This window comes from Rhinolophus hipposideros (assembly GCF_964194185.1).
Source record: "Rhinolophus hipposideros genome assembly, chromosome: 7".
NCBI classification, from domain to species: domain Eukaryota; kingdom Metazoa; phylum Chordata; class Mammalia; order Chiroptera; family Rhinolophidae; genus Rhinolophus; species Rhinolophus hipposideros.
Genome location: NC_138053.1, coordinates 43,333,659 through 43,477,837, shown reverse-complemented (window position 1 = coordinate 43,477,837; position 144,179 = coordinate 43,333,659).

The following is a 144,179-nucleotide window of genomic DNA, read 5'->3' as shown; positions in this document are numbered from 1 at the left end:
AATTTAACCACATCTATCTCTCTGTCTGTCTGTCTGTCTGTCTGTCCGTCTATCTATCCATCCATCTAATGTCATAATGTTTGGATAGTGAAAAGATCCTTTCATAGGACCAAAAAACAATGACACTCGAAAAGCAATGAGCTTTTCTCTCCAATAATAATAACAGAACTCCTCAAAGAAGTAGCTTATTCTAGAGTTGGAGAACATAAAAGATGAGCCAGGAATATTTTGTTATGCCAAAAGTGTCAAAAAATGGGTTACATGTGTAATAAGAGCAAAGAAGACTATTTGAAGAGGCTCCCCGTGAACAGATCTAGGACAATTTAGCTAAAATAATTAAGAATAATTATGAATTTAAAAACTACTGAAAACTAGGAATTTACAAGTTAATTTCAATAATTAAATAATAAATAAATAAAAAGGAAGTGCTGTTGATTAAGGTTAAATGTCCATTGCCAACTCATAAATGTGTAAAGAGTACTGAAACTGGAAAATCAGCATTATGTAATCATTATAGAAAAGATTGGGTTGACAAAAATTATCAATAGATGCTAAGTCTAGAGGGGAATTTTGACAAGAAGCAAGATGTTTGCGTGGTCTTAAATTATGTAATAGTCTATGGAGCTTATTAATGGTAAGGAAGAAAAATAGCAATTATACAGTAAAGAAATCAATAACACTTTGACCACATAAACAAAACTATTATCACCAATGAGTAATAAATTGGCATCATGCATCTCTGGCTGTGATATCCTAAGAATGACACAAAATTACCTAGGTAGTGTTCTGGCTAAGATTGAATAAGCTGAATCTGAAATTCCATGAAGAAATAATCAGGAAAACCCAAATGGAGAAATGTTCTGTTTTATAGGAAAAGAAATATCAATGTCATTAAAGAGAAGGGAAGACTGAAAATTTTATAGATTAAAGGAGACTAAAAAGATTAAAAATACATAATAATTAAATCTATTATCTAACTTAGATCCTGTAGTTGAGGAAAACATGCTACAAAGGACATTACGGGATCAATTTTTAAAATTAGAAAATAGACAATAAACTAAAGCACTGTGTCACTGTTAAAATTACTGAAATTGATCACTGCACCATGGATATATGAGAGAATACCCCTATTAGGAAATACATGCTGAAGTTTTTAGGGGTAAAGAGTTATGTGGTATATAACTTACCCTCAAATGATTCAGAAAATGTTATATTCATATAAGATGATAGATAGATAGACAGATTAGATAGATAGATAGATAGATAGATAGATAGATAGATAGATAGATAGATAGATAGATAGATGATAGATAGATAGATAGATAGATAGATAGATAGATAGATAGATATTGATAGATATAGAGCAAGTAATAAACCAAATTAGGCAAAATGTTCAGATAGGTAAATTCTGGGCAAAAATGTTATGAGTATGATTTGAACCCTTTCTGTTATTGCATTTTTTTTGTACATTTGAAATTAATTCCAAATAAAAATTTTAATTTTTTAAAAAGATCCATTCATAGACAAGAATGAGACTATAAAAAATGTCTGATCAAGTATATCTCCAACTGTTCTAACAGATGTTAACAAGTGTGCTGAAAATTATAAGTATTTCATGTCTAAACAAAGTTTAAAATATTAGGTTAAAAAAGAAAAACAGGGTCTTTTACTAAAGGGCTTTCCAAGCCTTCCTGATGTTGTGCATGGGGATTATGAACCTCCAGAAAAGAGCTTTATCTTGAAGTGCATACCTAATGGATCTGGGTATTGAAAATTTTGTCAATATCCATTTATTACCTTTTATTTTTCCTTGTCTAATCTCCATACTTTATAGATAAAGAACTGGATGTCACAGATGATAAATGATTTTAGTTTCGCCCAAGAGGATGTAGCTGGTAAATAAGAATCAGAGTATCTAACACCTCTAGAGAACTTACTGCGTACCAGTACTTTAAACACTTTTTCTCATTGCAACTCCATTATGTAGAGGTTACTATCACTTCCATTTAATAGATACAGCTCAAAACGGTCATATGACTTGCCTAAGGACACATATCTAACAAGTCAGGAGAGAAACTTGAATCTAGGCTGACTGGCTCTGAAGCTGAAGTTTGGTCTGTACAGTATTGTGTCAGACCAAGTTAGGGCCAAAACCTGTAGCCTTCACTCCCAATGCAGACCTCTCCCTCTGTGGGAATCACTAAATAAACAAACCTAATTTATTTTCTAGTGAAATTTTAAGTCAGTTGAAGAGTTATAAATGTCTAATCACTATGTTGTTTTGTACATCTGAAACTAATAAAAAAAGAAAAAAAAAGAGTTAACCTGCTAATTATTGTGTTCTAGTGTTCATGTAGCCTTCATTTTTATATTTTAAAATGAAAAGTAAATTCTTTGATTTCTGATATACACATACATGACAATTATCTCAATGAATCGTAAAACACACAGTGTACCTTAAATATTTTTCATTGCTATGTTGTTTCAAATATCTAATATATAGTATTGGCCTCCCGCTTCTAGGGACTTCAGGACATTATTATTATGCAGTAGGATTTACATAGCACTTTCTATCGCCAAGTGTTTTACAATCATGTCTATCAGTTGTTCCTCCCAGCACTCTCTTAATATGGGGCCGCAGTTTGCTAATCCTCTGATTAAACCATAAATGACAATGATTTCAAAATGTCAGGTTAAGTCTAATGGAGTTTTGTTACTTTGCAGGACCACTCTTTCAGGTGGTGCAATTAGCAGGTCCTGTCAAGGGCCCAGCCCAAAAAGTATGGCCAGTGAAGTCACAACCAATTCAAAGTTGTTGACAGAGAATAAACCTGCTGCATCATTTCTATGTGCAGAGAGAAATTCTTTCTAAAAGTATTTTTACTACTGATTAGTTTCTGAAGTTAGTTGAACATCAGCCTAATTTTCTTTCCACTTGTAATTTTCAAGTGTCCTCACTATAGGCCAGCCTTCTAATTCCCACTTTAATGGAAGTTCTGAGCAGCTCCTTACTGTGACATGTGTTGCAATAACATTGCATGAGAAGAAGAACAAGGATCTGTTACTTAATAATGAAGAATTATGGTACAGACGGCAGTGCTTGTCTCAGCGACCACTGATGTAGAAATTGACAGCTTTCAGGCTGCAGTCTCCTCCGCCCGATTTGGCTGATAACTGCTCCAACTAAATGACAGTTTGCCAGCATGCAAAGCCACCAGACATGCACAGCTAACTGAGTGTCTACAAAAACAGTGTTGTAGATCTGACTTACTGTTTATTTTACTAGCTTATCAGTCAAAATCTACTAGGAGCAGAGTTAGTGGTAAAGCCGCTTGAACTGGTGAAGTCAGATATCACCTGTCTCTTCATGAAGAACAAAATAAAGTGTGGACATTCCCATAAAGCTTAAATTATAAAACCCTGACATGATTGATTAAAATGACAACTGTGTCCAGTAATTACATCATCTCCTAAAGGGATTAGAACCAACATCTAATCCTGAGAAACATTTTGTGTGTCTCTCTCCAGCCTGCCTATCCAGCCTTATTTTCAACTACACTGAGCCCCTCAGTTTCTCACCTCCATGGCTTTGCCAAAACGTAACGTTCTCTCGTTTCTTCTCCTTCTCCCTCTCTCATTCCCTGCCTCCCCATCTTCCTAACAACATTCTATCCTTTCTTTGTAAACCTTACCTAGGCATTACCTCCTCTGTTCAAGTTCTCCTAATCCCACAGTCACATCCCTAATATCCATTCTGTTCTGTTCATTTTCATATTGTTGTATGGATTTTTAATAATTTGTTTGCAAGCACCTCTCATCTATCAAACCACGGGCATCTGGAGAATGGGGACAGACTATATCTTAGTCTTTCTTTTATTCAAAAGGCTAATAGTGTGCTCATGCATGGTAGGGTAATCAATAGATAATAAATGATTTGTTGAACTTTATGCCCATCTAGGAGACTTGATAGCTAACTGATTTTGTAAAAGCATTCTAAGATATTTTGAATAGCATACATTATTCTCATAGTTATTTTTTGTAAAATGACCTAGAGCCATTTTTAACGTTTGAACAGTACATAAAAGCCAAAAAGAAAGTAACAATCCACCAGTTATCCAGAGGACACTAAGCACATACATATTTACAGACATTGGTATACAATTTTACGGAAATGGTATCATTTAAACAGCTCTTATCTAATCCGATTTTTTAACCTCAATTATGTGCCATAGATAGTTTTCTGTGCCAATAAATATAATCTAAATCTCATCCTAGTATCAGCAACATAGTTTATATTATGGATATAACATACTTTAACATATTCATGGACATTTAGACTATATTCATCTTTTCATTGTTACAAATATTGGCACAATGATTTTTGCCAGAAATGTATATGTTACAATTACTAGTGAGGTAGAGCATCTTTTCATAGATTCATTGGAAATTTTTATTTTCTCTTCTGTAATTTACTATTATAGCCTGTTGTTCTAGTGTTCTAATAAGTATCTCACAAATGATTGATTGTCAATGCTTTTAACATAACAAAGTAACTAATGTTGGAACTTCAGGGATGGAATCAAGGGAAGGAGGAAGACTTTTTCTGATGAATCTGCCTTTAAGTGTCCATCAGATCATAGACCTTTATGTTCCTTTGCCAGGAATAAAACAACACTGTATCAGATGTGCAAGCTGTACAGACAGGAACATCTGCTCAGGTTGTATTTCATTGTGAGATAAGTTTAGAAAATCGGGTTGTTTATTAAATTTTTTGCCTATTTTTCAAAGTAAGTCCTCGCAATGTTCACTGAAAATACTTATGACTAATTTTCTGACTTCAGATATTTTATTTATAGTTTACATATCGCTATGTCATCTGTTTTTCCCACAGGAATTTTAAATACACCTGTCGAAATAGAATTTACATATTTGAAATTACAATTTAAAAAGGAGTTTATTTTCTGAAGATTTCTATAGCCTTTATTTAACTGCAATATTTGACACAATTTATTTTTTAAACCATGCTCTATTCTTTTTGAAGTCCAATCCTATGAGATAAAATAAGACAGTTTCAAGCAGGGATCTAAATTCATACCTGTGTATCCCTTTTCTGCCACAATTCACAGTGGCTTTTTGTTGATCTCAAAGATACTAAAATAAATTTGATTTTCATGCTATGAACATCATTATTCTCAGCTATTAAAAGATTACTAGGTGAGAGTCTAAGTAATGCTCTTTCTAAGCAAAAATGGAAAAGCTAAGTTTCAGGATCGATTTTTGTCAGATATGTGAACACCCATTCTATAGAATTCAACTCCTGTTTTGACAGCTTATTGAATCCTCTCCCAACTATTCCCGCCTGGAAATGTCTCCCATTAATTAATACCCATTCTCCCTTCACAGTTTTGATAGAACAGCAGTAGTTGTTAACATAAGACTGATAATCACAATTGTTCAGGTATGTTTTTGTCTGTGTTGTGTATAAAACTCAGATGTTAAGTGTGGCCCTAAAAGAAAAGAAAAATGGAACTTTTTAGAAATAAACTTAAGTTTTGTAATAAGAATAAGAATTTTGTTTGCACTTTACTTTTTTTCCTTTTCCTTATGGTAGTATCAAACTCTGCACAATGCCTTCTCCCTATCTTTTTTTTTAAATTTTTTTGTATGAGTAAGACTACAATAATTGCATTTTAATTGTTATTTAATTATATTTAGAGAATATTTTTACTTGGTAGAAACGAGGAGCAACTTTTCACTACAACAATATAAATAATGGTCATCAAGGGAGGTCACATGTTCAAATATAATTTTTCCCTTAGAGTACAAAGTAATTTAGTGATATTACCTTTCAACATTTTTAAAGTTTGCAAGATTTGGTTCAGTGGTCCTCCAAATTATTAGCACATATAAGAGCATTAAGATTCTCAAGAATAACTACAATTAAGTTTTACTGGAAGAGTTGAGGATGGTGACTAGCATAGGTCGTTATATGCGCTTTAAAAGGTTATTCATTTACATTAATAAAAAAAGATTTTGAAAAACACTTCTAATATTCCCATAAATATTTTTGACAATTTTGTGGTTTTCCTTCAAGGCTTTTTCCTAGACATGATTGAATAATTGTATCCTCATATCACAAGCATTTACTTTTTTCAAAATCATTATTTCAATATCTGAATAACATGCTTTTGAAGAGAAAAGTAAACACTGACATTTTAAGTAATCATTCATTTATAATCAAGCATTGATTTGTTTCACCTTTTTCAAAAATATAAATAATACTCTAAAACACATCCTAATGTCTATACTCCTGTCCCAAACTTAGAATTGTTGCTTTAAGGCAAGTTCTCAAAAGTGGAAACATTGGGTCAAAGGATATAAATATATGTATATGTGTGTGTGTCTATATGTACTCACACACATATGTATGTAAATGTGTTCTTATAGAGAAACTATGTAATATATACGTATTCTTAAAGCATATGTATTGTGTGTATATATGTGTATGTATGTGTGTGTATATGTAACATATTATATAAATATGTAGCTAAATGATAGATAGGTAGATAGTGATAGAGAAAGAATTCCATAGAACAATTTTAAGCATTGAGAGTATAATATTTTTTAATCTTGCTTACTTTATTGACCAAAAAAGGAATGTCTCTGACTCTTCTTTTAATTTACATTTATTTGATTATCAGGTAAATTGATGATTTTATTGCCATATGTTTATAGACTATAGTAAAGACTGAACTTCAATATAATTGGTTATACATCAGACCAACAAGAAAAGATATGAAAATTGAAACAAAAGTTTTTTATAAAGTATGATTGAAATTACAATAAAATCACTGAAGCCTGATAACCTTATCCATAAACTAAATCAAATACTATCTTTATTCATGAATCATTTGGGGGATAATAGAAGAAAAACATTTTCAAAGCAACTGGTTTTCCTGGTTATTTGGGCAATTTGAATTACTGTATTCCTAAAATCCATTTTGTTTTTACATTAGGATTAAGAAATATTTTTCCTTTTTCTATCAAAAGTTACTAAGGGAAAAAAGAAAGCATAAAAAGTAACAATGACTTAAGTATTTTTTAAGAGAGTGACATAAAAGTTTGGTTTTATCGATTATAGATTAGTAAAGAAAAGAAAATAGGAAACTTTCTGCAGAGATTTACAATAGTTATTTAAATATAATCTCTAGTTCAATGTCATGATCAGTTAAGAAAAATAGATGAAGGCAGGATAATAGGAAAGACTGAATGAAAATATAGAAGAAAAAAGATGAGAGAAAGAGAGAGAGAGAGAGAGAGAGAGAGAGAGAGAGAGAGAGAGAGAGAGAGGCAAAAGAAATAGAATGACAGTCACACAAAAAGAGAAACGCAAAAATTAGGAGTCACCAAGCAAGAAAAGAAGATAGAGTGCAATTCAAGACCCTGAGGGAGTGTTAGTGCAAGCAAAAGAAAGCTACTTTGGCCACACTATGGAGTGTGCTGGGACATGGACCCCTGGTGGTTAGCTTTTGTGATCACTGCTTTCAAATGCTGATTCAGGGGCAGAACCCTGATGAAGTGATGAACACTCTAAAGGTAAGATCATTACTAGGTCTCCATAACTGACCTTGAATAATTGGGAGGAAGAGGAAGGGAGCAGTCACTACAATTGTGTCAAATTCAGTTTGGAACATCCACCCTCAACTAATTCTTAAGGACTGTGGTCAGCCCACCCCACACAGTTATCTGCTCAAGTAGCTCCTGAGCAATGGTTGTCTCATTTCACTAACATAAGGGGAAATTATTTTTCCGTCAGCTTGAAACACTAGGGAAGCACAGCATCATTTGTTCATTTTGGTTTTGATTACTTTTTACATGAAGTATTTTTTTTCCAAAGGAAACCACCAGGGACACCTCATTTTCACTGCATTAATATGGCGTGCCATTCTTGGCGGGAACTGTAGGTGTTGCTGAAGCTACATAGCTGAAAAGGCTAAGCCAGGCCTCCAATTTTTTGACTTATTACACTTCTATTTTAGCTCCGTTCTCTTCTTCCCACTCAAATTCTGTACCCTAGCATGTGTTTGAATATGCTACATCCTCCAGTTCTTCACACTAAATATACTCTTAGAAGCCACGAGCAAAACTTGCAGATGAGTCATTCTCTCTGGAAGATTCAGCTCCGTGGTGGACAGCTCATAAGCTGGAATAGATTCAGTTGGATAGGGGGAGTAGAGTCAACAGTAGTTGGTTCATCATGTTCTGCAAAGGGAGCCAAGGGGGTGGGTGGGGGGGGAGGTTCAGAGTACATTGAAACAAATGCTCATATTACACTTTTTAAAAAGTTGGTTAGAGAGCTCCTATTCTAAAGATAATGTTGTAAAGCTTAGAATTTCATCGCTTGTTTATTTGGGTCAGGCACTCCCCGCCCCAGTCTTATTTCTCTTCTTACTTTTTTTTTTTCCCTTTGTTATCCTTTGACCAGTTCTCAGAGCATAATTTGTTTCCAGTCTTTTTGTTCTAGGAGTGAAAAGGTCAACGCCCTTTGACATGGCATGAGCTGTTCAGTGCACTGAGGGAAACATCACCAGCAGTGCCGGGCTTAAAACAACTTCAGGGCAACCAGAGTCAAACACAGGAAGTGTTGTTCAAACCCCCAGAGAACACTGGCTTTGTTTATTAGCCAACTTACATCTTGTTGAATTGCTAAGTGCTGCTATCTTGAATGAGCAGATATATCAGAGACTCCAAACCCAGATGAGGTATTTGTAGGCATGCTATAACAACATCACTCTCCTAAAGTGTCCCCTACAGGAATCTAAATACAGAGTGGCTATTTTCTTAAATGGGAAAAGTTCCATCTCAGGTCCCCATAGTCCAATACATGCTAAATGATTCTACAAATTAGCAAACGCTGCTTTCATGAGACAGTAAATTTAGTGGGAGAAATAATCAACCAGAAATGCAGAAAAAATGTGGATTTCTTTTATAAACAGTCTAATCAGGAAATGAATTACACATCCAATCTTGTACCCACAGACTTCTTTTTATTAATTTATCCTAGGAAACACTCACCTCAAAGTAGCATCAGAAACATTTTTAGTACCATAGTATGTGTAAATCTCCATGTCTTCAATTAGTTATTAACTGTCACTTTACAGATATAAGATAGTATTTTAACTCCATTTCATCCATTCATTGAGAAAGAAAGGTTCAATGTTTTGCCTAAGGTCACTCAGCAAATCTAAACTAGAGACATTTAATTCCTTGAACCACTGAACTTCATGTCTTATGTTTTAAATCAGTGAATCAGTTTGCTTCTAAATACTTTACTGGAAGAGATTTCAAAGCCCTATGGAAACATACCATTATATAGCAGTCCTCCACTTGGAAATAGCGGAAATCTGGGTGAAATGCACACCGACCTTATTCTATAGTATCAAAGAAAGTATTAAAGAGGAAAAAATACAGGCAAGAGAAGGAAAAGTCCCAAGAAGGTACGACATGGCTTCCCATGCAAACAGCCATCTCTTTGCTTTCAGACCAAGGGTCAAGATACTACACCCCGGTCCCAGCTCTGCTCTATCATGTACTTAGCTAGATGGTACTTAACGTCTCTAAACATTTTCCGCATCTATAAAATGGATATAATAAGACCTACCCTCCCCTGAGGAAAGTCATGAGTTTCAAATGAAGTATGGACATGAAAGAGTATTTTAAAGAATATTGTAGGATGTAAAGTGTTGTACAAATTCCATTAGTGATTGTGGTACTATTGTTACATTAGATATGAAATAACAGGAAGCCAGTGAATGAAATAGGTATCATAAATTAATTATTCTTAAGTATTTTATGTCACCAGCCCCACTGAGAACTGATGAAAATAGGGACTCTCTTCAGAAATTTTCACATTCAGAAATACACCTAAAATTTTAATTATAATTTCAAGAGATTCTCAGATCATCTGAATCATATGTGTTTACATAACTCACATTAAGAACACGTGTTATAGAAGAAGAAGAGAAATGGCAGTTTATCTGGAAAGCAAGGAGGTATGGGAATCAAAGAGCAAAATGGACATATTAGTGAGCCCAACAATCTTGTGGTATAAAGCAGTAAGAAGATGGTGTAGGGTCACTTGCAAGTGAGATGTAGAAAGACAGAGTGCTGACTGAGGACTGATGTTAACATTGTCTTTTCCAGGAGTGAAGGAAATTCTGTATCCATTTCTATGAAAATTCTAGGGGCATTCTTGTAGAGATATAAGGAGATACCCCAAAAAATATAGATGGCAGGGAGTACGGGGCATGTAAGCAATGAAGGAGGATGGCAGCCAGAGATTCTGATTGGGGCAAGTATAGAAAAGCAGAGGTGGGGGTGACATTATTGCCTTGCCTTCGGCCAAGTTCACATTGCCTCAGAAACTCAGAGACTTAGAAACTCAGAAACTCAGAGACTCAGAAACTCTCCCACATATAGGCTCAGCTTTCCTCTGTACCTCTCACCTATAGGCTCAGCAGGAGGCCACACTGGGACTAATTCTGCCCTGAAATGAGGGAGAAGAGGGACCCCCAGCTGTCAAGATCACTCTCCATCCTGTGGCTGACCTGGTTCTGACTTTGGCTCTCAGGTTCTCTATGAATGAGTTTGGTTACCTGATGCTGCTACCTATAACCCCTTTGCATACCTGGATTGACAACCTGAACCTTAAACATGACTTCAGACTTGTTCAAAGGGACTCCTATGTGTTCCACATGTCTGTTGGTCTTATGCATGTCTCAGATCCACCGTCCAGGTTCATATATATCCTATGATATATGATATATCCATATACCCTAGTTATAACTGGCAGCAGATCACCATCTCATGACTTTGAATTCAGGAAAGGTTTTGGTTCTAGTCCTTTCTTGCTCTGGCTTAACGTAGTCTCTTCTGATTCCTGATCTGAACTGTGTAGGAGACATGAGTCAGAGATTCACAGTGATATCACTTGTTATATGTAATTGCTAATTTGTGTAATTCCATTATCCAAATCCTGTGAATTTTCCCCTCCCTTAAATACCTCCTGAGTCACTGAGTCACTCGAGACCTCCCAAATCCAGAGGGATTCCTCCAATTTGCCATACGTGAGATGACTGCAAATTTACCTAACATTTCTGAAAATTAAATCATCAGCAAGAGATATAAATTTAGTACTTAATTGTTGGGCCATCTTTCATAATGAAATTGCAGGTTGGTACTTTTGCTTATAATAATGCGCATGTGCAGGCACACACGCGTCCTTCCATTTTATAACCACAAGTCACCTTGGAATATACTGTCATCCTACTATTAACTTTCTGTACTCTGAAATTTACTGGGTTTTTTTTGTAGCCCACATAAAAATTCTAACTGTGTGTTCTATTGCATAATACAAGATTTAGATACATTCTTTCCAGCACTCACCTCTGCAAAATTCTCAACTGGAAAAAAAAAAAAAAGTATGAAGCTCAAAGATGGAGTTGGAGAGGTGGAATTAATGAGTAAGGCCAGACACCTCTGACTCCACTATACTTCCCTGAGTGTTAGAAATGATGATGTATTTTAGGAATCATAAATTTACTCTGTTATATGCAATTCCAAGTAGGGAAATTTCTTTTGAGTACAAGTTAAGAGAACCTCAGCAAAACCTCTTGGGGATTTATATATGTTTTATATGATGCTTAGAACTCTACAAAGAATCTAGATTTTTTAATAAACATGTTGTTCTATTAATCTGGAGAAATAGCAGACCATTTGGCATTTACTGTAACATTTTATGGAAAGCGAATACATTATACAACCTTACGACCTCTCTAAGGTTGATAATCTACGGGACTCTCACTTGATACTTAATATGTGCTCTCAGGATTTATTGTTGTACTGTATCACACAAGGCTTTCAACATAAAACTTAAGATGCAGTGATAATAAATCACTTAATTTTTGTAATAATAGGATATATATGAACCTAGACGGTGGATCTGACACAAGCATAAGACCAGACATGTGGAACACATAGGAGTTCCTTTGAACAAGTCTGAAGTCGTGTTTAAGGTTCAGGTTGTCAATCCAGGTATGCAAAGGGGTTATAGGTAGCAGCATCAGGTAACCAAACTCATTCATAGAGAATCTGAGAGCCAAAGTCAGAACCAGGTCAGCCACAGGATGGAGAGTGATCTTGACAGCTGGGGGTCCCTCTTCTCCCTCATTTCAGGGCAGAATTAGTCCCAGTGTGGCCTCCTGCTGAGCCTATAGGTGGGAGGTACAGATGAAAGCTGAGCCTATATGTGGGAGATAATTTTTTTTTTTTTTGCAATACAGTATTTGCATGTCTTTAGAGAGCATCTTTTGAATGAAGTCTCACTTTTTTATTAACAACTATTGTAGGGAAAATTTGCAATTTCAAAAGTACTTTCTGGAAACAGTATATATTTTGCTACATTCAACACTAAAAAATCCAAGTTCATTTTAAACAACATTATTTGAGAGTACAATTATAAATATACATATTTGCAATATTTATATGGGATAGAATAAAGTAATGTGGTTTGAGGGCACTGATTTGCATTGATTGCCTCTGGATGGCAGTTATACAATCAATATGATGATGTTAGTATTAATTTATACTTATATTGTCAGAACTGAAAACAAGAAGGTAATTATTTTAACAACAACCTCAGTTACCACAGACCTATTTGGAGCAATCTGGGAAAAGGATGTTTTTGTTCTGAGAATCTCTAATCTATGGTGTAGCAAGTAATGGAGACATTTGTATTGCATCCATGTAACTAAGGTATAATATGACCCCATCCTGTTTAGTTCATTATTTGTTCACCCATCTAGCCATTCATTCATTCTTTTAATGCATAAGACACTGCAAGGCTCTGGAAATATGGAGATGAACCAAACATGACTTCTGCCCTCAAAGAACTTAAGGTTATTATAAGAGAAAGACAGTAAATGTTACGATAGTTTAAATATAACCTTTAATAATAAGTGCTATTGCTAGAAAATATATTAATTGGTTAATTGTACCTAGGGCAAGGAAAAACGAGGAAAAGTACTTGAAAAAGGAGGGTATGAAGAATAAGCTTGAAAGATATGTAAGTACTCTTTATCTGAGATAATTAATGTTTTTATTTTTAAGCCATTTTTAGTTGGATATTCTGTTACTTGCAGCCGAAAGTTTCTTGATACAGTTTTTAAGCAATTATACCATAAAATTGCTTTTCATAGGTCAAAACCAGTCCAATATGAGCAATTCCGTATGCTTCAAACTTCGAACTAATGTAAAGAGATCAGGGTTTTAAGCTGAGGGGATTATTAACGTGATCACGATTTGCACCTTACAATGATCATATTGACAGAAGAATATAGAATGAATTTATGAGGATCTAAAACAGTTAGCATGGAGGTCCATTAGGAGGCTATTACATTAGCTAAGTTAAGTGCTAATGGAGTACTAAATCAAGGCAAGAGCACTAAGAAGGACATGGTGTAGGAGTACAAGTGGGAGAGATGTTAAAGAGGTAGAATTGGAAGTTTTGGTAATTTGTTGGAATTAGGATATAAGAAAGAAAAGGATACCTCTAGGAAGACTTTCTGACTCAAGTGGATAATTATACAGTTTAGTATAATTGATTCTAATTCTTTTCTCACTTGAGTATCTTGACTCAGGAAGCTCATTGGTTCTGGCAAACCCTGGACCTTCCACCTTAACCGAAACTCCTCCATCTGGTTTTAGTCCTCTGACTAGTATCTTCCCTCAGTGACTTGTTTTTTGGAACCTATTATTATACCATACATTTTGCTTCTCAAAAGCACAGAACTTTGTCCTGTTGCTATTTGAGGGCAAGAGACATAGATCATGACAGGCCTCCCCTGCTGGCAGGGTAAGCTCTTTGTAAACAGGGACGGGACTCTACCTTCTATTTCTTCAATGTCTTCATAGCACCTGACATAGATATATGCCCAAAGAGAACAAAATTGTCTTCAATTATGGCAGATCAGATGCTTATTTATGGCAAAGTATAGGAAATTTTAAAGAAACGTTGGTTAATTATAGGAAAAGGTGACAGCTGTAATACCCCAGTCTAAGATGCCTAGTCTCTTCTGATCCTGTATTACAGAACCATGTTCTATGCTTCATGGGGTATAAGACATCTGCCTTACGTCCATCATCCTGATGCCCAGTCTATTTAGAAGATAAATACCTGAATTTAAAGGATCTGCCATACACTATTATTCTAAGAGCTTTATTATTTTAATAAATGATTGTTAATAAATCCAAGAGTGAAAATGGTTGTTAAATAATTTAAATTTTAAGGATTTTTATAAGGGATAATTTATTTTGCTTTTAGAGAACTGTAGAAAATAAAAATAGCATCAAAATTCATCTGAATTTAAATATTATTTTTATATAGTTATGAAGAATTGAGCACAATTTCATGTGAAACTGCAAAAATTTAAAGATGAAAATCATTCAAATTATCTGCTATTACACAAACAGGTTGATAACACTAATTAAAAGAATAATTATGCAACTACATGCCATTCAGAGGAGTCATTTAAATTATGCAAATTAAGCATAAGGTCATGTAATACTAAAAGAAAGAGCTAAAATGTGCAAGATAGTGTACTCTGTTGGTGGCTCCAGTATTAGAAATATTCATTATCACAAGAATGTAATGTGCATCTCATTTTTGAACCTTTGTACCATAAAATCAACTTAATTTTTCTTACCTTACTTGGTAGTACGAATAAGGTACTGAAATTTGGTAATACAAAATTTTATAGATGGGCTGATTTGATCCAAAAAAAGAATATTCATTTTTTATATGAGAGGTTTATTATTAAAACATTTCTTTTATTCTGGTTTTAAAAACATACTGCATTGTAAAAAACAAAAAAAGATATGGAAAACATGCAAAAGTATAAAATATAAAATAAAAAATATCTGTAATGCTACCATTTTGAAATAAGCATGATCTCATTTTTGGTGTGATTTCTTTCCTTCTATTTTAAAAGCATTTTCTTTTTTGTTATAATATATATTTCATTTAATATAATATCATGAACATTTCGACAGATGATTCTTGAACCCTGAATTTTTAATAGTGGCAGAAAAATTTTTACATGTGTATGAAATATTTAACTATTTCATTATTTTTATATTCTTTCCATTGCCTGCTTTTTTATTATAAATTATGCTATAATAAACATATGTCAAATTGAATGAGAATTGCTGGTTATTTTATTTGAATAGTTTGCTAAAAGTAGATTAAGAAATTGTGGTTATGACCATAGATAGAATTAGATTTAGATTTAGGATTACAATTAGGGAGGTAATAGATTTGAACTTATCTAAATTTCTTAATGTATATCAACAAATTTCTTTACAGAGTATTTGTATCAGTTAGCACACTATCAGCAATCCAGATCACTACAAAGTTTTCAGTAATAATGGAAAAAAATCTCATTTTATTAGTATTTCTTTGATTATTAGTAAAGTAAAATTTTTTCTCCATATGTTTGTAGGTTCTTTGTTTTTCTTTCTCTATTGTATGGCTGTACATAAACTTTATTCATTTTTCTACTGAATTATTATTTTTAATCATTTGCAAGAATTCGATTTTTTTCATATTTGTTGTATTTCTCCAGTTTATTTGCTTTCTATAAATAGTTTTATTTATTCATTTATTTTATGTATAGTTATACTTTGACAAACACAAGTATTATGTTTATATGTAGTCAAATTAAAAAATATTTATCTTTGTGGTTTTTTCATTGCTTTTATGCTTAAAAAAATACTTTTGCCATTCTAAGAATTTTTTCTATATCCAAATGAAAATTATGTTAGTAAATGATATAAAGATTTGATTTTTTTCTCCAAAAGGTCCAATTTTTCTAAAACTTGTTGAATTAAATCTGTTTTCTATTTGTTTAATTTTATAAGTTAATTTACATATTAGCATTTACTTTAAGATTAGCTAGTTTATTCCATTGATCCATCTGTCGATTCTTATACACATACTATGCTCTTTTAATTACTTTTATTTTATACTATATTTTATATTTGGAAACACAAGCAAGCCCTCAGTACTTTTGTTTTTCATATGTCATGCATTAATCTTTCAGATGAACTTATTTGAAAATTCTCAGAATTTATTCCAAAAAGATAAATATTTCTTCTTTTAAAATCACCTCTTATTTTTGAGCACTTTGAAACATGCCTCTTATATTTGCACGTTATACAAAAGAATGGAAAGGAGATATTATAAAGTATCTCTTACATTTCTTCCAACTATTTGCTAATCGCATTCAAGTAGAGTATAGTTCACTTAATCCTCAGTCACTCTGTGAAGATTGGATTAATCATTGTCATTCACAGATTAGAAATCTAAAACTTGGAGAATGTATGTCTTACCCAGAATTCCAATAAAAATGCAGGTAAAGTAACTCAAAGCTAATGCTCCTTTCATAACATCACATATTTCTTGTCCCTTGCTTAAAACATGCAACCCTTGAGTTAATAAACTATCATTTTATTTTAAATGTTTGCACGTTATACAAAAGAATGGAATGGTATATATCAAATTTACTGTTATTTTAGGTAATGAATGTGCATTTTTTTTTTTTTATTATCCTGATGATATATTTTGAAGTGAAATACTCTAGAAAAGAAGACATGGAATCTCTAAAGACAATCACATAAACCATGGTTTACTCTCAGGCCTCAAGGGAGCTTCAGGTAAGTCACTTGACTTGTATTTGTTTGTGGGTAAATAATATCTGTACTTTGTCTTTTCAAAATTAATGATAATTAAATACCTACATATATGTTTCACTACTTGAGTATGGCATAGAACACACTTGAATGAAATTACCATATTGGTATTTAAGAATTAAATGTGTATAAAACATTGCAGTCTACTGGAAGGATCTCAGTCTTGTAATTCTTTCCAAGTCAAATCCACAGATATTCTAGAAATCCGTTTTAATCTAAGCTTTTAGTAATTCCATTCCTGCATCTTACCCTTTCAGTTAAAATAAATTATTAGATAGTTCTCACATATCAAGGTTAATTAGGAATCTTTGTTTACAAGTAATAGAAACTTATGAAAGCTTAAGCAAGGAAGGAAATGGTTTGGCCTATGTAACTGAAAGGGATAGAGATAATTTGGATTCAGTTACAATTTGATCTAAATGTTAAAAAAAATATTGTAACAAACCTCTCTCTTTACTTATCTTTCTAGAAACTTCATGTTCATTTATTTATCTGGAAAGCATCTGAAAAAGAGAGGAGTCTGAGATTTTACTCTATTTGTAAGCTAACAAGTTAACCTACCTCAGTTATATGATGCTGACAGAAAACATGAGACTCCTGAGCTAGAGAGAAAGGACTTTATTACTCATGACACAGCCAACAGCATGACCATCAATATACTTCTGTGAATCCCCCTGATCCCCAAGCCCCACAGAGATGACATAGATAAGCCCAAGAAGATGACTGCACAGGCAGTATGTTGTGTTACAGGAGAAGAACCCTCAGTTTAGGGTAGCTGAACCTTTTATAAAGGGCAGTAAGCATTCCCTTTCTTGGCTTTGAATCTCTATCTCTCTTCCCAAGGCTACTTAATAAGCAAACATATTTTGAAACGTAGTCTGGAATAAAGAACAATCAGCATTTTGTCCACAAGATGTGCAGAAACTAGAGACCCACAGAGAATTTTCTCCCTCCAGAAGCTTTTTCCTTTAGGTAGCAAAGAAGCCCAACTGTTATATTTTATCTGAACAACCTTGGCAGAAAGAGAAAATCCTGGATAACATGCATATCTTTGGACCTCTGTAAATCTGACTGACCAAGCCTGAGTACTCTGGTCCTCTTTGTTCCTCCCCCAGAACACAAAAATTTAGAGTTGAAGAGAGGTGACTGCCCAAAAAAACATTAGGGTAGTGTTAACAGAGAAAGGGGTATTGATGTGAAGTACACAAAATGATGACAAGTTCTATATCATTTACCTTTTCCTTTCTCCGGGGCTTTGCTCCCAATCCTCCCTTTGCTTTTGTGTACTTTCTTCTTCCTTCATCTCTATACGTCCATATCCAAGATATGCTACAAAGCCATGCCAAAGTGCACACTGCAACATGAATACTCTAATGTTCAGTTCCCAGCTAGAGAATACTCCTCTAGATTCACCCAACATTTCTTCTTCCTCAATTATGGCACTCTTTACTTCCTGCCTTGCCTTATAATAATCTGTTTAGATAACATTCCTAAGCAGACTGGGATCTCCTTTTTTCAAGGTCTTGTCTGTGTCTGTCTGTATCTCCTATGGGTCAAAGCATATTGTATGTATACATCTGTATGAAATAAAGAAAAGGATATTAGATTGAATTTTAATCACTATACCTCTTAAAATAATGATAGAACAATTACTATGCCAAGAGACCAGAAACTTTGCTTCTCTTCCTATTTTTACCACATACTGCTTGTCCACCTTGAGCAAATCTAATAACCTCTCTGTGGTTCAATTCTCTCATTTGTAAAAAGGTGAATCTAAGTGCTTTTCCTCATGTGGTTATTGAGATAATCATGTGAGAAAATGCATACAAAATTACTTTAGAAATGTAAACCACTCTAATAATTAATGAATTCCATTTCCAAATGACAAGTGAACCATTTCTGTTATATGAATTCAATGTGTTTAATATTAGCAAAATAGTTATTATATAAAAGTGTGCGATGTCAGAGGGATAGTGGATGGGGGACGGGGGGTTGACACAGTGTGAGGGATATATATGGTAAACGCCTAACTATCACTTTGTTTTGTGCACCTAAAACTAATTTTAAAAAAGTAAGTGGATGTAATCTAAAGGATGCTTGCAAAAATTCTATCATATATATGTATATATGTATATACACATATATATATACATATATATATTCCTTGATACTTGTAATTCTGCCATCACCTTTCAGTTTCTGTGAATTAATTTTTAGAATGCTTATCTCCCAAAATCTTCAAAAAAACTGTAAAGTTATTGACAGTTATTACATTAAGCCATTATCTGTTGATAAAACCATATATTATTTTTACTGGTTGAAAGACAAATACACACACACACTTAAGGTTTGAAAAGAAGAGGAACAAATTAGAAAGAAAGTAAAACCTTGGCATGAGTTTGCCTAGAACATAATTAGAGGAGGAACATAGTTCGAAGAAGGAAAAGCACTTAAGAAGAGATATAGAAGTTACAAAGAAACAAAAAAAAGCATTTGTAACATTGTCTTGTCAAATGGGTCAAGTTTCTGTACACTTATATTTTTTTAATTTACAATTTTCTCTTTCAAATTTGAACAGGAGGCAGATTGGAATCAAATAATTAATTTGTTCAAGAATTTTCTCTCTCTCTATATGAGCAATTCCATAACTTTGAAGTTTCTTTCTGCAATATTAATCGTTAGTTGATTGGAAAAGCGTATTTTTTCCTAGAAATTTTTTTCCTACAAGTTTTGGTTGCCCACCCCCCCAATTTTGAATAGAATCTACCAATACTCAAGTATTGAAAATTATCCCTACCAAAGTTATCTGGTTCTTCAATCTGTCAGAGAAGTCAGTATATTTCCCTAAAATGCCCTCCTAATTAACGATGAACAAATGCCCTATAAGCAAAATCATAATAATGTGATACAAAATGTTTTCAGATCATTGAAAAATGCCAGAACACGCTTACAAAAATTAAATGGCATGGGAGCTAATACAGAAAGCCCAAAACAACTACATTTTTCCCAGAGAATTGGGAACTGCTTGGAAACAGTTCCAAACTACAGTTAACCCTTGAACAACATGGGTTTGAATGTGTGAGTCCTCTTATACCCAGATTTTTTTTCAATAAATACGCATAGTATTGGAAATGTATTTTCTCTTCGTTATGATTTTCCTAATAACATCTTCTTTCTCTAGTTTACTTTACTATAAGAACACAATATAGTATAATATATATAACATACAAAATATGTGCTAATGGACTATATATGTTCTCATTAAGGCTTCCACTTAACAGTAGGCTATTAGTAGCTAAGTTTGGGGGCATTCAAAAGTTATACACAGATTTTCGTATAACTGCACAGGGGATAAGCACACCTAACCCCCCACCCCATTGTTCAAGGGTCAACTGTATTTCCTCAAAAATAAACAAAAGTGACTATTTGAGGCAGGACTGTACTTCTAAAGTTCACAATGAATTTGAGGCATTCAATAGAGTCCAATGATCTCCAGCATTAATGGGGACCTCCAGCGGTAATGGGGATCAAAGAATTAAAACTGATAGTTCGTCAGACAGAATTCAACTGCAACATAAAGTCATGGCATATTCTGCTCCTTTATTACAGTCATCTCCTAGGCCTGATGGAATGCTCTAGATTGTCTAAAATGCTTTTAATTAATGCATTATGAGGAAGATGAATGAGACAATGGTTACTCCACAGTAGACTCGAGAGAGACTAAATTGACCAGAAAGGACGTAAGTTGGGGACGCTTTGCCACAGTCACTAGAGCTCAGATTTTAGAGAACATTACAGGAACATATCCCAACACTCAAATTAAAAAGTACCTTCACTGCACTCAACAGATTAAGCTCACCTATGGGTGAACCGAACTGCAACTTTCAACCTCCTTCCTTATTTGCCAAGATTATAAGGAACACATGGATGGATTCCTTGAAGGTTTTGATTTTTTTCTTTTACTTTTCAGAATTCTCATAAATACTCCTTAATAAAACACTGCAGTGTGAAAAGAGTACATTGGGTGCTTTTAAAAAGCTCTCAAATGTTGTTCACATCCCTGCAAAGTTGTGGATGTTCTCATATTAATCTTCCAAGGAAAAGTAACTACTTAATGCCATGTACATGTGGATGAAATATAGGGGGTCTAAATTATTCAGCAAAAATAATTATGCTTAGATTTAAGAGTTGAGCATTTTCTGTCTGTTGAGATTTCTGCATGTGGCAGTATTCAGCTGTTCTGTTAGCTCCTCCAGGTCCCAGCAAGAAGATAAAGAGACATCACTCACACTATCGTAATGTGACGCTGGCTAGTTCCTCTTACTCATGCATGAAGAAGTACCAGCAGTTAAAATTATAATTTAAACATACATTTAAACATATATATGTGTGCATATACATAAACTCTAGACAATATTTTTTAAAGGATGCATGAGAAATAATCAAAATAATGAACAGCAAACAAAAAAGCCAGCGTAAATAGATTGTATCTCAACCTGATCCTCTACAGAGGAATTTTTCCCAGCATCAGAAGTAAAGCTCTTATGACACATGCTATGTTGGGAATTTGTGCCAAGAGGACGAACTAATACGAACTTACCAATTTTACAACAACTTTTTGTATCGAATGAAGAAGAAAACCCAACAGTTCACCTGAAGACAGTACTGGCTTTTAGTCAATGTCAAAAATCGTTAAAGTTTTCAGCAGAAGAAAAATTCGGATAGATGCAAAAAAAAAAAAAAAAAAAAAAAATCTAAAAGAACTTATCTCCAAGGACTCACAACAAAAGATGCTGTGAAAGGTTTCAATGCAGAATAACACTCCCGAGTATACAAATGAGAATCAATAGACACTCTAGGTCAAAAACAACACAGAAGTAGGAACCATTCAAGAGATTTCTTTAATTTCCTCAATTTATGAGAAAAATACATACACCTGTTGACATTTCTGTCACAAATCACAGAATTTTCACTTTCTATATTAAATTTGTAAAACATGGTTAAAATTTATAAATTTCAAATTAATTCAGCATATTAATAATTTAGTATTTTCAAGGAAAAAAGTAGGAGTTATCTTAAACTGAGTGAATGAAGATTATTTTCTTATTCCTCAGAATAAGAAAGTGAAAGAAACTGTATAGATAAACGACCAAATAATAATATATCTTGCAACATTACAATCCTATGAAATTTAAATATATGTTCATCCTCATCATACAACTGAATTAGTTTCAAAAACAAGGCATGACTATATCGATTTTATATCTGAAAAGTATGAAGCACAGAACAGTACAATGTCTTTGCTGACCCCAGATAATCCATTGGAAATTTCTCTCTCTATGAATAACATCATATTCACCCCAGCCATAGGTAGTGTTTATGGCACCTGTAGATCAGCAGGCAGTAGAGGAATGAAAATAGATGAAAAATGTTAAATGACTATGGTAGGCCAAAAAAGGTATGATTTCAACTCCCTGAATTATACATACAGATAAGAATAGGTTTAATTTTTTTAATTCATTCATTTTACTAATAAATATGTTAAAAACTAAGAAAGTTGAGGACAAAAATTTTTAACTCCTGGTATTAAATATTGTAATGGTAAAGTCTATCCAAGAAAAAAATAAGAATTAATTTCATAAAGGACTTTAATTAAACTACAAATTACAAACATATGCAAAGTCAGGAATAAAAGAAATTATATTCTCTAGATGGTACATATTTGGGAGATTAAGATTTGGACAATTGTGAACTTAACACAATCAAGACTTGAGTAATGGAATTAGCAAAATCTTTTATTATACCATACTACGACTAACAGAACTTTCAAACAAATCATAATGTTAATAAAGCTAAATTGAACAGAAAGTAAATCACATAGTACAGCACGATGTTAAAGAAATAACTCTAAGATGATTACTTATGCTTCTATAATGATATAATGATGAAAAGCTTGTTTTTAGGGTTAGTCCCTGGTAAAAATTGTGAAAGAAGAATGGCTATTTCCTCCTGCTCTCCCCTTCAGAAACAGTTCTGATATCCTTCAGACACAAAAAGTTAGAAAATGCTGAAATGTCTGTAATAGCCTGAGAAGAATGAGTATGCTATTTTCTACTAAACTAATAATATAGACAGAAATGTATTACCAATATGAGTCAGTCAGCACCATGAAAGAACGAACAGGTATCATATGTAGAAACTTCTTTTGTTTAAATGAACTGTGGCCATATGTACTGAGTATGTTCTAACTGAATCATTAAGATCAGACTTTGGAAAATATACTGACCAGATCTATTCTATGGTGAGTATGGTGAGCCAATTACTGTGTATAAGCATAACCAGTAACAGTTTCTCCACAAGCAACAGAGTTAAGCAATTACAGGGAAGTTAGACATACATAGAAAGTCACTTGAGATCATTCAACCTCAAAAAACTCTTAGTAAGTATTTGTGTAATGTTTGAGCTTTAAGATTACTGTCCAAACTTCTAATATCTCTAGAAGTTAGAGATCCAAGTCAGAGGCAGAAAAGAAAGAAAATGTAATTTAGTATAATGCCATGGAATTGAATATTTGCCAAGACAGAAGATAGTCATGAAAGTTAATATTTTTTCTTTGGAATTTTGTTGTTTTAGTTTTAAGGCACATAACATTATAGAAAACCCAGAGAATACCCTCATAACAGATTGCCCTACAAAAAGTTCAGAGCCTGGGCACTAGCATCTCTGTAATAAAATTCCACATTTATACCATGAGACCACGTTGAAATGTTTACCTCTAAAAAAGCAAACTTTTTATAAGGAGAGGAAAAAAATGTTTCTCCTAAATTATGATAGCAGTCCATATTATATATGGAGTAGTAAAGATAACATCCATAGGAGAAGAAATGAAGTACATGTTTAGAAGCTAATGAACTTGTGGTAGAACGTCCAATGTATTCGGAAAGTATTAAGCCAGGGGCTATTTCAGTGCCTCTTTTGTCTTTTGTCACTCTTACACAGAAAAACATTAATACATGTTACATTTCCAAGAGAAAGCAAAAAGTAAAAACGAGTGCCCTCTACCTGTCAAACACAATCACATACCTCCATTATTATAAACCTGCCGTATAATAACACTGTCACTATTTCTGAGACGAGCTTTAGATTCAACTGGAGAGGTCAAATAACTCGTCCAAGCTCCATCAGCAAGCAAGTGGCCCAAGCAGGAGTTGAACCACACTGACAATGTAAAGGATTTCCATTCCATTTCACTAGGCATTGCCTATCTCTTCCTCACTGCTGTCCCATCCTCCCTACGAGGAAACAGGAATTCCTCCATGGGGGAAGGCTATTGTTTTCTGTCCAAAGGGTAGCAAATTTATATGAAATTTATCTTCAATTCCACCTAATTTGTGGCGTAGCCACAAGGACGGCAGACAGATTATGGCGGGTCATTGGAGTTCTCTAAAGCAGTTGTTAAGAGAGCTTGCATTCATTAAAATCACCTAGAAGATTTGTTTGAAATACGTATTCCCAAGGCCCAATTCAGATCTTCTATAGGCAATTTCTGGTAGTGGGCACAGGCCTCTGCATTTCTAACAAATGCTTTAGTAATTCTCTACACAGCCTAAAAACCCCTGCTCTAACCAGATGAGAGAGTCCAATCCCAAATGGTTAATCCCAAATGGGCAACCGGCAACAATATCCTGAAACAGCCCCAGAGCCAGTCTCCTATCTCTTCAAATAGTTAAACTCTACTTAAAGGCATGTTCCAGGAGTTAACTGTCCTCTGGAAACAAAAGAATCATCACTAAATGGCTTTCCAGTTCTCTTCAGATTAACACTAATTCAAAAATTTCTAGTCACAAAATTAAAACATCAAGTCATATAAGGCTTTGTAAAATTATCAGGTCACCCTATCACTACAGTGCTACATTTAACTATGAACTATGAATAAACAAACAAAATAAAACATAGCTAAACAGATAAGCAGACACCAAAACAAAGAGCAATTTCATTGCATCTTACAAAAGAATTTTTTTCTTTAAGGGTGAGTTCCTTGGGCTTTTCCAAACAAAATCAGGAGCTTTTTTGATGCATTGGATAATTGTACCAGGTATATAATAATGAGAATATAAAATTTTTAAATATATTCTGAGCATTATAAAATCTAATTTTTTATGATATCAAGATAGAAGCTTAAGAACTCTGCTAACCCAAGGAGATGGCACAACTCAAATCATCCTCAGCATAAAGAATCCTATAAGAGATGGGCAGCTTCAAAAAAGATCCTGATATGGCCCCCGGGGGTCTGCCATGGATATGGCATTTCTGCCATGTACACACATGTCTGCTAAAATTCTGTTACCTAAGAGAAAGGTGGTGGATAATACAAACTGTGCAGAAAGAAACAGCAATGTGGGTGCTATTGCTGGCCTCTACTCTGCAAGGTACAAACTGTGTTTGTTTTAACAGCTCACTTAATTTGGCAAGCCCTTGATAATAATAAGAAAACTTATGCGAAACTATTTAAAGAGTATATTTTTTTCATTTCTTTAACCCTAAATAATCTGTCTAGGAAGACTGTATTAATCATATTAATACCTTTGAAAAACAGATAAGATAATCAGAAGGGAAAATGATTTTTCTAAAATAAAGATACCTTTTAAAGATACATGCAAAAAAAAGGTTGAATGATATTATAGGTACAGTGTTTCCAAAATGCATAGCTAAGGATACAAAATGTAAGTAACACACATTCCTTTTTTTTTTCTTTTCAAATTATCAAATGGAATTTTATCAGTGAAGATACAGCCTTCTGCTATTTCATTTTGAACAATCTTATTTATTTATTTATACTCTGCGTTATCATTGCAATATTAGAATCAGCTAAGTACTTGGTTGTATAATTTTTAAAATCTTAATTATTTAGAAGACAATTGAACAATAATTAAAACAACTGAAAATTAATACAGAGTGTAATTTTTGAAATACTATCTTAAAAGATGGTCTAGAAACAATTTTAAAATTTTCATTTCTTAAAATATCTAAGTACTAAAATATATCCCCTGGAAATAATTAAGAAATTTTGTGTCCATATATGCACTATTATATACAAACGAACATTTCCTCCAAATGAGAGAAATATGAGTGACCTAAAGCAGGCTTTCAGCATCTTAATAAAGACCAACACTTTAGGGAGCTAAGAACTCTCTAAGCCCTTTAGATGCATCATCTTGTTTATCTTCTCAACAACCAAAAAGGAAAGTATTATTATTTCCATTTACAGATGAGGAATCAAAGATTTAGGAAGGCAAATACCTTACTCAAAGTCATACAAGTATAAAATGAGAGCTCTAAAATGTAATTAGATTTGTTTTACCCTCCTAATTACCTTATTTTCCTGTCTCCTGATGTTTTGAGAGAACATTACTTCCTCCCCAAACATAGCTATCAGGTATTTAGTTTTTCATGATGCTGTAATAAAATGAAGAAATTTCACCACAAACCTTCTGGCTTCTCGTATCACCACCCACTTATCCCCACCCAATTCACCAAGATAATCTCAGGAGTCACAGAGCAAATGCCCATAGTGGGTAGCTTTTCAGAGCTGTCAAAATCAAGATGTGCGTAGAAAGAGGATTCCAGAATTCTATACCAGGGACAAAATGGAAGGCAGAGGCAGGTTACTATAAAGCCTCCTGAATGTCAAAAGGGAGAACGTTAAGTCTGCTACCATGTTGCTTGTTCCCTGAGATGCATTGCCATCACTGAAGAAAAGAATATTATTTTCTCTAGGAAACCAGGTATATTACATGTAAAATATTCATCTACTCTTTAACAGATTTACATATTAATGACCCCCAAACTTCTCATTTTCCTTCCATTTCTATAATGTTTCTCTGGTCATGACTTAAAGCCCATCAGAAAGAAGGGGGGGGGTGGCATTTGCCAATATTTCACTGCTAATTCTAAATATGCATAAGTAGTGTATCCTATGCAAGGTCCTGTCCTGTGATGGAGGGAATACATTTGGGAATGGGTCTCCTAGCCCAAATGAGTAAAAAGGCAGCTTTTTATTGGTCATGTCTTATCACCTTACAGAGCACTTTATCCAAATATATTCATGTGAAAATGGTTTGAAAAGGAGAAATGTGTCGTATACTCAATTGATCTGTTGGAGAGCTAGGTCCTACAATTCCTTTCCCACAATAATCCAGCAACACTTAGCAGAAGAGAGTATTAAAAAAAGGAGTGCCTTTGAGTGTATGAACAGTTAGGACTGCATGGAAGTACACTGAGTGATCTTTACCATAAGGTAGGTCCCAGGGAATTGCCCACCACAATTCCAATTCTAAACTCACCCTGCAAAGGAGTCTGCTAATTTGTTTCCCAGCCCAACTTCTATCCAATGCCAGAATTGAAGCATCGCTGCCCCTGTACCCACTGGACATCATCAGTAATGGCTCCAAACGTATTCTATATTGCTTGTCTCTGTGGTGGGAAATCCCTTTAGTTTCTCCTTTGAAGTCAACTGTGCTTGAGTCTACCAGCATGAATTTGGTTGAGTAAGTAGTCCATTCATTTATTAAATAAATATTTCTTGAGTAACTGCCTGCACTGGACTAGGTACTAAGAACACAAAAGTGAGCAAGATAAACCTGGTCCTGTTGCTCATGGAACCTACATAATCAGGGGAAACAGAAAGTTAGTGAAGTAATTACAGTGGAGACAGTAGTAGACATAGTTAACTTACTCACTGTCAACTATAGTCATTCAGATCAGAAGAGAGAGAGAGAAAGAGAGAGAGAGAGAGAGAGAGAGAGAGAGAGAAGAGAAAGAGTAGGCAGAGAAGAAGAGAGAGTAACATAAAAAAAAAAATTTAAATTCTGCCCACCATTCTCACTGATAATATGTTCTGAGGTAAACATGATCCAGAAAATAAGAAATCTCAGTTACAATCTGTCATGCATAAGGTGAAGATCTAACCACAGAATGATTTGAGTGTTTTGAAGATTTGACAACTGAACACAAGTCACTGCCTTTATCTTATCTTCAACGGAATTAACAGTAGTCTAAAATACAAATAAGCTGTGGTATTAAAGCAGAATAAATAAATATATCCTCCAATGTGGTGCCTTTCTACAGAAATTTTCAAAGGTAAGTTGACCTCGTGTGAATCCTGTTGACTGAAATGTGTAAGTTCTGTCTCTATTCCATGATAAAGTGGTATATGGTGGGGAAGAAAAGTTCCAGGCACTGTTTCTTCCCTATTTGATTTCACTGATCACCATAAACAGAGGATGCAAAGAAAAAAAATAATAAATGTATACACATTTTAAGATAGCATCTCTTAAAAACTGTATACATTTTTTGGTACCCCATATATAAGTGAAGTGGAATGGGCAATGGGAGGGCTGTGTTTTTGTCAAACACTGTAGAGTTCATTCTTTTTTCTTTAAGTTATGCCTGTTGAATACTGTTGATATCTTTAGTGTGCAAGCAATTTTGAAAAAAATCAAAGCATTTCACCATTAGGACAAGATCTTTTCTCTCCTGAGAGGATGCTGCATTTAATCCCAGTGCAATTCATCTTGATACAAATGAGATGGATCGAGAGAGAGGGAGGGAGAGAGAGGGGGTGGGAGGGAGGGAGGGAGGGAGGGAGGGAGGAAATAAAAGGAAGGAAGAAAGAAAGAAAGAAAGAAAGAAAGAAAGAAAGAAAGAAAGAAAGAAAGAAAGAAAGAAAGAAAGAAAGAAAGAAAGAAAGAAAGAAAGAAAGAAAGAAAGAAAGAAAGAAAGAAAGAAAGAAAGAAAGAGAAAGAGAGAGAGAGAGGGAGGAAGGAAGGAAGGAAGGAAGGAAGGAAGAAAGGAAGGGAGGGAGGGAGGGAGGGAGGGAGGAAGGAAGGAAGGAAGGAAGGAAGGAAGGAAGGAAGGAAGGAAGGAAGGAAGGAGAAAGAATAAGAAAAAATAAACCTTCAGTCAGCATCTTCCTTCATCATTTCCATGGGCAGACTCTCAAGAGGAGACATTTGATTATTTCCTTCCAGACTGGGCATTGCTAGCAACCCTGCTCAAATGAACCGTGTTTAAAGGAAAGACTCTGGATGAACATGCTTTGTGTAATCAAACAGAATCAGAATATAAAATGAAAGCAGTTGTCTGTATAATTCAAGGCAAAAGCTCACTTTTATCTCTACTACCTGGATACTTGGAGTGGGGGAAGGCAGTAAATTATCTAGATAATTGCATTATTTCTTTAACTTTTGCATCTTTATATTCAACTACAAAGTTTCTTATTTTCTTTTTGCAAATAGTTCAGTTTTTAAACTTAATTAAAATAAATAACAAAACCCAATGAAAGCATTATCATTCAAAGATTTGATGACTCAGAGAAGTATATTGGTTCTATAATGGCAGTTAACTTTTGCATTGCTGTTCCATTACAATATTAATTGATATTCAAAAACATGCAAGCCCATGCTACTTTCCCATAAACTGAAGTAGAAAATGTTGAAATGGAGAACAATAAGAATCCATAAATAAAATATGAAAAGTTTTGTCATGTTCTATTAGGGTTTTTCATGTTAGCATCCTATTATGTTAGTATTTGTTTTCACTAATATGAAATGAAAATTGCTGAAATGATTGCACGGTCATATCTTGTTAGGCGACTGAAATTCTAAAATTATAGGATTCTAATATAAGATGAAAGAAAATTGTTAATATTATAAAAAGTTTCTAATGTGATGTGAAGGCCCATCTGAAAAAAAGTTTAAGTTATTTTGGTGTGATTTCTTGGAAATATTTTCTTTATAAGAACCAGGTGGTGACAAAGGAGAAATTGGGTATGAGGACATCACTGTTGGACTGGATACATAAATGGGAAATATTTCTCTCAAGTAAGCAATATAGCACATGAGTTTCTGTATCCATCTAAACAATTATGAGTATTGATTAGCAGAGTTGAGTTTTGTTTTGGGTGGGGAGTTTAAACACAGGAGGTAGTTATAGTGATTTAGGGTTTTTTTTTTCGTTTCATTTTTTGTGAGAAAACCCATATTAGTAATATTCCTCGTCATAATTTGCTTTCATGTGAAAGTTACCATTAATTGCTAAACAATAAACTAATGACTGAACAATATAGCTACTATATGTAGTGCGTTGCTTAAGTTAAAGGAACAATATTTTAGTGCTTACTGAAAAACTTGTTTAATTTATTGCACTTCTTAAATGTGATAATATATCCTACAGTAGTCCGCTTTATTAAATAATTTGGAGTTAAATCTAAAGCTCACTTTTAATCTGAGCATAAGGATCTTACTTTAGGGTATCAGAAGTAATGTGCCTAACTTAACGTTGAAGTCAATGTAGACTACTTTATCAAAACTTGTGTTTTCTATTGCAGAAACCTGGCATCAGAATCAAAAGAATGTTGGAATAACAAAACAATTAATTGTAAAGGGGGTTATTTTCTCTTTTAAAAAAATACTGATTTCATAATTCTGTAATAGTCCCTAAAATATTATATTTGAATGAAGACTACCACATTTTAATATTTATCTTAACGTAACATTTTATACACTGAGGGAATCTTTTGTCTCAAAGATGGCATTATCAACGATTTACAAAATGATTAAGATTGCTTGAAGGGCTTGGCATAGGAAATCTAGTCCTGACATATATTACTTTTATGGAAAAATAAATTTATCTCAATTGGCTCTTAATGTCAGTTAAAAAGGGGAACCATTTAAAATTAGCTTCTGGATACAAAAATTATCTTAGTTTAAATTAGAATGTGTTTTATAAAAAATACAAAGTGGCAAAATGACTTTTTTTGATAGAACAACTTTTTAACTTTTTAAATACAGTGTATTTTATCTTAAATATGTTGCAGATTGTGTTTGTTGGAACCTTATTATTCCCATCTTTTTATCATTTCTTCCAACTCCAAGGGCTCGACCCCATGTCGAATTCTTCAAAAATGATTTGGAATAAGAGCCATTCTGATGTAAACTTCTACAGGGCCATTTGAGCTCTGTGGTGAACCAATAAAACAAATTAGCTGAAAAAACAGCTGAGCTAATCTGAGAATGTTTAAAATAATAAGATTTGAATTAAAGTTTTTCTAAATGCCAAGAAACTTTACTAATTACCATATTTGTTCCAGTTTGAGTATCTAGGTCTTGTTCTCAAGTCCTCTCTTCTCCGAGGCAAGGAAAATCAGGTGGAAGAAGTTTCTGGGGCTAGTGATAAGAATTGGAACCTCCATACTACTTTGTGACCTTTTTCCAATACAACCTACAGTCAATCAGATTCATTTTGAAACAGGAAACTGAAAATTTCTCATTAAAAAAAAAATTGATAATAACTTGACCCACAGCTTCACTGTGGAGGAAATGGAGGATATGTATAGCCTCCATAAAGAAAATGAATTTTCCTGTTTGTATATTGCTAGGGTTTTTCAATGTTGGGAACTTTATACTTATCTATTCTTTAATTAATCAAGATATCATGATCATCCTAAAATTAGACTTTATCCTAACCAACTTTTCTAACGTTTTCATAACTTTCTTTAAACTGCCAGCATGGTGAAGAAGTAATGTATCATCAAGGCTCTTGTTTTTCTTTCTGTCTAGTAGTGGTAGAAGCTGCCAAACTTATACACTGTATTACCTATGGCAATGAGAATACTGCCGGCCCCAAATAAAATGCCTTTCTTTCCTCAAAGCCCCAACAATGCTGCCCTCCCCCACTGCCATAAATTAGCAGTGTTTAAAAGGAGACTTGCCCACATTCTATAGATTATTTTAAGGAAAAGCGCCATCATCCATAATACATTTGGGCTTCTTTCTAGTTGAAGATTTATATATTTTTTTATTGATGGGTTATGAATATTGACACAGGAGATATTCATTGTTTATTGAAGTCTTGTTTACATAAAAGATCTTCACAGGCTACCCCCTAAGTCTAGAGGTCCTAAACCAGTGTCAGGGAGCTGTCTGGGTATTTTTTCCCACGTATTGCACTGCCATTCTGCCAACAATAGAGGCCCATTAACGTTTGGCCCTTCAAGTTACTGCAGCCCAAGCCTCAGTGGCAGGACGTCTGCCCAATATGTAAAATAACGGAATGAATGGATTCCTTGGAAACAATGATAACAAGACCTGGCTGAGCTAACTGTGACAGCATGTGGTAATTTTCCAGCCCGCTGGCCCTGTAAAGGAAACTGGAACACAAAGCGGAGACTGCGGGGCGGGCCGGCCTGAATAGCTGCAAACAAGTGCAGAATATCTGATGATGTCATACGCACAGTTTGACAGATGGGGCTGGACAATTTTCCCCCCTTCAAACGTGTTCTTAACTATTTGTATTCCATCGGCTTCTCACTTGGGAAGTTCAGTCCTGTAATCACCTGCTTGAAAGACTAAACAAACCTTAACTGTCATGTGCTTGATTCAAGTACCACTAGTTTTATGAAGAAAAATGATATCCATTATTAGTGGCTGAATGCTGAGGGGAGCAGTCGGGGAGAGGGTGCTGCAGTGGATTAATGCATCATCTCTGCTTTGAGCTGTGGGCCAGGCTTTGAGTCTAGCTCTGACTGAATCCTGCCATCCACTTTGAATAGCATAATGAAGTATTGTTATTGCCTCAGTCTAGTCATTACATCAGGGAAACAGGCATCTAAAGTTATCAAAACTGATTACTAGCTGAGCTTTTGTGTCTATAAAATAAATGTGTTAAAAGAAAGCTGTGGGTTTTTTTTGTCTTACGGGTGTTCTTTCAAGGTTGGATGTTTTAGTGTTTATAGCACTATGCGTCACTATATATAAGTTGACGCTAGGGTGTATCTCCAGACAGTACTCTCCCAAAACACGTTGGTACGTAGATCTGCATTTGTGTGTGTGTTTAAGTTGGTGCATGGGAGACAGAGGAAATGAAGATTGACAACATTTATAAAAATGAGACACAACTCAATTAAAATTCACTGAAAATAGTAAATGAACCAGTGTACTCAGTTTAATTGTAATGATTCAAGTCAGTCTTTTTCCTCCCTTCAAGAAAATAGCTGCTTTGGATCTCACATGTCTTCACCATTTTATTCATGTAGTTCTTTTTATTTACTTTTCAAGGAATTTATGTAAATATATGTAGGCTACAGAATGGGACTTAGCTACAGCTTTATTCTTTAATCTTTTCATCAAATAGCCAAAAGATTCTGTTTATGGAGAAGTGATATCTGTCCCACAGAAAAGCATGGCAAACTGCCTAGCCTGTAGAAAAAAATAATAATAGTGATAGCATAGTAAAAATTAATGATTAGGATTTACAAAATACCTTTTCAACTAGGAAATTACCACACACTAAACTACTTTCTTCAGTCTCTCAGATTATAGAAGCTGTACAGAAGCTATGCTAAGCTTAACTTCCCCATCTAATCTAACACTGTTCTTAGGTAGGAAAAGAAAAAGTGATAAATGTAAGCAAGAATTCTCCTCATTCTGAAGACTAGTTATGCCCAACTCACCTCTGCCCTCAACCTCCACCCTGACCTTTTAGATGTAAAGGGAAATACATATCCCTGATATCCCCTACCATTACCAGTTCACCAAGACACAATCAAGCACAAACGGCTATGCTTTAGTCATCTTCCATGTATTCATTCCATGATGAGTGACTACTATCTGCTTGGTACTGGGCTATCGTTTTACTCCAAGAGATTGGGTTACTTCTTTAAAGTCAGTGTGAGAAAATTATGTGCACAATGCACACTTGCACCAGCAGCTACTTTTGAACAGCAGTGTTGTGGTTCATAAGTAGCCACAATCTATTCCAAAATCATGTCTAACTTTGAGGGCCTATGTGGCTGCCATAGCCTATACTGAATGAGAGCTCATCGTAGGGCACATGGTTTACGAAGATGAGTTTGTCTCTGCCTCCCACATCCCCAGTAACTAACACCAAGGGCATCCTTCTACATGTTTACACCAGATGGAGCTCCCCATCTGTTACAAAATGCCAAATTGTTTTATTATTGGCTGTGATGCTTATATCTCTACAGGAGACCGAGAAGATGAGAGAAAGTGAAATGAAAAGGTGGGGATAGGTAATAAGAGTTTTCCATTATCACAAGTCACAATCTGAAACTATCCACAATCTATTCTTTGAGACCTATTTCCGATCCATCTATATCAGCAGCCTGGGCAGGGTTCTCTTAGAAGGCCTGGAGGTCATAGCCAAGAAGTTTAATTGAGGAACAGCATGTAGGAAGGAAAAACAAAATCTTGCATTCTCACTGTTAACACTGAGTTAAAACTATGCTAACACACTGGCTTTTTCAAAGTTCTCAACTGACCAAAAAGCCAAACTACTGAGGTTAATCACAGCAATAATCTGCTAGAATGACAATCACAATAGTATTTCATAATGACTATAACCTTGCAAGATATTTGAAATAAATTGATAGAGGAAGTTCCCATACATATTTAGTACAACTTGTAAAAATATCAGTGAAGATAATGTCATATTACGTCAGACCAAGGGTCATCCAGTCCAATATGCCAGAGGTATTCATTCCATAGAAGGACATCTTGTCATTCAAGTTTGCACCTCCAAAAGTAATTTATTTCTGCAAATATCACTAATTCCTTAACAATGAATTATAGGTGTGCCAGTATTTAACCTACCTAAAGATTTCTTGAATCTGCTGAGAATTTAAGCCTATCATCACTGCTTGGAGTAACAAGATTCAGAAATATTTACCCACCTCATAAAACGGTGCTTCGTGTTTATCTGAAACTTACAGTTCAGTTCAATTAAGTAAATATTTATAAAAGATTTACCTAGTGAATGGTACTATGTAAAAACAACCAGAAATACAAAGGTGGGCCAGGAGGCTTCAGAAAATATATCATCTAGAGTGAAATACTGACAGACACCAATGTCTGCAATGATCATGGAATATGGGGTGTGCTGTGGGAAAGTACATATGAGCTATATATATATAAAGTCTAAAGGAAACATCCCCTAGGGAAAGTGCTGGGGTTTGGGAAACATATGCATGTTTGCTTTAGAAATATTACATAACAATTTTTTAACTTTGAGCAAGAAGTTACTCACAATTAGAGCCTTCAGCTTTCTATAATGAAGCCAAATCTTGTCTTCTAGTTTTCTGCCTTCAGAAAACATCCTTTAACCCTGTTATCATTTCAGTGGCTTTTCTCTGGAATTTTTTCAGTTGCATCACTTATTCCTTACTTTCCATTAAGCATGTTTAAGTATAAATGGACTTTTGAACTTGGTATACAAAAATAAGAAAGAAAACTCAGTCAGATCTAAGTCCAAAGTAATGTAGGCCAAACCCTTGAGTTAAAAAAAATGCATAATTGAAACCAATTCTTTATGTCCATTGCTCCTATAGAAAAGATTCAATTAGAGAAAGGGATTTGAAGTTTGGGGCAAGGCACTTCATGTTGGTCTTATCAATTATTTAGCAAAAGCATTGGGTGGAGTGCTATAACCCATCATAATACCTAATTCTGCTGTTAACTGTTTGTGTAACTATAGTTAATGCATGTCATAGCACACGTTCCAGTCGCTGTACCTGCTTTGACGTATAGCCGACCTATTTTTGTCATTTTCTAAGTGTGATGTTTGGAAAATTATTGGTCCTTTCTGCATATTATTTCTTTATTGGTAGAATAGGAATAATATATACATATCACGGAGCTGTTAGTTCAGCAACTAGAATATAACGTGTTTAATAAATTCTATATACCTGTTAACAATAATAAAATAAAATCTTAACAATAAAATAAAATTCTTAACAATAATAAAATACTAAGGGCTGTCCTTTTTTTAATTGTAAAATAAAAAGAATTTTGTGTTAGAAGTTTCACAGTTTCTCTTAACTCTAAAATTCTATGTTTCTGTAAAGCAGAAGTTTATAGTTAAATAAGATACCAAGCACCATCTTTTGCTTATCTATTTTAAAAAGGAGACATAACTAGAAAAAAAAAAATGAGGCAGCAGGTACAACAGAAAGGAGGTGGCTCTCACTGTCCGAGTCTAGCGCTCAGCTCCAGCTCTGTTCTTTACACACTTAATGACCCCAAGCAAGTCAGGGAATCTTTCTGAAGTCATCCATAGAAAGGGATTATTAATGTTAACCTCAATGTGAAAACCCTTTGTGAACGTCAAAGTGGTATAACATCATCAGTTTTTATTGTCTTACAATACTTTGGAACCTTTATTTGCGCTACCAATACCACGTCCATAACCCCCCAGCTTCCCCAAGGAATTTTGCAACATTTTTGTTACATGAACAATTAAAGCCAAAAATCAATAAGAAAAATTTTAAAATATTTTGTTTAAAATATTTTCTTATATTTTTAAAAAATCAAAAATCTCATGAAGTTTCTTCTTTTGAGAGTTATTTACAATTACTATTTAGTCATCCTATTAAACTTTATGTCTAAGCCGAAGTCTGCTTTGTGAGTGTCCTTATCAATGTCACTGTGCATTCAGATGTTTCTCAAACTAATCAGAATATGTCAGGAGAGATTCTATTTCAATTTATGGTATTTTGTTTAAAATATTCTTGAAATCAATTCACCAACATTCATTAAGTCCCTTCTAAAAGAAAGGCATTGAACTGGGGCTGCAATACTCATAAATACAAAATGAATAGAATTAAGTCACCAACCTCAAGAATCTGACAAAAACAGGCAAAGCATAAAACAGGTACACAAATGATTATTACAGAGGATAAGGTAAATGCTGTAAGAAAACTAAAACAAAGTTTTATGAGAGAATCAAAAAAGGAAAAGATACATTTCGCCTGGAGAATAATTCCATTTGCAGGATAGGTCTGCCAATAACCTGCAAATTAAATATCTGAAAAGACTATAATTATAATGCAGGGTGGCCCATTTAAAGAAGTCCCAACTTAACATAACGTGATTTCAACAGTAATAAGATAAAGAGTACATAGTTCAAGCACATGCCGATCCTCTTTTTTGAAGGGCACAATGGATTTTTACTGTCAACTTTTTTTAAATGGGTCATTTTACCTAATAAGATAACACTATTTTTTGTAATAACATAAATTTGAAGATATGATACAAACATCTTGGGTGAAATGACTAATTTTCATTTGTGTTAGTGGAGACTGTAGTGCCCCCTGCATGTAGTGCCCTCTGGCATTTCTGCGGGTGCATTTACTCTTTCAGCCATCAGGGCACTACCAGGTCATGCAGACCTCCAGGGAAGGAGGCGGCTCCCAAAGAGGCCCCTTTCCAGGATATCTCTCTTCAGAGTCTAGTGGATAGGGTCCCTCCCCCTCCCCCAGGCTGGGTCTGGGTACCATTAGTGCACTGGAGCAGTAATGTCACCAAATTGTACCTTAGTGGTTCCCTATTACGAAAGAAGTGTGAATGCTGTCAAAGCCCTTTCCTAACTGGCAATGGAATCACAGGTCAGAAAACATCTTTAAGCAAGCATAAATTATTAGACTCACTATAAAAGAGAGCTGACAGATGAAACAGGCATTTCCATGAGTGAACAATACAGCTTCAATTCAAAGACTGTTGATTGGGTGTTCAGCCTTCCAGCATAAACAGCTATTCAAATTTTAAACTGTAACCAAGTGAATAAAGAGAAGGAATGCCATGGCCACCTCTGGTTCTTCAGAACAATTCAACAAGAGATGTGATGTAAATAAAATGTCAACCTATAGGTTGAGTATTTCTCTTCTTCCCAAGGGTACATCACAGCCTATGAAACAGAAGGCCACTGTCTCAGAATAGAGACAGCTCTGGAAAACTGGTCCCCCACTGGCTGTCCCAGAGCCTCACCAGGAGATGGTCACTGAGCACATCAGCCTCCCTCTCCTCCTCCCCTGTCTGTCTGAGACCTTCCCAGCCTCCCCTTTTGTAAGACATTATCTGTATTCATGGGGCGAGGCTGTTGGGGATGAAGTCGCAAACATGTAATTATAAACCTTGTAGCAATGGAAAGCATTCTACTCATAAGAAAAGTAGACACTGTCAGTTTCTTACTGTGATGCCACAAAGGAAGAGCGCCTCCCTGAGATAAAACTCTCTGTAGTTAATAAAATGAAAAAGGCTTTGTCTCTATGTTCTGCCAAAGGCCACAAATCCCAGATGTCTAAAGCCTCCTAGTATTTCTTGAGAGAATGTGGTAAGAACCTAAGAACATTTGTAGTCTTAGGTTGTATGTAAATCTCGGGTTAAAATAGAAGCGTGCAGCTGTGTATACTAGTTAACAGGAGTCACGCAAGTGCTTAGTGCTTGCTCAGAGAGAATGCTTCACTATTTTACCAACAGGGCACATCTTTTTAAGAATGCCAAAGTATTGGACACTTCCATGCTGGGCTTAAACTATGTCCCCTTCAGCTTTAGAAGGTCAGCAGAAATAATTTTAGGCATAAGTAACAAAGGAGGTGATCTGCAGTTTCTTTCCAGAGGGACCTTGGGTCTGTGCCTTCTAAAAGACTTACATGCTGGGTATTCTGCCCCCAGCCCTTGTCCTTGTAGGGTCAGTTTAGGTCCTTTTTCCCACACAAAAGAGCACCTGTTATCACAGGAACTCTTGCTTGTCAATGGTTGCTACTGGGTTAATTTTTCAGCAGTTTTCACTGTAAATTGTGAAATCTTCCAATATTGATGATATCCATCCAAGGATCCCCCACGTCAGTGGAGAACTCTGATTGTTTTTAATGAGTCAGAGCAAATAACTATTTACATTAAAGATTGGAGAAAGTTAAATTGTAACATATATGTTTATTCCATCTTGATATGTTTGCATCATATCATAATTGTGAAAAATGTACTGGAGGCTCAGAAGTCACTATTAAAAACTGTTTGGGGATGATTTTTTTTACATTGATTGGAGTTACAACAAATGGGCCTTTCTGTTCTGAAGTACTGCTTTCTAACTTCCTTGCCTCCTGAAGTATGCTGGTAACGTTGTTTTTTGATGCTGAAGATAAAGTTAATTACTTACAAATAAACAAGGGGTTCTACTGCTGAGAAGAACTACTCTAAAGTGTGCCATAAAAAGAGACAAGTGATTTTAAGGACAAAATTGCACATGTATATGATTAGGTGTGTTTTTGATAACCTGTGAGCTCAGGTTGGGTTCTTATTCACTTAGTATCCTCCCCATAGCTACGGTTTAAATAAGGGTCTAAGCGACCCATGTGATTTTCAGAAACAATATTTCTGTGACCACCCTCTGGCACTACTGTAGGGGAAGCACAAAGTGGAACAGTCTTTTGTTATTACAAATACCTCTGCTACTTGGGGCGTGGCTACGTGATAATGCTGTCTGGAAACTAGAGATCTCATGCAACCTGCCACTAACTGGAAGATGCTAAGCCTCCATCCAGTTGTTGGCTTGCTGGCATGTAATTATTTTGATGACTAATGATTATTGATTTCTTATAGCAACTTTGCAAAGAATTCAAGTTGGCTTAGATTTCTGTACTCCAATTCAGTGATTTTGTTTTTAAACTACAGCATGGTGTGAAACTCTCTTCCCTTACCCTGCCCAGTACAAGTATGCTTTGTTAAATTTCTTTCTGCTCTAATATATTTGAGTGAAGGAAATATATACCTGTCATAATCCAGTGAGTTTTCAGAGGAAACCTGTACACTTATCACTTACTAATTGTCTCACCCCTGATCTTTTAAGGAAGGCAATCATGAGGTGAATTTTATAACTAAATGTAACCCTAATGATAAGAGCCTCAATAAAAAATAACTTTCAAACCTGATACTCTTACTCTGTAAATCCTAAAATATTTGCATCTACTCTAGATAGATGTTTATCCATGACAGACCAAACTCCCATTGTACAACGTGTACTTTTTATGATAATAGTCATCGTCTTGTGATTACATGTATTAATATCTTTTCTCTTAATCTCAACTCTGGGTGCATATTAAAAAATGTGGCTTTCTTAACTTCCAAGGTGATTCTAATGGGCAGCCAGAGATAAAAACCACTGCCCCAGATTGTTAGCTCCATGAAGAAAGGGACTGTTTCTAGATCCCGTTGCCTAGAAAATAAGAAGACTCAAAAATTGATGTTGAATAAATAAATGAATATCACATTATTGTCATGTGCAGCACACTGCTTTTTCAACAAAGCCCATACAGAAATTTCAAGAACCTCCCATATTTGAAGCTAAGCTTGTACAACTGGCCTCTGAGTGTTGCTCATGATGAAACAGAAGTTGATGAAATTATAACATTAGTTCAGACCTTCCTCTTTAAGCTTAAATTGCCGCTCTGTGGTGGCCTTAGCTGCAGAATGCTATCCAGCTCCCTCTAAGCACCACCTCTCCACCCCTACAGTGCACAGGCAGGAGGCAGCTCTCACTGGAAAGGAAGGTAAACTGATACGCTCTTCCTGTACCTCCCCTGCCTTTTCAGGTCCATAAGCAGAGTTCTGCATGAATGAAACTTAGTGCATTAGCAAGAAGTGTGTTGATCTTTCCATTTCCTCATATTAAAAAGTGGTAAAATATAAAATTGCTGATTTCCTACTTAGGATATAAAGACATATGGATATCTATAGTTAGACACATACATTCCTAGGCCATCCAGGTTATGGGTTTGGGCCCAGGAGAAGCACCAGGGGAGTTGCTGCTGAAGGGCAATTTCTGCCCACCTTAATATCAAAATCAAAAACCCATATCTGAAGTGATTGCTATAAAAATCATAATAGTGATTACTTCTGGGGGAAGGAGGAGGTAAGGTTATGATAAGGCACATACAGGGATGGTGGATGAAAAATTTCTAGTTCTTGACCTGGGTGATACTTACAAGGTTCTCACTTGAAATAAATTATTAAGCTACACTTTTGTTTGGTATGGTTTTCTGGACATGTCATATTTTATAATCAAAAGTTTAAATTAAAATTAAAAATGTATTAATATTCCAATAGTTTATAACAATTTTAACTTAAAATAATTCAGTTCACTACAAAAAAATAAGTGTATGAAGCATTAAAATAAAATCTATGTTTGAATTCAACTTATCCTTTCAAACCTATTTACATATTAGTTATTACCAACTATTGAATTATGGAGTCCTCTAAATGTGTTTTTCCTTCCTCTTACAGGCTTCCAGGAGAGTTCCTTCAGTTAGCGCTGTGAGGCTCAGATGATAGGTTTGTACTTTCTCAGTAGAAACCATCTGTAACATTGGTGACTTCTCTCATGTACCTGTTCCGCCTCCCTCTTTCCAGACAGAAGAGCCCGCTGTTCAGTCTGTCATCACAGGACAGCACCCTCAGCCCCTTGAGAGCCTTACTTCTCTTCTCTAGACATGTAGATGACTTAGTTGGAAGTTTAGAATTCGGGGACAATGTAAGAGCTTTATACTTCTTCCACCATTCTTTTTTCTCCTAAGTAAAACTTAAACTCTAATTATGGAATAATTTAGGTGGCCCTTTTTCATTCTCCCCAATTCCTTAATTTCTCCTTGAATCTCCTTTGTGTCTGTCAGTTAGTTGACATTTCCTAAACATCCAAGTCTTTGCTTTGTGAATTTCACCAATTTCTCAGAATGATTCTGACTTCTCATGGCTCTCTCCTTATTCTTTTACAGTTCCTTTTTCTCTCTTGGTAAGTATGCCTTCCAACCCCTCTTTTCCCTCCCACTGTTTCCTGAAGGAATTAATGAATATCTATATACTCCCTTTGTTAGTCTTCCATCCTTATACCTACTTCTCACCCCTGCCACAGCTACATATTTCCTGAAGTAAATTGGATTACTCACTGCATCCAATTGTCATTGACAGACATTCAAGTTCACATTCCCTCAAGCCTGTTTTAATTTATTAGCTTGAATTCTAACTTTTAGGATTCTGTTTGACAAAGAATATATTTAAATCCTTATTGATGATACTAATCAAATAATTTCTACTAAAAGTGTATTTAACTCATGAAATACATGTATTTTCTAAATAAAAAAAATATTGTATTAATCTTCTTAACCTCTAGTGAGCCAAAGAGAAAATATAATTATTCCCATTTTGCATATGAAATCACTGAGGTAAAACAAGGCATATTCTCCAGTGGCTAAATAGAGCAGGAAGGAAATAAATGCCTGATTCCCAGTTATCTGCTAAGTCACAAAGAAAAAAAATGTCTCAAAACTCAAGAAAATTCAGATGAATCCTCTGTGCCAATGACTTACCATTGCCTCCCTTGAAATGATTATAGTGAATATTTATTCAAAAAATTCTGAGATAGCTCATGTATCTCATGCTACCCTGAGGAGAAAATGTCAAATGACTGGGAATAAGAGAAATGCCAGGATGAACATGACCTACAGAGGCGATTAATATGGAGTTTATCCATTGAGATATAAAATTTAAATGAAAATCCTGACTTAATGCAACCTGAGGATGAAGAATTCCTGGAGATATCACTAAGACCTGAAACTGTGCCTTTCCAGAGTTCAGAGACCTGACTGAACTTTCTCTCACGGTCTTTTTCCTCATAAAATGCTGCCCCTGACTTGGGAGGCTATGTCACATGGTTAGAAATGAAAATTCACTCTTAACTTGATTCATAAAGGAGAACTGGGAGGAAATATAAATGATTCCCCAATCAAGTTTGTGACATTACAGGTAAAATAATTAGAGAATTAATGGAGAGAGGAAAAACAAGAAAGAAATTGCAAGTTGAAACTTTAGTCTTAAACTCAGTTTTACATATAGTTCTGGCTATTACAACACTTAACATATAGGCAAGAAGCCTGTTGAAGAAACCTCTTGCTGTGGGCCAAATTAACATTAGATGTCTACATCTTGCTTGTTAGATCAATTCAATGACATTGAGTGTTTGGGGATTTTGTTTGTTTTTTTGAATGAATCAGTTGATTCTCCATCAGTTAAAGCAGCTAATCCTTTTCAACTAAAAGTTTCTTGTATCCAGACCTGGTTCATAGCAACTGATACGCTCACTATTCCTGCTGATTATAGGCCATCCACAGCAATAGTCTGTCTCTGTTATAACTCTTATTTCACATATTTCTTATTAGGATATTATTATTATTATTATTACTATTATTATTATTATTATTCACTCTATGTACCAGTGGAGTCCTTGAAATCTTATTTCTTTCTCACTTTCAGGAGAAATTCACCCCACCTTTAACCTTCGCTCTCTTACTATCCTTGAAACTATAACCATGGTCAATCTTTGCCAAAAAATAAAGGAAACTCTGAGAGCACCTCCTCCCATGTTGCAAACACTTCTTGTACAAATCAAGATGCTACTCTTCTGAGTTTCTGCCAGCGTATGAGACCATTAATAAAAATTCAGATATTAAAAAAACATCATTTTGCTGGACCTTCCCAGAAAACTACGCTCCTCTTTGATAAACTCAAGAAATCAAGGTGAGAAGGCAGGCTTTTTAGGTAAAAGGATAAATGTCCAGGATGAGTATTATAGCCATAGGAGATTCCTCTAAAAAAAGCTTCAAGGCAATAGTTGTAAATGCACAATGAATGTATTAAATAGATCAGATTGATTGAGGGTCTCTGATATGTTCCATTTCCTAATCCTTTACCCCATTCTCAGAACTCAAAAAAAAAAACAAAAAACTTTTGGTTCTAATAACTACTCTAGGTACCATAATACCCTTTAGGGATATTAAGACTCCTCTTTAGGACTAGATTGGTTGGAATGGTGGGAGAAAAAAGAGCCAGGTTCATTGTGCATATGCATATTACACAAACATGTGTACATCTATGTTGTAAGGTGAGAAAATAAGGAAAGAGAGTTGCAAAATTATGTTTTTATGTCTGGTAAGATATCATTTTACTTTTTTTTATATTGAGATATCATCTGACCTCTATCCCAAATATAGGCATTCATAGCTTTCTGCTATGAACAAGGAAAACCATTAGTTCTGACAGGCTGATAATATTCTCAAAAGGTCAGGATCTGGTCTAACAGTCCTTTTTCTTCATCATTTGTCAGTTTTGTGCAGCCTTTTTAACTTTGTGATCAACATATGGGTTTTTCACATCTGGGTTGTCATTCTCACTTCAAATGTATGTTTTACTCCTGTTGCTTCAAATGTGTGAAATAAGATAACATATTTTTAATAATTAAAAATAATTTTATGGAGATAAATATATTTAATATTGAGACTTAACTGCTCCAATCAAAAGGCCAGGTGTCTGAATAGTTTAGAAAACAAGACTTTTACATATGCTACCTAAAAGAGACTCACTTCAAATTCAAAGATACACACAGATGGAAAGTAAAGGGATGGGGAAAAGATATTCCATGAAAATAGAAACAAACAAATTAAAAGTTGTGGCAGCAATACTTATACCAGACAAAACAGACTTTAAACAAAGGCTATAACAAGTTCTAAAACAGGTCCTAGTTATCCCACTTCTGGGTAACTATCCAAAGAAATCCAAAACACTATTTCAAGGGGACATGTGCATCCACATGTTCATTACAGAATTTTTACAATGGCCAAGATATGGAGGCAGCCTGGGTGTTTGTCGATGGATAAATGGATAAAGAGTAGGTGGTACATACATACAATGGAATATTACTTGGCAATGGATGGGTTCTTGCCATTTGTGGCAGCATGGATGGACCTGAAGGGTATTGTACTGAGTGGAGTATGTCAGACAGCAAAAGAAAGATACAATGTGATTTTGTGTATATGTGTCATTTAAAGAACAAAATAAACAAAAATGACAATAAACAAATAAAATAAACAAATACTATGTTTGTTTCAGGTTGTTATGGACTAATTATGTGTCTCTCCCCATTCCCCCCAGTAGTCATATATTGAAATCCTAACTTCCAATGTAATCATATTTGGAGGTGGGGCCTTTGAGAGGTAATTAGGTTAAGATTAGGTAGGATTATTCCCTTCAAATAAGAGGAAGACAGAGATCTGTTCATCCATGTGCAGGCACTGAGGAAAGGTCATGTGTGCACACAACGAGAAGGCAACTTTCTACAAGCCAGGAGGAGAGCCCTTATTAGGAACTGAATCTGCTGGTACCTTGATACTGGACTTTCCAGCCTCCAGAATTATGAGAATACATTTCTGTTATTTAAACCACCCTGTCTGTGATATTTTGTTATACAGCCTGAGCTGACGAAGGTAGAGACATTATACTAAATATTTTACATTCATTACCTCATTTGTAATTTACGAAAATCCCATCAGGGGACATCATTTTCCCCACTTTACAAATGAGGAAACTAATACTTAGATCAAATAGCTCTTCAACTTGAAGAAAGTGAAGTGGCAGACCTGGATTTCACAAATGTGTCTTAACAGTGTAGATGCCTGACCATGGCACTGTACAACTGAAACTGAAGCTGAATAATAATGAATGTCAACTATAATTTAATATATATATATATATAGTCACAGGATGTGGAGTACATCATAGGGAGTAGAGTCAATGGAACTGTAACAGCTACATATGATGTTAGTGGGGTAGTAGATTGGGGGAGGGGGGTTTATCACTTTGTGAGGGGTGTAAATGTATAACTATTACATTGTGTACACCTGAAACTAATAAAAAAATGTGTCTTAACTCTGAACCCTGCTGCTTAGTACATAGTGGACACCAAATGATTGAATTGAATACCAGTTCAATTGAATTGAATGTCAGTTCGTGTGGCTATCTTCATGAAGCAGCCAAAAGTTCCTTGAGGTCCAACATTATTGTACTATCAGTGTCTAACACCTAGCAGGTGCTCAATAGCAAAATGAATGAATGAATGAATAAATGAAGTCTATGTGAATCCATAAACAGCAGGTATATTAGTTTGCTTGATCTGTCATTAACAGAGTACTACAAACTTGGTGGTTTAAATAACAGACATTTATTGGCTCACAGTTCTGGACACTAGAAGTCCAAAATGAAGGTGTCAGCAGGACACCTTCTTTTGAGGGCTATGAGAGAAGGATTGTCAAGCTTCTCCTCTTGGCTTGTAGATGGCCAACTTCTCCCTATGTTTCTTCACATCATCTTCCCTTCATGTATATGTCTGTGCCCAAATTTCTTATTTTACAAGGACACCAATTATATTGGATTAGGTCTCACTCTAATGACCTCATTTTAACTTGATTACCTCTATAAAGACCCTATCTCCAAATAAATTCACATTATAAAGTATCTGGGGTTAGGACTCTCGCATATGAATTTGAAAGGAAAAACAATTCAACTCACAACAATAGGTATTAATGATATCCTCCACTGGCAGCACAGCTGGCTACAGTACCATCTAGCTGTTTGAAGGACATGGGAGGTAACTGCAGGGACCTCCGAGCTCCAGAAATGTCCTAATCTCACAGTAAAAGAGATAGCAATTGAATGTATTAAATCTTAGCTCAGTTTATTTACAGTAGACTCTAACCCTCTGGCAGTCCATCTATAAACTAAACTATAAACATTTTTAAGGCATCATTTTTATAATCAGTCCTACATCACCACATCTGCGTTCAAGTTGGTTCCCAAGGTGTGACAGAAATCATCATAGGCATTTTCTGTTCTCCTCAATTATTCTCTCCAGGTCCTCATTTGCATTGAAAAGATAAACTCCACTCACAGGATGGCATGCTCTCTAGTGACTTCTGAGATGATCGGGGAAAAAATTGTCTATACCATTTTCTCAGTCATTATCTCTACTAGGCCTTTTTGTGCCCTGAAATGTAGTGAATCTCCCTGGACCATTTATTGATCCCATTCTTTTAGGAAAGAGTTTCATGTTCTTTTAAGAAAGAACTTTCATGTTCTTAAAACTGCACTTCTTGTGGTAAAGAGAAAAATCTGCCTCTGCGAGTATGTTCCCTGAGTTCCTACACCAGTAGGAGAAAAAGATACATAGGCTTTCTGTGTTCATCTCCCAGGCTCAGACTGAAATGGCCAAAACCAAAGGAGTAACGGTCCCCACCGACCATACAGGCACACACATTGTCTCCAACTCCTCCCTTTTCACTCTGGGGAGGAAAGAAAGCCACACAAGACCTGGGATTTGAACCCTCACTGTCCCGCTCACTGCTCTCACCTGTTTCTTGTTTTGTTTTGGTTTTGGGTATTTTTTTCTGCTTGTGTCTTTAGAGAATGTTAAGTACATGGTTCATCCGTTTTCTATAGCAGAGACCTAGAGGAGCATCTTAGAGGGTCATCTTACCTGCTCTCCTTCGAGGGACAGCATCTGTCTCATCTCTTACCTTTTCCTCCTAGGTGTTTAACAAGTTGCGACCTTGAGTTTTCATGTGATCTTGATCCCATCGTCTCCTCTAGAAATTGGTTTCATTTCCCAGTTGATCTTACTGTTAAATTTTTCTCCACTCTTTCAAATACTCCTTGTTCAAATTTAAATCCATTATTTCTATTCTTATCTTTGCTAACTAATGAGAGTGGTTTCTTCTCCTTTGGGAAACTACCAAGGTGTATGTAACTGCACTGACATTTTCCTGTGTGTTTTCTCTTATACTTTTAGAGGTTATCACAAATTCTGAAGAAGAAAACCTTGCTTTAATTAAAGCTTCACTCTTTCCCAGAACCTCCTTCCATGTTTATTTTCCATAATATTTGTCTCCTTAGAAAGATGCAGAAGTAATAGAAAAGATGTTTCTTGGATACTGTTCAAAACATGCAGTCTATTATCAAGACTACCATCAGAAGTCCAGTATTGGGTAACTTGATTGTACAAATTGAAGTAACTTAGCCTTCACAGAGGTTATTTCTCTAATAAATTACTATAATTTGATCTACCATTCATTCATCTGATATGTGATAGAGAAAAGTCAGTGTTTGTATTTCAATCTTCTGAGTTGTCAGTGATTTTAACAGAGAATTTAATTATGCTGTTTATTAAATATAGCCCATCAATGAAAAAGTACTTGTCAACAATTACAAATAACAATCTAAACATTTAAAAATTAAAAGCAACAATTGATTAGTTAAGCAAAGTATTCACTGTGTACTTGCGTGTACTACTAGACACAGAGATATAACAAAAACACATTTTCCTTTCCTATCCCCTTAGTCCTAGCACAATCGCCAGTGACAAAAATATCCCTTCTATCTTCTTCATCCTCAAATTTCTTATCCTATCTCCTTCAAATCAATCTTTATATCAAATGAACACATCCTGAACTATATGAGACCCATATAAAAACACATTGCTTCTTTCCCCACACTCAGTAAATCTACTGCTTTCTACTGTCATAAGGTCAATTTCAAGTTACTCAATATGATCAATGGCCGCAAACCCACTCACTCCTGACCAAAACCAGTCCTCTTCCCCTTTTAAATACACTCACCAATAACTGCCAGCTCCATGAGCCACTTCAGTCGCCTTCATCTTCATCACTCTACTCAAGACTCTGTTGATCATTCTGTTGACCTCTTCATCTGTAATTCTACATCAGCATTCTTCAAAAAGAGAGCAAGAACCCTTGAGAGTACATAACAATTTTTCAAAGAATATACAACCAAGTGTGGTTGTTTTTTTTAAATCATTGTTTATTAAACTTATCGGGGTGACATTAGTAAAATTATATAGGTTTCAAGTGTACAAAGGACTCATATTTCAGATTCTCACCATAGATATACAGATCTATAGATATATAGATATAGATCTATCGATATAGAGATATGGAGATGTAGATATATATATATATGTGTGTATATATATATATATGGAGAGAGAGAGACAGAGAGAGAGAAAGAGAGAAAGATATTTGTTTGTTTTTAACAAAATTGATTACCTGAGAATGGTTTTAGATACAGGACATCATGACAGTTTTCCACATAAATATATATATATATATATACATATATATATATATATACACACACACACACACACACACACACACACACACACATATGTAGGTAGATACTTAAAGAAAATTTCTCTCATTCCAAATCTTTCTGTATTGCAGTGCTTTGTTTGAGATATTAAAAACCTCCAGGACCCCAAAGAAAAACTTCAAAAATGTGGGTACTAAAGCTTCCTTTAATCAGGACTTCATAAATTTTTGCTAGGCCTCACGTCTTTCTTTGTCTTATACATATTTCTGTTAAGAGCCAAGTGTGGCACAGAAACAGGAGATCTTACATACCTCTGCAGGGATGTAATGAATTTAGATGTTTTAGGCAGTGCAGCAGAGGAAGTGATAATGAGTTTAAGGACTTTGTTTCTTCCATTATTCAATTATTTACAAAAAGAGAAAAAAAAAGAAAAAAAAGCATTGCGTTAAAGGAGTGTCAAAGAGAAAAAGCATACAGTATATGAGTAAGACCAGTGGGAATTTTTTTAATTTAGGCCATAAACTCCTAGATAGGTTCTTTTACTTGTCTATCCTAAAATTAGCATTAAGAAGTGAGATATCAGGGAGTGTGTATTAACACATTTATTTGAATTGATAAATGAGGTCCGATTTGTCTGTGAGAAAGTAAGTCAAATTTACCTAATTGGCTTGATAATAAAAACTGGCCTTGCCTGTTTGGTTACATGACAGATATGTTCCATAATCCAAATAAGTTAAGTCTGTAGTTCCAAAATTTTGATGAAAAAAAATATTTAAAACATGCAATACAATAAATACAATTTACAAAAAAAATATCAATGTATTGGCAAATGTATATTAAAATAAAGAATGTTTCACGGTTCCCAGCAGTTTTTGAATATATTAGTTGTTTTTTAAAAGTCCCTCTAAATGAAAGAGAAACAGGTACAATTAATAATCACTTGGGGAGTTTTAGTTAAATGTTTTTGTTATGCTCGCCAGAAATTCAGAAACTGAATAAATATAAAGGCTATTTTACAAATTCTTTCACAATTAATTGCTCTCAACAAAATTGCAGAGGAACCTATCATGATGACAGATTATTAAATATTACTCTTGGTGATATATTACTGTGCTTTTTGGTAGTCAACTCAGAATGAATTCAAATAATTGTGAAAAATTGTTATTAAAAATAAGTTTCTTTTATTCTTATTTAGGCTTTTTAGTCCATTCCATGCTCCCAATCATAGGAAATAGAATTGATATTGAATAGTTTTTCACTCCAATTTTTCACCCCCAAGAAAAGCCTATTCACCTGATTCTAAAATGTACTTCTGATAAAATGTACTTCTAAGTTTAATAATTGTATATAAAAACATATTATATTTATATATTGCCAATTGTTATATGCCAATGAAAATCTTAAGGAAACTCAATCCTGAAAAGAAAAAGTTTTAAGACTTTTAAGAGCATAATGGTTATAAAATACTCATAACTTTTCTTTCAATTAGGATAAAATTCTATGAAGAAAATGGAATAGAAATATAGGTTCAAGAATAAAAAAAATGTTATAATGGAATTAAAAAGTTTATTCATAAATTTTTATTTACTTACTTTTAATCTAAGCATAACATCTATTCAGCATATATTCAGAAAAGTATAAAAATCTTAAATGAAACTCAATAAATTTTCACAAAAATAACATGTCAAAACCACACCCAGACTAAAAGTAAAAATATTACCAGTACCCCAGAAAATCCTGATCCCCCCACAATTTCTACCCCCAAAGTTAACCACTATCTTGTTCCAACATCCTACTTAAGATTCGTTTTCTTAACTTTATATAAATGGAATCATAAAGTGTGTGCTTTTTTTCATCTTTTACTCAGTATTATGTTTGTGAAATTCATCCATATTCATATATTGTGTAAATGCATTATAATGGGTATAGAACATTCATATTAACTATTAATTTACAGCATGTAAGAAACTACTTTTTGAATATATTTAAATATGTGAAGAAAAATTTGGAATGCAACTTAAAATTATTGAAGGTTAGTTATTTAAAGTCCATGGGCCTCAATTTTATCACAGATAAAATGGGATTAAAATAATGTTTCCCTCATAGAGTTCCTGTGACATTATGCATGGAAAGCACAATTATTATTGTGGTTGTAATTGCCTTCCAACTGGACATCCCAACTTTAATAAAACTCTTTCCAAAATCTTTCTGCTTACTGATCCTAAGTAATATAAGTAAAACGTAGAAATGAACGTGTCCCTCCATGCTTAAATTAACTTTCCTCTAAAACTTAAAGTGTGTGGTCCATCCATTCCTCCAGGATTTGCAGTGACAACCTAGACTAGACCACTGTCTACCTCCTCTGTAATTCAGGGTTATCTCTTTCACTGGAGTGTCGAGGGGAAAAACCTAGAAAAAAATTAAAAATAGAAGAAAAAAAAGAGAAGCCTACTCTACATATGCAAAGCATTTTGTATGAAGCAGGTACATAAAAAATGGTAGTTACTTAGGGAAGAAGGAAGAAAGGGAGAAATAAGAGGAGAGAGGAAAGATTATGACATAATCTGATTGTGTTGCTCCTACAAAAGTACCTCTTACGATGACAGTCCTATATCTCAGTCAGTTGGTCTTGATACCCACTTCCTAACCAAGGTGTGTAGAAGTTGCGTAAGTAAAATAAGTAGAATATGTGATTTTATCCCATTTTGTAGATGAGAAAAACTGCAATCCTGAGAGGTTAAGTGATTTGACCATGGAATTACAGGGAATTAGTAGCAGAGCCAGGATTCCTTGTGTTAATCTGTCTGATTCCATAGCTATGTGTTTTTGTTTTGTTTCGGGTTTGCTCTGCTTCATTGCCTCTCTGAAATATTCTAATTTTAATGTAGTATCTCAAATATGTTCCATTCCTAGGAAGAGATCATTTTCAAATTTAGCCTCTCTGAGCCTCAGGATCTAGCCTGTAAAATTGAGCTAATAATTGTCTTTTAAATGACTTAGTACATGTAAAATGGCCTGGAATAGCACTCAATAAGTGTTACCTTTGTTGTTGTTTCAAATTTAAACTATTGTTTTATTGGATTTTTTTTTATTTAAATAGAAAAATCAGTGTATGAGGCTTTAGCCCATATAGGTACGATACCTCAAGGGAGATTTATCCCTTCCATTTAAAGTAAACATCAAGATTCTGACATATCCTTGACCCTTTTCCTAATCATCACCACAGGTCTTTAATATTCCTGTGATTTCTAACTCCAGTAATACATGCTAAATAAACACTAACTCAGAAAATAAGATCCATACTCTTAATAAACTTACAACAAACCTATGAATTTGGGTCACAGATCAAAAAAGAAAAATTAACCATGTTTTTCATAGTGCAAACCTAGTCTCATCAAATAAACTTGTCATAGGGCCCCACTTTTTAAAACTCAACTTCTCCCCCATAGTTCTTAAAAAAATGGACACAGTTAAAAATACGAACATTTTCTATTATTACAGCTTATAATAATATTTGAAAGTCTGTAACATTCCAGAGTTTACAATGTATTTTTACATTTATTACTGCCTTTAATTTTTTTCATAAATATGTGTTTGACCAGGTATGTTATAAGTAGAAATGTTGTCATTTATATTCATGGCAAGGTGAAAATTAGTGGTCCATTTAAAGGATAATTTAAGTCATCCTTTATTCATATAATATGGAAAGAAAACAACTTGCCTGGGTAGAGTCAGTACTGTTCAATAGAAATTAGTTGAATATTTGTCATGGCAACAATGGATTAGACAGAGAACTGACTCTAAGATGACTTGGACAAAATCCCTGTTCTTTAGCAATACCCAGCTGAGAGGGGAGGAGAAAGACAATCACACAAATGCACAAACATGCACACAAAGACATATAAAAAGTCTACATAGTTCAAATTCATAAGGTAGCTGAACAACATCCACGTTGCTGAGCTGAAATATATTTAGATTCTCAGGATGTGTAATCCATATAGCTGAAATAAAGAGAGAGGATTCTAAATCAGCTGATAATTTAGAAAACACTGTAACATCCTGAGACACAGGTTGGGGCCAGTGCTATACAGCCCTGCTTCTCCATGTGTAATCGGGAGGGCAGCTGCCTCAGCATCAACGAGGAGTCTTGATAGAACTACAGGCTCTCAGGTCTCATACCTGAACTTTTGAGTGAGAAACTAAACTTGAACAAGATTCCCAGGTGATTTGTACACACATTAAAACTGGAGAAGCTCTGGCATATAGTAGTATCTCAGAAATACCTGGAGAGTTTTCTTAAGAATGTCCATACTGGGGCCCCACCCCAGGCCCATTAAGTCAGAACTGCTTGCCCATCTTCATCAGATCTCAGCCCACACATCTCTTTCTCTGGGAAGTCTTCTCTGACCCACTTTTAGACTGGGCTAATTCCTCAATTACGTATTCTCAAAGAACCCTTAGTTCTTATCACACTTTGGAACTACACATTCATTTATGTTATCATGATAGCTGTCTCTCAAATTGGCAAATGCTTTATAAGAGCAGCAACTATTTCTGGTTTCACTCAGCATTACAACCCCAGTGCCCAGGAGAATTCTTGTCACATATTAAACATTCAATACATTCATTCATTTATTCATTCCACAAATATCTATTGAGCACTACAATCTTCTAAGTTCTTGAGACATATCAGTGAATAAAAAAGGGATCCCTGAATAAGTGACAGATAATAAATGTGTTCTATTTCTAGCAAGGAGAGAATATTAATATTAAAAATGAAAAATAAAGGTATAATATAGTATGTTAGAGAGCTATAAGCGTTATATAAAAAATCAGGATGAAGGCAGGGCAAGAGGAACTGGAAGCACTGATGGGTGTGGGGCAAGTTATCAATTTAGACAGGGTGATGAGGGCAGGTGTCATGAAAAAGTAACATCTGAAAGAAACTTACATGTCATGAGTTAGCCCACAGGTATTTCAAAAACAAACAAACAAAAACCATTCCAGACTAGAGAAACAACTTGAGGGAGGAGGGAGTCAAAGATGATGACACACAGTAACTGAGGATCAGACCATGTAGGTTCTTGTAAACGACAATAAGGACTTTGGCTTTTACACTGTACAAAACATGGAGCCATTGCAGGATTTTGAGCAGCAGAGTGATATAACTTTTTTAAAAGAACATTCTAGTTACTGTGTTCAGTACACATTACAGGGAGTTAAGAGTAAAAGCAGAGAGAAAAATCAAGAAATTATTGAAGCAAGTCAAGTGAGAAATGATGGTAATGATAATGCCTTTGGATAATGGGGTTAGCAGTGGCATTAAAGAGAATTGGTTCAGATTCTGGAATACAGAGTATATTCCAGAGAGAGAGAGAGAGAGAGAGAGAGAGAGAGAGAGAGAGAGAGAGAGAGAGAGAGAGAGAGGTGGGTGGGTGGGTGAATGGATGGATGGATAGATTAGATAGATAGATAGATAGATAGATAGATAGATAGATAGATAGATAGATAGATAGATAGATAGATAGACAGACAAATATAATATCCATGTATTATCACAAAGTGAATACACTCATGTAAATATCACTCAGGTCAAGGAATAAAAGGCCACTCATGACTCCCTCACCAATATCCTGACTCCAAACACCAATAGTTTTGAAGGATAACCAACACCATTAGTTTACCTATTTTTAATTTTTATATAAATAGAATCAACAATATATATTCTTTGTGTATTCTTTCTTCCTTTGAAATTGATTCATGTTGTTACATGTAAGTGAAGTTTATTTATGTTTACTGTAGTCTAGTGCTTAAGTGCATAAATATGCACAATTTATTTATCCATCTTACTGATGTCAAGCATTGATTGTTCCCAGTCTGTGGCTATTATGAATATTGGTATCATAAACTTTCTTATACATGTATTTTTGTATTAATATCTATTGATCTTATTCCTAAAAGTATAATTATTAGGTCAGAATTTATGGATATGTACAACTATAGTTGATAATGTTAAGCAATTTCCCAAAATGGGTTTTATCGACTTAAACTCCTGGTACCAGCAAAGTATTCCTATTTCTTTGCATCAGTCTTTGTACATGCTAGCCATTTTGTTGAATATGTGGTGGTATCTCAGAGTGGATTTAATTTACATTTCCTGATGGCTTATAAAGTTGAGCGCTTTTTCATATGTTTGTTGACCATTTGCAGATCTCTTTTGTGAAATGCCTCTTCAAGAGTCTATTGTTCTATTGGATTGTCAATGTCTTTTTCTTACTGATTTGTAGCCATACTTTCTATATTTTGGGAATGAGACCTTTGTCAACTGCAGCTATTACAAATATTTTCTCCTACCATGTGGTTTGCTTTTTCACTTTCTTCATAGTGTCTTCTCATGATCAGAATTTCTTAATTTTAATGTAATCTAATTTATTAATATTTTCATTTATGGTTAATGCTTTTGGCCTCTTATTGGAAAATCTTTCCTCATGACAAGATAATGAAGATTTTTTATGTTATCTTTTAGAAATTTTATTAGTTTACTATTCATATTTAGTTCTACTACCAACTGGACCTAATTATGGTATAAGATAGGGGTCAACTTTCATTTTTTTCCCATATAAATATTCAGTTGACTTATCATCTATTAAAAAGAAAATCTTTTTACTTTCTTTCCTACTGTAACCTTTATCAAAAATAAAATGTTCATGTTTGTGTGTGTGTCCACTACTGGATTCTCTATTGTTCTATCACCAATTATTATGGCTATTATTCAATAGCAGAAGTTGTCCATGTTTTTCTGCCACTTTAAGAGTATTTTGGATGTTCTTGGCCCTTTGTATTTCCTCACAAATTTTAGAATCAGCTTATTAATTTTCACAACAAAAAAAATTCAGATTTAGGTTGTGTTTTAAATCTATAAATCTTTAAATAATCTATTTATTGACATCTGTACAATACTGTATCCTCTACTCGATGAACATGGTATATACATCCAGTGATTTATGTCTTTAATTTCTATCAATAATGTTTTACACATTTGTGTGTAGACAACTTACATATTTTTCATTAGATTTATATTCAGGAATTTTGTTTTTAATGCTACTAAAAATAGTCATTTTTACTGCTTATTTACATCTTCTAACTTTATTCTGTAATATAGAAATATCTAAAAATGTTTTTGTTAACCTTGTATCCAGAAAACTTGCTAAACTTATTAATCACATAACTTATTTGTAGACTGATTTGAGTTTTCAGTGTATTCAATCATACTGTCTGAGAACAACAACATTTTCATTTCTTTGTGGATTTTAATTTTTCTTGCCAAAAAGCAATGTTGAATAGAAGGAAGATTTTCCGGTCTCATTTCTAACTCAGAGGACAGCTTTCAACAGTTCTCCTTTAAGTATGATGCTTGCTGTAGGCTTTTTGTAGACATCCATAATCAGATTAGGGAAATCCCTCTCTTTTCAGAGTTTGCTAAAGGTTTTTTGTTGTTGTTGTTTTTTGTTTGTTTGTTTTTTATCATGAATGGATGTTGGATTTTATGAAATTATTTTTCCGTATCTAAATTTAAATTTCTCTTTCATTCTGTTAATGTGGTAAATCACACTAATTGATCTGCATATGTTGAACCAATCTTCCATTTCTAGCTTAAAGTTTATTTGATCATGATATAATAATGCCAGATTCAGTTTGATATATTGTTTTAAAATTTAGATGTCTAATTCATGAATGAGATTGCTCTCATAGTTGCCTTATACTGACCACTGACCTTCTCAGTTTTTAAAATTATGCTGGCCTCACAAACACATTGGAATTCAGTCACCCTTTTTTTTTATTATCTGGAAGATTGTGTGTACAACTGACATTATTTTGTTTTTCTATGTTTGGTAGAACTTGCAAATAAGACCATTTGAATTTGAAGTTTCCTTTTTGGTTAAGGTTTAGTATGCTGATTAAATCTAAAAGTTATAGGATGGGAGGAAAGAGCACTGGGACTGCAATTCATTCTCTACTTTTACTGGGAGATGGCTGAGTAGAAAAAAAAGATGACCTAGTCAAGCAAACTTCTCAAAACCAAACTCAGTCCTACTGGATGCTTTAGGTGCCGAGTATATTCTTCCTGATAGCCTGACCTATGGCAAGAAAAAATTTGTCATTTTTTAAAATTATGTTTCCTTGATTGTATTAAGAAGTAAATTTTACTGTTGTAATTGTCCCTACTCTTCTTGGCTTACTTGTACTCACTTCCAAGTCAGGTATTTTTTCAGTGTTCCCTTTTAATCAGCCCTCAGTTTCCAACATAACATACTGACTGAATGGAAAAGAAATCAGAAAAAAATATTAATATTCAGAATTCTATTCCTACAGTATCCATGTTTTAATAGAAAAAAATGAATTACAAAAGCAAAAGTAGTAGACATTTTGCTAAGTAAAATAAGTCAAAGACAAATACTGTGTGGTCTCAATTATATATAGAATCTAACAAAAACAAGCTTCTAAAAACAGAGAGCAGATTGGTGGTTACCTGGGGTGGGGTAAGAATAGGTGATAATAGTCAAAGGGTACAAACTGCTACTTATAAGATGAATAAGTTCTGGGGATGAAATGTATAGCATGGTGAATATAGTTAACAATACTATATTGTATATTTGAAATTTGCTAAGAAAATAGAACTTAAAAGTTCTTAAATCCAAACCTACCATATTTCCCCCAAAATAAGACCTAGCCGGACCATCAGTTCTAAGGCGTCTTTTAGAGCAAAAATTAATATAAGACCTGGTCTTATTTTAACATAAGACCACGTATAATATAATATAATATGACTGGGTTTTATTTTAATTTTTGCTCCAAAAGACGCATTGGAGCTAATGGGCAGGCTAGGTCTTATTTTTGGGGAAACATGGTATATGGTCATTTAATCTACGACAAAGGAGACAAGAACATACAGTGGCGTAAAGAGTCTACTCAATATAAGGTTTTGGGAAAACTGAACAAATACATGCTAAAAATGAGATTGGATCATCTTCTCATATCATATACAAGAATAAACTCAAAATTAATTAAATACTTAAATGTAAGACCCAAAACCATTAAACTCCTAGAAGAAAATATAAGCAGTAAACTCTCTGACACTGCTCTTAGTGATATATTTTCCTGACCTATCTCTTCGGGCAAAGGAAAACAAGGAAAAATAAGTGGGACTACATTAAACTTAAAGGCTTTTGCACAGCAAAGAAAACCATCAACAAAATGAAAAGACAGGCAACTGAATGGGAGAAGACATTTGCAAATGATACTTCTGATAAGGGGTTCATATCCAAAGTTTATAAAGAATTCATATAATTTAACACCAAAAAAACTAACAATCCAATTGAAAAATGAGCAGAGAACCTGAATAGATATTTCTCCAAAGAAGACATACAAATGGCAAATAGACATACGAAAAAATGTTCAACATCACTAATCATCAGAGAAATGCAAATTAAAACCACAATGAGATCACCTCACACCTCTCAGGATGGCTACCATTGATAAATCAACAAACAAAAAGCGTTGAAGAGGATGTGGAGAAAAGGGAACCCTTGTGCACTGCTGGTGGGATTACAAATTGGTGCAGCCACTATGGAAAACAGTTCAGAGGTTCCTCAAAAAATTAAAAATAGAACTACATTATGATCTAGAAATTCCACTTCTGGGTATTTACCTGAAAAAATCCAAAACTCTAATTCGAAAAGATATATGCACCCTATGTTCATTGCAGTACTATATAGAATAGCCAAGATATAGAAGCAACCCAAGTGCCCATTAATAGATGACTGGATAAATAAGGCGTGTTAACATGTTAACGTGTTAACATATATATATATGTTAAAATATATATATATTACTTGTCCATAAAAAAGAATGAAATCTTACCATTTGTGACAACATGGATGGACTTAAAGTGTGTTATGCTAAGTGAAATAAGTAAGACTGAGAAACACAAATACCATATAATCTCACTTTTATGTAGAACTTAAAGATCAAAGTAAACAAACAAAACAGAAACAGACTCATAGATACAGAGAACATTTGATGGCTGCCAGATGGGTGGGGGTTAGGGTGCTGGGTGAAAAACGTGAAGAGATTAAGAAATACAAATTAGCAGTTACAAAATAGTCATTGGGATGTAAAGTAGAGCATAGAGAATATAGTCAATAATATTGTAACAAGTACATATAGTGCCAGGTGGTTACTAATTGGGGGGATCACTGCATAAATTATATAAATGTCTAACCACTATGCTGTACACCTGAAACTAATATAAAATAATACTGAATGTCAACTGTAACTGAAGAAAAAGAAATAATTAAAAAATGTTAAATAGAACATTAAAAAAATGTTCTCTCCCCTGTGCCCCCCAAAAATATAAGTTGTAACTATGTAAGGTGTGGAAGATGCATTAACTAACTTTATTGTGGTAACCCTTTTGTAATACACACATATATCAAGTCCTTTAATTGTACATCTTAAACATAAATAATGTTATATGTCAATTGTATCTCAATAAAGCTGGGGGAAAAGAAGCAAAAGTTACTTGAAGGTGTCTTGTAATTAGCAGAAAACAAAACTGCTCAGTCTTGAAACATAAGAACAATCCGAGTCTTTTTCAGTGTCACACTTGCATTCACCCACATTTTGTCTCCCAAAGAAAGAACCAAGAGGTAAATAAGATGCTTGTGTCGACAGTTTGATATGGGAAACAATCTTTTGATGGTTTATCTCAGTCAGAATTCATTGGTTATTTGGCATGATAGCCTAATAACACCAAAGGTAAGCAAATCATGTCACTGTTGTTATGCCCTTAGAAATGTGATTCGAGACAATCACAGTGCTCTTTAACGTGCTTTTCTCTTTCCTGATCATTTTTAAACTGGGTAACTTACACTTAAAGGTTATTGATTGTTTTTTCTTTCTTCACACAGAAAAACAAAGGGGAAAACCTTCCCAAGCTCGTGCTCTGTCTTTTGGAACAAAATCAGTTTCTCAAGTAAGTGTTCATTAATATTGCTGCAAAACAAATTGTTTTTCCAATGAAGACATACAGAATATTCTTGTATTTCTTAAAAATAAAAAAGTCCCTTTTTAGCCCTCTTAGATTATGACATGGGCAAAATTATCAATAAAATTATAGCCATTATATAAGCCTCCATATTCTCCTGAAGTGCACAATTCACCCTCCAGGGACATGGCTTTGCCATTGTGTCAGGAATCTCTTTAAGCTGCTTGCTATCTGTTGGTGTTCTATATAGTCCGCAAATAGAATTTTCTTTACTCTGAGGTAGAAAGGTGTGTAACTAAGCAATTTGGTCAATTGCCTTTAGTTCAGCTGACCTTTATACCACAGTATGAAAGAGTAGAGAGGTATAACGATTCTAATACTCTTAGAACTAGCTTAACAAACTGCTAGGACAATATAAACTGACATTGTTTGTATGCTATGCAATTCTACCATTGTCATATAGACACAGCTACTGTTTCTATTTTCTAAAATGTCTTTGGACATGGGGAAATAATGTGCTTTCTAAAAGACAGATAATTTACAGTAGGATATATCAAGCACTTTGAAGCAATGTTTATATCATTAGCACACAGTGTATCTATCATTAGCAAACTGCAAGTGTAATAAGTATTTGAGGATGGAAGAGACTATGGATGGAGTTTACTAAAGGTAAAATGTCATGGTTAAATGGGGCTTACTTGGATGAGCTGAACACATTATGAATTATTAAAACATGATGGTTGCCATCACCCGAAAATATTACAATGTGACAATATTTAGATTTATTGTCAACCCCCAATTTACTCAAAATGTATTTCTTCATATAATATTGTTATATGAGCAGAATCTCTACAGATCCTGGTTGAAAACCACATGCATTCATGGTAAAAAACAAACAAACAAACAAAAAAACTATATATATATATATGGAAACAATGATTGTAACACCAATAATTTAAAATCCATAAAGACATAATAAAAAGAAATAAGACTACGACTACTATAATTTTTTACTTGTTTCAAGAATGCTTTGTTTCATGAAAAACTGGATTATTTTTAAAAAGAGGTAGATAGGAAATTTTTAGGAGAATCTGGAGGATGTTTTAAAATGATTTAGACATTGAGATAGTATTCCTTAGAAATACTTCTCTTTTAAAATATTTCTAAAGAAACCTGGAAAAAATTTATGTCTCTCAAGAAAAAATATATTTTTAGGATGATGAGAGAAATAGAAAAAGATTTACATGATTCCCAAGAGAAGAATAAAGCAGTAGAAAGAATGATTGGGTCAGATGATCTCCTGTGTTAGCCATCAAGTACTACTATCTGTCAGGGGGTTCTTAAGTATCAGCCTGACTTAAGCAGATCCCACAGCAGCGCCATGTGTACCCTTTCAATGGTGTACCCAATCTAAAAACTGGATCCAAGTGCCTTGTACTGCCTGCATATTTTCAGAAGAAAAAATAATAATGGAAAATATAAGAATAAAAAATTGCCAAAACCTAATCCCCAATAATAGGGATTCATTAACCATAAATTTTATCATCAAACTAAAAAAATTTTGGAAGAGCAAAGAGATGCTATTAAAAATTATCCTAGGAAAAGCGGCATAAATCAGACTGTTCCAAACACACAGTGACTTATAATAATAGAACATTATAAAGCACATATATGAAATTGATGGGTTGTAGAAGTATATGAAGTATATCAACTTCATTGGATTATGCCAAGGTGTTTTCTAAAGTGATTGTGAAGTTTACCACATCTTCACCAAATCTTGGTATTACGATACCTTTAAATTTTACCAGTGTAAGGGGTGTAATATGTACCTCATTTTTGTTTAAGTTGGCATATCCCTAATTACTAATAAAGTTGAACATCTTTTCATAACTTTATTGGCTGTTTTTCTCTTCTGTGAAATATCTGTTAATGTCTTTTACCTCCTTTTCCAGTCAATGGTTTGTCTTTTCATATTGGTTTAAAGTTTTTTTGTTTTTTTATGTCTGGATACTCTCCTTTGCCAATTATGTGTATTGTAAATATCTTTTCCTGGTTTGTGACTGGAAGTTTCCTCTGTTTTGGGAGGTCTTTTGACAAATTAATGTGATAACGCTTATTAATTTTTCTTCCTGCTTTATGATTTTGATGTATGGATTAAGAATCCATTCCTATGCAAACATAGTCAATGGTATTGTAATAACTATATACGATGTAAGAGGGGTAGTAGACTTAGGAGGTGGTTATTCACTTTGTGAGGGGTATAAATGTCTATCACTATGTTGTTTTGTATACCAGAAACTAATATAAAAAAAAAATGAAACTAAAAAGAAAAGAATCCTTTCCTATATAGAGATTACATATTTACTTATGAAAGTATTAAAAACTTGCCTTTCACACTGAAATCCCTTAGCTATCTGGAATTAATTTTTGTATGTGGTAAGGAGAGATCCTAGGGGGAAGGGTAGGAGGCACCTGCCCCTCATTTAGTGACCATTCGGAGATCTTAACAGGTGTTCTCTGAGTCTGGCAGGCACATCAGACTAAGCAATCTAGGGAGAAGAGGTTGCTCTAGTGCCCTCTGACAGCAGAGCAGACTTGGCACAGGGTTTTGATGTGACCTTGCAGCCTTTTTAGTCCTCAAGCTCTGTTGCCCTATCCATATGCATATAACCTAAACAAATCCAAGTAGGCCACCCAAGGCAGTGCAGAAACCCTCTTTTTCCCTCCCAGCAAATGCCCTGTACTATACTTGTTTCTATCTCTAGATTTATGCTTTATTATTTTGGTCTCCACAGATTTTCTTTCAGCTCATGAATTAGCCAGGCATTTAAAAATGTGTTTTTGTATCTTATCCAGAATTTTAAATGCCCTTCCCTAAGAAGTATTCTCTGAATATTTACTCAGCCATGTTGCCTACAAGAGAAATCTATAATGTGACCTCAAAATGCTTTCAAATGAAGTCTAGGCTAAACGAACACGAAGTCAACACCTGAATGACACAACATTGTCAACATTGTCTATGTTTTACAAAAAGGACAAGTGATGCTCAGGGACATTAAATTTATTTGCCACGGTGACTCCAATTTTGTTTCTGAGAACACTATTTTTTTTGTGTTTCTGTCATGTTTCTTAGGGTTGGCAATAATATAGTTCCCTCAAATTTTTTGCAATGTCTTTTCTCCACTCTGACAAAACTCATTTTGGTGGAAGATCATTCAACTGAGTTATTATCTGGAACCATATATAAGAGAAAAAGAGTAATTGAAATCTTCTGATTATCAGTAACAAACTGCTAACTACAATTGGATAATAGGCACTAAAAATTTAGTCATACTAATAAAATTAAATATATTTTCTTGTTGATATGCTTAATAGGAAATGTAACTTCTATCTATGAAAATTAAATTTTAGAACACAATATATTACGTATCTACTTTGTTTTATCATTATTATTTAGGAAAATGATTTCCCTTACTCTCATAATCAAATTACAAAAACAATGTTTTCTTAGGATGGGTTTTCTAGAAACAGATTTTAAATGGATATTTGCCTGTAGGAAATTTACTGGGGAATGCTCTTAGGCACAATATATGTAAGGAAAAAGAGAAAGCAGAATTGGATTGATGGAAAGATTGAACTATGAGGTAATTACAACAGAAGACTTACCTTTTCCTATGGTAAACCCTAGCTTCAATAGTCCTTCAAAGTTGTCCTGAACTGAGGCAGGGTACGGAGCCTTTGTACCCCACATGGTCCAACACGGGATGAGGGGTACTATGGAACTGAAGACAGGGTGCAACTGTGCCTTTCTTTGGCCAAGGGCAATTCCTGTACAGGGAATTCATCTGTCAGCTATAGCAACCAACAATCTCAGCAGATGGGACAAAGCATGCCTTGGTTCAGAATGGGGGGTGGGAGGAATCTCCCTGGAGAGGAATCTGGGTAGCATACCACAGAATTTTTAAACAAGAAGTATGGTAGGCTCTAAGGAACCAGTGTTTTCTGACACTGACTTTTCTGCTAACTTACTTATATTAAGATATTCCAAAGCCATATCAACTTCTCTGATTACTTAAAAATCTTGAGAAAAAGTTAATTTAAAAATAAATTAGACAAAATGTACTTTTTGAGATTAGAAAACATGGCAGCATGCGCGGTACTCCTTGATCTCTTCTCTTGAAGTTAAAAGAAGTTGAACAGTTGTAATTCAACAAAAGATTCCCTACGCAACACAAAAACACATCAGAGAGATCTGTGCATTGAAATATCTGAAGGTGGGCTAATCGGGGAAAACAGGGGAGGAGGGTAGGGAGAAGTGTAGAGATAGGGGCTGCGGGATGCAGCCCAGAGCTCAAGGGTTGAGCCTGCAAATTCACTCTGTGGCCACAGCAAACCTGCCTGAAGGATAAACGTATAATACAGCTGAACCCAATGATCAGGGAAAAGACCTAATACAGAAATGCAATAACAGTGAACTAATAGCCTTCATTGCCCGGGACAAAACAAAGCCACAGAGCCTGGCTGCCTCACTCCACAGAAAAAATGACAGCAGTGTCAGATTATAGAGCAGAATATCCATAGCTCTAAGAACTAAAGAGACAGTTCCTGAGTGGCAGATGCACACTACAGCTAATTCTAGTAACAAGGGAGGAGTTATAGGGGTGAGGAAGCTGGGGTCTGGCAGTCACTATTACTCGGAAAAGAATAAAACCACAAATATAACAGCCACCTCTACCAGCCCACTCCATCCCCACCTTTCTTGGCTAATCCCAAAGGGGACACCCAGAGCTACTGAAGCTCATAGATCTGGATTTGGCTTCAGGAACAGCAATGGGATTTCAGGGTCTCAGAACCCTATTGCCTACCACATACTCCCATGGGGATTGTGCTCTGAGACTGAGGCAACCTGGTCACAGAGGACATGCCCACCTCCCCAGGTAATCGCCCACCATGTGAGAAGCTAGAAAAGGGCAAGAGAAAATAAAATGCTCCAGTACTACCGACCAGAAAACAAAAGAAAAGACCTTTTCATATTAACCTGCTACAAAATTCACTCCCATGTATGTCCAGAAAGAGAAATAATCCATTAATTGCCATGAATAACCAATGTAAAAAGGCAGCTCAGAAAGTAAATAAAAAATCTCCAGAAAATAAACTAAAGACATGAAAATATGTGACTTAAATGACAGAGAATCAAAAATTGTGGTTATGAAAAAACTCAACAAGAAAACTCAGGTAGTTTAATTGTAGGGGGCGGGTGCCCGTAAGGCACCATCACATAACTGAGAAGCATGAGATAGAGGAAGTTACTTGGGTAACACCCACATTCTGTAGGATGTGTCCGGATGGCTTAAGACTGCTAGCCTGCAGCAACCCTTCTTATGTTAATGCCCCTCCACCCAGCAAAAGAATGTATATAACCCCAGATTGAGCTGCAATAAAGAGAGACTTGATCAGAACTCCTGTCTTGTCTTTGTGTCTCCCATTTTCCTCCCTTCTAGGTGCTTCGGGGTCCCTCGTGTAGTGTCCCGCGGGTCGGGACAACAATGAACTCAGAAATATAATAAAATCAACAAACAAATGATTATTTTACCAAAGAGATTGAAATTTTTAGAAAGAATAAAATAGAAATTCTGAAGTTGAAGAACTCAATGAAAGAGATGAAAAATGAAATAGCAAGCTTAGAAAATTGACTTGACCAGATGGAGGAAAGACTTAGTGACACCAAAGATAGAAATCTGGAAATAATGCAGATGGAAGAAGAGAGAGACTTGAGAGTTAAAAGAAAGGAAAGAAATCTACAAAAATTATCTGACTCCATCAGAAAGAGAAATATAAGAATAATGGGTATACCAGAAGTAGAGGAGAGGGGAAAGGGCATAGAGGGGAAAAAGAGCCCCTTCAAATAAATAATCAACAAGAACTTCCCAAAACTATGAGAAGAACTGGATCCTCAAATCCAAGCAAACAGAACACCTAATTAATTCAGTCCTAGCAGTCCAAGGCACATTATATTGAAGCTGTCAAAAATTAAGGACAAAGAAAGAATTTTTAAGGCAGCCAGGGAAAAGAAGACAAGAACCTACAAAGGAAATCCCATTAAATTATCATCAGATTTTTCAGCAGAAACTCTACAAGCCAGGAGGGAGTGGAATCAAATATTCACACTATTGAAAGAGAGAAATTACCAGCCAAGAATAATATATCCAGCAAAGTTATCCTTTAGATATGAAGGAGGAATAAATACCTTTCCAGATATACAGAAGCTGTGAAAATTTTCCACCACAAGGCCTGCATTACAGGAAACACTGAAGGAGGTTATTCAACCTGAAACAAAAAGACAAAATACAAAACTATGAGTAAAATTACTAATGGATAGACAGAAGCAGGAAATGGGAACCCCTACACAGAATAAGGCATTACGCACTTAGTATAACATAACAGGTGAGGAAGATAAAAACATAAAAAAGAAAAAGAGAAGAAGACAATTTGTTATTGAACTCGAAATGAACTCACAGCATAAAGAGGGATAATTTGTGACAACAAAAACATAAAAGGAGGGGGAATAAAGTTCTGATTTTGCAAAAGAGAATGGAGATAAGATGTATGCTGAAGAAAAAGGATTAATGTATAACTGAAACTTTCTTTCACATAAATTTAATGGTAACCACTCAAAAAAATCTAGAACTGAGACACAAAATATATAAGAGGAAACATAGAAAAAAATCACAGAATCATCAAACTAATATGACTAATCATCAAACTAATCATCAAACTAAAATCATCAAACTCATATGACAGAAAAAGGCAAAAAAAAAAAAAAAATGGAGACACCAAGCTACCAGAAAACAAAAGAAAATGGCTATAGGTTATACTCATATATCAATAATCACCCAAAATGTAAATGGACTGAACTCATCATGAATAAAGTAGTACAGAGTACAAGACTGGATCAAAAAACAAAACCCAACCATATGTGCCTCCAAGAGACACATCTCAACTACAAAAACAAATATGGACTCAACATGGAAAGATGGAAAATGATACTCCAAGCAAAAGGCATCCAGAGAAAAAATGGGTGTAGCCATACTTATATCTGATGAAACAGACTTCAGGATAAAAAAGACAACAAGGGACAAAGATGGATATTGCATAATGACATAGGGGACAATACAACAAGAAGACATAACAAATCAATATATATGTTGCCAATCAGGGAGCACCAAAATATATAAAGCAACTACTAACAGAACTAAGCAGAGAAACTGACAAAACACAATTATACTAAGGAGACTAAATAGTCCATTGATAGCTATAGATAGATCATCCAAACAGAAAATCAATAAGGAAAAATCAGCTTTAAATGACACATTAGACCAAATGGACATAATCAGCATTTATAGAGCTTTTCATCCCAGAATACGAGATTGTACATTCTCCTTTAGTGCACATGGAATATTCTCAAAGAAAAATAAAACTTGCCTCAGGAAATTTAAGAAGATTGAAAAAATACAAAGCACATTCTCTAATCACAATGCTTTGAAATTGGAGATCAACAGCTAAAAGAAAGCAGGAAAAACTACAAATACATGGAGATTAAACAAAATGCTACAAAAAATGACTGGGTCAAAGAAGAAATAAACAGAGAGATCAAAAGATACATAGAAACATATGTGAATGAAAATACATCGTATCGAAATTATTGGGATATGGCAAAATCAATATTCAGAGTGAAATTTATATAATTACAGGCCTATCTCAAGAACAAGAAAAATCCCAAATAAATAACCTAACATTACATCTTAAAGAACTAGAAAAAGAAGAACAAATGAAGCCCAGAGTCAGTAGTAGGAAGGAAATAATAAAAAAAATGAGAGCAGAATTAAATGAAACAGAGAACAAAAGACAAGGAAAAAATAATGCAACAAAGAGCGAGTTCTGTAAAAAGATTAATAAAATTGACAAAACCCTGGCTAGTCTCACTAAAGAAAAAAGAGAAAAGACAGAAATGAAAAAAAAAAAATCAGAAATGAAAGAGAAGTTATAATGGCTACCACAGAATTACAAACGGTCATACAAGAATACTATGAAAGACTATATGCCACCAAATTCAATAACCTAGAAGAAACGGGTAAGTTTTTAGAAATATATAGCATTCCTAGACAAAGCAAAAAAAAACTGGAAAATCTAAACAGACCGATCAACAGTAAGGAAATTGAAACAAGCATCCAAAACCTCCCCAAAAGCAAAAGTCCAGGACCGGATGGCTTCACTGGTGAATTCTACCAAACATTCAAAGATAATTTAGTACCTGACCTTTGAAACTCTTCCAAAAAATTGAAGAAGAGACAATACTTCCTAATTCATTTTATGAGGCCAACATTACCCTGAGACCAAAACTGGGTAATGGTAACAAACACACACAAAAAAAAACAAACTACAGAATATTTCTGAACAATATAGATGCAAAAATTCTAAACAAAATTCTAGCAAATCAAATACAACAATACATTAAAAAGATTATACATCACGATCAAGTGGGGTTCATTCCCGGGGCACAAAGATGTGTCAACAAACACAAATTGGTCAACGTAATACACCACATGAAAAAAATAAAAGATAAAAAACGTATGATTATATCAATACATCCAGAAAAAGCATTTGACAAGATACAACATCCACTTATGATTAAAACACTTAATAAAATGTGTATAGAAGGAAAGTACCTCAACATAATAAATGCTATATATGACAAACCTTCAGCTAATATCATACTTAATAGTGAAAAACTGAAAGCCTTTTCTCTAAAATCAGGACCAAGAAAGGAATGTCCCATCACCACTTATATGCAACAGAGCATTAGAAGTCCTAGCCAGAGCAATCAGTCAAGAGAAAGAAATAAAAATCATCCAAATTGTGAATGAAGAAGTTAAATTGTCATCTTTTGCAGATGACATGATTCTTTATAAAGAAAACCCCAAAGGCTCCACCAAAAAGCTATTAGAAACAATAAACAAATACAATAGAGTTGCTGTACACAAAATCAATGTACAAAAATCCATTGCATTCATATACTAACAATGAAATTTCAGAAAAAGAAGTGAAAAGAAAATTCCTTTTGCAATTTTACAAAAAGAATAAAATATCTAGGAATAAACTTAACAAAGGCTGTGAAGGACCTATACACTGAAAACTATAAGATGTTATTAAAATAAATTGAAGAAGACACAAAGAAATGGAAATATATTCCACGTTCATGGATTGGAAGAACCAACATAGTTTAAATGGCCATATTATCCAAAGCAATAGATTTAATGCAGTCCCCATGAGAATCCCAATGGCATTTTTTAAAGAAATAGAACAAAAAAATCAGATTTGGATGGAATCACAAAAGACCATGAATAGCCTAATCAATCCTAAGGAAAAAGAACAAGAATGAAGGGATCACACTACCCGGCTTCAACTTGTACTACAAAGTGAAAATAATCAAAACTGCATGGTATTGGCAGAAAAACAGCATATAGACCAATGGAATAGAATTAAGGACCCAGAAATAAATCCACATGTACCGGGAGTGCCAAAAAAATGTATATAAGGGAACACTTTGATCAACGTTGCTCAAGCAGTAGTTCTCCATAATCAGAAGTGTCTGGACACTGAAGGTAACCATTTTGAGCACCTCTTGTAATTACAGAAGTCAAATGTGACTTGTATTCATCTTTTGTTATTGGTATTTATCGAGTATTACAATTTTAATAGTTTTTCCTTTCTTAAAATGTATATACAGTTTGTTTTGCACCATCTGTATATGGGTAGATAATTTTCGACAAAGGAGCCAAAAACAGAATGAAAAAAAGAAAGCCTCTTCAATAAATGGTGCTGGGAAAATTGGAAAGCCACATGCAAAAGAATGAAACTAGACTGCTGTCACCATATACCAAAATTAACTCAAAATGGATCAAAGGTCTAAACATAAAACCTGAAACAATTAATTGAATAGAAGAAAGCATAGGTACTAAACTTACGGACATTGGATCCAGAGAGGATTCCATGAATTTGACCTCAAAGGCAAGGGAAGTAAAAGCAAAAAGAAATGAATGGAACTATATCAAACTTAAAAGCTTCTACACAGCAAAAGAAATTATCAACAAAACAAAGAGGCAACCAACTGAATGGGAGAAGATATTTGCAAGCAATACCTCCAATAAAGGGCTAATGTCCAAAATATACAAAAAAACTCATACAACTCACCACCAACAAAAAACAATTAAAAAACGGGCAGAGGATCTGAACAGACACTTCTCCCAAAAAGACATACAAATGGCCAACAGATATATGAAAAAATGCTCAACTTCACTAGCTATTAGGGAAATGCAAATCAAAACCACAATGAGATACCACCTTACACCTGTTAGAATGGCTATCATCAACAAGACAAGTAATAGCAAGTGTTGGAGACATTGTGGCGAAAAAGGAACCCTCATATACTGCAGGGGAATTGTAAATTGGTACAGGAACTATGGAAAACAGTATGGAATTTTCTCAAAAAACTAAGAATAGAATTACCATATTACCCAGCAATTCCTCTTCTGAATATCTACCCCCAAAATCTGAAAACATTTATCTGTAAAGATATACACATATGTACCCCTGTGTTGACTGCAGCATAATTCATAGTGACCAAAAGTGGAAACAACTTAAGTGTCCTTCAATAAATGATTGGATAAAGAAGATGTTCATATATACAATGGAATACTACTCTGCCATAAGAAAAGATGAAATACTGTCATTTGCGACAATATGGATGGATTTGAGATTATCATGTTAAACAAAATAAGTCAGACAGAAAAAGTTGTCAATACATTTCACTCATCTGTGGGATATTAAACTGAAAGCAACAAAGAAACAAAACAAAGAAACAAAAACTCATAGACACAGACAACAGTTTAATGGTAAAGGGGGTCAAACATATGGTGATGGAAGAATGGATTCTGGGTGGTGAACATACAATGCAATATATAGATGACGTATTATAGAATTGTACACTTGAAACCTGTATAATTTTACTAAGCAATGTCACCCCCATTAATTTAATAAAAAATAATTTTAAAAGAGGTAAAATAAAAATATCAAAAATAAATATAAATGAATTACAAAAAACTAATTAGAAATTTTTAAAAATTGGAAAGCTTATGTGCTTTGGGTTTTTTATGTAGTTTCAAGTTACTTTTTTATAAATAAGAACATGCATTTTTTAAAATAGTACTGAAAGAAAATAACACAAATCAGAGAAAAATTTAAAGTATGCTAAAGCACTATTTTCTATGACATCTGTAGTGAATGTGGTGTTGTGTTGCCAAGAACCCTCTCCAGAACCATGATATATATTTATCTATTTGCGAGGATGTTGGCTATTGACTTCTTACAATCGCGTTCCCTTCTGGAAATTGCCTTTAATAAAACAAAGCCATCTGCCCAAAGTTTCACTCCATCCTTAAATGTAACCTTCATTTAGTGGCTGGTTAATGTGGAGATACACGTTTGGCCTTCCTGCCTCAAATTGGAACATCGCTCAAAGACTATCTCAGCTGCAGAGCTCCTCATATGATTAGCTGAGGTCTCTCTTGCAACTTCATTGCGATTCAATCTCTCCTTTTGCCAAATCTTAATTCCTTTACTCCTTTACATATTTTGTGCCAAGAACACTAACCAATAAACTTCCTGAACACACATGTCTGTCTTACAGTCTTTTTTTCCCCAAGATATTGATCTAAGAGACGTAGTACCAAGAGTAATCCTAGGACGCAGAATCTAAAATGGAATGCTGGAGCTGGATCATCGGTGGACCAGCTGGCAATTAGGGCACTGTCACCATGGCTAGGTGGGTTATTGATAAGTCCTAGCATGTTAGTAGCAGCCCCATTGCTATAACTTTCACCAGTGGCAAACTGTGGAAGGAAATACATTGTTGTGGGCAATACCTCAGGTATTTGAGAAGTCTGGAGGATTTACTAATGGAGATTATAATAAAAGGCTAAGGATAATTAATTAACCATTAGTTAAGAAAAAGTATAAAAGCCAGAGGGCCTTCTCAGCAGCACATAAATGAGCTCTAATCTTTTGCCACCAAAGAGCAAGAAAAGCTAAGTATCAGACCCAGGACTTAATTATGAGGTAGCATATTTCTAGAAAATGCTGAATTTTTAGCCCCAGTAGTTCTGCTATTCCTAGGTCAGAGCCTTGATGAGGAAGGATTAGGACCATGAAACATTAAATGGGAACATTTGGGTTGATGCATTCAAAAATTTGGAATCCTTAGTTTCATAGAACCTTGTGGACCTACATAAGAAGACCATTCACTTGTGTTAAGGGCTAGTGATGATTCAGAGATGATTCAGAGTCTCTGCCTTGAAAGACAGCACGTGCCCTTCTCAGGATCCACCCCTATGTCTGTCTCTGGCTAACAAAGCAATTTAAGGGTTAAGTCACAACATAACCCAACCAAGAATGTTCTGGGCCTATTAAGGGAAAAAAGGAAAAATATGTTGATGAAGTTTCAGGACCTAGAAAACACATACCCGTGGGAGCCAGGAGAGTAGGTCTAGAATCTGACAGTGCTAGATGAAGGGACTGTAAAGCATAAATTTTCATAAGGGAAAGTCTGTTGATATGGAGACATTCTCCCATGATACAGGATTTAACACCCTGATAAGCACCTGGTAACAGAGCAAACATACTCTTAGATGGCTCTTGGAAGTCTAAGAAAAGGCCCTGGTCCACACAAAGTAAAGGAAAAATGGCAGGACCACCATGGCAAATGTGGAAAAAAGAATTAACAGGTTCACAGAAATGGGCATTCTAGAGTGGATAGACTACCTAAGGCTGGAGAACCCACCAGGGGACTATACACCAGGCATTGTGGAAAGAACATGATAAGGAATGTGCTGGTTAGAGGGACACCAGAATTACTGAAAATCTCAGTGGTGGCTCTTCTCTATAGGCCAGGACTAGTGGCAGATTACAGAACCTCTCTTCCTGAAAGCAGTGGAGATGATAGAGTCCAGTAGGAATGATAGGGATGATGATAGAGGCCAAGTGGTTAAACCATCAGAAGCAAGTTGAGGGCTCTTAGCATTATGAATGGGCAATCACTCACCAGGAGCTATGCAGAAGGTTCAAAGGACATGGTATTCCTAAAGGAAAGAGATGGGAAACAAACAGATGTATTTCTTAATTAATACAACAAAAAGAAGTCAAGAATGGATAATCAAGAAACTTACGGCAGCTGTTCCAGCAAAAGGCCGTTCATAGATCTGAGCCAGTTCTCACATATAACATCCAATAACTGAAAGAGATGCTGGGTCCCTATGAGAAAGAAACTTGGAACAGCACAGCAAGTGTATATGGTAGTCCTTGCTTAAAAGGACTTACTGCCATTTACCCAGATAACCATAAACTTGAAGAAAAAAAAATACCCATACTTTTTGAAGATTTTTGGACACAGGGTCAAAATCACATTGATAAGCAGAGACCCAAAGAATCATCATGGGCTCCCATTAGAGCAGAGATATGTGGGATCCAGGTATTAAGTAGAGCTCTAGTCCAAGTCTGGCTTACAGCAGGTCCACTAGGTCTATGGTGGTCATTCCCTTGATCTTTAGACATATAATTGGACTAGACATACTTGGTAGTCTGAAGAAACTTTACATTTGGTCCTTGGCATTTAGAACTATAATAATAGTGAAAGCCCAATGATAACCCCTGAAACTTCCCTTTCACAACTAAAAATAGTATTTCATCTTGGTGGTAGAGGCAGTGTATTGTGCCACCTTTATAGATCTAAAGAATGCAGAGGTAATGGTCACCATCACCATTTAAATTCATCATAGCCCTAATGAATTACACAAAACCAGATGGATCCTGTACATGACATTTGGCTATCACAGACCTAACCCATTTCAGCTACTGAGCCAGATATGGTATATTTACTACAGCAGATTAATATAGCCTCAGGAACAAGCTGGCAGATATGATCAAATATGCAGCCATCAATCTGGCAAATATGATCTTTTCCACTCATATCAGGAAAGAGGATCAGAAGTAGTTCATATTCATATGAAAAGTACCATACACATTTATTACTGCCCTAAGGCTGTGTTAACTCTACACCCCCTGTCATAATAGAGTCACATGGATCATCGGGACATTTCACAAACCATCACATTGGCCCACTACACAGATGACATTGTGTTAATCTGACCAGATGACCAAGAATTGGCAAATATATGGGAGACTTTGGTAAGACACATGTGCTCCAGAAAGTGGAGGATAAAACAAATATTCAGGGACCCCACCTAACAGTGACATTTTAAGGGATCAAGTGGTCTGGAGTATGCCAGAACATCCCCTCTAAAGTAAAACACAAATTATTAATATTACATCTTAGAATTCCCGCCACTAAGAAAGAAGAATAACACCTAGGATGCCTCTTCAGGTTTTGGAGGTAGCATATTCCGAACTCCGAGCAATTTACTAAATGACATGAGAAGCTGACAGTTTTTAGGAAGATGAGAACAGGAAAGAACTCTGCCGCACTGTTACCAGATTGCCAGCAATCATCTCTGCTTCTTAGGACACGTAACCTGACAGACCCTATGGCATTACATTTTCTCAAGTTTTGAAGCAACTCTAAAAATTAATATGGGTTTGCAATAATTCATTATAGGTAAGTCAGACAGACAGTACTGGTTGCTTAGAGCCTGCCATCCTTCATGTTTAAAATTTGGCCACTGAAAAGAAAGACATCATTTTCCATGTTAGGACTGATATGATTACCAGCCCCCTATCTATATGAAGACAATGTCTAGATAATGGATACAAATAGTCATAAATGAAGGGATTTCTCATAAGCTTTCAGAAGCCAAAATAATCACTTGAAAAATGAAGAATTTGATTAATTACATAGTTACATCTTATACATAAAACTGTACTCTTCAACTATGAGACCTCATAAAAACCTTCAAGGTCATCTAGTCCAATGCTTTAATTTCACAAATGAAGAAACTGAGGCAAAGAAAGAAAAAAAACCTAAGGAATTTGTCTAATATATTTTCAATTTAAATTTTACCAAAGCCTAATTTACATCCAATTATATTCCCATAAAACTAAGTCTAATCAATTCCATATTTAACAATTAAAAACCAAAATCAATCAAATCTAAAATGCAATGATGTAAAAGAGATTCATATATTAAATCATAAAAAATAGAACAGGTGATTAAACAAAGAGTCATTTGCCCAGCCATCTCCTTATCTGGAAACATAGTTCATGTGTCACATGGTCTTAAGTCTTTATTTCTTCTAACAAAATCCTTTACACAAACTCATAATGACACAAAGTTGCTAAAATTTATGTCCCCATTCCCCCTGATTAATTTATAGGCTGAACATTATCACTTTTAATCATTTTATGAAGCTGGTATTTTTATGACCAGAAAAGGCTTCAAGGTTATCTTTTGTGTTATAGGATTTGGTGTCTAAGCTCTATGAATCCAAACTTGATGGTCTGATGAGCCAAAGGAAAAAAATAACTTACTCCTCCCAAACCTATATAAGGGGTAATGGCCGCCATAAAAGTCAGAAATCATTCAAGCAAAGTTTCTGCTGATCAAATCCTATAGACTCTTTTTAAAACTAATTTCTCCTGGCCTCTTCCCTTAAATGTGTGTGCTCCCACTCTTTAGCAGAATTAATCAGTCTTCTGATCCCCTTTCTACCTCTCTGACCGTTTCTTCTCAACATCCTTTACATCACCTCTGCTCAGCTTTTAAACATCAGAATGCTTAAGGGTTCTTTTGTTGCCTTCTTCCCTTCTTTACACTCTATAACAGTGTGTACTGTAACAAAACAGGTGTGAATTTGAATACGAAAAATTAAATCTTTGTTTTTCACTAACCTCTAACTCAAATTCGGTATTCTCTTTAACTATGTAGGTATATAATAATATTAGTAATATTACAGTATTGTATATGTATAATGGCAATATTATACTGTCATTCTGTAACCATTTTTTTAATCCCAGATTTTTTTTATTTATATCATGTTGAAGTTGTTTCAGAGATCTCAAAGTAGCATTTATACTTATCACCTACTTGAAAAACAATGTATAAGAAACCATCACATAAAAACATAATAAGAGGGGTGGTCGGTTAGCTTATTTGGTTAGAGAGTGGTGCTAATAGCATCAAGGTTGCCAGTTCAATCCCCATATGGGCCACTGTGAGCTGTGCCCTGCTTTAAAAAAACACAAAACATAATATGAGAAAGTACAAAGGAAGGAATAAAATTTCATGGAAGCAGAGGGGACAAAGTGCGTAACTCTCATTAGGAGAATTAAGCATGTTTTATAGAAGTGACATGTGACATTGGCCTTGAAAGATGAATAGAGGTTGTCTAGATGAGAAAAGGGGGAGAGGCCTTTCCCAATAGAACAAACATCACAAGGACCAAGTTATAAGAGGTGTGAATGGTTTTGTTCCATAGGAGTACAGAATGTGAATAAGTGAGGGAAAGGAAGGGAAGGGAAGGGGATTGAAGGGAAGGACAGGGGAGAGAAAGGAAGGAAAGGGAAGGGAAGAGAAGGAAAAAGCAGATGAACAAGCTAAGAAGATAAATGAGGAAAAGGTGTGAAAGGCTGTGCATGCTATGCTAAAATCTTCAGATCTTTTTCCACAAGTGATGCTAAACCACCAAAGATTTTAAGCAGAAGAAATTTAGTATGTTATTTGCATTTTAAAGTGCTAAAGTTAATATCATATGGAGAAAAAATTGTGGCATGAAGACTAGTGAACGAGCTATTGCAGTAGTTCATGCAAGAGATGTGAATTGTTGCCTTGGGTGATAAGAAAGTAGTGAAAATAAAAACTGGATTAATTTTCTCGATTACATGGTGGAGTAATGAGGACATCATTAACATAAAGAGGGAACATAGGAATGCGAATACAAAATCTTAATTTAAAAAGAAGATTGTATACTTTGGTAATGGTTATTCAGTTTTATGCAACAAAGAACGTGACTATCAGTGGCTTAATGCAAATAAGGTTTTCCTCTTTAAACAAAAAGTTTGCAGGTGAGCAGCTACTGACACTTGTTCAGTAATTTGATAATACTTTGGCTTCACCAAAGAAGAAATGAGGGTGGCAAATAGCATATGAAGAGCATTCAATATCATTAGCCATTAGGTAAATGCAAATTAAAACCATGAGATACTACTCTACATATAGTATAGGAATTGGTAAAATTCAAAAACTGACAATACCAAATGCTAACAAAGATACAGAACAACTGAAACTCTCAAACATTCCTGGTGAGAATGTTAAATGGTACAGCCACTTTGTTAAACAGATTGGTAGTTTCACGTAAAGTCTTATAAAATTAAACATTTATCACATGACTCAAGAATCCTCGTTCTATGAATTTACTGAACAGAAATGAAAGATTATGTTCACACAAAGACCTGTATATGAATGTTTATAGCAGTTTTATTCATAATCACAAAAAACTGGAATCAATCCAAATATCCATCAGCCAGATAAGCAAATTGTTATACATCCATACAGTGGAATTTTATTCAGTAATAAAAAGGAACAAACTACTAAATACAACATGTTTCTATTATGCTAAGTAAAAGAAGCTAGAAATTATCATATGAATGATTCTACTTACATAATATTCAGGAAAGGAAAAACAAAAGGAAATGTCATCATATCAGTGGTAGCCATGCGATGGGAGAAGGAATTGACTACATAGAGGCATATGGGAAATTTATGGGATGATACAAATATCCAATATCCTGATTGTGATGGCAGTAATATACTTACATATACATCTTTAATAAAATTCATGGAACTATATACCTAAAAAAGTAAACTTTACCCTATGCAAATTGTATTTTAATGAACCTGATGTCAAAAAAAATTACAAAACCATTGCTTATTTTCAGGAAAAAAAATTAAAATGATAGTCTTATGGGACTAAAATCCTAGTATTAAAAATGAGCATACTGTGAAAGAAAAACCAGAGAATTAACATCAAGTAGTAATTTAATGGTCAGAATTTTTAAGGTTCAAACGTGTTTTTTTAGATCTATAGCAAATATTCAATGGACTTGGCAATGATTTCATTTTTTTTCTCTTGATGCTGTGTAACCATAAATAGATTTCCTTACTTAATATACAATTTTTCCAAACCTTTTGCTTTCAAACTCTTGTAACTTTGAGCAACTCCTCATTCAACTACCTGTATTAACTTTTATATTATTATTTAAATTTTATTCATGCATGCCATACTGTTTTACTCAATAATCTATAATTTATCATTATAGACTTATATTGTTCTAAATTTATCAAAAATATAAAGAGACCAGAGACAGTCCAAGATGGTGGATTAGGTAAATACTATGCCTGCTGCCTGCCAGGATCACATCAAAATTACAACTAAATTATAGAACAATCAACTCAAGAACTATCCAAAGTCTAGTTGAACAGAACCCCTATAACTAAGAATATGAAGGAGAGGCCACATCTAGACTCCTAAGAAGGGCAGAGCTGCAAAACAGGCTGACGCTAAACCCACAGACAGTGGTTGAACACCAGGAGGGACACCTCAGTGTTCAACCACCTTCAGAAGTCCCCCTGAAGAGGGAGGGGTGTGACCCCTATACTGGGTTCCTCACCCCAGGGGTCCCTTGTCGGAAAAAGGAATGCCCCAACATCTGGCAGTAAAAATTAGTGAGGATTCTGTCTATCCATTCACGTGAGATGAAAAGCAGCTGAAAACCCAGCCGTCCTCTTAAAGGGTCCGTGGATGGACTCACTCACTTGAAAACACTCACCTGGGCTCCAGTGGAGGGGTGGCAACTCAAGAGGTGCCAGACACATACAGGTAAAGACTGAGTTGTATGGCTTCGATGTGAGGGCTGGAAGGACAGCCACCATTGTTCCTGTGTGGAGCCTGCCTCATGTGTAGCTACAGGAGGGCACTGTATTTTCTATGTTGACCCCTCCAAAGGGCCAAATCTGAGACTAGATTTAGTAACATCAGCACATTTGGTAAAATCAGCACCTGTGCACCACCTTGGTGATGCCCTCGGCCCATGCTCCACCTAGCTTGTGCTGCATCCTCCAGGACACTCTTGACTCCTGGGAAGCCAGCCCACCCCACAAGCTGCAAAAGCTTCTTAGAGCAATGAATAGCCCATAGTGGCATGGGGAAATTTCATTGGTGAAAAGTAATCCACAACGTGAGCTGTAGCCTCTTTTGGGCAGCTCTTGGGGACCTCCAGGCCTGAGGTAAGCAGTGGCTGGCCACAGTTTTTTCAGGGTGTTTTGCAAAGTGGTCACAGGCCAGGCACTTGTGCAAGAACTGAAACTGCATTAATTCTCTAACAATGCCATGCCTCATGACATTCTGGGAATCTCTCCACACCCAACCAGTTGCTGCATCACCAGGGACACTCTCAACACCAGGCCAACCAGCCTGGCCCATGCACAGAAGGAGGCTTTTCCAAAAGCTGAGCCTTATGGGAAGCCAGCAGGTGACAAAAGCCCTAAAAGGGCCCAGAGCCTTTTGCTAAGCTACCCTAGGCCTGATACTCATGGCAGCTGCCTCAGTTCACAGCGAGGCCTCGACACATAACTTCAATTAATAAAACACCAATTAATAACTCCAGGTCCAGCACAGGCAGCAACCACCACATAGCTTTGTGGCTCCTATCAGGTAGCCCCAGGCTTGTCACAGACAAAGCTGACATTGGCCTGCACAGAAGCCCTCCCAAGAGACACTAGAAACAACATATCCAGAGGCCAGCTTCAGAGCACTATCCAGCTATCCCCACAAGTAACACATCCAAAGGGCAGTCTCAACAGGCACAAGTGCCAGCTGGGGTGAATTCCTCTCTGAGGGGTCAGACCCACACAGCAGCTCATACACTGTGGGCATAGCCAATCCACACAAGCCATTCAGCCTGAGAATCAATCCCACCCCAGACACACCAAAAGCAATCAAGGCTCAACTACAACAGAATACACACAAAACACACAAGGAACACTCCCAGAACAAAAACACAGGTGACCAGGAACACTGTATGACTGTACCACACAAGACACACTACATAAGGCCACCCAGCAAAGACTGACAAACATAGGAGATCTACCTAATACATAGAGGCAAATACAGAGAGGGAGAATGAGGGAAAAAGAAACATGTTCTAAATAAAAGAACAGGAGAAACCTCCAGAAATAGAATTAAATGAAATGGAGGCAACCAACCAACCAAAGGAAGAGTTTAAAACACCAATTAAAAAGAATGCTTAAGAAACTTAGTGAGAACTTCAACAAAGAGATAGGAAGCAGAAAGAAGGACATAGCAACCATAAAAAAGAACCAGTCAGAAATAAAGAACACAATAACTGAAATAAAGAATGAACTAGAAGGAATTAGCTGCAGATTAGATGCAGCAGAGGATCAAATCAGTGATTTAAAAGACAAGGTAGCATAAAACACCCAATTGGAACAACAAAAAGAAAAAAATAATTTAAAAAATAAAGATAGTTTACAGGACCTTCGGGACAACATCAAACATAACAACATTCACATCACAGGAATACCAGAAGGAGAAGGGAAAAAGCAAGAGATTGAGAAACTATTTGAAAAAATAATGACTGAAAACTTTCCTAACCTGGCAAAGGAAATAGACATAGAAGCCCAGAAAGTAAAGAGAATCCCAAACAAGATGAACACAAACAGGCCCACACCAAGACACATTATAATTAAAATGGCCAAGGTTAAAGACTCCTAAAAGCAGGAAGAGAAAGACCACTAGTTACTTACAAGGGTGCTCCCATAAGACTATCAGCTGATTTCTCAACAGAAAGTTTGCAGGCCACAAAAGAGTGTCAGGAAATACTCAAAGTGGTGAAAAACGAGTGCCTACAACCAACACTACTCTACCTAGCAAGGCAATCATTTATTTTGAATGATTGAAATCTGTCCTCATTGAAGGACAGATAAAAAGCTTCCCAGACAAGAGAAAGCTATAGGAATTCATTACCACCAAACCAGTATTATAATAAATGTTAATAGGACTTCTTTAAGAAGAAGGGGGAAAAACAAACAAATGAAGTAAATGGCAATAACTATGTACCTATCAATAATCACTTTAAATGTAAATGGATTAAATGTACCAATCAAAACACATAGGGCAGCTGAATGAATAAGAAAACAAGACCCATGTATATGCTGTCTTCAAGAGATCCACCTCAGATCAAAAGACACAGGTAGACTGAAAGTAAAGGAATGGAAAAAGATTTCACACAAATGCAAATGAGAAAAAAAACTGGGGTAGCAATACTCATGTTGAACAAAATAGACTTTAAAATGAAGACTATACTAAGAGACAAAAAAGGATATTCCATAATGATAAAGGGATCAATCCAACAGGAGAACATAACCCTACTAAACATCTATGCATCAAACATAGGGACACCAAAATATATATAAATATAACAAACATTGACTGACATAAAGGCAGAGATCCACAGTAACACAATCATAGTAGGGGACTTTAACACCCCACTGACACCAATGGACGGATTTCCCAGACAGAAAATCAACATGGAAACAACAGTGTTAAATGACACACTAGACTGGACAGATTTAATTGATATTTTTAGAGCATTTCACCCCACAGCAGCAGAATATACATTCTTTTCAAGTGCACATGGAACAGTTTCCACGACAGACCACACAATAGGCCATAGAACAAGTCTCAATAAATTTAAGAAGATTGAAATAACATCAAGTGTCTTCTCTGAACACAATGGTATGAAACTAGTAATCAATTACAAGAAAATAACTGAAAAACACACAAACAGTTGGAGGCTAAATAACATGCCACTAAATAATGATTGGGTGAACGATGAGATTAAGAAACAAATGAAAAGATGCCTTGAGACAAACAAAAATGATTTTGTCCCAAAATCTATGGGACAAAACAAAAGCAGTCCTAAGAGAGAAATTCATAGTAATGCAGACCTACCTCAAGAAGCAAGAAAAATCTCCAATACAGTCTAACTTTACACTTAAGTGAACTGGAAAAAGAACAGTAAACAAAGCCCAACATGAGTACAAGGAAGGAAATAATAAAGATTGGAGTAGAAATAAAATAGAGACTTAAAAATCAATACAAAATGAAATGAAATGAAGAGATGATTTTTTGAAAAGATAAACAAAATTGACCAATCTTAAACCAGGTTCATCAAGAAAAAAAAGAGAAAGGAACCAAATGAATAAAATCAGAAATGAAAGAAAAGACGTGACAACAGACACTACAGAAATACAAAAAAAAATGTAAAGGAAACACCACAAGCAACTAGATGCCAACAAACTGGACAATCTAGAAGAACTGGATAAATTCCTATAAGCATATAATCTTCCAGGGCTGAATCAAGAAGAAACAGAAAATCTGAATTGACAAGTTACTGCTAATGAAATCAAATGAGTAATCCACAAACTCCCAACAAACAAGTCCTGGACCAAATGGCTTCACAGGTGAATTTAATCAAACATTCAAAAAAAGAATTAACACGTATTCTTCTCAAACTATTTCAAAAACTTCGAAGGGAGGGAAGGCTTCCAAGCTCAGACCACCATTACCCTGATTTCAAAACCAGACAACAACATTAGAAAAAAGGAAAACTATAGTTAGGCAATGTCCTTAATGAATATAGATGCAAAAGTCCTTAACAAAATATTCGCCAACCAAATTCAGCAATACATTAAAATGATCACACACTACGATTAACTGGTACGCAAGGTTGGTTTAAAATCCACAAATCAATTAGTGTGATACACCACATAAACAAAATGAAAACTAAAAATCATATGGTCATATCAATAGATGCAGAAAAAGCTTTTGACAAAATCTAGCATCTATTTATGATAAAAAAAACTAGCAAAGTGGGAATAGAAGGAACATATCTCAACATAATAAAGGCCATATGACAAATGCACAGCTAATTTCATACGCAATGGGGGAAGTTAAAAACATTCTCCTTAAGACCAGGAACAAGACAGGATGTCCATTTTCACCACTTTTGTTCAAGATAATCCTGGAAGTCCTAGCCACAGCAGCCAGACAAGAAAAAGAAATAAAAGGCATTCAAATTAGAAAGGAAAAATAAAGTTATAATTATTTGCAGGTGACATGATACTATATAGAGAGAACCCCGAAGATTCCACTGAAAAATTATTAGAACTGATAAATGAATTTAGTAAAGTAGCAGGATACAAAATTAATATTCAGAAATTGGTTGCATGTCTACATACCAATAATGAACAATCAGAAAGAGAAATTTTTTTTAATCCCATTTACAATTGCATCAAAAAATTATAAAATACCTAGGAATAAATTTAACCAAGGAAGTAAAAGACCTGTACTCAGAAAATTATAAGACACTGAAGAGAGAAATTAAATATACAAATAAATGGAAGCATACACCATGTTTATGGAGAGGAAGAATTAACATAATTAATAAGTCCATACTTCCCAAAACAATCTATAGATTCAATGCAATCCCTATCAAAATACCACAGGCATTTTTCACAGAACTAAAACAAATAATCCTAAAATTTATATAAAACCATGAAAGACGCTGAATACCTATGGCAATCTTGAGAAAGAACAAAGCTGGAGGTACCACACCTAATACCATATTATAGTACAAGACCATAGTAATAAAAACAGCATGGTATTTGCACAAAAACAGACTCAGATCAATGGAACACAATAGAGAGCTCAAAAATAAATCCATACCTATATGGTCATTTAATCTATGACAAAGGAAGAAAGAATTTACATTGAGGTAAAGACCATCTATTCAACAAATGGTGCCGGGAAAACTAGACAGATACATGCAAAAAAAAATGAAATTGGACCACCTTATTATGCCATATACACGAATAAACTCAACATGGATTAAAGACTTAAATGTAAGACCTGACACCATAAAAATCCTAGAATAAAATATAAGAAGTAAATTCTCAGACATTACCCTTAGCAATATTTTCAGTGATATATCTCCTCAGCCAAGGGAAATAAAAGAATAAATAAATAAATGGGATTACATCAAATTAAAATTTTTTTTCACAGCAAAGGAAACCAACAATGAAACGAAAAGACATCTTACTGAATGGGAGAAGATATTTGCCAATTATACATCTGACAAGGTATTAATATCCAAAATTTATATTAAAAAATAACTCATACTACTCAACACCAAAAAAACCACAAAGAATCCAATTAAAACATGGGCAGAGGACCTGAATAGACATCTATCTGAAGAGAATATACACATGGCTAATAGATATATGAAAAGATGTTCAATGTCACTAATTATCAGAGAAATGCAAATAAAAACCACAATGAGGTATCACTTCAAACCTGTCAAAATGGCCATCATTAATAAGTCAACAAACAAGTGTTGGCAAGGATGTGGAGAAAAGGAACATTTGTGCACTACTGGTGGAACTGAAAATTGGTGCAGCCACTATGGAAAACAGTAAGGAGTTTCCTCAAAAAATTAAAAATAGAACTACCATATGACTCAGCAATTCCATTCCTGGGTATTTATCCAAAGAAATCCAAAACATCAATTCACAAACATATATGAGCCCCTATATTTAGTGCAGCATTATTCACAATAGCCAAGAAATGGAAACAACCGAAATGCCCATGAATTGACGACTGGAAAAAGATATGTGGTACATATATACAATGGAGTATTACTGTGGCATAAAAAAGAATAACATCTTACTATTTGCACCAATATGGTTGAACCTAGAGGGTATTATACTAAGTGAAATAAGTCAGACTAAGAAAGACAAATAGCATAAGATCTCATTTACATGTGGAATTTAAAGAAGAGAATAAATGAACAAACAAAACAGAAATAAACTCATAGATTCAGAGAACAAACTGATGGTTTCTAGAAGAGAGGGAGATTGGGTAGATGAGTAAGAAAGGTGAAGGGATTAAGAAGTATAAATTAGTACTTACAAAAGAGTCATGGAGATGTGAAATACAGTATAGAGATTCCAGTCAATAATATTGTAAATACTATACATAATGTCAGATGGATACTAGACTTATTTGCAATTCATAAGTTCTATAAATGCCTAAGAACTATCCTGTACACCTGAAACTAATATAAAATAATACTGAATGTCAACTATAATTTTAAAAAAATATATAGTCACAGATTGTAAAGTACAGTGTAGGAAATACAGTCAATGGTATTGTAATAGCTATGTGTGGTGTCAGATGGGTAGGAGATTTGTTGGGGTTATCACTTTGTGAGGTTTATAAATGTCTAATCACTGCACTGTTATATACACCAAAAGTCTTTATAAATCTGATTGCATTAATCACATCCTTACATATAATAAATAATGCCATGGTTTTTTAATTCCTATTTTACTATGTAAAAATTAACTTCCAACTAATGAAATATATTATAGTAAAATGATGGATGGACAGGTGATAGAAGATAGATAGATAGATAGATAGATAGATAGATAGATAGATAGATAGATAGATAAAAAGACAGACAGACAGACAGACATCACAGTTTTTGGATAAGACAGTAGTTGGGAACTTTACACTCTTCTATTGCTGTTAGATAGCACTTCATCTATTTTTCAAAATTTCCTATGTGGATTGCTAATGCTAACCATTCTACTTCTCTAATTATGTCAAAATTGTATCTTAGAAGACAATGGTTCGATTCACTGTGAATTCACAAACAGAATTGACTCATAGGACTCCACATCAGACCTTTTCTCCTTTTTTCTCATGGCAGAATCTCCAGTTCATGAATAAAGTCTAAGATACAATCACAAGTAAGTTCAAGGACAACAGTGAATTTTCTGGGTTAATACACATTGAATTTGTGAAGTCATCTTTGCCTAAGTTCTCACCCTAAGTCTTCTGAAAGACAGGCATGCCTGAGCAACATTAAAAATGCTGGTGATTTGTCCTCAGGTCAAATTTCTCTCCTATTTATGTATGCTTTTTTGTCATGAAGCTTTTGTCATGTTTTTCCTACACAATTATTTCTCTTCTCAGTCTGCCCCACCTCCCTGCAGGCCTGGGAGGACTCCCAAACAGAGGTTGTGAATGCACCTTAAGATCCACTTTTTGACCTCCTCTCCACACTGTACATGACTTTTTAATTTCCTATTTAAGACAAATTAATTGTTGCATGCTCTAATGAGGCTGCAAAGGATCCCGCTCCAGTCCATAGGCTTGAAGAGGTTACCCAGAGGTTGTCCAGATTGATGGTTCCAGGGTGTATGACCTGAAAATGAACTTTGACTAAACTTTTTTCTGTGCACTTGGCAATCTGTACTTGGAAACGGGCAATTATTTCTAGCAGTTTTAAACTTCAGCCTAAGATTTTGTTTGGAGGTTAGCTTTTGGAGGAAGGAGGAGGAAAACACTCTGTGTCAACTTTTTCAGTATTATTTTTACCAGTTGTTTTGTGTTTTACTCTTCTTATAACACCCAAGTTACATTTCAAGATGGAAAATATCAGTCTAACTAAAAATGTGTCTTGCTTTTTAATTTTTCTCTTCCTGCAGACACTATACAAGTTAGAATTATTTTTTAACTTGAACCCAATCTACTATAATGCAACATGTAAAATGCCCTTCATTGAAAAATTTAGATAATATGCTTACAAATATTAATTGGTCCCAATAGCCTGTAGGCCAGGTGTTAAACTCATTTTACTGATTAGATGTAATTTATCCCTGGTTTATGTTGGCACCGAAGACAACTGTGCTGAAACCAGTTTATTCCAACTCTGAAATATAAGACTACAACCTGTCTAGGAGATTCCCTCTAAACTAATTTTTCTTCAAAATGTCAGAAAAATCTTTCCACTAATGTGACAATACAAAAAGGTAGGATATTCCACAATAAATTATTTAGTTTTAGTCTACTGGCAGCTAGACTAGACTCTATAAAACTGCCTTTTGAATAACACACAACTACTCTCCACTTAAAGATACAGAAACAAAAAAACAGTGTTGTTTTATGTAATATTCTTTACTGTGTTTCATTATAAGCAATTGATAAATATCACACTATTCTCATAAAGAATCATGAATAGGAAGTGGTATCTCCCTATGAGAGATGGAAAATTGACCCAGAAAATGGCTTAAATTATTTTATGAAACAATAGGTTTGGAATAAGAAGTCAACATTTCTTACTTTCTGGCATTTCTTCTTTCTCAGTCTCTCATCTATTTTCTCTTGAAGTGACAATCCCAGGTGGTGCCCAACTACCTCCCTAGTGTCACAGTAGCTTCAGTTGAAAAAAAAAAAAAAAAAGGAGGGAAGAGCTTTAATATATCCTTCTATAGGTAGATAGAATAGTAGAATAGGAATTTGTATGTGTCTCTTTTCTTGACCACGATCCCAACAAAAGTGTGGGGGCATCAATAAAAGGTCACCACATACTTAGAACCAGACTGATGTGGACATAAAAGACTCTCAGTCTCCCCCTAAAACTCTGTGTAATCCCCCAATCTCAACTGTATGCTAGAGAAACCAGATGATTTTATATCTTGGGGTACTCTTCAGATTTTAGTAGAAATAGAAAAAATAAATTAGGTCACTTAGAATATATCAGAGCCCCCATTAGACTCCAGAGCAGATCACAATTATTTTTTTAAATATCTTCCCTTCTAGTGCTGCCATGCACTCTTAGAGCCAAGCTGCTTAGCCCAGCAACTGGAGATTACCACATTAATTCCCCTGAAGCTTCCCTAAGCATTTTACCTAGAGTTCTCTAGTATCAACCTATATCCTTGACTAAAATAGAGTTGGGTAGCAGTCAAAGAAGGCATCTTTCTGGACAATAGCTAATCCGCACATTATCATCAGCAAAACTGGCTCATGGCAAGGTGGGGATGATGTTCTGTGGCTTTTAGTGTTTCCCAAAATTACATTAACCTTGGGTGGACAGGATATAGGAAGGCGTGCTGATTACTGTATCAATAATATGCTTTCTCTGTTCTTTACTTCCCTTCACTTGTCCATTGAAAATCCAGGATCAGGATTAGAAACAGAACTTGTCAGTAGGCATAAAATAAGTCTTAGAACTCCAGTGGCAGTGTTACTGCAATACCCCATACAACTGAAAAAGCAATGGGCAGAATAATCCATAATATATGGGCCCAATCTCCTTTGTGAGAATAGAGCTTGATTGTTACATCCCAAGCTGAAGTGCAAAAGCTGAAGTGAATAAAACAGAAGCAGATCCTCTGATGATCAAAGATGCTCGGAGTTAAGGTCAAAAATGAAGGGGGGAAATGAACTGGGAAAAAAGTAACAACCTTTTTGACTGGGAGAGGGATAATATCTGTTAGAAAGAACGTCTTTCACAATTTAACATGAGGTATCACCAGGTCTTTTGGGGTCATTGCAAATCACACCAGGTGATACTAACTTGACTCAGAGGCTAGAAATTGAGACACAGCTATGATCAGGTACTTATCACAGTTTAGGATGCTGTAGAAAATGGTCGTATGATGACTTGTGCTCTGTTGCTTCCATTCCTCACAGCTTTCATTCTTACCTTCATCTACTGGGCAATTTGATGTTAGTGATGTTGTTGGTATAAGCTTTTTTTTTTAAGTCACTGACTTACCTTTTGGTAAAAATTTAAGATGTACCTCCACTGCTTCTATAAGACAATGTTGTAGGCTTAGTGGAAAAGAATGATTGACACAAAGTGCCTTCTGAGGGTGACTTTCCAGAGCGCCTTCCAAACTAAATTTCAGGTCAAGACTTTCAGCCATATGAATTCCCAAGTTATCTTATATAGACAGCTCTAGATGCTCTGCAGTCTTCTCCACTAGCCACATGGCTATTTATTTCCTTTTAAACAGTTTAGGGACCAGAGCCATTAACAAGGCTAAGACCATAGTGCAACCAAGAAATAATAGGCAAAAGCTAATTCAATTTCCTTTTATGACCAGTGCCCCTAAACATACAGGTCACAAGTCCAGCTTGAGGTTAATTTCTTCATCACAAATAATTATGGTGAATTAGTTCTGTGCTGTCAACTCTTACTATATTTTCCATTGGTTTACTGCTAAAATAGGAAAAAGCCCAAAAGACTAAGACCACACCACCATTATGGGAATAAAAATTATTTACTATACAATGCACATACTTTAACTGTTAAAGCCAATAACTGTTTTTGAGTTAAATGATTGATATACTAGAAAAATTTGGAAGGTGAGATTTGTTTTCCTAAAACATATTAGTCTATTAATCATTAAGGCAATCCATAAATATACAAAGAAAGATTGCTTCACCTTATATATTTGTGCACATTCATTTAAAAATGACAATTATAATTCAATATTAACTCCAAATTTTTCATTAATTTGTATTTTTAATAGAAAATGTAGGACCTCTCAGACTCCTCTTCAAGTTTATTTCTAGAGGGCTACTATGATATCCAAGGATCTGTGAACCTTTATATTAACATTATATTCATTCTTCTTTTACCTTTTTTGTGCTGACTCCCTTAGGTTTTTCTTTGCTCTTCCTGTTTAGGGAAGGCAGCTTTCCTTTATATTATTTCCAACAGTGTTGAGGTGTGAGTGTGGCAAACTAAAGATAGTAAGATGCTAGCTATTCATCAAGATTAGGTGAAAGTCGGAACTATTCAACCAAAATTAATAAGAAGGGATGTAACAAACCCGCCTTCTTACAATTCATTTGAAAGTCAGATAATATCAATTAGCATTTATCAAATAAGAATGGGCAGGTGAAGGTGACAATATCTTACTTTCCTCACAGGAACATGTGATGATGAATGACTCACTCATGAAATATTTTAAGTCAGCATTTCCTCAGCATTTACCATGTTTAAGCAACTCCAAATATCCAGATAAAACAGAAAAACTCAGTTGTGGAGCCACAGTTGTGTGGATACAGCCCAGTATGTTTAATACTTCACCATGTTAAAGTCCCAACTTTGTAGCTGCTAATGTCCTAAGAGATAAGCATTAAATAAAGTGGACCTAGACTCTATTTAATTCAGTTTCAGTACAAAAATCATTTTCTGGGTAAGTATATTACTCTTTTATAAGGCGTTCCTGGGACCCTCTACAGTTAATTCCCACTGATCCCTGCAAGGTCGGTACCAACAGACCCATTATAAAAAGAGAAAATGAAGGCAGAGAACTTAGACTGATTTGCCCAAGTGATGAAACACACTTACTGGACCCTTAGGGCAGTACTTTATCCACTATACTAAACAGTCTTTTGGACCAAACTACTTACAAGAATACTTTACTTGTATACGTTAGAATCATCACTATAACCACTTATTGAGGCTAATGAATGTCTACTTGGTAGGCTCTCACAGATATATGAAAAAACCCAGCTGCAACCTAGAAGAGTTTCCATTCAGGAAAACAATGACCTCCTTCTTATGCCTCAACTTACTTTCTAGTAAGTCAGGGTTCCTGTAGTGAAGGAGGGAGAATCGTTCGCCTTGCGACTCCTGGCATGTTCAAGTTTAAATTCACTAAGAATGTTCAAGCTGCCTATATTTTATTTGAACACTGAATGTCAATACTGAGGCAAGTATTATGAGATTGGAAAGAAGCATTGAACGCAAATTTGGCTGGTAATGTATGTCTATGAAGTTGAATACATTGGATTTTTTATACGTCCAATAAAAATGGATAATAAATACCAAAAAAAGATAATTGTCTAAATTAAGTAGTTATAAATGTTGAATTTTATGGGAAAATTATTCAACTCAGCTGTCTTTTTTTTTCTATATTCATTCATTAAATGCATAGATACATGTAGAGCACCCGCTGCTATACTCTAGGGCTAAGTGTGTAGTGACTAGGTGTTGTGCTAAGACTGAGGACAGCCACAGGGAGCAAGAAGGCTCAGCCTCTGCATGCCTAGAACTACGGATTAGCAGGGGAGAACTACAAAGTGCATTCAAACATTCCATGGGCCACAGGAATATAGAGTGCTATGAACCAAGTACATCATGATGCATCTAATCCACCAGACAGAGCCACACAACAACCAAGGAAGGCATCCTGGTGACAAAGAAGAAATGTGTATGGATTAGAGAAATAGTTAGAAAATTGATTTAATTTTTAAGTGTAATATGAGGCTGGTTTTACTCTCACATTGGGGTTGTGAGATTATTGGGGAGAAAAAAGGGAGAAGTTAAAGAAAAACTCTCAGACTTCATGGACATGGCCTCAAAAAGCTTTCTTTTTGAAAACAAAAACGGTTTACAAATGAGAGAAGATATTTGCAAAAAATGTCTCCAATAAGGGGCTAATATCCAAAATATATAAAGAACTCGTAAAACTCAACAACAACAAAAAACAAACAATTCAATTTAAAAAATGGGCAGAGAACCTGAACAGACACTTCTCCCAAGAAGACATACAAATGGGCCAAAAGATATATGAAAAAATGTTCAGCTTCACAAGCTATTAGGGAAATGCAAATCAAAACCACAATGAGATACCACCTCACACCTGTTAGAATGAATATTATGAACAAGACAAGTAATAACAAGTGTTGGAGACATTGTGGAGAAAAAGGAACCCTCATACATTGCTGGTGGGAATGTAAATTGGTACAGCCACAGTGGAAAAATAGTATGGAGTTTCTTTTAAAAATTAAGATTAGAATTACCACATGACCCAGCAATCCCTCTTCTGGGCATCTACCCAAAAAGTTTAAAAACATTTATCCATAAAGATATATGTTCATTGAAGTATTATTCAAGTGGCCAAGACATGGAAACAACAGAATTGTCCAATAGATGATTGGATTAAGAAGATATCGTACATCTATACAATGGCATATTACTCAGTCATAAAAAAAGATGAAATACAGCCATTTGCAACAACATGGATGAATCTTGAGATTATCATGCTAAGTAAAATAAATCAGACAGAAAAAGTCAAGGATCATATGACTTCATTCATATGTGGGATATAAAACTGAAAGTAACAAAGGAACAAGACAAAGAAACAAAATCTCATAGACACAGACAACAGTTTAGTGGTTACCAGAGGGTAAGGGTAGAGGGATATGGTAAAAGAGGGTAAAGGGGGTCAAATATATGGTAAGGGAGGGAGAACTGACTCTGGGTGGTAAGCACACAATGTGATATATAGATGATGCATTATACAATTGTACTTGAAACCTGTGTAATTTTACTAACCATTGTCACCCCCAATAAATTTAGTAATTAAAAAAAAACCTCATAGACACAGACAACAGGTAAGTGGTTACCAGAGGGTAAGGGGGGTCAAATATATGGTGAAGGAAGGACAACAGACTGTGGGTGGTGAACATACAATGTGACATACAGATGATGTATTATAGTGATGTATGAGGTCTGACAATTAGGTTCGCGAACTCATCCTAGAAAAAGTGCTACATACCTCATTACTGAATATCACTATGGTCATCTTCAAAGTACTCCCGTTGGCAAGCTATGCACTGATGCCAGCACCTAGTCCACCCTTCAAAGCAATGTTAGAACTCTTCTTCTTTTGGAATGGCCATCAGAGCTGTTGTCATATTACCCTTGATGTCCTGAATGTCATCAAAATGTCTTCCTTTCAATATTTCCTTTATCTTTGGGTAAAGAAAGAAGTCATTGGAAGCCAGATCAGGGAGTAGGAAGGGTGTTCTAATACAGATATTTGTTTACTTGCTAAAAACTCCCTCACAGACAGTGTTGTGTGAGCTAGTTCATTGTCGTGATGGAAGAGCAATGAATTATTGGCAAAAAGTTCAGGTCATCTAACTTTTTCACGCAGCCTTTTCACCACGTCCAAATAGTAAACTTGGTCAACTGTTTGTCCAGTTGGTACAAATTCATGATAAAGAATCCCTCGGATATCAAAAAAAGGTTAGCAACGTCAGCGTAACAAGTTCGCGAACTTAATTGTCAGAACTCGCAATCAAGTGTATTGTAAAAAGAACTGGAATAGGCAAAACAATTTGGAAAAGAATAAAGTTGAGAGGATCATACTACCCAATTTTAAGACTTAACTATAAAAAAACAGTAATTAAGTAAGTGTGGTACTGTTGAAGGGACAGACATATATTAATAGATCAATGCAACAGAACAAAAAATACAGAAATAGACCCACATAAAGTTTTTCTCATCAATTTTGACAAAAACTTTCAAGGGCTATTCAAGGAATAAAGGATAGTCTTTCAACAAGTGATGATGGAATGGTTAGATATCTAGATGCCATTTTTGAATCTCAACCTAAATGACACAAATTATACAAAAATAAAACTAAATGAATCACAGCTCTAAACGGCAAATGCAAAATTATAAAACTTTTAGAAGAAAACATAGGAGAAACTTTTAGTGGAATTAGGAAAAGAGTTCTTAGATATGACACCAAAATCTCAATCCATAAAAGAAAGAATATTGATAAATTAGACTTCATCAAAATTTAAAACTCTTGCTCTGCAAAAAAGCAAAAGTTACAAAAAATGAAAGATAAGCTACACCCTGTGAGAAAATACTGTAAACCATATATCTGAAAAACGACTTGTACCCAGAATGTATAAATGGGCTAGAGACTTGAGCAGAGACTTAACCAAAGAGGATTTATAAAAACAAGTAAGTATAGAATTGTAAAATGCTTTAATTCTGTTCTTTCCTCCCTTTGTATGATAAGTACAAAAGCAATTTATTTCTACTTTTTTTCAACTAATTTTCACAAATTATTTGATATTTATTATATCTACTAGATTAAAAGACAAGTTTACAAATTTATGTGCTCAACTTTCTTATCTCTTAGACCTTTATCTTAAATTTCCTTCTTGCTGTAGTAGATAGGTTTTTTTTGTTTGTTTGAAAATATATATTTTCCTCAACTCTTGGATAGTTAGGAACATATTTGGATATATATTTCTAAGTTGATGGTTAACTTCTTTTATCATTTTGTAGACTTTCTATTATCTTCTGACTTGTTGCTGTTGAGAAGTCTACAGTTTAATCTGGTTGGAATTGTTTTACAGATAATCTCTCTTTTCTCTGTTGTTGTTTATAAATTTCTCTCTTGATCTTTGATAATTTGTAGTTTTACTGTGATGTATCTAAATATGAGAAAATTTATATTTATCACCGTACGGACTTATTGGAAAACTGGCAAACTCTTCCCCATTACCTCTATTCTTTTCTTCTGGAATTCCTACTAGGCATAGGTTGAACCTTCTCATTTTATCCTCCATCCATCTTTGATAATTTCCAACATGTAACTCTTTTTGCTGCATTGTGGATAATTACTTTAGACCTGTATATTTCTTGGCTTTGAGGTTTAACACTCACATTCACATTAAGCATAAGCCATTGCTACCTATTTTAAAGAGAGCTCTTTTATTCCACCTAGAGTGTAGGCCTAAAGGAAGTGGCAGGTTTTTGTTTTGTTTTGTTTTGTTTTCTATTCCTACGTTCACTAAAGTTTTACCCTTTTGAGAATCCTAACATTATATGGAGATTTCAGTTTCAATGCCCCTCTTTGGACAGGCCCAAATCTTAATCTGTTGTCTTCATCTGAGCAACAAAAATAAAGTCCTTAGATTACCATGATTCGTAATCTCTACTACCCAATATATCTCCCACCACCTCATCTAATAGCTATGCATTTGCTATTGGGCTCACCGCTAGGGTAATTTCTAGAACCTAGTGATTACTTTCCTGTGATATCAGCCATGCATTTAAATGTATTAATTAAATTTTAGTTATTTTTTTTAGTTCTTTGTAGTGGTAGGATTTTTGTGTTTTGCTTTATTTTGTTCTTTAGAACAGTACTTCTCAACCATTTTTTCATCAGGGCACACATTTTAAAACAATATTTATTTGGCATTTTGGTGTTAAACAAAAGAGGTTAAGCCTGGCCTTGCCACTTCCTAGCCATATGACCTTGGGCAAGTGACTTCACCACTTCATACTTCACTTATACCATCTGTAAAATGAGCATAATAACAGGACCTACCTCATGAGATTGTTATGAGAATTAATGAATTAATGTCTGTCAAGTGCTTAGAAGAGTGTCTGACAATTAGTAAACACTGTTTAAGTACTTGTTATATAAAAATTAAAACAAAAGAGAAAATATCGGTAGTCTCTAATTACATTAATGTGTATATTTAAAACACAGAGACTTCATTTCCTTTAAAAATCTGGTGCCTATTGTGTAGATAAATGATGAACAAAGACCAAAAGTATTTTTATTTAAAATCACTAGGTTAATATACCTGAAGTTGAACAGTAACATTCACTCTATTCAGTGCTCAGCATTCAACAACAATACTTCTCTATCCTATATATTCACCTTGTCACTCACATGTCTCAAATTCCTATATGCATAAAAATTGTAAATGACAAGTAAAGTGACTACTGCATCTCTCCATTCCCCACTCAGAGAAGCACTAAGTTTCTGGGAAATACACAAATCCCAAAAGGAAATAACATGAAAGGATTAAAAGGGCTTGCTTTTTATTATCTTCCTTCTAACTTCCCTGGAGCAAGCACTTTGGCATATTGCTTCTTGAAGTCTGTATCACACAGACCTGTCCAGTAGAGAGTAACTTCCTGAGGAACATGCTGAGATTTCCACAGATGCACATATTTTTGCCTTTTTGTAGAAAAATTTTCAGTTATTCTTATAAATGCGTTAAGCTTAAAGTCAAAGCCTCTCCCTTTGATTTGAATGGGCTTCTAATACTTGCATTTCTACTTCTCAGTCTGGCTAACCATTACGCAGCAGCTGATGCAGTGTTTCTCTCATCCTTTCTTAGGCTCTCTATTTAAAAAAATTTCCCCCCAATCAAGTATTTTGGGGAATGCTTCCCTAACTATTCATTTAAAGAAAGAGAAAAACATCATTAGCCTGTAGGCTAAATTTTATCTAATTGTGGATAAGTTTTAAAGTCAAAACCAGGAGGAAATACCAAAAATAAATACCAAAACTAAATAAATCCCACAAATCAACCAGAATGTAAAGTGACACGTCTCAGTAAATTCAACACAGGCACTTCTTGCACTGACTCCAAAGATTATTTCCTCTGCTAGGAACCCAACAGCGGAGCTGGCTTGTGTTTAAGAGTCGTTGGACAAGCATGAATATTTAAATACCAGTTACAATCAGTGAGAGGCTCACACTAGGAGAGTTGCAGGATTACTGTGACCCGCACAGGGAACAGCAAACTCACACCTAACACTCACTGACTGTGAAAGAATAAGCAGAATCACCTGCCCTTCTTAAAATTCCTTTCTTTCCCGAAGTAGTGTGATCAGATTTTACCATTCTTTGTAAGATGGAAACACTCGGTGTCACTGGTTTCCAACATGTTTTTTTTTTAATTAAAGGAAAAAGAAAGGAGAACAGCATCTGGGTTAGTGACAATTCAAGGCCTATCTTAGATTTCACAGAGGAATAATTGTAAACGAGGGTTATAAAGTAGAATTGGGCATATATGATATAAGCAAGTGCTACTACACCTGCTTATTGATGTTTAAAATGGGTGAATATTTGATGATACTGTGTTTCCCTGAAAATAAGACCTAGCTGGACAATCAGCTCTAATGCGACTTTTTGAGCAAAAATTAATATAAGACCTGGTTTTATATTGTATTGTGTTAGATAAGACCCAGTCTTATATTATATAAAATAAGACTAGGCCTTATATTAATTTTTGTTCCAAAAGATGCATTAGAGCTGATTGTCCGGCTAGGTCTTATTTTCGGGGAAACAGGGTAGCATTATTGTTTTCACAATATCAGAAATGTTTGTTTCATTTAAAATCTTCAAGACTTGCTAAAAAGACATTCTTTTAATATGTCAAAAAAAGAAAAAAATGAAAATGTGCAATTCAACATATCCATTTCATACTGGTTTTCAAATTGTTCTCGGGAGCCTCAGACTTTGGGATTATTCAGGATTCAAGAGGGACATGGTAGCTGTCTTCAACTATATGAACATCTGCCACTTATCAGAAGAATTCAGTTTATTGGAACTAGGATCAATGGTTGAAATTTGCAGGAAGGCATATATGAATACACAACATACAGTACAATGTTTTAATAACTAAGGCTACAAACTATGAAAGAGTCTTTTTATGACATGAGAAATTTTCTGTCACTGGATTTATAAATGAAATAATGGTACATGAAGGAATCTGGTATACAATAGGTTCTCAAGCATTTATAAATTTAAATCATATCAAACCTAGATTATTCCCCATCAGGGCAGTATTACTAAAGATGACTTGAATGACCTAATTTCTAGGACTTTTCCAGTTCTAAAAGATTTTATTATCTAATAGAAAAAATTGTTTGCTTTATAATTTCCTCTCTCCCTCTGTCTCTCTCTCTCTCTCTCTCTCTCTCTCTCTCTCTCTCTCTCTCTCTCTCTTCCTCTCTCTTTAATATGTGTTGAGCTTTGGGCTCTTCCAGAAATAGTCAAGTGTCAGGTCAAGTCAGCTAGCTGTACAACGCAAGCTACAATGTGAGAAATTGTTACAACACAGTCTGAGGTGAGCTAAGGAATCTCAGCCAAGGCTCAACAGTAGTACTTCTAGATGAGACTGCAAGTTGGGAATACAAAACAACACAATATCCTTTGAAATCTGTGTAAAATGGACTGTCTTCCTAATGTTGTGATTGTATTTGCATTCCTGCTAAAAAAACAAGTTAGAGTTGCTTCCAAAACCCACAATCCTTTCCTTATTCTGGAAACGGATGGCTTAGACTTTATCTTACTCGAAATAAACTAACATATTAGAAGGTCTCTGAGATCATTTCTAAATTTGCATTTCTGAGCATGGCACATCAGGATGAATTTTATGTGGTAGATATTTCAAGACGTCTGTTAAATTGAATAAATTGAGTTCAACTCTATTTGTCCTTTATTAAATTATAAGGGCAGATGTAGTTGCCATGCTGGGAAACATTAAGCACCACACAAATACCAGTATTTGTTAAATTAACAATCATTATTGGTATTACATTAAGCTTATCACAGTAGTTTTATATACAGGTCCACTCTGGGGAAAAAAAGTATGTACGTGATAAACAGTTTGTCTTCTAGTGCACGCTTTGTTTTTAATAGGACCTTCTGTGCCAGCCCAGTATCTGCTCCTTAATTATGTCTAAATTCTGGTAGCATACTAAAAGAAAAAGACTAGCCAGATCCTTTCATTCATTCACTGATGTATCTATTTGTTGGTCAGTTATTAATTAAGCACCTACTATGTTTAGAAGTCACATTACTAGAGAAAAGGAATACAGATTTGAGTAAGACAGGTGCGTCTCTGCCCTCCTGGAGCATACTCTAGTAGTAATTCCCCATTAGGTTTCTACTTTTGGGAACTTCCAGCCTGAAAGGAGATACCCTGGAAGGTCATTAAGGACAGTGCTTTGGAGAAAGTGGGACAGAGTGTTCAGAAAGTGTCCAGCCGACGATAATATGCACATGGCTACCTACATGCACAGGCAAACATTCTATCAGCACAAGAGTTTGTATCCAACATATAAATCTACTCTGTCCATTAGATAAGAACACAAATCATCCAGAAGTCAATTCTTTGGGAGGCTACATGATCAAGTCAGAGCATTCATTATGCCCAAACTAAATTGTGAACAATTTATGGCTGTAATATGTCTGTTTTTTTGCTTTATTCCATTATTAACCCACGTACCATCATGACTAGCTTAATGTATAGGTTCACAGTGGGGTCTCTCTGTTTGCTGAATTGATTTAAATTGAAATGCTTTCTAATTAGTAAAAATTAAGAATAATCCATTTCAGCACTGTGAGGAGAAGATCAGCTTATCTTAGAAGACCTCTAGCAAGATACTTTGGAACAGGTGCATATGTATGTTGTGTGTAAGACGTGACAAAGTAATTCTTCCTCTATACCAGGGGTCAGCAAACATTTTCTATAAACGGCCAGGAGTAAATATTTTAGGTCTTGCAGACCATATGGTCTCTGTCACAACTATTCAACTCTGCCATTATAGCATGAAAGCAGCCATGGGAACACATAAATGAATGAGTGTGGCTGAGTTCCAGTGAAACTTTATTTACAAAAATGGGAGCAAACCATATTTAGCCTGAAGGCTGTAGTTTACCAACCCGTTTGTAGCTTTATATTGTAGAGCTACAAATTTTGTACAGGGTCTAAGAAAAATATATGCTTTATCTACACACTTTTAATAGAGGTGAATTACCTAAGGAGGTGTTTTAAAATGGTCTCAGTAAATTCAATGAAAATTTGATTTTTACTGTTTAGAATAAACATTTGTGGAAAAATCAGGAAAGTCTAAGTAAGAAAGGTAACCCCAGGTCCTAGATATAACAAAATAGTTTGTCAGATTTTCTATTGATCTTTATCCTGTGCATATTTTATGTCATACATTACATAAATATATGCTACATAATGTATATATAATTTTGTATGAGTTTTTAAAATTAACATAATAACATGTATATTTTTTGTCATTAAAAACGCTTCATAAACATAATTTCTAATGACCACATAATATTCCAACACATGGACACCATAATTTACTTAGCCGTCATCTAATTTCCAACAAATATTTACAAATTTTACATTTTATAAAAGCAGCTTACACTACGGAAAACGCAAATACATAGGAAGCATTCATGACCCCAAAACAAGATCTGTAAGAACCCATTAAACATGAAATATGAACACATTTGCCTTTTTTATGTTTCCTCCTAAAATGACAGCAAAGGAATATAGAAGACATAAACTCACAAGGACAAACAGAAGAGGAAATGACAGCAGACAAGAGATAGCAACAAGTTGGGAAAGGAGGAAAGAGAATAGATGAGAGGTACCTGTGCCTTCACAGGGACTTGTGACTTTCAGAGAAAGTTGAAAAAGCAAGTCATTTTGATACCTAACATTTCTACCTTTTTACTATTTCTTATTATTTCATTTTGTGACTCTCCTTATTAATCTCCTCAAGTATATTTTGCCATGCTTCTTATATTCATGGTAATTCTGCTTCAATAATCTGCTTTACATCATATAAGATATACATATATTGTTCAATTTGTTTTTACATTACTCAGGATAAGGCTAAATGGCTATTATAGAAAAACCCCCAAAATATAGTGGCTTAAGGAATATAGACACTTGTGGTTCTTGTGTAACAGATCTGTGGAAAGCAGTGGTCTGTGGGGCAGCTCTGCCCCATATGACCATTCAAAAGAGCAGATTTTTCTCCTTGTTCTGCTCAGCCACCCTCAGATCACTGGAACCATCTGCATGGTTGAAGATGGGTTGCTACTAAGTCAAATTACAAGCCAGTGGAGGGGGAAAGAACGCCTGCAGGAGGCAGGCCCAATACTTTAAGATTCAAGAATGGAAATAGCATAAATCATTTCTGCTTAAATCCCATTGATGAAAACTTAATCACCTGGCCACACCTAACTAACTGAAAGGCAAGTTTGGAAATATCTAAGTTGGCAAGAAAGGGAGAATTAATTTTGTAGAAAACTAACTGTAGCCACCACAGTTGTCTTTCATGTTTATGATTTGTACTCCTTGGGCAGCTAGTTATTTTCAGAGTAAGCCAAATACACCCCTGGGTATACCAGTTGCTCTGTCTGACCATGTCCTTTGGGAAGGGTTGACTACCAGCTGTTGAGAGAAAAGGGTAGAGAATTTGATATTTGAGAGTGCCCAAGAGCCAGCACCCACTTTCATCCATTCCTCACCAGAACCCAATATTCTTCATGATTCTAAGATAAATAGTCTTACATGTACCATGACTGCTTTTTCTAAACATCCTGAAAACAGTGCTATTAGATTTTGACTGACTTCCATGTGAAGGAAATATCAGGGACAGGACATCCTGAAAAGCTTCCCAATACAAAATACATAGATGATAACAAATGCCCTTCTACATATTTAGCTGAATGTACACACACACACACACACACACACACACACACACACACACACACAAACAGTAAGAAGTCCCCAGGGATTCAAAGCAAAAGTTAGAAACCAGAAGTGACAGAAGTTCAGAGAGTGCTTACTGCTCCTTGCACCTGCAAAGGTGAGGCATTAGAATTGAGAATCCCAGCATAAATTCTGGACATCAGCAGGGTTACACCCTTAGTGAAACAGTGGACCAGAAAAAAAAAAAAAAAAAAAAAAAAAAAAAAAAAAAAAAAACTCTTTCCATCAACAACAACAAAAAAAAATGAAGTTTCAGCCTAGGCTCTGAGTGCAGGGAAGAAAAAAAATCTCTCCTGAGCATTTGTAGCTACAGGCCTTTTTTTTGGTACAGACTTGAAGTTCAAATTTATATTATCTCTGTAGTCCAGGAAACACCAGACTAAGAATTAATCTAAAGTGCACTTGGCATGCTGGGACACTTGCTAAAGCAAGCACAACTTTAATCCAGGCCTTACTGGATTTCCAAAAATAAAGTCCAGCCACATATAACCTCACAATCCAAAATTGCACATGAGGAAATAAGTTACTGTGAAAGAGAATCAGCAGAAACACCAAATAGTACAATTAGACTCCTATAAACTTTAGACAAGTATTATAAATTTACACAGAATGTAAAATACATATGCTTAATATTAAAGAAATAAAATGTGGAATAAGAAGCATCACATATTAGAATCAAAAGGATAGAATCAAAATGAGATCTAGTATTTTTTAAAGAACCAAATGAATCATACAGAAATGAAAAATACAAGCATTGATTTTATAGTCACCCTTATTTTGAGTGTTGGGACAATTCGAACATGTGAAGAAAAGGTATTATAAACATATGCACATCCCTGCCATATTTTGGTTTACATTTGTACGACATTGTCCCATATTTCTGGCTTTATCCACCTTTAAAATAATGAATACTTAGACCCAGTAAGTCAAGGGCCTACTGTGACTTCAGCCCTTATTATTTTATTTTTTGATACTCCAGGATAGTAGTTTTCTTTCTCCTTTTTTTAGAACTTTTCCAAACATCTTAGGTTGAGGATGGTGATAGTAAATAATAATGGGGAGAGCAAGGTGGGTCCTCACCAGCATGAGCCCCACATGACAGCTCTGATACCTGACACCCTAGAGATCCCTAGAGTCCAGTGTGAAAAATTCCTGCTCTGATATAACTGACTTCCATGATGCTTCATTACCTTTTCCCCTTCCTTTCCTAAAGGTAAAATTCCTGGGTGGTTGTATCATAGAAAGAATTAGCTTTTTAGCAAATGACTAAAAGACTTTAAGTGTAGGTTATTTTTGTTTTTATTCCCAAATGTTCAGTCATTTTAATATCATTTGCCGCTAAACTAATACTATTAAATATAGTTAAAGAGGATTTCTTTCTCCACGATAGATGTAGGATTTATTAGAATAATTCACTGTTCCCTAAAGACAGCAATACACATATATTGTAATTGTTGCAAATCACATAGTTACCATCTTTACTCTTTTTTTTCTTACTGAGGCTCGTTTTGCACAATCAAAATTTAGGAACTTCATTAAATACATTGCCTGATGCACCTGTTTGGACTCTGGGTATCATTTTCTTTCCTCCAACACATTTTTATTCAAGATGTTCTGAATTTCCCAGAGGCTGTCTGGGGACTTAGAGACATCTGTACCCAGCAGTTTGCTTAAAACAACAAAAAAGTACTAAAGCAAAAATCAAACTTTGGGGCATCAATTTAACCACTCCTTTTCAAATATCCTAGATTGATGGAACATGTCAGCCCTTAATCATGACTGTTCAATGCTTAGAATAACTATTAAAGTAAAATTGACTGCACTCTAACGAAAGCCATCACTGGGAGTAGGGTGAGAACCATGAAGGAAAGCAATACAGGAAATATTGTGAAAAATTTTGATTGCAATGGAGTAACTATGAGGAAAACAGTTCAAATACCAGAAATAATATCATGTAACATAATTTAATCTATACAAGGAGTTCTGTACATGTAATTAAGCTGTTTAATAAAGAAGTAAATATCCAAAAGAAGAGGATATAAGATCAAGCCTTTAAATTCTGAGCATACATATAGTTGAGTTCTAGGACCCGAATTTTCTGAAAATTTCCTTTTGTCACGTGTGAATGTGCAGTGATCATTTCACTAGCTCTCTTCATGAGTTTATGACTTTAGATTTGAAGAATTGTGTACAACCAAAAGGGGTAGATAACAGAGTAAGCAAAAGGGAGAAAGTGTGACTAACAAATGGAATTTTTTTTTTCTAATCTGGATGAATCCCTCATAAGAGCCAATGTTCCGCCTTTGCTCTCAAAACAGCTTTTCTGAATCAAATTTAAAAAAAAAAATGCTGGAATGAGGAAGCAGGTAAGAAAAATTAACACCCAAGGTCATGACCAATAGGGGGCAGGATGGCATTAATATCTACATTAAGAGTACTTAAGAGGACTTCAAATATCCCGGGGTGCCAAAAACATGTATACAAGTGGACACTTTGGTCAACGTTGCTCAAGCAGTAGTTCTCCATAATCAGAAGTATCTGGACACTGATGGTAACCGCTTTGAGCACCTCTTATAACTGCAGAAGGCAAAAGTGACTTGTATTCATCTTTTGTTACCAGTATATATTGAGTATTGTAATTTTAATAGTTTTTTCCTTTCTTAAAATGTATATATATATATTTGGCACCCTCTGTTTTTGCATAGATTTTGTGATTGATTGCAAAAGTGACTACAATTCTTTATTTCTCCCTGTATCCATGTCCTTGGTAACATGACATTAAAGCTCCTCCCCTCCAAAAGTAGAAGTTATGTCCTACCTCTTGAATCTGGGCTGGCCTTGTGACTTGCTTTTCACAGCAGTAGTACTGTCGAGTTCTGAGCCTAGGGCTCAAGTGTGCTTGTACATCGCCACTCATGCCCTTGAAACTCTGCCACTGCATATGAAACAAGCCCAGCCTAGCTTAGCCAGACAGATGAGTGAGGCCAACCCACACCTGCAAGACTTCAGCTGACCAACTAGCTGACCACCAGTATGTGAATGAGCCCAACCAAATCAGTCAAGCTTGGCCCAGACCAGAAGAACTATCTGGTCAACTTACAATCTGCTAGCTAAATAAATGCTTATTGTTTTAAGCCAGAGTTTTAATGTGGTTTGTTAACAATGATAATTAAGTGATTCAGTCTCCAAACAAAAATGCCACACACACACACACACACACACACACACACACACACACACACGGTGACATGAACTGACATCCACTGAATCATTCATTTATTCACTCAAATTTTTTTTAGTACCAGTTCTATACTAGCTGTTAGAGAACAGACTATTCAACAAGTATTCATTGAGTGTAAACTTAGCACTGTGAGCATTTAAAATGCAAAAATGGGGGCAGAAAAGGATGCTCTCAAAAATTCAATTTTCTAGTAGTATTATAAAACAGACATTTGTAGGTTGACTACAAAGAAGCAGCACGGGGAATTTGGGGGGGGGTGATAGAACGATTATATAAAGAACTGTTGTGGCATACACATAAGTCTATTCATTTGTCAAAACTTATAGAACTGTACACCACAAAATGAATTTTACTGTACGTAATTTTTAAAAATCAACTAAGACATGAGAGGAACCAAAAGTGAATGCAAATTGTGACAAATTAATCTAATAATATAACACATAACCATACTGAAGGGGGTAGAGAATAAAGGAGTTGACCTAAGTAACTGGAAAAATATTGTTTTGACTAGAGATGGTAAGACAAAGACAGAACTGTGCACAAACATTGTACTTCAGTATTTTAGTTGCTAAGTTCCCCCACCCCCATTCCCAGGGATATCAATTAGTAATCATGAAACTACTTTAAATGAATGGTAGAATTGAATAAGTAAGTAAAGGTATTGTAGCATTAGGAGCTAGGTTTTTCACTGTCAGAGAAAGATGCTATAAATAAAGGGGGAGGCTAAAATGAGCTCTGTTTACTTTCAGTATGAACTCATCAATACGATGAATATCAACATTTCAGTATGAATTCATGCATTTAAAAAAGCATAGAGATAGAGAGATAAAAAAATAAATATAGATGTGTACATGCACAGGTAACATATCTACATATATTTTCTAGTTCAACTGAGACAGCCTAGATACAGTGACACCCCAGTAAGAATTAGCAAACTTAGTATCCAGATCTTGATTTCTAAGTACCATTCTCTAAGAATATGAAGCAAATCTCCTTGGAAAAGTTGTTGATTCCGAGACTGGAAGAGGTAAAATACAAGATGAGCCTGGAGCATTTTGTGGTGCCAAAAAGTAAGAAAAAAAGAAAAAGAAAATGTGATGGGGGCATACAGAAAGGATACAACAGTCAACCTGAAAGTACCGCAAATGGCCATATCTATATCAAGTTGAGCAACAAAAGATATAACAATAATATTGGCTTATAATCGCTAGAGTAGAAGAAGTACCCCTGATTTAAGATTTTTTTTACCTAAAAATATTTATTTATAAACAAAGGGGACATAAGGAACAACACTTCTTTATTTATTTCCAATTCATAAATGTACAAGGAATGAGGAGGGAATAGAAAATAATTATTAGAATATCACAGTACTAATTGCTGTAGGCGAGATCCACTGATGAATACTAAAACAGAGTATTTGCATAATTTCAATATAATCATGAATAGGACATTAACAGGACAACCATAGGACATTCTCTAAAATACATAACTAGTACCCTTCTGAAGTCTCAAGGTCATTAAGATTCAAAGAAAGACTGAAGTACTGTCACAGATTGCATGTGGGTTCCTGCATTAGATCCTAGAAGAAAAAGGATGCTAATAGAAAAACTAGTAAAATCAAAACAGTCTTTTGTTTAGTGAATACTCTTATTATATAAATATTAACTTCATTACTTTGCTTGTTGTGCTCTGGTGTGGAAGATTTTGACATTAGGGGAAACTGGCTGAAGGGAATAAGGAAACTTTTTATACTATTTTCATAACTCTTCCGTAAGTCTAAAATTATCTCAAAAAATTGAAAAACACGAATCCATAATTCATTTTAGTAGTAGTCACTACTAAAGTAGTTTAGAGAATGTCTTTGACTCTACAGACACAAAATTCAAACAGATTTTTTTTAATATTAACTAATTCCCATTTTATTAATAAAAACAAGGGGACCAAGTAATAGAGTGTACAGAAGACAATGTCCTGGCCACAGAGAATAGATGAGAAAATTAGATGATGCATCAGTTGCGAGGGAAGTGAAGTATGAGGGTGGCAAATGGAAAATACCAATACTATTGCAAACAAAGGGACAGCACTTCTATCGATATTCCCAAATGTCTTTCCACTTTTGACAAAGCATAATTGATCTCATTTAAGTCTATATCCACTTCTACAACTACAGTTTTTCATGTTTTTGAAATTTTCAGTAATAATTATATCTGAAATAAAAGGACACCCCATATTTCATAGTAACAGATAATAGGGGGGAAAGTGAGAAATCCAAGCCATTTTCCTGAGCAGAAGATGAGTGGAAACAAATAGTAATGCTAAAGAAAAAAGACACTTTAAATTAGTAAATGCTACTCACTCTCTGTTGTAGGCATGATTGCAATTTACAGTCTCTGACATCAGCTCACTTAATATGCAAAGATTATCATTTGTCTGATTGATAATACTTTGACATCAAAGGCTGTTTCTGCACCTGCAGTGGGACAGCTGAATATGGTTGGCAAGAGCACTGTACTTTAATGACTTTCCATTTTATCTTAAATTCAAGACAGTTCATCCTTAATGCAGTCATGCAATCCTGCCACAATTCTCTTAAGTCTTCTAATAACTCCTTTCTTCACCTTCTAAAATTTGAGTGTTTCTGGGCTTAATCCTGCTGTCTATTCTCTTCTCTACTTACACATGACCTTTTATTATGTCATTACATATTTTGCCTTTAAAACAGATGAAGTTTTTTTCTTTTAATATTTGATGTATATTTAACGAGGTTTTTTTTCATGGCCTACTTTATTTTATTATATATCCACCTATATAGTTCTTATTTTTATTTTATTTATTTCTTTTGTTTCAGGTGTACAAAACAATGTAATAGACATTTACACCCCTCACAAAGTTATAATCCCCCTCCCCCTATCTATTGCCCCTCTGACATCGTATATATCTATTACAATTCCATTGACCCTATTTCCTATGCTTTACTCCATATCTTGTGACTATATATATATATATAAAATTTATATATATTGAATATTGATATTCAATATATATAATATATATATATTGAATATATATATTGTATATTATATAAAATTGACTATATATATATATAAAATTATAGTTGACATACAATATTATTCAGCTTCAGCTGCAGGTGTACAGTGGTGGTCAAGTATCTACCCCATCCATGAAGTGGTCTCCCTAATAAGACATGTGTCCATCTAACACCTTACAAAATCTTTACATTATTGATTATGTTCCCCAAACTGTCTTTCATATCCCCATGGAAGTATTGTAGTTACCAACTTATGCTAAAACAGATGAAGTTTTAATATATGTTTATTTATACCTGTTCAGACTATCAGATATATCATTAGGAAATTGGACTAGCTTGCCAGGTTAGTTGGGTAAACTAAATATTGCTGAATCTCCATTTGTGCACTACATTATATAGACACTGATCAAAACAGTTATTATTTTTACCAGTGTTTGTTGCACTTTGTATTGAATCAAGGAGGTGTAATTTAAAATCCCTATTCCATTCAAGCACAAGAAATAAAACTAAAATAAAACCAAAAAAATGCCATGAGTCCATCAAGTGCGACAGGCACTGTGCTTGGCACTAGGATAAAATCGTAGTAAACAGACCTGATCCCTGTCCTAATATAGTTTATATGTTACCGAGATTATTCAATTCTTTGGGTTTCTGTTAAATCCTCTCTAGACTATTATCAAAAATACTACAATCACACACAAACTTCTTAAGGGCAAGAATTCTATACTCTCTTTAAACCCAATGGAATACATTATGTATACAACTTAAGTCCTCAGTAAATAGTCTTGGACAGCTGACGCAGACCCAGGATGTGCACGGTACAAAGGCATTTTTGTTCAAGCCTATGAGAAGTCATCCATGCAAAAGTAAAAAGACAACATTTGAAAAATGTTTCCCACATTACAGATTGTAGCAAATTGCTCAAGTTGGCCATCCAGCTTACCTTTCACCACGTAAACTGGAAGACCAGCTGCAGAATTGTCAAAAACAAATTACCTATTAACATACGTACTTCTGCCCAGCAATAATGGAAGATTCTCTCTCCTCTTTGGTGACTTTTATCGTCAGATATTGATACACATTATTGGATAAGAAACACAAACTGATTCATCTATTAGTACAATTGAGATCTGTGATTTAAAGAGTAAGAATAAATTGAAAAATCTGTTCTGTTATGGAAATTATTTCTAAGGTAGTTTCAGGTCACTCACTACCAAATATTCCCTTTTATTACACTCAAGACTGGTATTATTTTCTGACTTGTATCATTCCTGGTACTATGAAATACGTACAATGCAGCTAACTCTCAATTTATGGAAATAAAGAATATCTGAGTAAATCAGGACCCCAGGAGAGTAATCAAGATGGTTAGAGAGTTTGAAATCTTGTCTTTTGAGGAACAGTTGTGAAATCAATCCTTATACTTAGTCTACAGACTTAGGGAGGATGGGATAACTATCTTCAAGCATTATGTTTTCATGTGTAAATAGAATTAGACTTGTTCTGTACTATGTAATTCACAAAAGTAAATCAAGGATATGTGAGTGAAAACTGGAGAAGTTAGCTAAACAATTAGAAGTAGGTTTAGCTATAAATAACACAAAATCTAAAAAAAAATAAACCATCTTAGAGAAGAGAGAATTTTGTTCAAGTAAACAGAATCTGGAAATTAACAGTTCAGGCTCTTTGGAAGATTCCACAATCAGAGACCCAGGCTTTTGCCTTCTACCTCATGGTCTAAGATACTGAGTTGCTCAGCTCTGAGCCATCATGTCTACATTCTAGCCAGCAGGGAAGAAAAAAGAAGGGAAGGGTTGAGAAAGTCTTATATCCCCCTCCATTTTTTGGAATGTATGTTAAATTCTGTTTATATTCCATTAGCCAGAGCTTAGTAGTATATCTATACTCAGCTACAAGGGAAGCTGGGAAATATATCTTTAGAACAGGTAGCCATGAATCTGGTCAATAATCAGGGTCCTACCACTGGAAAAGGATAAGAAAAGCAAATATTATGAGATAACCAGTGGTCTATGCCACAAGGATGCCAAATCAATATAAGAACATGTTTTCCAACTGATAAATAGCATCAAAATGGCAGTTTCTTGGGAAGTTAAAAGTTCCCCATTGTTAGAGCTAGTCTCAGAAAAAGTTAGATGGTCACTTGTCAGGGATGCCAAAGTGTAATCTAAGCATCTTAACAGGTAGGGGCTAGGTCACTTCCAAGATTCTAGTAAACCATAAGACTTTAAACTACAGATAAAACAGTACTACAAACCACTGAATAAATATTCCATAAATCACATATTCCAAAGCCTAGATTTTATAAAAAATTACATATCAACAATCATGTTAACTCATTTCAGTCTTTCCCGTTGTATTAGTTTGCTATGGCTGCCATAATAGCATAGACTTGGTGGCTTAAACAACAAAAATTTATTTTCCCATAGTTTGGAAGGCTGAATGGCCAAGATCAGAGTGTTGGCAAGTTTACTTTCTCTCTCTCTCTCTTTTTTTTTATTGGGGAACATTAGGGAACAGTGTGTTTCTCCAGGGCCCATCAACTCCAAGTTGCTGTCCTTCAGTCTAGTTGTAGAGGGTGCAGTTCAGTTCCAAGTCCAGTCGCTGTTTTCAATCTTTAGTTACAGGGGCCGTAGCCCACCATCCCATGTGGGAATTGAACTGGCAAGCTTGTTGTTAAGAGTTCGCGCTCTAACCAACTGAGCCATCCATCCGGCCACCCCTCTGGAAGCTCAGTGTCACCTCATTGTCTTCAATCTAGTTTTGGAGGGTGCAGCTCACTGACCCACGTGAGAATTGAACTGGCAACCCTGTTGTTCACTGCTTATGCTCTAAGCAACTGAGCCATCCGGCTGTCCCAAGTTTACTTACTCTTGAGGCCTCTCTCCTTGGTTTGCATATGGCCACCTTCCCACTGTGTCCTCACATAGTCTTTCTTCTATGCATGCACATCCCTGGTGTTTTTTCTTCTACTTATAAGGACACCAGTCATATTGTAATAGAGCCCCATCTTTATGACCTCATTTAACCTTAATTACCTCTTTAAAGACCCTATCTCCAGATACTATCACATTCTATGATACTAAGGGTTAGGATTTCAACATATAAATTTGCTATGAACATAATTCAGTTCATACCACTCTTCCTTCTACCAGCTTCTCTGTTGTCAAAAATTCAATAGACACTGAAAGAGCAGGAAGTAATAGCACGATGAAAAAAACCAAAAGTTTGGTAATATTAATAATTAATCAATATCCAGCTGTACTGATATTGATTATATAACAAAACAAGAGACATTCCCAAAAAAGTAGTGATAGAGGTTGGGGAGATAGTAGGGGACAGATTTTTTCCAAAACCTACTGTGCAATCTTTTTCTCCAGATGTCAAAATATATGGTGAATGTTTAAACCAAAATAGTTTATTGCAGTAAAAGACACATTGCCATTAACCCCCCTCAAAATACTCCTCCTCACTTCGAACACACTTATCCTATCGTTGTTGCCACTTTCTGAAACTGTTCTGGAAGTCTTCTTTCTTGAGTGTCTTTAGTTGTGCTGTTGTGGCTGCCTTGATGTCCTGAATTGATTCAAAATGTTTACCTTTCATGGTCATTTTGAATTTGAGGAAGAGCCAGAAGTTGCACAGTGCCAGATCCAGTGAATAAAGTGGATAAGGACACACCATAATGTTTTTATTTGACAGAAATTGCTGTATACCAGAGCTATGTGTGACACAAAGCATTGTCATAATGGAGGATGAAGCCGGTTGTCCATTTCATGTTAATGCATTGTTCGTGATCCATGATTCACGGCCCACTTTAAAACACACCTTTTCTCAGCCATAGCTCACACCCAATTGACTGCACCGAACAAATTGAAACTTGTTACTAAAACTCGATGCACCACTTCCTGAATTGAAGATTCCCCGCCTTTCTGTTGGATGGCACTTGGCAGCAGCACTCACTGTAGTTTTTTATGATACTGTATATCTCTATTTCTACATGTATTTCTAAACATCAAATATCAGAACCTGACCAATATGTCTACTTTAGTAGAATAATTTAAAAATGTAGTAATTACCTTCACCATGTACTTTGTTCAAAAAACTAAATTTTCATTTAGCTCAGCCATTATAGTATAAATGTAACATAATGATACATCAGAGTTTTTGAACTTCATAAACACACTTGAATTTCACAACTCAGTTTTTTACAACTGTGAGCCAAACTAAGCTGCTCAATTACTTTATTAGTAGTAGTAGTAGTAGCTTCAGGTGTACAAAACAACATAATGACTAGACATTTACACACCCCACAAAGTGATAACTCCAAGTCTACTACCCCTCAGACACCGTACAAAGATACTACAATACCATTGACTATATTCCCTATGCAGTACTTTACATCCCGTGATGATATGAGTATATATATTTTTTAATTATAGTTGACATCCAATAGTATTTTATATTAGCTTCAGGTATACAACACAGTGGTGGGACATTTATACTCGTATAATTTATGAAGTGACACCCCAGTAAGTATAGTACCTATCTGACACCATACATAGATTTTACAACATTATTGATTATATTCCCCATACTGTATTTCACATCCCCATGACTATTTTGTGACCACCAATTTGTGCTTCCTAATCCCTTCACCTTTCTCACCCATCCTCCCAAATCCCCTCCCGTCTAGCAACCATCAGTTTATTCTCTGTATCTATGAGTTTATTTCTGTTTCATGAATTCCTTCCCTTAACAAATATTTATTGAATGATGATTATGCATCAGAAACTTTGGGTACAATAGTAAATGGGACCTTTAGAGTCTCCTCAGAAAGAGACTCTCAGAAGCTTATAATCTGGAGAGATGTGCTGACAAGGTGATAAGCAATTAGCAGCCTGGGTGTGAAGGGCTTGTGGAGACTTTCAAGGGTGCCTCCCTGGGTCTGAGAGGCCAGAAAAGGACTCCTGACTGAGCAGTGGTTAGCCAGACAAGAGAAATGGCGTGAAGGCCACAACCTACTTCTATGTCTATATCCCTTTCATGTCCAGCTTCTTCTTATTTTGAAAATAATCGAAGCTAAAATTCTGTTTCAAGAAAGTATAGTAAATGTTCCTATTTCTTTCACCTAAGTTTACTAATTGTTATCAGTTTGCACCTTTTGCTTAGTCTCTCTCTCCCTCTGCCTCTCTCACTCCATACAAGTACATGCACACATGCACACACGTTTCGAAATGTGAAAATCAGTTACCTGTATTATGAACCATCTTGAAAATAAGTTACCTGCATCATGATATCTTACCCCTAAGTGCCTTAACATTCTCCTCTAAAATTTATCACACTCAAGAAATTTAAAATTAAATGAATATTGTCACCTAAAATAGAGCCCCATTTTCAAATATACTCAATTATTCTCAAAATGTCGTTTATAGCTCTTGTTCCTCTCTCTTTTATCCAGGATCCAATAAAGGTCGATCCTAATAGACTGTCAGAGCTAGCAGGAAGCAGGGCCAATCCTTCTCTTCAGAAAGACTATAACCCAACTTTACTTCCCAAAGAACCAGGGGTCCCAAATCTCCAGGTGTAGGAAGCTGGCATTTCTTATCACTCCCCTAAAAGGCTAGCATCAATGTTCAGACTCCTTGGAACCTGAGCCAAAACTACTTACGTTCCAGTCTGCTAAGCACAACCCCCTCACCCCCATGGGCCACTCTCACAGTCTCTTCATAAAAAGTGATTACCTCAGAAGGACAGGGCCCATCTCCCAGTACACAGTCAAACAGGACTATATCAACTGTGCCCCAGCTCAGACACACCCTCCACAAGATGCGACAGACTCAAGGTACTATGCATTTGATGGGCAGTATTGTGCTAATATTGCCCAAGTGACTAGGCAAAATTTGTCCAGAGCCTTTTGTATGAAACACCCCCATGAGACATTTATAGCAATTGCGAGGGGTTTTCCCTGTTCATCTTTGTATTGAGCCTAACGTAGTGCCTGAAATATAGTGGGCCCTTTTTAGATGTTTGCTGAATGAGCAAATTATACAGGAAAGCATACCCATTTTTCATCTTCCAAATGGCTCTCCAAAGTGTTGTCACATGACAATAACAGCAGTGTGCATTCATAGGTATTTATGAATTTGCATCATATTACAAACATGCAGTTTTAACACCAGTGAATTTCCTCCATTCCAACTTGCAGGGAATAAAATGCCTGTGTATTTTCCCTGCCTCCCTGCATATGTTGGTAGTAAAATATTCACGACTTAGAGAATTATGCAGTGTGTTTTCAACAGCAGCTTTTGAAAGCCACTTTTTCCATTAAAACTGTCAGTTTGGTAATACAGCCATGATTTCAAAGCAAAGGAGCATTATGGTGCAAATCAAAGATAGATTACATATTTTATGTTTACATATTCTAGGACCTTCATGGTGTAAAGTTGTTGGGTTTTTTTTTTAGACTTTATGTAAGTCTCATCCATTTTGGAATTGGAATGCATCACCTTTATTAGGAACCAAATAAAACCAGGGTGTAATATATGTAGTATTGCTAGGTATTATACCTGCTCTATTCACTAGCAAATGCAAGGAAAAAGAGTGGCGGTGAGATTTGAAAAAAGCCATTCCCTGTCACTTTAATTTTTAGTTAATGAACCCCTGTATGCCTTCAATCTTCCTTATATTCTGGCAAGATATGCAGATATCCCCAAGATGTTTATGATTACAACTAACTGCTAGTCGGATAACAAAGCTAACAGAGAAATTTATAACCAAGGGACCTTAAAACTGGGAGGAAACTCAGATGCTATTTTTTTATTAGGAGAAAATATATTAATATCTCTGACAATTAGTTACCATAGAACACTATTACTGGGTTTGCAGTGCGAAGGAAAAATTGCTTGGCAATAGACGTCCTATATTCTTAATTACAGGTTACAATGCATACTTGGGCATGCTCAGTTTGCAGGAAAAATAAAATAAAAGGAACTAAATCTCTTAAAAGTATTTGTCCATAAGTGGTGAGATTCTTCAATGACATATGAAAGTGAAAAGATGATAATCTGTTTAAATACAGTTAGATGATATACTTCAGAGTTCCACCTTTAGCAATATGGTAGCAAACAAGGGCTATATAAATCAAACTAATATTGGAAGAGCCTTGCAGTCCTAAGACTCAAATTTGATGAAAAATATTTTATTTAAGCATCTCTCTGGTCACTAAGACCCTATAAGGGAGAAAAATTAACTAAAGAAAAACAAAAGCAATGTGGCTTCATGATTAAGAATGTGGTCTCTGGAACAAATTGATGGTTGCCAGATGGTAGAAGGTTGGGGAATGGGTGAAAAAGGGGGAAGGGATTGAGAAGTACAAATTGCCAGATATAAAAACAGTCATGGGGATGTAAAGTACAGCATAGGGAATATAGTTAATAATATTATAACTATGTATGGTGTCATATGGGTACTAGATTTATTGAGGTGATCACTTCATAAGTTATATAAATGTCTAATCACTGTGTTGTACATTTGAACTAATATAATATTGTATGTTGACTATAATTGAAAAATAACTTTTTAATTGGAGAAAAATAATATGGGCTCTGGAACAGCCTGAGTTCATACCCTGACTCTGCCATTTACCAGTTCCTTTAAAAGCCACTTAGCCCCTCTATGCCTTGCTTTCCTGATCTCTAAGTGCAAGTAGCACTTATTCTCACTAATGCAATGCAATTCCTAATACCGTTCTCCTTTACTCATAAGTGAAAGAGCAGATGACTTGCTTACCCAGACTCCTGTACAGAATATGGTGTCCTTCTGACTATTAAGATATAATGAACAGTCTGGTGGTAGTTACTAGTGAAGCATTAGCTTTCCTGTAAAAGAGACCAAGGTTGCTGGCTCTACCCCTTCTTCTAGCTTCTTGCTTTCAGCATAGAGGAGATGTCTTAAATTGTGGCAACCATCTTGCAACCTGAGAGAAAGATCGGCAGAATCCCAGACACACTGCCCTGATATCATTGAGCCACAGAATAATCATCCATAAATGCTGACCACCGAACTTCTTTTTAAATATGATAAACACAGACTTTAAGTCATTATAAGTTAAGCTCTCAGTCACTATAAACATTTCTAACTGAAGCAATGGGATTAGTCACAGTACCTATTCCACAGAGTTGTTTGTAAAGATTAAATAATTCACATAAAGCAATTAGCAGAAGGCCAGTACATAAGGATAACTGAGTAAACTGTTATTAGCTAGTAGTGGTACTACTACTAGTAGTAATAGTAGTATCATTATCATTATTATTATATTTTAAAACCTAGTAGAAATAAAGAATATACCTCTAACATGGTACCCCTAAGTATGCTGCCTTTGCATATGTGAGCCTGGGGTAGAGGATACTCAAGGATTTAAGCATCCTTCAGCTTTAATTGGCCTGAAAGATAATCTAGAAACCTGGAAGAACTAATGTGATTCCCACATTGCTTACAATCATGGGTTAACTCGGGCATTGAGAAATCTGCGCCAGCACTAAAATTTACTGTAAAAGAAATAAAAAGAAGGTAAAGTAGAGCTATGCAATTTGTAGTTATAAGACATTTAGTTTATGTGAAATATGGAGTTAAAGATTATGAAAGCAAAATGCACATATTAAGAACAAGGTTAATTCAATGCAGTCATCTATCAAGCAGAAAATGACATGTAATTTATCATTTTATTTTTAAAAACTGTATTTTAGAAAATTACTTCTTTAAGAATTGCTAATTAAAAGAAGTTTATCTTGGGCTAGCCTGGTGGCTCAGGCGGTTGGAGATCCATGCTCCTAAATCCGAAGGCTGCCGGTTCGATTCCCACATGGGCCAGTGGGCTCTCAACCACAAGGTTGCCCCGTGAGTCCCACAAGGGATGGTGGGCTCCGCCCCCTGTAACTAAGATTGAACACGGCACCTTGAGCTGAGCTGCCGCTGGGCTCCCGGATGGCTCAGTTGGTTGGAGCACATCCTCTCAACCACAAGGTTGCCGGTTTGACTCCCACAAGGGATGGCGGGCGAGCAACAGCAACTGGACCTGGAGCTCAGCTGCGCCCTCCACAACTAAGATTGAAAGGCAACAACTTGACTTAGAAAAAAGTCCTGGAAGTACACACTGTTCCCCAATAAAGTCCCATTCCCCTTCCCCAATAAAAAATCTTAAAAAATAAAAAAAGATTAAAAAAAAAAAAAGAAGTTTATCTTCCTCTCACCATAGCCTTAAAAAAAGGCAAACATTTGGTTCTCCACAACCACAAATATAATTCATGCTAACCACCAAAAGTACACTGCTAGTTTCACATTGGCAAAGACGGAGCAAACATCAGATCCTTAAGTCACCAAATAACCAAACAGAAAACTCCAGGATAGCAAGATAAAATTTTTTTTTTAATTAAAAAGCCATCAAAATGTAGCTTTTTGTTTCAGAGCACCGAGTCCATCTCTGAAGTACAGAGATCCTGGTGTTCTGATACACCTCACTACAAATATTTACAAGATTATGCTTAGGTTCTTGCTGTTATTGCAGGCAGAGGAAATAGAAGGCGGCAGCAGTGTAGAAAGAATAGCTGATGAAAACCTTCACTGGTTCTGCCCACACAATCACAGAATGACAGCCTGTTTTCCAATGCCCTGTACTGGTCTCTGCCACTGATTGGCAGGATACTAGATATAGGTTTATTCCAAATGCTTACAATCATTCAAGTTGATAATGTGCAGTGTGAAATAAACAATATTATGTACCCCAATACTGAGTTGGCCCTTTTGAAGCAGAATAGATCCATTTCCTGTCTTCTGGGTAAATAGTGTGCAATTCAAAACTCTGTGCCACGCTGGCCCATTAGACAGAGCTATCCCAGTTTGCTGGCAGCACAACTATAATGAACACAGTGCCCCTTTCTCCTTCCATCTTATTCATAGTGGTGTAAGGATGAATTGTTAGCTTTAACTTGGAGCTTGCTGGCATTGGTCCATTTGTATTACCACCCTGGCATTATTTAAACACAGTGTGCTTCATATTTATGAGCTACAAAATTTCTGCTCTCTTGCTTCTGCCATTCTTAAGAATCATCAAGGGAAAAGGGTGTGACCATAAAAGCTAGTATGTAACAAACCTCATTCAAATGCAGGCAGTGTATTGGGAATCTTAATTCTATTAGAGCATGGACAATGAATGTATTTGTGTTAGTTACTTTCCCACTTTGAGGTTAAACAAACCAGTGAATGGGACTCCGGGTGGCAGCAGAATGAGATACTGCATTGGATAACGCAGGCAGACAAATGCCTGGGAGCATTTTAAAAAACAAGTCTCTTTCCTGACTTCCCATGACTTTTCAGCAATTTGGATTCTGTAAATGGAAATGAATAGCTCTAGTCCTCCAATATCTTCATTCAGCTGTTTGGTTCTGAGGGTCATGTGATGCATTTATCTCTATGGCTGCTTCTAGGAAAATGTACTCCATTCAAAGGGAGTCTGAATTAACTATAGTAAATGTGTTCTACCTACTCTTAAATTGATATCCTTTCCTAAATAAAGTCCTAATTTGCAATAATTGGCAGACTGAATAATTTGCTGCAAACCTCCTACTAATGCCACCACAAGACTGTTTCCTTCCAATGTGATTAACTGAATACAGTTGTGTTTAAAACACCACACATACGCCCACGTATGCACACGTGCCACACCTATAACAATGGGATAGGCTCCGAAACAGGTCCTCCTCACTGCAGCACCCACATGTCCTTAATAAGCATCACTTACTCTGAAGGGAGGCTGCCACAAGGGCCTCTCCCCCAAATTTTCACTTCACGCACATTTACTGAATACAACCGCAATCCAGCATGATTTTTAAGTAAAACTGAAGGAACATGGACTCATCTTGCTTGTATTTCTTAACATCAATCTCTTCAGGTAGAGGATCTGGTATTGGACATGGGCACTAGAAATCTGGGCAGCATCCTCTTACCACACTCTGTCACAAGTTTTCTACATTGTGGGCCTGAAGCTGTGTTAACCACAGTAAGCATCATTTAACAAGTATCAGAAAAGCACTAAGAATTAACCCTTCCAAGTCAGGCAGATTCTGACTGATCAGACTGAATAAAGACAAATGCAATAAGAATAAAGAAGTTAAACATGATGACATAATAATATTCTTAGATGTGTCAGGGTTTTACAAGCCCTCAAGTCCAGTAGGAATCACTATAAAATAATCTATCTCTTGCTTCAAGAAATCTCCCCCCACACACAGGGGGAGTTCATTCTATTCTTAAAAACATCAGTAGAGAAGGAGAATATAATACAAACAGTTTTGATTACCTGCACTATTTCTAATTTGCAATAAAACATAATTTTTCTAAGAATCTTGACCTTCACTGCTTCTCACCTAACTGACATTCAATAAATATTTATGGTATTGTTAATGTTTCAAAAAGTTAAGTAGTTATCAAAATTAATAAAGCATGTTTTCTAAAGAAAGAAAATTAACTATTTAGGTATTGCCAGTGTTCAAGTCTAATCTTTATCCTTTAAATTTGTAAATTATTTACTATATCATGAAGGCACAGAAAAATACCAATTGATGTTTATCTACAGATGATCTCATGGGAATTCTGCCTCCTATTTTTGTCAATAAAGATTTAGAAAAGAGCTGCAATAGCCAAAGTAATATTGAGAAAGAAGAATAAAGTTTGAGGTATCAAACTATCTGCTATCAAACGATATTACAAGGCTATACTAATCAAAACAGTATGGAATTGGCATAAAAATAGACAAAAACATCAAAGAAATGGAATAGAGAGCCCAGAAATGAACTCACATATATGTGGTCAACTAATCTATTATAAAAGAGGCAAGAATATACAATGGGGTAAAGACAATTTCTTCAATAAATGGGTTGGGGAAACTTAACAGATACATGAAAAAAGTGAAACTGGACCATTTTCTTACACCATATACAAGAATAAACTCAAAATAGATTAAAGACTTAAACATAAAACCCAAAACCATAAAACTCCTAGAAAAAATCATAGGCCGTAAACTCTTTGAGATCGCTGTTAGTATTTTTTTTTTTTTTGATATGTCTCCTCGGGTAAAGAAAACAAATCTTAATTATAACTTGGAAAAGAAAAAATAAGCAAATGGGATTACATCAAATAAAAAGCTTTTGCACAGTGAAGGAGACCATCAAAAACATAAAAAGAAAACCTACTGAATGGGAGAAGATATTCACCAATGAGACATCCTATGAGAGGTTAATGTCCAAAATATATAAGAAACTCACACAACTTAACACCAAAAAGAAAAACAACCTGATGTAAAAATGGGTCGAAGACCTAAGTAGACATTTCAGGACATGCAGATGGCCAACAGACATATAAAAAAATGTTCAACATTACTAATCATCAGGGGAATGCAAATTAAAACCACAATGAGATATCACCTCACATCTGTCAGAATGGCTATCATCAATAAATCAACAAAAAACAAGTGTTGGCAAGGAGGAGAAAAAGGAAACTGTGCACAACAGGTGGGATTGCAAATTGGTGCAGGCACCATAGAAAACAGTATGGAGGCTCCCCCAAAAATTAAGAATAGAACTACCATATGATCCAGCAATCCCTGTTTGGAGTATTCATCCAAAGGAATCCAAAACACTAATTCAAAAAGATATATGCACCCCTGTGTTCATTGAAGCATTATTTACAATAGCCCAGATAAAATTGCAACCTAAGTGTCCATAGATAGACAAGAATAAAGAAGATATAATACGTATATTCAATGGAATATTACCCAGTCATTAAAAGGGTGAAATCCTGCCATTCGCAACAACATGGATGGCCCTAGAGTATTATGCTAAGTGAAATGACTCAGACAGAGAAAGACAAATACCATATGATTTCACTTATATGTGGAATCTAGAAAACAAAATAAATGAACAAACAAAACAGAAACAAACTCATAGATACAGAGAACATTTTGATGGTTGCCAGATGGGAGGAGGGCTTGGGGAATAGGTGAAAAGGAGGAAGGGATTAAGATTTACAAATTGCCAGATATAAAAATAGTCATGGAGATGTAAAATACAGCATAGAAAATATAGACAATAATATTGTAATAATTTTGTATGGTGTCAGATGGGTACTAGACTAATCTGAACTTGGCCTAAAGAGCGTTCCCTCCGAGGAGGCCCTCGGGCTGGCACACCCAGTGACTAGCTTCCAACTGAGCTGGAGTATCACCCAGCTATCTCCAAGGATGACACACTCAAAGGGCAGATTGGGCAGGCACCAGAGCCCTGCTAAAACAAATCCTACTCTGTAGAGTCAGCCTTTGCACCATAGCTCCTCCACTGTAGTCAGGGCCAGTCCTCACAATCAGTCAGCCTAGGTTAGGGTCAATCCCTCTCATTCATGTGCAAACAGCAACCAAGGCTCAACTGCAACAGGAGTGCACACACAATCCATACAAGGGACACCTGGAGGACTTGGCTTTGGCAACCAGAGAGACTACACCACTAGGCCCCACAGGACACCTACTACATAGGTCACTCTACTAAGACTGGAAGGCATAGCAGCCCTACCTAATACATGGAAACAAACACAGGGAGGCAGCCAAAATGGGGAGGCAAAGAAACATGTCCCACACAAAAGAACAGAACGAAACTCCAGAAAAAGAACTGACACAGAGTTCCAAACACTGGTTATAAGGATGCTCAATAATCTCAGGGAGAACTTCAACAAAGAGATAGGAAACATAAAAATGGAGATAGAAAACATATAAAAAAACCAGTCAGAAATAAAGAATACAATAATGAAAATGAACAATACATTACAGGAAATCAACAATAGATTAGGTGAAGCAGAAGACTGAATCAGTGATTTAGAAGATAACAAACATTGCAGAAAACACCCAATCAGAACAGCAAAAAAGAAAAACGAATACAAAAAACTGAGGAGAGTGTAAGGGGCATCTGGGACAACATCAAGCATACCAACATTCACATCATAGAGGTACCAGAAGGAGAAGAGACCAAGGAATTGAAAACCTATTTGATTGTTTCCATATCTTGGCTATTGTGTAAAGTGCTGCAATAAACATAGGAGTGCATACAGATTTTTGAATTGGAGTTTTGGATCTCCATCGGTCGATGACTGGATTAAGAAGCTGTGGTACATTTATACAATGGAATATTACGCAGCCATAAAGAAAAAAGAAATCTTATCATTTGCAAAAACATGGATGGATCTAGAGAACATTATGTTAAGTGAAATAAGTCAGAAAGAGAAAGACAAGTACCATATGATCTCACTTATATGCAGAATCTAAAGAAAAGAATATGTGTATGAACTAATCAGAAACAGTTTTGGGGACACAAAAAACTGAGAGTTGTTAGATGGGCGGGGGGAGGAGTTGAGGATGGGGGGAAGGGTGAAGGGATTGGGGGACGGCTGGTGACCACAGGATGGCCTCAGGGTTTTTTGAGAATTACTTTGGGGAACTTATTCAATAGTGTTTGGGAATTTTGTTGGGTGTCCGATGGACATGTGTCCTGTTTGGGAGACCACCTCAGGGATGCTGTGGATGCCTGGTCATGGCATTGTACACCAGAGGCTGGACATTAATGAATGCCAACTATAATTTTATGTGTATAATGTGATGGCTCGGTATGAGGTCGGGGTGGTTGTGGATGGGGGGAGGGGGGTTCACGGTGTGAGGGATGTAAAAATAAAATAAAATAAAATAAAATAAAATAAAATAAAATAAAACTACAAAAAAAAAAAGAAGAAAACCTATTTGAAGAAATAAAGATTGAAAACTTTCCTAACCTGGGGAAGAAAATAGGAATACAAGCTCAGGAAGCACAGAGAGTCCCAAACAAGATGAACCCAACAGACCCACACTAAGGCACATCATAATTAAAATGCCAAAGTTTAAAGACAAAGAGAGTATCTTAAAAGCAGCAAGGGAAAAGCTCCTACAAGGGAGCTCCCATAAGACTGTTAGCTGATTTCTCAACAGAAACTGCAGGTCAGAAGGGATTGGCACAAAATATTCAAAGCAATGAAAAGCAAGGACATGCAACTCAGAATACTCTACGCAAAAAAGCTATTATTTAGAATCCATGGATAAAGAGCTTCCCAGACAAGAAAAACTACAGGAGTTCATCATTGCCAAACCAATATTACAAGGAATGTTAGAGGGACATCTTTAAGGGGAAAAAAACTAATCAAAAACATGAATAATAAAATGTCAGTAACTACATACCTATCAACAATTACTTTCAATATAAATGGATTAAATGCTTCAATCAAAAGATGAGGGTACTGAATGGATAAGAAAACAAGACCCTTACATATGCTGCCTACAAGAGACTTACTTCAGATTGGAATATACACACAAACTGAAAGTAAAGGGATGGAAAAAAATATTTCATGAAAATGGAAACAAACAGAAAAGTTTGGGTAGCAATACTTGTACCTGACAAAATAGACTTTAAAACAAAGACTATAACAAGAGAAAAAGGTGAACCTAGTAATCCCACTTCTGGGTGTTTATCCAAAGAAACCCAAAAGCTACTTCAAGGGGACATGTGTATCCACAGCCACTGTTCGTTGCAGCATTATTTACGATACCCAAGATATGAAGCCAACCTTGGTGTCTCTGAATGGATGAATGAATAAAGAAGAGGTTTTCCATATATGCAATGGACTATTACTCAGTCATATAGAAGAATGAAATCTTGCCATCTACGACAACATGGATGGACATCGAGGATATTGTGCTGAGTATAATAAGTCAAATAGAGAAAGACAAATGCTATATGATTTCACTTATAAGTGGAATTTGAAGAAGAAAATAAACAAATGACACACAAACAAACTCATAGATACAGAGAACATTTTGATAGTTGCCAGATGGATGGGGGTTTGGAGGTGGGTGAAAAAGGGGAAGGGATCAAGAAGTACAAATTGGTTGTTACACAATAGCCATGGGGTTGTAGAGCATAGCATAAGGAACGTAATCAATAACATTGTAATAACTATGTATGGTGTCAGATGGGTACTAGATCTATTGGGTGATAGATGGGAGGGGGGTTGGGTGCAGGGTGAAAACGGTAAAGGGATAAAGAAATACAAATTGGTAGTTAGAAAAGAGTCATGGGTATGTAAAGCATAAGAAATATAATCAATAATATTGTAATTGCTATGTATAGTGCCAGGTGGGTACTAATCAGGGGGATCACTTCTTAAATTATATAAATGTCTAACCTCTATGCTGTACACCTGTAATATAAAATAATATTGAATGTCTACTGTAATTGAAAAATTAAAAGGGGAAGAGATAAAGGGGAGTAAGAGGTTCAAAGGTCCAGGTATAAAACAAATAATTCTTGGGGATGTAATGTACAGCATAGGAAATATAGTCAATAATACAGTGATAGCGTGGTACTGTGTCAGATGGATACTGGACTTGCAGTGATCACTTCTTTAGCTTAGGAAATATGATCAATAATATGGTAATCACTCTGTATAATGCCAGGTGCACATTGATAAAAACTATGATGTACACCTGAAACTAATATAATGTTGTATGTTAGCTATATTTTAATAATTTTTAAAAAATACTCATGAGGATGTTAAGTAAGGCATAGAGAATACAGTCAGTAATATGGTAATAACTATGCATAGAGCCAGATGGCTACTAGACTAGTCAGGGGCATCACGTCTTAAATTATATAAATATCTAAACACTATGCTGTACACCTGAAATTAACACAAAATAATATTGAATGTCTAAATAAATAAATAAAAGGTAAAATAATAAAATTTTTAAAAGATGCAAATGCACGATATATTCCTGCTGCAGTTACAAACAAATTTAAATTTTATTTGTCCCTGAGTCTGGGAGTGTATTTAGGCATGTCTTTTCATGATATGCAGCAATAAAAACATATACATTTGAGGACCTAATAATTTTTCATTGTGATGGAAGTCCTAAACAATAAAATCTTCTTACATAGAAAATAGGCAGAGCATGAACAGTGGCTATGGCTGTTTTTGTTTTTTCAACCCAGTTAACCAACAAAGGAAGGCCTGTACTCCTCACAGTGAGAAAGTATTTTGGCCCCAGTTCCTACTTAGCCCTTGACCTCAAATGTGACTGACAAGTGGAATGGTGATTTGGGAAAACGAGCAGACACCTGTCCACTGAGGAATGGACTGCAGCCAACAGCTCATTACACAGAAAACTACTAAACAGCCATTGTAGAACAACGACTTTTCATCACCTGGGTCAGATACAAACCAATAACCTAGAGGTGAAAGGCTGTCCATCAAATTCCAGTTCCCACTTCCCAGGTCCATTCAATTCCATCTATTCAATTTTAAGGACTCTCTTCTATAGGTTTGTGCAAAAGAGGCCATGTGACTCAATAGAATTCAGACTGTTATTATTTATGGGATGAACTGAAAGGATTATAGATTCGATCACAATTAAGTTCTCCCCTAATGAATCTGCAGGCTTTAAATAATCTTCTCAAAGTGCACATCACTTTTCTTTTCTCCTTAGACGCTCTTGAGAGAAGGCACACTGGGTGATTTCAATGGTAGATACTCTCAGCCCTGAAGTGGGTTTGACATGTAGACGAGGCTGTTAAGCCCAAGACTGAGGTCCACACTAGTGGCAGTGTTCCCGATGTGTGAGCACGTATTTATAAATTAGCAGCCCAAGTATTTAATTTTCATGCAAGTACTTATGTGTTTACTAAAGATTAGCATTTTAATTAGTCTATATTTTTCTCTCAGACAATTGGCACGAATGCTATTTGTGGATACCTGACTAAGAGGATGCAAAGTAAAACAAAAAAGGGGGGGTCACACAGTTTTATTCCAAAATCCTAATTAGCTAGTCATTCCCTTAGCATGAACGAAAATGAAAAGAAGTGTAAGTTGAGTAACCACTGAGATTTTGTGTGGTTGATTTAGTTTGAGGGTTTTTTAGTTTACTTTATTTATTGGTTATTTTTGATGGAGTTTTATTTTTCTTCTTAATTATAGTTCTTTGTAAAGAGTTCAGCAAAAGTCTTTTCTCTCAGATCTCTTTGCATTGTGCATTTAGGTCATGCTTGGAATATTAAACATTTTGTCTTCTCCATTTTAAGTTCTGATAGTATAATGAAGTGTTTTAATTTTGCTAACTTCTAAGAGACATCAAAAGAAAATAATTGAGATACTTCAGCTCTGTTTATAAGCTTTCTGCAGAAGTTGGGTGAGACTTAATGGAACACCTTTAAAAATGTAAACGTTGCTAAAAATATGACAAGAATCCTGAAAGATACTTACAGGGCTTCACCTGGAAATCCCCACACTGATGGTCATTGCAATGAATTTAGTCACTTAGGATTACTCCTAAGGTCGTTTCACAGATCCAAATGCAGCAATTCAGAGGCTGGATGTAGTTTATCATGGGACTCCATCATCAAATCACACTGTGACTTCACTTGTTCCCGTTACTAAGTCACTAAAATAGAACACTTAAAATTCCTCTATTTTTCTGTTGTTTCCAGGTAAAACTTTTTCTTCTGTTTCCTACCTCACAGGATTTTTTTTCCATTTTATATTATTACTATTTTTCAATGATATTGCCTACTTTAATATATAGCCTTGTTCTGATATTATTCCCCAATGTGAGATTTGTACTTATTTTGTAAATATTTTCTTGCAAACTTTTCTAAAATAAAATTCAGTTGGCCTAGAATTTATACATTGACTATCAGTAGGAAAAGTTTGAGATTTTAAAGAATGTATCTTTAAGTCCATAAAACATAATTTTTACTTTGCATTATCTTTTTACCATGTAATGGTAATGGTTAATTTGAAGGAAACAAAAAAAGATGATTTTAAAAATTAGCACCACAGAGGTGAGCACAGTAGTAACCTATGATGTAAATGCCATGTAGACTTTTTAGAACGTATAATGGAATCTGATCATCTTCATTGGCATAGTTATGAGTAGCTGTCACATGCATATTTTATGATGTTATATATAACCATGTGGTGTTATTATAATATACAACATGATATTTGACAGAAATTAAATGGCTTTCTGAAGAGAATAGGGCATGGAGACAAGAAACATCAAAATTTTCATGAAAAACAAAATAAAACAAAACAAAGAAAGGGCTAATCATTAGAAAGGAAATAGTTATTATGAACTCTCATAAGTTTCATAGGATCACTCATAAAATAAAGCCTCCGTATTGGGGCCCTTCAATATTATTTTTTAAAACTTTAATGTCTGGGGGAAATTTCAACCCTATTATGAAGAGCCTAGCTGTTTTACAAAGTACAATGACCCCTCATTTTTAGCACAGACTAGGGGGGATAAGCTTTTTCACACAACTAAAGCTTAATATCAAAACTGTTTTTGTTGACTTCAACTTTTTTTAACATAACTCCTTCTGAAATACTTATACATTTTTGCCTTCTCAAATTGATTGTATTGGTGTAGTCATCATTTTATTGATGACTTGGAGTCATCATAAAAAACATCAATTATTGCAAAACTCTCACTGGCTATTATTATTGATTTGCTCCAAGGAAATTCTTCCATACAGTTATATTTTATTTCTTATATCTGATATTTATTTATTTATATTTATGTCTTTGGGCTTCCAGCTCTCTCTTCTTACTGCTTCAATATTCCTGTGTCCAGCAGTCACTTTAATATTTTAATTCAAATTCTAATTGGCTAGAAAACTAATAACTGACTTTGGAATTATGTGAGGTAACGAAGCATTCTCTTTATCTTTAATATGTAAAATATAGTGCGTGGATATTTTGGTATCTGTGTTTGCTACTCAAAAATTTCTTTGCCTTCCCTTGCTCTTTAGCTGAATCTCTCATTAGTTTCAGTAGATGAATGAATAAGCTCTAGATAAAAGAGATGCTCCTATATTCAAACCTCTGAGTCTGTAGGGCAAAAAGAACTAAGACAGTTAAATTCAATGCACTGTCTCTGACCACTTCATCTGGTCATTTTTAATTCCCAAAGAGTCAATCACATTATTATCCTTTTTTACCCCCTGCTACATGTATTAAAAAAAAATCATTGGTTGACAACAGATTGCTGTCTTAATATTAAGGGAAAAAATCCAGCTCTGATTGAGGAAAATCTTAACCTGCTGCTCATGCAATCACTTTCAAGACACTTTGGGACCTACCCTAAGAAAACGTAAAAGACACAATCAATGATAAAACATTGTGTGTGCAGCAGTCTACACCTGCATATGACACTATAATAATAATAGCTACATAGCTTAAACATTTTGAACTTTCTCTGTAAATGAATATCAAAGTGCCAGGGCCTCAAACTAAAATTCATATCAGACAGCCCTTCTTCACTTGGCATAATGTGGTCTGTAAACTAAAGTATAAATTATTATTTCTCTAAGAACAAATAATTTCTCATGTACAATGACCAAGAGCAATTCACAACATTCTCTACAGTGAAGTGCTTATCCAGAAGATAAAGAAATCTGCCAAATTTACATAAGAAACAAAATGAATAAATGTTTGTTAATCCAAAAATAGCTAAGTGCCCTCCCTATATAATACCACTTTGTCGCCAGACTAATTATTTGTCATTGGCCAAACTAATTACTTGTCATCTTCCTGACTCAGGTTCTTCTTCATCTGTGGAGTTGGGGCTACTTAGAAACAGATAATGCTGGTATTGTCCACTTCGCATAGCTGTTTGAGGAGTTAATGACTGATTTGAAAATGTAAATGTGTCATATCAAATGAGGTGATATATGCAAGGTGGTTTTGAAAACATATTGAGCATTATAGTAATGATTAAAATCAGTACAAAGGAAGTTATCTATCTATGAAATATACTTTGATGCAGATACATGCCAGATGTAAATATTTCACTGCTTTATACCATTCTATGCATAAAATTTTAATTGTAAATATTATAAAAGTTATTTTGCACAGAAAATATGTACCAAAAAGTAGTACTGATAAAAAATTAAAATGAATCCCAGTAATTTTAGCAATAAGAATATGAGGGCAATAAAATATTTGTGAAAGTAAACCTCTTAAGCATGTTTCCAAAAACCTTAATAAAACTTCAAAAATTGATTCAATAATTTTAACAATTAAAAAGAAATTGCTTCCAATGAAATGAAAAAGAATAGCTCCATAAAAATAATGTAATTGAGGTTCTGTTTCCTACAGGAATACATTAATTCTTCCAATGCATAGTCCATGAAAGTCTATTCCATGGCCCTCGCCACCAGCTCCTATTCATTTTCAGGTCCAAATAGTCACCACTCCCTCAGGAAGCCTTCTCTAGAGTACCCCTCTGAGAACAGTTTGCATTTCTTCTACCACAGCATTTCTCACATCTAGTAACAATTGCTTCTTTCTCTCCTCCAGTAGACTGTAGAAACTTTGGAAATGCTGAATTCTTGTCTATCTTGTTTGCAGTATCAAAAAAATATTTGCTGAATTAATAAACAATAGGCCCTGTGCTAGGAAATGGGGATGCAAAGAATATAGAATGGCCTCTGACCTCAAGGAACTCTCAGTCCAGTGAAAGGGGACCACACTCAAACAAACAATAATACAGGGAATGAAAGAGGGTCCCCTGAGGCTGGGCAGGGCAGGATGTCAAAGGAGACTTTCTGGACAAATAGAGTAGGGAGAAAAGAGAGCCAACTAGCATGTCACACAGTCCATCTGGACTATCTTCTCCTCATAATAGAACTCCAGGAAATTTTAAGTAAGATCATAAATGTCAACATAAATATTTAGAATTGAGTTACATTAAAAACTGATTTACAGAAAAACTGAAAGAGACATCTTAGAACTACATTTTTAAACTGTGTTTCTCAAGATATGAGCAACCCAGTAGAATATTAACAATTATTTAGTGAAGAAAAATATAAAAAAGATGTCCACGAGCAAATATATTTGGGAAATATCACATGGTTTATCCCCACAAAAGAATTCATAGAGCTTATCAGACCATTACAGGTTCCAAGTAGCACTACAGGAAAGACCCTTGCTAAACTTGTCTTATAAAGGAGAGGGTTAACTATGATTAAATATATATATATAGAGAGAGGGAGTATTACTAATATATATGTAGTATTATTAATATATATGTAGTATTATTAATATATATGTAGTATTATTAATATATATGTAGTATTATTAATATATATGTAGTATTATTAATATATAGTATTATTTATGTATATAGTATTATTAATACATACATATGTAGTATTATATAGTTCCCTATATAAAAAACATAAAAATATTCAGCATTTATCAAAGGGGATATGGGACATATATCCCCAATTCCATTTTCATCTCTAATACTAAGATAATGGAGGCATATTCTCGGTGACTTCCTGTGGAACTCTGAGCAACACACTCAGGCTCTGGTATCTATGGGAAATGGAAGGGCTGACCTGGATAGGCTCTGAATATTCTGGCACCACAGTCATCCCACATTAATGCTTTAATATACATTTTCCTTTTACACAGCTGATTTTCATGATTGAAAACATAATGTTAATTTTTAATTTTTCTTTTCATTCTAGTCATTGCTTCAATATTAACAGAAGTATTTTGTGGATAGAAATGTTTAAAAAGAACTTTTGAACCTATTCCTGAACCTATTCCTTTTGTACCTATTTCTGTACAATAGGTATGTTCCAAGTGTCAGTCCATGGTGGGCCACTATTTTTACTCATAGAGGAAAACTTTTATTTCTAACAGTGGGCCAAACTACTGAACACTTTTAGTTCCACTTCAGTTCAGTTCTGGAAAAGCTGTATTTGTTCCATCACAGTCTTTAAGAGTAGATTACAAACTGAATGTTGCTGGAAGGGAAGTAGGTTAGGGGGATGGATGAGAAAGGTGAAGGGATTAGGAAGCACAAATTGGTAGTTACAAAATAGTCATGGGGATGTGAAATACAGTATGAAGAATATAGTCAATAATATTGTAAAAATTATGTATAGTGTCAGATGGGTACTAGGCTTATGGGGGGAATCACTTCATAAATTACATAAATGCCTAACCACTATGCTGTACACCTGAAACTAATATAAAATAATATTGGATGTCAACTTTAATTTTAAAAAAATTTAGTCACTGGATGTAAAGTACAGTGTAGGAAATATAGTCAATAGTGTTGTAATAGCGCTGTACGGTGTCATGTGGGTAGTAGACTTGTTGAGGTCATCACTTTGCGAGGTTTGTAAATGTCTAATCACTATGTTGTTTTGCACATATGAAACTAGTAATAAAAAAAGAGTAGATTACATAATGTATTCCCAAATTAGTTATAAATTGAACATCTAATCATGTTTGCATAGAAAATTAGGAATATGTCTTCATATTAAGTATAGGTTTTTCACCATCCAAAAGACAGATTTAGTTTCTTAGAGATTATCATTCTATTTTTCAGAAGGCACCAGGAGATGTTAAATGACAAAAGATATGAGGGCTATAGAAATACTGAAAGCTGAGATGTAGTGAAGACTTTAGAGCCAAGACAAAATCTGAAGAGCCAGAGCACACCAGTAGGCAGAGAGCAATTAACGAAATGAGAGGAACAATCCTCATTATCACTCGAGCGACAGTCAGTATGACAAACACATGTTTAGGCAAATTGAGGGGTTTTTCAAAATTTATAGATTATGAGTCTCAAAGGCAAAAAAGTTTGGGTTGATGCATTTGAGGCCCATAAAAGAACATTACAGTCTGTTGCATTCCTGTGAAGGCAAGGCAGGTAAGCTCCCATATGGCCCTTTTTTTTTTTTTTTTTTTGAGAGTTTCACGCTTGGGAGAAGGAATAAAATTTTGATTCTGGCCCATAAATCCAAAGTGGTTTTTCAAGGTTTGAAAATCTTACTCTTTTTGAATTACAACTCTGCCCTGCTTTGGCATTGAAAGGCATTCATGACTGATATCAAGGTAAGATAGAAATTGATGGATTGTAAGACCATGTTTCTTTAGCCTATGTCATTTGGAATTTGCTGGAGAGAGCTGGGATTTATTATGTGTTCATTAATTTTAGGACTATGGGCCATGCTTGGTGCCTTTTTTGTTAACGAATTCCATGCTTAAGGTATTAAAGGTGAGAAACCTATGCAGCCTAGCTAACTCTCACTATAATTGAAATAATCTGCATTTTAACAGTGCCCTCTTTAAAAAGTAGCAGTGTTTAAGAGTTTGAATTCTTCCACATTTGTGATATTCGGAAATAGTGTGGTTATGAAGAAAGCCTAGAGTGGTAAGTCTCAAAAAAATAAATAAATAAAAGAAAGAAAGAAAAGTTCGAGTATTGACAATTATAAGGAAAAATAAAAATTTTAAGCGTAAATCATAATCTCTGTTAAAATTTTGCCCTGTAAGAAAATTAGAGGAAAGCTATACCCACTTTTGTGGGAAATATTATATGAGAGGTAAAAATCTCAAAGGGAAGAGTCCATTAATGATTGATCATTGCCAAGTAGGCAAAAAAGGGCTGCAGGGTTGAATGGAAGAGCAAGCAGGGAACAGATGCCGGTCATTTGGACAGGCCCAAGTTGCTTGGCTCTGGGACAAAAGATTAACGGTGGTAGAAATTTCTTGGTGAGTTTATCTTAGCAATTTGAGAGTTGCAAATCATAAAGAAACTGCAAAGTGATGAAACTCTTAAAGTTAGAGATGAGTTATCAAGCTGTAAAAGTCATGCAGTGGATTCCATAGTCTTAGAATATTGTAGGCCAAGACTACTAATCTACTGATATCAATGAGCCTGGCTTCTGTTTTTAAATAGCGTGAACCCAAAAGAGAGAGAGACTGTATAGAAAATGGGAGACAGGTCAAATAACATAGTTTATAACAGTGGCTCTTGACATTCTTTGCTGCCATTTCAATCACCTGGGAAGCTTTTAATATGTACTCAAGCCCAACCCCCAGAAATGTGGATTTTAGCTCTAGGATGTGGCCCCAGCATCCTTGCTTTTTAAATGCTCCCAAGTGATTCTAAAGTGCTGCCAGGGCTGGGAACCCATGGGTCACAGTTGGGGATTCTTTAAATCAAAATATCATTTTCCAAAATAACAAACACATGGCAAAAGTAGTTGCCCTAAATATTTAGTCAGGAATACAGCTAGCTCTCACCTACCTTTCTACATATTTTTTTGCATGCACTCCTCACTCTAATAACCATTCTTTCCACTATTCGCCAAACACACACAGCTTTTCACACATCCACACTTCTTTCATGTTGACGCTTCTGTTTCTAATACATTTTACATACCTGTTTCCTCTTCTTCAGCTGGTGAATTATACTGTCTTGATAGATTATCTGAAAGTCACCTTTTCAGTGACGTTTTCTCAGGAGTCGTCTTTCCCCCTCTCTGTGATTCCATAGCACTTTATTCAATCCAAAAGCCTACCACTTCCTGTTGTGTTACAGTTCTTTTTTCAGCCTGCCATACCTCTGAGACTGGTTACAACACTTACAACCTCTGCTAATAGCTAGTCCTTAGGCAACATGGTTAACACGTGACCCTGCTTCCTCTGGTCGTGGCTGATTGGATCAGGGCAGGCACCTGATCCGGGCACAATCACTACACTGGGCAAGCAAAGAGGTATGAGCCAGGATTCAAATGCAGGTTTATCAGATTACAAAATCTGTGCTCTTTGTGCTATGTGCCACTGCTAATTTCGTTTGTATAATTAAAATATCTATAAGGGTGGAATGAATCATTAAAAATAGAACTTTTTTTTTAATTTATTGGGGTGACAATTGTTAGTAAATTTACATAGATTTCAGGTGTACAATTCTGTATTACATCGTCTATAAATCCCATTGTGTGTTCACCACCCAGAGTCAGTTCTCCTTCCATCACCATATATTTGATCCCCCTTACCCTCATCACCCACCCCCCACCCCCTTACCCTCTGGTAACCACTAAATTAAAAATAGAACATTTTTATCATAGAAAGTTTAGAAAAAATAGGCTAAAATAAAATATAGATTACCTATAATATCATAATCCAGAGACAATTAAATTAATTTTTGGGATATGAGACAATTAAATTAAGTTTGGGGATGTATATAGATATCCAATTGTTTATAGAAAAACAAAATTGTTATATAAATTTTGTTTATCTATAAACAATTGGATATCTATATATCACCCAAATTAATAATTATATATATATATATATTTATACATAGAGAGAGGTGGGGAAGTTAGTTGTATATAGTGGGGAAAGGATATTTTTTAAATTATATATATATGATTAACACTCATCAAAAAATGAAATATTCTTTTATAATATAATTTAAAATACCATATAATTGTCTATAATTTATTGTCCATGATTTATTATTGGACATTTAGACTATATCTAATTTTTATGAGTAATACTGCAATGAATATTGTGGTTAAATCTTTGTATTTATTCTTAGCTGTTTTAAAAGATGTATTAATAAAAACCAAAATCTAAGTTAAAGAGTATACATAATTTGAGGATTTTTCTACAAATTATTTGATTAGCTCCCAGAAGGTCTACATGCCCATTTAGCCACATTCTCTCCAACATCTAATATACAAATTAAAAAATATATATTTGCCAGTTTTATAGGTGAAAATAGCATGTCATTGTTTAAGTTTAATTTCTTTGACTATCCATTATTTTAGACAGTTTTCTTTTTCTTTTTTTCTTTTTTTTTGAGGGAGGTCATTTGTACTTCTTTATTGTGAATTTCTTACATATTCCTTTTGCTTTTTTTCTTCTTGAGTTGTTTAACATATTGATTTGTTAAAGCTCATTATGCAGTAGTGGTATTAATCCTTTCCTGCGATACATGTGAAAATATTCTTTTTTATTTTATAAGTTACCCTTTTATTTTATTTAAGATGTTTTCTGATCAGCAGAACAGTTTGTTTCCTATGAACTTAAATCTATCATCTTCTGTGTTGGCTTCTGCTTAGCAATCATTCTTAAATTTTTCCTTGCCCCAAAATAATATACATATTCACTTTATAGTCTCATATAATTTTTAAATTCTCATTGTTAATCTTTACATGTTTTACAACCTGGAATTGATTTTTATGTCTGATGAAAAGGGAATCTAGCTTCATTTTTTCCCAAATAGTTCACAGTTCTCACTACACAATATCAGTGACTTCAAATGCCAACTTATTATATATTAAAACTATATTAGTCACATATATATCCACAATATCATATATATATATGTATATATATATATATATATATACACACACACACATACACACACACACACACACACACACATATATATATATATATATATATATGATTTTTCCAGGTTTTTAATTATGTTCCATTGATATGCTGACCCTCTCTGTGTTAATCATCACAGTCTTGCCAAATTATTAAGAATCATTTGGAGGACTCTTCTTCCTTAATACTTTTTTTTTAAAAATTAACTATTATTGCTTGCTTAGTCTTGCATATAAATTGGAATGTCCTAAAAATACTTTTGTTGTTTTAACTGAAATTTTATTAGATTTAGACATTAACTTGAGATACCGCACTGCATTTCAATCTCAGTCATCAAGGAGAGTGCCTGAACAGCAAATTCTAAATAAATGATAAACAGTTGCTTAGTTTAAGCAGATCACTCCATTTTGGTTTCAGTTTAGAGAGTTAGTATGTTAGGTCTGTCCCCTGCAGCATTATAAAGCGTATACATATGTATACATCTTTACATTTATTTTTACATATACATCTATAGAAATTGTGAACCAAACTTGCATGATTCTTTTGGGTTAACAATATATAAAATTAAATAAAGTAGTTCCTTAAGTGGTTTTGTCATGATCACCAAGGCAAAGACCAAATTTTTTGTTATTACTATGCTCTTTCTATAATAAAAAAAATAAATAAATTAACCCTACTAACTCAGATTTGGATGAATAATATTCCTGGTGAAGTAGACAGAACTGTCAGATGGCCCCCAAAACTCCTACTCCCTGGTGTCCACACACCCTCTCCCAGTTAATCAATCAAACACTACCCTAGGTAGGTACTGCTCTGAAGGGCTTTTGCGATTGTAATTAAGTCCCAAATCAGTTGACTCTAAGATTATCCAGAGTAGACCTGACCTAATCAGGTAAACCCTTAAAAAGGGACAGGATTTAACTAAAAAAAGAAATTTAAAAAGTGAAAGGGATTTGACATAAGGAAAATTCTCCGTTACTGATTTGCAAGACAGAGCCACATGCAAGGAATGTGAGGGGTTCTAAGAGCTGAAAGCAGCTCCCAGCTGACAGCCAGCAAAGGAATGGCATCTTCAGTCCTGTACCTACAAGGAGCTGAATTCTGCCACAACTGTGTGAGTTTGGAAGAACACAGCCCACAGACACCTTGATTTTAGGCTTGTGAGATGCTGAGCAGAAAACCCAGTCTTGCTGTGCCAGACTTTTGACCTATGTGAGCTAAAAAATGGATGTTAATTAAACCGCTAAGTCTGTGATCATTTGTTATGCAACAATGGAAACCTAATATAGTTGAAATGCAACTTGAATCATACTTCATTTTTATTCCACACCTGAAAATATTAATGTGACTTCAATCCACAGATAACTTGTTTGATTTACTGGTCAGAATTGGGTACATCAAGAATTACTACCAAAAACAATGCAGGATATTTTCAGGAAGGCAAATTGTGGTAGGCTAGAAAGGATTCAGTAATCCATATTGCCATTACAGTAACAGTATGTGTCAATAGTATTCATCGTGTTCTAATGTCTTTAATAATAAAAAACAACATTTGATATTTTTAAAACTTTCTATGTGTTCAGCACCTTGCCAAGGCCTTGTTAGTTAAATGTTTGGAAGTTTTCTCTTATCTACATTCTGTATCCTACCACTGTCTACCTCATCCACTAATGCAGTTTAGAGAACAAACACTGGGGAGTGGCAAGTCACATTTTGTATAAAATGTGTTTCTAGAATAGTGACATCTCAGTGGCTCCTTATGTCCCTCCAAACAAGTGATTGACAAAAGCCACTATTCAGAAGGGCTGTTCTATGCATTACATATCAAAAGTAAAGAACAATACATAAAAACAGTAGAAGTGTTTCATTCCTATGCAGAGAATAAAAGTGTTTTTAGGGTTTCACCTTTGTCAGATGATTTCAGTATTCCTACATGGGAAAATGCAGAAGCAGATATACTGATACATAAGCTATCACAAAATCAGTGAATAAAGCTGACCTATTCTATTGAATAGAGAAGTATCTCTGAACACATGGCATGTGCACCCATATGTGGCTGCTCCACAAAACCTAGATGAAAAAGAAAATGATCATGGAAATCTTGGATGCATAAGGGCATTATTTCCATTATACAAATCATGCTTCATTCTTTTCAGAGTCCAAAAAAATGAAGCCATCTTTTTAATGGGCTTAGTTGTGTTTCATACAAGGTTATTTTCTGTAGTGGTAAGTTCATGCTTACTCCCTTGGTAGAGTAGTTCAGAAAAATAAAAGAACTTTCTTTAGCCAACATTCCTTCTATCAGTAAAGAACAGTGTAGCTTCTAGTCAATGACCTTAACCTCTCTTCTTCGTTTGCTGTCCTTTGATGGGGATTAGTGGATCTCAGAGTTGAGTCTCTATGGTAGCTTATCACCTCCGACAATGGAAAATCAGGGCTTAGAGTCCTCTTTTGAAAGGATGAACACAAATATATTTATGGAGCAAGTTTAGGATATTGGTATAGTCTGATGTGTATAAGGAGTCTCTTAACCCTCTGTACCCCTTCATGCAAGCTCTTGGGGTAAAAAAATGACTTTATACTGGCTCTCAACTAAATTGAAACTACAGGATCTAGGCTGATAACCAGCACCAGACCAGCCAAAATAATGTTCTGTTGCATGCAGACTAGCCTTATAGGTATTTCCTCAATGTCGGTGAAAGGAGGAAGCAATCCCATTTCTACACTAAATTATTTTTCTTCTATCAAGGAACAGGATGGGGCCCTGCCCAAATCCTCTTCAAATGTCACCCAATCTATATTGAATCATAGTATTCTTTTTTTTTTTTTTAAGGAGGGCGCAGCTCACAGTGGCCCATGCGGGGATCGAAAAATCATAGTATTCTTGTAAACTCATAATACAACTCTGGAGCTACCCTAAACATAACTTATTTAAAAAAAAATCTTACTATGATAATGTCTTCCACTATATGTTTGAATAAATGACAAAAGGAGGCAACACTGGGCTAGAGCGGGAATTATTTCCCTAATACCTTTTAAAATCTAAATCGAACCTAAATCATAGAGTCATATTGACATGGGTTTGAGTCCAAATGAAAATTTAAAAACATTCTCTATATTAAATGCTAGTTGATTTTAAAAAAAGAAAAAAACAAAGTCAGAGAAAGTCTGGTTTTCTTTCTCTCCAAAATCCTGGAAGGAATGATTACAGCCACGGTAATGAGATAACAAAGGGTTTACTTGTTGTTGGTTTGAAGATCTACCAGTGCGCGTTGCAAACTTAAAGAGGTTATGAGAGGTTCACAAGGCTCTAACAGAGATCCAGGAAGGTTGTTTGGGATTCAAGTCTGTTTCTTTAAAAAATAAAAAATAATGGAAATAATGACCATTTCCCTGGAAATCTGGGGAAATATGTGATTTTGACCAAAAATTGACTGGAACAGTGGACTTTCTGAAAAAAGATAATCAGCAGCAGCAGCCCAGGAAGGTGATCCCTTAAAGACCATGAATATTTGTACTAGGAAACTGAAGTGTAGTAGCATCACTCTTTAGAGACCAACCTCTTTAAAAGAATAACCTAACCATTTGATTTCAAATGAAACCAAAAAAAAGTGTGTGGGGGGTGGGTTTTATACTTTCATTCTGCTTCTCAGTGTCAGGCCCTTTGTGCACATGATCTCATTTAATTCTCACAGTATCTCTGAGAGGTACATAGTATTATAGTATTATCTTCACTTTATAGGAGAGGAAACCATGTTTTAGGGAGATGAAATAATTTATCCAAAAGGTAAAGCTGTAAATGGCAGATGCAAAAGTTTAACCTTTAATCTCTCACTCTAAATTTTACAACATGAGAACTTCCAGAATAAAGGTTTCTCCCAAGCCGTGCCTAATATACATATAATGCATTAGCCCTTCACAGGGCATCAGATCAGGGAATTGGAGGAATATGTCTACTCTTAGGTCAGAATAGGAAATGTAATGTAATTTTCTATGGACACGTTTAAAAGTTGTCATTAGGAAAACGGTCATGGTGTGTAATTGTCCTTCTTGTTGAAGAAAGCCTGACTGCTCCACCAAAATGAATCAACCAGTCTAGAAGAGGGTTATTTCAAATAGAGACTTCTGAGATCAGGCTAATCATAGGCACAAGTGAATAGGTATTTTCCTAGGACCATGGTAGCACAGACTAGACATTAAGGCATGTTTAATAAATTCAGTAAGTAGTGAGTGAGGAAGTGACATAAGAGAACCTATTACTAGAGATTGAGTCAGGTCTCTATGTAGATCCGCTGACTCCAAGTTATGCACTCCTTCAAATATGCAAAACTCAATCTCAAGCTCTAAAAAGTAGCAGGCTCATACATAGGATACTAACTATTAAAAACAAAGCCAAATAAAATCTGCCATCAATAAAATGCTTCTCTTAAACTGGAAAGAGAAGAGAAATATATTTATGAAAAAAGAAGGGAGAAGAGAGAAACTGGAATTTAGAGACAGATGCATTCATGAAATAAAAAGTGACAATTATATCGGAGATTAGAAAGATACATAACAAGATGAAGTCCCTTAAAGTAGGGTGAAAATGGAAAGAGTTACAAACAACAGGATTTGCAAAAAAGGAAGAGGGAGGAGCATCAAAGCTGAGGCATAGAAACGTACAAAGGTATAGGATACAGGAGGAAAAGAGGAAGAGGTATAGCTTCAAAATATGTGAGGATTGATAAAGGAATGCAAAATCAGCAAAGGAAATGTGACTTGAAGGAACAGATAAGCAACAGGATCAATCAAAGAGAAAATACAAGTTGACGTTGTAAAATCAAGCATAATTAGGGGGAAGGAAAGCAAACGTCAGAAGTGATAAAGACACGTACACAGGACCATGCACACTAAAATTAATGATAATAAAAGAACAAAGGGCGGAAAAGAGAAAAATAAGGGAAAAAGAAATACAAAGAAAACAAAGTACATTTTTTTCTTCAGAAAATTCTACCCTAAAACTTCCCATTTCCATACACCTATTCTATAAAGACCCAGACACACAACTCTTTTCCCAGACATTGAGAATGTCTTTGCCCCCAGACGTCACCCCTAAGCCCCCCCTTATAAAAATTCTCCTGGGAAAAGCAACTGTTTAGGCAGCAGTGCCTGGTTGGTCCTTCATTAGAATAGTTCCCACAGGCATGTGTCCTCACTAGTAATACACAGGAATCCCATATGGCACAATCTGGATCTTGCAGAGGTGGAATCTGCATAAAGTAGAACGAAGCCAGGGCTAGCACAAAAGCAGAGACGTGCATGTAGCGACATTGGCTCCATGCCCTCTGACCCAGCTCTGCGCCTGTTCCCACACTTCGTGCAAACCCAGACAAGTGTGTCCAAGGGCCTATAGGTAACAGCAGTCTGTCACAGGGTGAGGACAGGGCTGAAAGGAAGCCCAGAATTAGTCCCTCGACAGTGTACAGATCAATTTTAAGGCAGTAGCCTGTCATCCAAAAAGAAAACCTACGTGTGGCTGCAATTAACCCTGTTAGCATGTGTCTAGCATTGTCCTACTGCCAAGCAAATGACCCTGTAGGGAGATGACCAGAGCAGAATATTCCTCTGATACCTAACTTGGTTATCTATAATTTGTGGATAGAACTAATGGACTTAACTAGTAAACATTTTGTTTGTGTATGTGTGGGTATTTCCTTTGGGGTGGAGTGGTCTTGTTTGTTGTTGATACTGCTTGCTTGCTTTCTTTTTTTTCTTTCTTTTTTGGTTTTTTTTTTTTTTTGGTTTTTTGTTGTCATCGTTTTAAGTACATCCACCTTAAATAAAGCTATTTTTTTCTGCAATTTCTGGGAAAATAAACAGATTACGAAGGGTTATAAATTAGGTATTGTAACCACATTATGGTATTATAAATTATTAGAAAAAATATCCGCAGCCTTAAACATATTAACTAGTAAGCATTTCTTAATAGAAGCCACATAAATACACACACACACACACACACGACTTCACTTCCCAGCTGTTCAATGCAAGAGAATGAGGCCACAGCTATCGTTCCAATGTAGAAGTCAAATCTCTAGTTTGTGCCAGTGTTTGTATGTTGCTTGGTGTGCCTTGAATGAAAGAAACTGGAAATATTTTAAAAGTGTGATCTAATCAGCTCTTGGTATCAGCCATTTACTTCACAGTTGGCATTTTGATCATGACAATTTAAAACATAGGAAAATTATGACTAAAGTTCATGTATAATTTCAGGGACGGGTATTCTATTTTTTGAAACAAAAATGCCTCTTCAATTTTCCTGATTTTTTTTTCTACATACATTTTAAAAACTTTAATGCAAAGAGCTTAGATCAGGCCGTAGGAAATACAATTTCAAACTTCCTTATTCAACCTTTTTTCTTTGAAAAAAATATGATTATTTCAGAATATTTTAATAAAAACATTTTAAACCTTCTCCAGCAAGTTTTTTTTTTTTTTTTTTTTTTTTGATGTCCACTACATGCTTGAAAAGAAATAAGGGCTCCAAGGCACTGCACTGAATTATTCAGGAACAAGGAAGAACAACCATCTCTCATTTCCAGGCATCCTGGGCTCCTAAGATATGGTGAAGCGGGCCCTCCTAACTCTCATGCCCTCTCAGTGCTCTGGATTCTCGTCTAATGGAACATCTTTATAAAGACTATGCAGGCTTAAGTTGTCACGTATCTTCACACATGACACAAAATCCAGGCAAACTGCCTCTCTTGATTTTTAAGACATACCATTTATAAAGTTGCAAAAGAAAGATGCTGTGAGAAGCACCAAAACAAAACAAGATTTATTGGTTATGAAGCTGCAAGCACGGTTATCATAAATGCCCACTATGCATACCCCATTTCAGGGGACAGTTGGCAATGCTTCCTGCTGCCATTCTACCTCACTCCCAAAGCTGGAAGCTGCTTCTTGGGGAGCAGATCAAGTGTAATGATATTCCTGTTTTGCCAGTATATGTCTGACCGATTCCAATAAGGGACAGGTAGTGAAAGAGAAAAATGAGAAAGGAATGGAGAGATGGGTGAAAGAAAATTAGTACCATGATTTTTTTAACATATTAGTAATACCAAATTTGAAATCACAGAAGGGACTTACTTTGGTTTTTGGCTGTTTGTTGGTTGTTTTCTGAATTGAATCATAATCATATTTTTAAGCAAGAATGTTAGTTAAATATTGTACTATTTTAAGTGATTTTTCAGCATACTGTTTTACTCTCTGATGGCGTCTAATGCTTTTAAGCATGTTATACGCATATTTACTTCTAACCAGAGTAAGATGATATAACACAGATATTGCCTATCGTTATTAAGTGTTCCACAAGATATTTTCTAAAAATGGTTACTAACCTAATGTCACCTTTTTTTATTAAGCAATTTATAATTAAAATACAAAAAGGCAGCATCTGTAAACAGGCAAAATTCTATTTCTAAAAGAATAGATTTTTACCAAATTGAATGTTTTGATAGAAAGTTTGGAAACATTGAATGTGTTGTTAGGCCTTTGGCACTCACCTGAAAGATCAAGTGCTGTTAATTCTTCTAAGCAGTATGCTGGTATGACATAGGGATACTGAACTTGTCCCCGATAAGAATAAATTTCCTTCACTGGGGTGCTCAGAATGTCATCACTGACATTGTGTTTCTTTGGGTGAAAAGATACCCACTCCAAGGGTCTGATTTTAAGATACAGATACTCAACTGAAAGGGCCAAAAGTGACATCCCTAATAATGTGATGTTAATAAGAGGCCTTAGGGCCTTAGGATACTTCCTCCCTGGTGGACATGTGGAAGAAGGAAACAGGAACCAACCCTGTTTGGTTGGAGAAGCATTCAAATTCACTGAGGGCAAATGATGGCCTTTATCCTTGAGAGGTATTCTCAAGTTCTTGGTATCAAACAACAGTATGGCTAGGGCCGCCCTCATCCTGGGGTGACAGCAAGTGTGCTCCGTTATGTTCCCTTACCTACAGCATCCTGCAGTAAGGCTCTGAGGATCATTTTTGGTCTGTCTACATAGAACTTTGAAGAGTGTTTTGGTTTTTGGTTTTTGTTTGTGTTTTTTTGTAGTACTTGGTACTTTTTGTAGTATTGGTATTTTAAAATATAAAGCTCACAAAGTTCAATTATAAAGCCACTCTATATTTTTTTAAACGGATATCCATCTGTTCACAGCTGTTTTCAGATGAAAACAAGGGCCATGGTCTCCTCACTGAGAGTGACTTTCCCAATCCCTGCCTCTCACTACAATATGCTAAAACCATGAACATTTCAGTCAATTGTCTTTATAATCTGTCCTAGGATTTCTCAGTTTTACTCTTGACATTTTTTTTCTTAGTAGCAATGGTCTTTTAACACAAAGCATTTTAGAATAGGGAAAAGAAAAGTTAACTTCTTTTGAAGCAACCCTTGTGTCACAACCTCCCTAAAATTCCACACCTGAAACAATTAACAGATTGGTTCTAATGCACTGAGGTGTACATCCTTTCTGTGCCACTGCCCTCAGGGGCTCTTGAAAATTCAGAAAGCAGCCAAGTCTCCCAGCCTCCCATCCCATCACCTCAGCAACAGAAACCCTCCAATGCACAGGTCACTCCACAGCGGCTTTGACAAGAACACATTCCCCATGGGTGGTCTGGCTTTTACAAGTGTTTGGGCACAGATACATTAATGTGCCCTTTTTTCAAAGCAGCTGATTCTTCCATGCATCCATGGGGGAAAAAAATCACACTAGTTCTCTGCTTTCTAAAATACTTTTCTTAAAATTGAGCAAATCCAAATACTGCTGATTTCAGATTGTTGTTGATTTCTGGATTCCCATCACCCTTCTGCCATCCAGTCAAAAGCTTCTGCATTGCATTAATGTTTCAGCTATGCTGTCCTCAGAGCACCTCCATGCTTTGCTGAACTGCAATGATATTTAGTGTCCTGTCAGGTCCCAGGCAGCAAGGAGTACAACCGAATGTTTTGTTACTTAACAGGCAAAAACTATGAACACTTAGAAATCAGGCGCAGGAAGGGTTGTTCCTGACCACAATATCAAAATGTATTCTAAATAAGTAGAAATGCTTTGGCCTATTGATAAGGAAAGCATTCTCTTAAATTTTTGTTCTAATTAAGAAAAATCAACTAGTGCATTCCAAGAATCTGCTTTATGTTGATATCTGCAAATGAAGTTAATTCGATGTAGATGAGACACTGGACACATTTTCATATAACAGGGTGTTCAGGGTCTCAGAAAGTAGTAAAATATTTTATTCGTGACTGGAAGGAAACATTATTTGCAACAGCTGTAACCTGAAGGCAAAAATGCCTAATTCACTCGTAGATTATTAAAAAGCAGCAGGACGTACTCAAAATGAAAGCCCCTTAGTTCTTTAGATTGAGGTGACTAGTTAAGGAGAGAAACAGCAGGATTTTTCAAGGGTTCTTTTTGAGGTCTGAGTTCTAAGAAACCTGCAAAGGCATCTTAAAGTTCCGGTGGCTCAGGAAAGAAGCTACCAAATTAAATTGATTGCTTTTAAAGGGAGGGAAAGAAGAGGGTGAACAGTGAATTATTCACAAGGCCTCATTAATGAAAGTGTGTGTGTGTGTGTGTGTGTGTGTGTGTGTGAACTAAGTAGCTGATTTTTACAAAACACGAATAGGTGGGTCAACTCAAAAGG